Source organism: Osmia bicornis, chromosome 1 (genome assembly GCF_907164935.1).
Source record: "Osmia bicornis bicornis chromosome 1, iOsmBic2.1, whole genome shotgun sequence".
Classification (NCBI taxonomy): Eukaryota; Metazoa; Arthropoda; class Insecta; order Hymenoptera; family Megachilidae; genus Osmia; species Osmia bicornis.
In genome coordinates, this window is record NC_060216.1 from 6,540,314 (window position 1) to 6,662,273 (window position 121,960).

General features: G+C 40.4%; 5 protein-coding genes across 24 annotated transcripts; 4 read left to right on the top strand and 1 right to left on the bottom strand.

The window, feature by feature from the left end:
- The first annotated feature begins 18,327 nt into the window (after positions 1-18,327).
- Positions 18,328-51,060, top strand: LOC114882194 (ryanodine receptor). Of its 14 annotated transcripts, none has more exons than XM_046286873.1 (59): positions 18,328-18,639; positions 20,986-21,350; positions 25,403-25,507; positions 25,984-26,082; positions 26,900-26,914; positions 27,462-27,539; positions 27,619-27,694; positions 27,775-27,887; positions 27,970-28,169; positions 28,381-28,563; positions 28,637-28,808; positions 29,181-29,350; positions 29,507-29,631; positions 29,709-30,079; positions 30,158-30,489; positions 30,564-31,672; positions 31,737-31,945; positions 32,791-32,890; positions 33,985-34,183; positions 34,265-34,638; positions 34,725-34,956; positions 35,049-35,069; positions 35,175-35,319; positions 35,436-35,731; positions 35,841-36,374; positions 36,461-36,693; positions 36,766-36,868; positions 36,928-37,098; positions 37,277-37,392; positions 37,465-38,010; positions 38,086-38,904; positions 38,969-39,123; positions 39,209-39,380; positions 39,590-39,610; positions 39,698-39,975; positions 40,052-40,272; positions 40,504-40,594; positions 40,663-40,979; positions 41,058-41,361; positions 41,423-41,597; positions 41,680-42,471; positions 42,552-43,570; positions 43,634-44,005; positions 44,137-44,249; positions 44,690-44,783; positions 44,854-45,099; positions 45,660-46,071; positions 46,151-46,555; positions 46,618-46,834; positions 46,893-47,751; positions 47,828-48,030; positions 48,110-48,353; positions 48,425-48,712; positions 48,792-49,078; positions 49,150-49,210; positions 49,286-49,564; positions 49,638-49,794; positions 49,880-50,045; positions 50,120-51,060. In XM_046286873.1, exons 2-59 carry the CDS (start codon positions 21,297-21,299, stop codon positions 50,280-50,282), a joined length of 15,411 nt encoding a protein of 5,136 aa, XP_046142829.1. In that variant the 5' UTR covers positions 18,328-18,639; positions 20,986-21,296; the 3' UTR covers positions 50,283-51,060. The 14 variants fall into 14 exon arrangements, with proteins under 14 accessions (XP_046142829.1, XP_046142831.1, XP_046142833.1 ...); XM_046286875.1 differs by lacking the exon at positions 44,137-44,249 and adding an exon at positions 44,506-44,615; XM_046286877.1 differs by having other exon boundaries at positions 41,444-41,597.
- On the bottom strand, positions 22,166-23,685 carry LOC123988089 (protamine-like). Its single transcript, XM_046286895.1, has 2 exons — positions 23,241-23,685; positions 22,166-22,583 (listed from the first exon to the last, which is right to left on the bottom strand). Exons 1-2 carry the CDS (start codon positions 23,279-23,281, stop codon positions 22,214-22,216), a joined length of 411 nt encoding a protein of 136 aa, XP_046142851.1. The 5' UTR covers positions 23,282-23,685; the 3' UTR covers positions 22,166-22,213.
- A 642-nt stretch (positions 51,061-51,702) lies between the features above and the next one.
- LOC114881827 (solute carrier family 35 member F2-like) lies at positions 51,703-55,459 on the top strand. Its single transcript, XM_029198705.2, has 8 exons — positions 51,703-51,831; positions 52,246-52,355; positions 52,457-52,650; positions 53,379-53,541; positions 53,615-53,771; positions 53,837-54,047; positions 54,190-54,317; positions 54,829-55,459. Exons 1-8 carry the CDS (start codon positions 51,713-51,715, stop codon positions 55,019-55,021), a joined length of 1,275 nt encoding a protein of 424 aa, XP_029054538.1. The 5' UTR covers positions 51,703-51,712; the 3' UTR covers positions 55,022-55,459.
- A 287-nt stretch (positions 55,460-55,746) lies between these two features.
- On the top strand, positions 55,747-61,038 carry LOC114881760 (RNA polymerase-associated protein CTR9 homolog). The gene is made up of 14 exons (XM_029198621.2): positions 55,747-55,816; positions 56,309-56,407; positions 56,485-56,724; positions 56,800-57,372; positions 57,444-57,563; positions 57,656-57,966; positions 58,040-58,565; positions 58,638-58,832; positions 58,906-59,022; positions 59,089-59,399; positions 59,469-59,806; positions 59,886-60,063; positions 60,137-60,772; positions 60,852-61,038. The coding sequence occupies exons 1-14, from the start codon at positions 55,775-55,777 to the stop codon at positions 60,946-60,948; spliced, it is 3,783 nt and encodes a 1,260-aa protein (XP_029054454.1). The 5' UTR covers positions 55,747-55,774; the 3' UTR covers positions 60,949-61,038.
- A 230-nt stretch (positions 61,039-61,268) lies between these two features.
- On the top strand, positions 61,269-99,563 carry LOC114881767. 7 transcript variants are annotated; one of them, XR_003790325.2, is made up of 11 exons: positions 61,269-61,477; positions 61,832-62,027; positions 68,456-68,623; positions 82,560-82,802; positions 83,328-84,051; positions 86,185-86,336; positions 87,017-87,263; positions 89,310-89,531; positions 90,463-90,658; positions 91,557-92,872; positions 94,421-99,563. XR_003790325.2 is itself a non-coding variant. In XM_029198631.2 (10 exons), the coding sequence occupies exons 4-10, from the start codon at positions 82,578-82,580 to the stop codon at positions 91,564-91,566; spliced, it is 1,776 nt and encodes a 591-aa protein (XP_029054464.1). In that variant the 5' UTR covers positions 61,269-61,477; positions 61,832-62,027; positions 68,456-68,623; positions 82,560-82,577; the 3' UTR covers positions 91,567-99,563. The 7 variants fall into 7 exon arrangements, 6 of the variants coding, with proteins under 6 accessions (XP_029054464.1, XP_029054489.1, XP_029054485.1 ...); XM_029198631.2 differs by having other exon boundaries at positions 91,557-99,563; XM_029198656.2 differs by lacking the exon at positions 89,310-89,531 and having other exon boundaries at positions 91,557-99,563.
- Positions 99,564-121,960: the final 22,397 nt, after the last annotated feature.

Sequence of the window (121,960 nt, forward strand, 5' to 3'; positions counted from 1 at the left end):
TCGAGCCGGTCTGAGGACCGGTTTCCTCGCAACAGATCGCAACTGGCCAATTGGAAATACCACTGACAATGAGTTCCCTGCTCGGACTCTCTTTACGATCCCGAGAGTCTGCCCTGAGACTCTGGTGGATCCAGTTCCAGCCGCTGGATTCAAGAATTTTATCAATCCGGTCTGGAGCAAGTTCTACCTCGACGTAATCATGGGTCGCGAGTGCTCAAGGTCGCGAAAGAACCGGACAAATCGCAAGCTTCGATCCACTGATGCTGCATGGAAGACTATCATGGGAATTTCATTGGTGAAAGGTGATGAAAAACGTAAAACGATGGGAAAACGTTTCACCAGCGACACAATGAGAATCGACAAAGAGCCAGAGACACAAAGGACGAAGAACGAAGACGATATCGAGACTGTCGAAGCGATTTAGTAACTCCTTCGACGAGTCAGAGCTCGCAGAACAATTTAATTTTAATTGGAAACCCTCGTTCGTCGACGAACAATCGTGTCGCTGTTACGTTCAACGTTCATTGTTCCCTCGATCGACAACGACAAACGTGGATACATTTTTTACAAGGTCCGAGGGACAGATATCGGTGCGACGTTTACATTTTTCCCTGGAGGAATCGCCGCGGGACGAACGAGCGAAGCAACGCCATCGTTCTATGCGAACTGTCCAATTTTCGCTTCGAAATGACACCGGCGATGCATAAATTTTGCATTTCCTTTTTCCCTTCTTTTTTTCTGTGTTTTTTCTGAATCGTCCCTTGAAAATATTGCGCCGCGGTCAACAAGCGCGATCAAGTATTATTATTGATGTTCCGGTGGCAAGTATTACCGGTTCGATTAATAAACATGGCTGGCGACGCGGTTAATAATTTCACTGCTGCCTCTGGGAATACGAGAAAAATCCATTGCGGACGTGTCTTTTCTGCTATCGTCACGGAACGTCGATTCGCCCGAGGTAAAAATGATCGATAGTTTGGATCGAAGCGATCAAAGTCGGGGCAACTGGACTGATGTACGTTTGTCGCGTTAAACGAAACTCACCGATCGAAAATGGCTAGCCGGACACTGCATACCGTGCAGCAGTTTCGCGGTCAAAGGATCGAAACATTAATTTGAGGGATGAAAGGTGGAACATCGCGATCCCGTACGATTCACACTTTCAGCGAACAGAAAATAAGCGAATGAAAGAAAAAAGGATAAAAATGGAGTCATCCTCTTTTAAGATCATATGGAAAACATGTTCGAAAAGGAGAGCGGTATTTTCTATCGGATCGTGCACGGATAATTTCTCGTTCGAGTGGAACACCAACGTTCCATCGGTGGGTCGTCTCCACCAGAAAAATTCTTTCTCCCTGTTCTATCGTCTATGGTCTCGTACCTTCCGGTCTCCGTCCAGTTTCTGGCGCGAAGACGGCAAAGTTACGGGTCAAAGGAACAGAGAGACGTTGAAGATCGCGAAACACGCGCGAGATCTTCTCCCGAGCGTTCTTTAACTATTTCTCGTCACGTCCAGCGAGCGGACGCGATGTCACGCGACGACGTCAGACGTCGATGACCGGTCGCGATCCTCGCGATGACCCACCGCAACTTTTGATCCCGATTTTTACATTTGATTCGTGTCCCGAACCGACTACGATCCGATCATACGTGTCACGCTGCGAATCGTTCTGATCATCGTGCGTGTGTCGTCGATCGGTTTCGTACGGAGCAAAGAGACAGAGAGTGGAAGAGAGTAGAGCGTCGCGACGCTGCACGTCCCACAGAATCACGATCCGCACTGGTACGCCATCGAGCGTTAGGGAAACTTCAGCAACCCTCCGACATCCTTCCCCCCACTATTTCAACCACCACCACCAGCGTTCTCCACTACCACCGCTTCCAGATCCACCACCACCACCAACGTCGCTCCATGTCAGTGCTACCAACACACACCAGGAGACCAACTGGGAACGTATACGAGACACGATACTCGTGCCAGCAGCACCGGTTCGGTTCTCCAGCGACAGACTTCGCGCGCACGCTGCTATCAGCCCCTGGTGTCAGGGTGCGCGAGCGCACCAGGCACCACTCATCCCCCACCGGCTTTCTCGATTTTAACCCCCCTCCACCTTCCCTGATTTTTCTTCACCCTTTTCCTTCCTCCCTTCCACCTCCTTTTTTCAATCCCCCCAACCTTCCAACCTTCTCACCCCTTCGGCCGCCTTTTTCAGATTACACCACGCTGCATCACGATTTCGTGATTTCGACGAAAACATTGTCGAATGGATTGCTCGGAACGCGATGTGTACCTCGAGGATACCGCGAGCGTTTCGAGGAAGTCCGTTCGAAGAATCCAGACGCGATCAACGCCCGCCAAAGCGGATAAAACGAACGGCTCGATCAACGCGAAGGAAACTCCGAACGATCTCGGTTCTTTCGAAATATTTTTCCGTGGAAAATATCGACGCGTCTCGAAGAGGTACCCCGTTCGATGTTTCCCTTTGATTTCCGTTCGAGTGAGAAACCTAGGAAGGATGAATCAGATTTCAGTCGGGAGTTAATTCCCTGGACAAAAGAGTCGACTTTCTTTTGTGCATTGTTTCCTTCTGTATCTCCGAGCAAGAATCTCGATATTGAATTATTAATAAACGTGCAATATTTTTCTTCCTTTCAGAAGTTTATTTATTAGCAGAATTGTTTCATTTGAAAATAATCTTGTGGGAATTTAATGAATTTAAATCGCTTGTCCTTTCTTCAATGAAATTGTCGGCAAAGTATTAAGAAAAAAATATGTCGTTAAAGCATAATCAAAATGCGTCATTCTCAATAAACGCCATTAACGTCGTTCTCAATGAACTGCAGTTCCTTTTTAATTTCTTTCGCGCTTCGTTGTCAGGTTAAGCTTGAAAACATTTCCTCGTATAATTTAAACGGATCCGGAAGAAAGCAGAAAGGTTTCGCGATTAAATTGAACGCGTAACATTCTCGCTTTGTTTGTTTCGTAAAAGACACTCGTTCGCGAATCAATCCGGCTATCATTTAATCGCCCGATTTTTCTCTCTCCTCTCGCAAAGTCGATTACGGATTACCTTTTGTTATTTAATCAGCGAACAATCTCTGCAGGATGTGCAATCCTATCGCATTTAATTTGCGATAATTATGCAAGAACTATTAACCGTTTGTTTATTATCTACGAGCGAGGCCAAAAAAGTTTCGAGATTCTTTTTTCCCACGAACGAGAACGCGAAATCGATTTGAAAAGAAAACGACCGCGTTCACCAATTGTTTGTAGATTGAAATTGAAATCGGAAGTTCCCAAATACACGCCACGATTTTGATTTATACAGAGGGATTGCGAACCGTTTCGCAAACGCTCAGCTATCTATGCGAACACGTTGCGTTTGGATTTTTCGCACGTTTGAAATTCAGACTTTAAATTAGACGGTTAATCGCAAAAGATTTTTATTTAGCCTTCGGACACTTCATCTTTCAAAGTCTGCCATTTTGTATGCGACAATTTAATACGACGGAGCTGGAGATTCTAGAAAAAGCTGGTCCAAAGGCTAATATCGGACGTTAAAAAATTACTTGACAATCTTTTGAACGATACATGGCGTACAGGGTACAAAGGAACTTTTTCTTTGGCAAGGAACACGCCATCGAAGCAGGCACTTTTTCATTGTTGAGCGTCGTTAAATTTTCACCAGATCCGACTAGAAGCAATTCTGATCGAATTCTAGAGCGGTTCGTTTGAAAACGATGAATCGGTCGTGAAAAAATTACACGGATTGCTGATAACGAATTTCTTCGATTGATTATCGAAAATACATACATATATCTTATTGCGTTCGGTTGTTATCAATTCTCGTACGTTTCACAATAACGCGCTATTTTTCTCGAAAAATATCGAGCTTCGTTCGAAAATATTAAACGCAAACAGCAGTGAACGCGCAATCGGACGATGCGTCGGTAACAAACACCTAGCCCGATTTTCCGAATATTGCCAAACAAAAACTGAGCGAACGGTAAACGAGCTTGTGTAATAAAACGGAATAATAACGACAAGCGATAGCCTTGCTAACAGGTTAACTGCTATTGAAATGCCCGACAATAGTGTTCACTACCGATCGTTTTCTAATATTGATATTTCATTTTCAAGAGACATTGTTTCTTGCGAGTACGTATAGAATTTTTATAACACTATGCTTTGAAAGAAGAGTATTGATTTGAACCCTTACGCGAGTAATTGGATTTTCTTCCAATTCACAAAATGCAAATGATATAATACATATGTAGGTATATCATTACAAGTTTAAACAACCCTTTTGCTACTTATAGCATAAATTAAACCTTGTTGTTCTGCGACGTAGGGTAGACGGTAAAGTTGAATCAAGCTTCTAGGAATCCGATGATGAGACTACGTGGAAGCTATAACCTCTGGAATGTTACGTTAAGCGAAATAACGAACCGACAAATTTCACATTGGTATTCCTCAGTTTTCTAGAATTTTAGACTCGACGTGATTCAGTAAAAAAAAAATTTATTCTATGAGTTCCAAGTGAATTAAAATAAACTCTGCCTAGCATGGCCAAGTTCGTTTATGCGAATTTGCGAAAACGACAGGAAAGCATGATCGTTGGATAGCTGGGAGGTTATCGAAAGAATAAAACGAAAGCGATTCGTACGCGATTGGAGAACGTATCGCGAGGTTGGAAGAAGAGCCGTGACTGGGAAAATTGGAAGTACGCTGGTCCAGCGAAGCCGGAGTAAGGTCGAGTTAGGCCACCTAATCCAATGTTTTACAGGTTTACTGATTGCGGTCGAGTACGTCCGTCCCTCCAAGCCAGGGTGAAGCTAACCAACCCTCCTGGTTCCCGACCCTACCCCTTTTCGGAAGCTGGTCTCTTTCCTTTCTCATCACCCTCCTCCGAGCGTGTACGGTCGTTACCGTCTTCGTCGTCGTTCTGTCTCGCTTCCCGCCCTAATTCTCCGGCAAATAAACGCATCATTGAGCAGCCGTAGATTTACCAATCAGGCCGATGCCTTCGTACAGGAGGACAGAAGCCGTGCGGAAGCCCGCACGATTCGGAATAGCAATGAAAACAGAGCGACCTTTAAATCTACCCCTATCTCTCGATTCCGTCCTACCTGGTCCCGTTCATCCTGCCTATCCACGTTTCCAGCCTTTCTCTCCCTTTTGATTTCCAACCTACTGGCTACCATAGGAGAACGGCAATGCACCGTTCACGCAGACTGTTGATATCCAGCCTCGTTTTCCATCGGTCGTTTTCATTTCGTTCGATACCCGCTGGCTACCATGTCCACCGTGTCGTATCGTTTCTCCTTGGAACCGTTGAATCTCAAACGCTCGATAGTTACAGCTTCAGATAACGCTCTGTTGTAAGTTACAACGCGAACGTAGCTACGTGTGCTAGATATTCAGGGGAGGCGATAGCTAGATTGCGAGTGGAAAATTTAATCGCTATGACAGGGGTAGCTTTCAATAAACGGCTAATGAAAACGTAATAGCAAGCACCGTTTGCATTCGAGTCGATTCCAAGGGATTTGGAAATGTACAAATATCGAATTTCGACGTCCCGACCTGGTAACAAGCTTCGTTTTTAACACATTTCGTCCAAAAATTAGATTCCACTTTCATAAATGTCATAGATTCCGGAGCTCGTTGGACGGTCGTTAAGAAATCGAATTGACGAAGCGTGGCACGAAACCCCTGACGAATAAGAGACGACGGAATTTCATTTCGACGAATCGAAGGTATCGAGAAAAAGTCGGTTAACGTTAGCCGCAAAAAGCTGTACAATGATAATGGATGCTTCTTGCATGCCGGCGCACGCTGCGTTAGAATCGTGGTTGAACGAACGGATAGACGGGATGGATAGATGGATGAATAGATGGAAGGCTGGTTCGACGAATGTCCCTGCTATCGATTAGACGGAAGAGCTTTGGACCGTACAAGGAGAAAGTTGTAAGCTGATGAAGACAAATTGTAATCTTCTTATTTTTAACCCTGTCATCCGATCGCTTTCATACCTAATGAAAAACGAGTTATCAAAAATTCGATGTATTTGCCGCGCGAATATCTACGAACATCTACTTTGTATGGATGTGTTTTATTTTTATGTTCCACGGGCACGTACGTTCACGTGTCTGTTTTGTTTGCGATGAAAGAATACCGCGTGGCAAGAAAGACGTTTGGCTTGTGTCAGCAGATCTGGCAACGAACACAGACACTAGGAGAATAATTTTACTCGTAAAAAGAAAAAGGTTTTTGTTGCTTTTTCGGTGGAAATGAGTTCTCGGCGAATTAGTACGAAGAACGTGACGAATAAACTGGAGTGTGAACGAGTGTTAATAAAAGATTTAGATGTGTGATAAACTGTGTAAAGGGTGTCGCGTACCTGATGGTACAAGAGGAAAGGGAGCAGTAATTCTACACGAAAGAATTAACCAAAAATGTAGATAAAATTTTCGTTCTTTTATGTTGAGCAAAATGTAAATTTTCAGCGATTTTTAAAATTATTTAAAATGGAATAAAAATATGAATATCATATCGTAATAAAATATTGTATTACATGTACGATTTTTGGGGAGGAAAACAACAAGGAGTCCTTTTAAGTTAGTAACATTATCTTACTCCCTCGTAAAAACATTTCACAATTACGTGTAACGATACTCGTTACATATTTTACGAAGGTTATGTACGTTGTTCAAGAGGAAGAACCGCGATTCTACGTTTTATCGACGTTAGTAGCTATCTGTTGTAGAGAAAAATGATAGATTCCAACGTGGTGCTTACCCGAGAGGGTAGAGAAAGTACGGGTAATATGCGAGGTGAATACTTTCGAACGCAACGTGTAAAGAAAGTGTGCAAGTTGAAACAGAAACTCCTTTTGTGGATAGTCAATCTTGCTGGTTAATTAATCAAGTCTCGGTCAATGAACCGATTTGATGCAATTCAACCAGACATCCTCGTACGTCTTTCTACGCGTGAATTCTCGAAACTTCGGCAACTATCATCGTGAGAATATGCAGGCTCAAAATTGACGCGGTCATCGTAGGATGAATACGAGCATTTCGCGTTCCAGCGAATGGACACATCAAGATACACGTTACCAGGGCGTGCAAATTAAATCATGTTGCAACCTTCGTCCACGATGCATCGCATTAAATGCCGTAATAGTAGTTTAACAGCTCGTAATACCGGCGCTGTAGCGGGAGTTAAACGAAAATAACGTTGAACCCAAGGGGGATGAGGGTATCAGTTATCCGGTGGTAAACGCTTCGGAACGAACAAGGCTACTTCGTTTCGAGCCTACGAAATTTTTTACGACCGACCCACGTTCGGCTAAGAGCTCGTAATATCCCGAGACGAATCGTAAGCTTGTTTCTGGTACAATATGGGTTAAGAGGCGGCGAGCTAAACTTTGCGAAGCTTTGTTTCTGATTTATTCTCCTGGTATCCGTGGAATTACGCGTCGCTGTCTCTTCAGGATTTCGCTGTTGCCCCGGGGGCGCTCCTCGTAGATCCGTAACGCAACGCTTTTCCGCGAATAAATTTAATAAGCATCCCGTATCTGGCTCATGTAAATAAAATGTTTGATCGTAGCTTCCGGCCGGTGAAATTCCGATCACGGGAACTCGTTCGATTTGCAGGCGCCACGTTCGGTTTGCCCGGGGTTATTTTAGCACCGCGGACGGTCGAATCAAAATCGGGTTAAAAATGATCCGACAAGCAAAATACAGGAATTTACTTCTCGAAGCGATATTAGAAGTTTCGTTTCGTTTGAGAAACAGAGTAAACGAAATAATAGTTTGTACAAACAGGATGCTGCGATCGAGATCCCTGTAGGTGCATCTTCTTTTTCTTCTGCAGTAAATACTGACCCACTTTACGTAGCCGGTTAATCATGATTCAAGGAGGAAGCATTTTATGGAAATGTTCTGCTCGGCCAGCGAATAAAAGTATCGACGGTACCAGGAATTCTTGACTTCCTTTATGAAATTATAAATCCTCGAGACGTGCATTAATACCTCGCGGGAATCTCCGGATCTCGAGGACAAAGTCCGACAGAACGGTGTGCACGATGATAAGATCGTCACCCATGCTTCGGTACCTACTTACGTTCCCTTGAATGTGAAATGAAGTTAATTCCCTTTGGAACAGCCTGTTGGTTCGCACAAAATCTATAATATTCCGGAGCTTGCAAAGGATATTCTTCAAGCGAGGGGACAAATTAAACCATTTGATGCCGAGCTCATAGGAATTGTTACTTTTCAACTTCAAAGCGATATCAGTTTCCATTATTACACCCTTGCTTTTTGTTATTTTAATTCTTTAACGGTAATGAATGACCTTTTTAGCAGTGGATAAAAATTAAAAACACAGTGGTTCATATGGGTTACGGCTACCAAATTGGTGGGACATTCATGGTCACCTACTGGCACACAGTGGATTTCTCTATAGACGCCAGTGTCAATAAAGGGTTAACCCTTTGCGGTCCTCTATTTACTCGCAGCCACCCTATCGCGATACCACTCTGAGTATTTATTATTCTGAATTAACAGCCTATAGAGATACCAGAGATCCTTTAACGTTCGTTTTAAACGTTAAGTGGACAATTAGTTTCTTTATTAATGCAAAATAATTTGGACTAAAAAGATTAAAATTAAAACTGATATTCTCTTCTGGCAATGAAGAATTTACAGCTTAAAAGCTCACACGTTCTTGTCAAATATTAAACACAGCACAAAGTGGAAAATTTCTTTTGTCTCTTCATCCGCTTCAATTCCATTCTTCCAGCAATTCACTTGCCGTGTTAATATTCAACCTTATTCCCGTGGATTTGTACGTTAATTACACGAAACGCTGCTTGTAATTCCACGTTCGGCGAACGCGTAAATTAGCTCGTACGCGCGTTATTACCTCTCCTTCAATTAACGGGAACATCAGCGGAACAATGTTCGCAAGTTCTGAATTACAGACGACCCGGAGATGAACGTTAAAAAAAGAGCACTGTCCAAGTAAGAATATTCTTGTTTTTTCCCCTGCTATCCCTCTTTTTAGCAAATGCGTTTCGCTAATGAGTCGCAACCTTTCTCAGTGACGCGAAGCAGTCGCATAGGATCACTTCGGTACGTTTTAATCACGCACGAGAGCTTCGCGATGAACTATATTAGTCGGTCGTGTTCGTTCTGTCGTAAAAGCAACCGGATAATATGCTGCTCGGTTCCTTTTCAATATCCACGGATCGTAAATGAATTTACGATTTAACATGTCGTAATACGTAAGTTTACATCGCCGTTAAAAGCTCGAGTGACCCTTTGACCGGAAAAAACTCAGACCATTTCACTGACAAAGTAGTAGTCACGAAAATTTCTAGACCAACCACTAGATTTAATTAATTCCATACACCATTTCGTTTTAACCATTCACGATCGATGAACAATTTTCACGATTGCCACTATCAACGAGCGCATTTTCGCCGAACGATTCGTTTTTTTTTTGTTTTTTTTTTTCAGAACGTCGATTATACACCTGGCAATGAACGTTCCACAATGATTTGCTTATAACTGAAACAAATGTTTGTTCTCGTCCATTGATTACAATGGAGAGCAACGAAGATAAATGGAGCGGTAACAGAGCAACATTTGCTGATTTGAAATTTCAGATGATTTGAAATTTGTATTGAACAAACAGCGTATTTCGAAACGTAAAACATCACGGAATATATTTGCGGTGGTCGATCCTGAAACTTGCGACTTTCGAAAACTTTGTCTGCGTTCGAAAGCACACGAGTCTGTATATGTAACTTGTTACCTTGTGAAATTGAATCGTCGAGTAGATCGGAAAAATGTCGTTCATCTTCGAAAAGATTGTCTCGTGATACAACACGAGTTGTTTATATCGTCTTTGAGCGTTCGAAGAACGGAGAAAATTTCGCGAGACTGTTTGATCGATAACGAACGAATGGTTAAATCAACTGTAATGTTGTTACTTCATTAACCTACTTTCAGTATATTTCCACCATCATGCATTTACATTTTCCTTATCTGAATCTACGCAGTTCCCAGAGAAATGGTACGTTATTGAATACCAAATGGTTTGATTTTGAAAGGTGAACGATGACGTAAAATTATGGTAAAAATAATCTAGATCGAATCGTGCTTATTTCAATAAAAAATGAAAAAGAAAATGTTTCCTAACTTCTCCAGGACTAGGCGTCTACATTCATTTCGGTTCGAGTCATGAAAAAAAAAAAAAAAAAAAAAAAAAAATAGTAGGTTTCGTTGGTACTCGAGGATGTGAACGCGTAGCAACAGTGGGGTAAGCAAAAATTAGGGCAGGTCCGTGAGATTATTCGTGGAGAAGGAGCATCAGAGCGAATTGAAAACGTAGTGTATGCAGCCTGGCCGGGTTTCGTGGCATCAGCCTTGGCACACTGGAAACGGAGAAACTGGTGTCTGCACGAAAATTCCGCTTTGACTACAATGGCCCGAGGGTTAAGTACCGCGGGCGCAATGGACATCGTCGTTTCAGAACTCGGCCAGTTAACCCACCGCTCGAAGCTTTCGCTTTGCAAACGACCAAAGCAGAAAATCTACTTTCGCCAACTTTTCGATCTTTTCCCTATCCACTCTCTGCCTCCCCACCCATTCCACCTTTTGCTTTAAGTAAAGCGAACGATTTCATTTTTGAGACAACGCGAAATTCTGCCTCGAATCCTCTTTCTCGTCGTCCGGACAAGATTTCTTTACTGTCGAACAATCTGGGTCGAACTTTGTCGGAAAGCTTTCTCAACCGACGAAAAAACCATGAAATTTATTCCAATGTTCTAACCGCGTGTTCTTCTGCCGCGAATGTTGTTGTTACCAGATGAAAAAGAACGAGAACGAGATAGAATTTCGTTCGGTTTTACGATACTCGAAGGATTAAAACTATAGATTGCCGGGATGAAAAAGAACTAGCTGTTACAACTTTTACTTATTCCCTTTTGTCATGGAATCACACGAAGCAACGTTTAACCGAGCCGAATCGAAGAAAATTTCGAATCGACTCGCTCGAAACACGTAACACCGTTTTGTTCGATCGCGGAGAAGAAAATAATAGACAAAGGGAACCACGAAATATTATCGAAACAAATCAACTGCACGAAAGCTCGACAAGTTTGATCGACAATTTCAATGTTGATTCATTAAACGACAAAGTATGTTTAAATCTCGTGCACGTTCACACGAAATGTTATTCATGAAAATGATCCTTTCATGAATCGATCGAAACGATTGAAGCAATAATTTCGAAAATTACGAAGCAAGGTGTTGGTCGTTGAATTGTTCCACTTTTACGATGATATTAAAGGTTAATTACGTGGGATTTGTCAGCTGCGCGAATCGATCACGTCTGTAGATGTATAGTAACGTTTAATAATCTATTTATACCTCAGTTGGATATCATTTCATTTGTTCCTATCTTTTGTCGATTTTCGAATATTTCGTTATCAATCAGGTTTCAATTCTTATGAATCTTTAAACAATATACATAACTGCATGACATAAATTGTTTGTTCGTTAACAAAACACATACGTACATTCGATAAATGAAGAATGTTTTCCGTTAATCTGGCGTGGTTTAAATTTCATTAGCGTGCACGGTTTAATTATAAAGTTTTCTCGTTCGTTTGAATTACAAAACTTGTTGAAAACAGAAAATAAAGAACAAAAATTTCAAAAGAGAATAAGGAAAATTGATTGAACAGCTGTAAATTTTTATTCGCTCGAGGGCTTTCCGATTAAAAGCAAACCCGCGCCACGTTCAATTAGGTCAACAACCTTTTATGCTATTTATTAATTTTGTAATTTAATATCCATTCATTTTCTGACGCCAATTTTGTAGAAACGTACGGATAATTAACATCGTATACTGCCGTATGTGGGCGCACGTGTAATCGTAGGGTTAGTTTCTCTTTAAATAGATCGAATCGGAAGTGCAAATGAAAGTAAATACAAATGACGCGGTGACGTACCGCGAAGAAAATCGAATTCCAGATTTCGCATCCATATTTGAGTAAATTCTTGGCCTTAGTTTCTAAATGTACCATTTTCTATGCAAGTACCTTTTGAAATTTCTTTGTTAATATCGTTTCATTAAATAAGTTACGTTCGTGGAATAACACGCCCTTTCACAGTAATTGGAGTTGAAGAGAATCAAGACTGCGAATTGAGCGCAATCCTCTCAAATATTATTATTCACAACAGCGTTCGATGAAAACAAAGCATTCCAGATTCTCAGAATTCTCTATGACATGATCCAATTCTCCCTTTGATTGCAATGAACTCCTTTGTTTAGTATCAATATGTTAGCTCTCGATAATCGTGCTGTTTATTAAAGACGTTAATAATTCATCTTGTAATTTAACCTTTTAATTTACTATTACGAGATTGCTTATGTTATTTTCAATCGCTCGTATAAATTAAACTCACGGTAGCGTGAATTGAGGTGAAAATATTTGTACTTTGAAACGCGCAATAATTAGCATTGTTCCCGATCGAAAATGTAACCAAGCCAAAAGTAGTTTGAACGCGGCATGCAGAGTACTCTTATTATTCAATCGAACGAGCAAACCGGTGCCAAGACACCCAGTCCACCCTTAGAAACCTTTCTATCCGTACTCCCTATTTCTTTCTGGTCGTACAATAAATTTCTACGGCCACTTTTAAGCCGTCTTACAGAAAATTTTGCCTCGAATTATGACTGAAATTCCCTCGGAACATCGAACGCGACCGAATTTAATAGCAACGCTTTCGATGGAAACAAACAGGACGGATCAAAGAACATTTAACTCGAACACGTTTTAATTCAAAGTGATTAACAATGATTAATAGAAAAAAAGAATCGGTGAATCGAGTGCGGATAAAATTTAATTTCGTGGCAAGATCCTATGGACGGACGCAAACTGGCAATGAGGGAACGAAAGCGGAGAGATCTAAGAAGATAAAGGGCGTTTGGAGGGAAAGCGATGTTTAAATCGCGGTTAATAAAACCGCATGAATATTCAGTGACGGGGGTTGAATTGAAGTTCCCGTGGAATCGAAACAAAAAGGTCAGACGGATTTGCCGTTACAGGTGCGGCACCCTCTGGAAAATTGAACTTTCGAAATCCACCCAGATTATTCGTTTTTCCGCGTTCATTTTTGCTCCAACGTCGATTTTGAAATGGAAGTTCACCGATTAAAACTCCATCGTACACGAAAATCCGTTCAATTTCCCCTTTTTTCCTGTGTTTATAGTAGTATTACTCAATATGCAATGGTTGATAAATAAATTTTTATTACCGTTATCATTTCCAACTTTAATTTTGGAACTGATACAAGAAAAAAGAATTAAACAGTATACGGTATAAAAATGATAAATTCAAATGTAAATGACATTTGTAAATTTAATCATCCGTGAATAAATCGGTAAGGTATTAGAGATTTGTCGGGCATTAATATCGGAGTAAAACCGAAACAACAAGAATCCCTGTACGATCCCTTCAGGCAATTGCAGCGACAGCAGTAGACAACTGACAACAATTTCCATGCAAGTGTTTACGAGGCTGTTTATCAAGGAATTTTAAAAGCATTCAAGCATTCGTTTATCCGCCACTGTCTTGCAGTTTCGAGAAAATTTAACATCGTGCCAGTACTCGTTTCTGTTTCGCTCGACCTACGATTGGCCAGGAAGCTTTTAGCTGGGAAGCAAATGGATCAACGTCGAGTGGACGAGTCACGATCGACCCGAAAGAAGAATTCCTCGGTATCTTAGACATCGTCGATGGCTATCGTGAATTTCGATGCACGACGCGCCGTTTCGCTGCTTGCGAAACAAACACCGACGATTTACAAATACTTGGTGAATCTAAGGAGATCTCGCGAGCTTTCTCAAGCATCTCCCTTCTCCTTCTCTTGTCTCCTTAAACTTTTTCTTTACGTCAGGGATGATAATGGAACTGCACTTATCAAGTTTGCATCATTGCGTTCCAATAGCTATTCTCAGGAAGCTATAAGCCGGCCCAGCCGGATGTGACGGAAGCGAAGAGACGAATAACAATTTAATTGGACTTGCAGCCGTCTGGCAGTTTCTAAACTCACCTCTATTCGTAATTAGGCTTGCGGCCGGCGTTGGAAACCGTAGTTAAATAATTCAATTCGTCGTGTCTGCGTGTGGCCTAAGGGCTTCAGGATGTCTGCCACCTGGTGTAACGAAATTTCTAGCCTATCGGTAAGGCTGGTATTAAATAGCTGTTACAACATAAGTACGATCCATTGTACGATGGGTAACATGCTCGTAAATTATCGTGTCTACGTCTGTTGGATCGAATGCGTTGCGCGTCAACGACAACGATAAAACTGCTCCGCGAATCCCCTGAAGATAATGGTGTTTCCATTTCCATGTAACAAGATGATTAACATTTCATTCGAGGGGACAGAGCCGCGTTTCAGTCGCGGGTTTGAATTCGTGCAATATATTCGATGATAGGTAGCCTCTGGTTGAACAGCTTATTTTCGTCATCCTTTATCGCGAAACACGATAAATTAGTTATTATCCTGCTTGTTTCTATTCATAAGCAAACCTTCCATATGCAACTGAAGTCACATGTAATTGTACAGATCTAACGACGAATGTAACAAACAGAAATAATCGGCTGGAGTCATAACCCAAGCGCATAGACAAAAGCATTTTGACAAATTTATATGCTAATCCCGTGCGGTTGACGAGTCCGAGATTAACTTTGTACTTCAGTTAGCAGTTGCCAGCCACGATTCTATTTTCTCCGGTTGCCCGACAAAGTCCGCTTGCCACTTCATTTACGGACGCACAGAAATCACGCGAACATTATTCCACCGGGTCAAAAGTTCAGCGCAGATTGGGCAAATTTGATTCGTGGCTTGTCGGTTACTGGCTACGTGTCGAACTACCGGGTCAAAGAAATTTTTCCCCCCTAAAGTTTCCTTCGTTTCATTGTTACCCTGCGCGATTCCACTGCTCGCGACAGCCCGAACCTCCCCCGACAGGATGTCTAATTGAATTCTAATCGAATACGAAATTTAGTTGTAAGTTTTACGCTTCTAAAATAAATTTCAATTTCAAATCACATCAGAGATTTAAAATTGGAGACACGATGCTAAAACTGGTTAGAAAGTTTTAAAATACATTTCTAAATACAAACGTAGGAAAACGAAACCGAAACGTGTAAGAAAAATTTCAAGAGAAACTGATGTTGAAGGTGCAACATTAAATCCTTCGATTATCCCCTGCATAAATCGCAATTATTCGAGTCATCATCGTTTTATTTGATCAAAGAATATTTTAGTCGAAAATTTGAACCACAATTCCGATGACGCGATATCACAACGTCGAATTGTTTTATAAACAATTCTGTACGCGTTTTAACCAGTTCGGAAACAATGATTCGTTCCGGGCGAGGGAAACGCACAGAATTCTCTGTGATGACTGTAAATTTCATTTTTTTTCCCCTCAGCTACTTTTATTTTTTATTCTGTATGTTCGTTTCAGCGTAAATACTGCAGCGGGATCGTTAACAATAACGCGTTGAAATATTAACTTTCACGAGGGGTAAACACTTGGCGCGTTGCTTGCGGAATATTAATTTAGCAAAAAAACATGGAAATACACAACGATAGTTTCGTGCGGTCGCGTACATCACGGCAAAGTGAATTGCACAATTTATACGTTTCTCGTCTATTCATTTCCATTTTTATCGGGTCACGCCGACCGTCCGGTTTTCTTCGCTCGCCAGGCGCAATTAATGAACCGCGGTGGAGGGTGGCGTTACCGTCAGACGCCGATGAGGAATACTTTATTCATAAGGTAAAATCAGAGGGTTGTTTAAGCGACTCTCGGTCTAAAGAACACTCGTATAGTTCGAACCAGATATTACAATCCTTGTTTAACCCTTTGTGGGCTACTGATCGTACGAAAATCGTTCTTCAAAAAATTGAAATATTTAATTTTAGTCGAGGCACAGTAGCATGCGGATGTATCACTATTTTTTTAAGCCTATCCTACATCTACGTATTTCCACCCGAAAACACTAAAGCAAACATAGAAAAACTCTGTAAACAGAATGTGAAAGCTATTTGGAAAAGTTGATTTAAAAACATTTTAATAAAGCATCGTGTTTTCCGTTTTCCATTGATAATGCAGAACAAATAAACGCTCGTAAGCAAGAAAGGAAAAATGTAGAACATTTTGTAAATATGTACAAAAAATTCAAACATCAAAAAAATGTATTGCGTTTGCTTTAAGTTTCATGGGCCGACACGGTGTCCCAAATTTTTCTGCTTACCATTCGACGATTTTTGTACAGCGTTAGAATAAGAAAAATTTGATATCGTCCAACTGGATACGATGCAACGGAATATTTCCAGCGATCGAGTATAAAAGAAGCGAGGTTTTAATTTCAAATTTCTACCCTTAGCTGTTCGCGTTCGTATATAAATGATGCAATTGCCTTCGGTGCAGACGGGTGAAAATAAATTACGTTCCCCGGGCAGAATCCACCGCGTACAGGTTGGAACGATCGTGCAAATTTATTTGCGCAAAGAAGAAGGAAAGAGTGAGCCGACCGTCCTTCCCTCGTTTCGAAAAGGCCCGGCAATAAAGGGATCACTCGGGTCAGGTTAAGACGATTTATCGTCTACGTAAGTTTGCCATATTCGATAAAAAAGCCACCGTGTATCTGCTGCTACGCGTTACGAAGAAGGGTATGTGGACGGATTGGGAACAGATAAAGTCAATAATTCCTCGGGTTTGACGCCTGGATTATTGCCGGAGTCGCAGAAGACCGAGGACTCTAAGGCCATCCATTTGTCAAGGATCTTTTACGATTGAACTGTTTTATTTTGAGTCAACGAAATTTGGAATTTCTTTCGTTTAAGCTGCAATTTTTACCCTTCAAATACCGATTCACTCAAACGTGCGCCATTATTAGAGACTCGTGTTTACGATGCTTTATGATTTAATAAAGCTCAAAAATAAGGCTTGCTTATAATTCCGGAATACTTTGATTAAACACAACAAAGTGGAGAAGCAATCGAATTCATTTTCCAGTACAATACTGGGGAGAATAGCTCGCACCGCTCTAATGAATTTCATTTCACACGAAATTTCTATTATAGAAATATGCGTTAATACAGCTCGTTCCCTTTCTATGTAGAATTTATCGTATCAAATTTGATTTGCAAGGAATTCTTATTGATGATATTTGAATTTCCGTAGGAATCAAGTAATTACCGTAACAGAAATAATGAAATAGGTTTGCAGAGAAAGTTAATTAGTAGTATATAACATTACGTTAACTCGCAATCTAGCGTAAACGTAATCGCAAATTTGTTTCAAGAATTTTATTCTGCTTTATTACCTGTAGATACAAGATATCAGCAGTCGAGAATTTTCCACCCTTAGGGTGCTGTAGAGCACCCTTACCATTTTCGTGTCACACCCTGTTATACCAACTACGACTGGTTTCCCACCACAGCGCTTTCAGTGGTAGGAATTAAAATAGGAAAAGGTTATTATTATGCCAAAGAGGAGCTTACACTCCGTCGGTGGTGTAACCCGAAGGATTGCCTCTCGGAAAATGTCGCGGGCGACCACTACTGGTTTTCCTTGGACGTTTCGACTAAATTTCCAACCTGGCATAGAAGAATTTGGCAAACGGTAGTAGCAGCGGGCGAATAATGAAGCTATAAACCATGTTCGATGAAACCTGAGAATGTAACTTCAGCTTGTGCCCATTTGTTCGATAGGAAAAAATTAAACAAATAAATGCACCTCTATCAAAATTCTCAAATAAAATTGAAAAAGATTTAGGGCTCGAGTGTGCTTGAACTACATAATCACTTGCAAAAGGCAGTTTCGAATATCCATTGCTACTCAGATTCTCATTAGCTTCCCGTTTCAACTTTGACCCAATTGTGAGAATATTCAATGTCTTGAGCAGGCAAATCCCCCGTTTGTATTGTACACTCTGACGCAAAGGGTTTATTTTTCAAAGTAAATAACTACATAGGTAATTAAAAGATCTACTACTTGGGTGTATAACGTTATTCCAACGATATTACATTCCATCGAAGGGTGATTTTAACCCCCTTACGGAATGAAATTCTCTACGTTCTGAAATCGTTCTGTCACTTTCTGACAATTCCCTCGAGGGGACATTAACGACGCGTTTTGCGTACATCGCGGAGAAAAAGCGACTGGTCGCGTGAGGAGAGCCAACGCGGGTTCGGCTCGAGGCTGAAAATAGCCGCGTAGAGCCGCTCGCTCGCTCGTTCCATTCCGCTCAGAACCGCTCGAGCTTCGATACGACTTTCGTCGGAGGGGCCCGACCGTCGACGAGGAACCGGAGGATCCAGCCACCCCGAAGGGCTGATACGACCCCTCTCGTTCGATCCAACTCGATCCCGTAAATCAAATTCGAAGAGTGTGTGCAACGTGTACGCGAAGTGAAGAAAAGTTTCTTTTTCTATACGAGGTGAATTTCAAATCCAGTTCGTTTCCTTCGACACGATTTTTTTTTTCCGGTCACAAGATAGTGAAGCAAAGAAGTGACTGAGAAATCGTGAAGTTCGAAGGTAATGCAGTGTGTGTTACCGGTTGCATTGCGGACACTCGGGAGACCAATCGACCTCGATGCATTTGCATACGATACGTATACGCGAGAGTGTGTGCGCGCGTTCGAGCGTACGGGTGGGCGCGATACGCTCTGCAGGGAGGTTTCTCGAAAGTTTGTGGTAGTTAACGCGTTGATTACCATGTTTTAATTAAATCAAGTAATTAAAAAGGAAAGAAGATTCTAAATGGCCACCATAATTAAATTGCCAATTGAATAATAAAGATTAAAACATTGAATTCTTAATGTATCTCTTGAAACGTACACATGTACATTGCAAAAGTAATGTTACTTTTTTTATATACACGACTATTTTTACTATGGCAATCAACGTGTCGATTACGAACCCGTCTCAAGCATTTTGACCCAGAAGTGCAACGTTATTCGATCGTGCAGATCGATCCAACGATAATAAGTACATCTCCGTTCGCGTTTACGATTCTCCACGGACTTGTCAGTGTATTCTGGCAGCGAGTTTTGCAAAATTGCGAAACCCTCGTTCCGAAACGAACATATTCACGCGACTTCGTCCCAATGACAAAGTGTATTTTCTCGCTGCTGCCCGTGAGAATTGTCAGAGGAAATATTTGACCGTTGATCAGTTGCCAGTCGCGTATCCATCCAATCGACCGTACGACTTCGTCTAGGCTCGAAATCTCACGAGTCGGTTTCGATTTATCAAAAATCCTCGATCGAGACGATCGTTCCCGATATCCTTAACCTTCGATTAACGCGTTACAGTTTCTAATTCTAGTAGAAGCACGGCCAAGCGCACACGACGACTTCGTCGGGTGGTAAATGCATCTATTTCTGCCCCGTTGCTGGAAATAGATACCAGAATGAAATAGGTCCGGATCGGTGTGCGTTTGTTCACGTCGACGAACGTTTACGTTGACAACGATATTATTTAATTAGTCGATTAACGCTCGAACGGCATTCGTTCTTGGATATCGATCGAAATGAACTACTTGTGTCGGATGTTAAAGAGAACAATTGTCTCCTTGCACTCGTTAGAACGTACTTCTCCAACTTAAATCGCGGCTAAGAAATAACTAGTTCATTGAGTCGTGTTTTAATGAGTTAAATTACTCCGGAAGTAACGTGGGAGATGACCGGCTGCTCGGAACTATTTTTACTTAAACCCATCGAGCGTTGGATTGTACATCTAAATATACGAGTTTCCAAGCTCTCGAGGCTTTCTCACTTTAATTGACGCACGTTCACGCATCGCGACAATCGTTACGGAAATAGGAAAACCGATAAATGCTTCGTAAACGATCGCTAACAATAATCACATTGGCCATGTTAATTTTGTACCTGGTAGCAATTTTGCCTTGTTTATACGATGCAATCGGGAATCCGATTTCTATCGTGATTTCTATCAAACGTTTCAAAACACAAGGAACGTTCACGATTCTAGGTCACCGTAATTACTTTTCTCAATTTCGCGTTCAGCTAAATTACGGCAAGATTTAAACAGATTGTCCTTTTCCATTGGAACAAGTTCTTTATTTCTTTCACAGCATCCCGTAATCGATTCTCGAAACGCTTCGAACAATACTGGATATCATTCAAAGTGGTGAAATATTATAATTGTCTTGAGAACTCTTGAAATCGTTCATAGTGATTCAATTTATTACTGAAAATATGAGAAATATCAGATATTTCACATTATTTAATTTCTTTATTTGAAAGTTGTCGGGAACCTTGAAATCTTCAAACTTCTCTACCTGGGAAGTTTCTCAAGATGATTTTTACTTCTAAGCGTAGATGCAACGTAATATCGATGAGTAAGAACGTGTAATTGGACTAAAAATATATCGTGAAACGGAGATCGTCGTAAAAGTGATGAAAGTGCTCTTTCAATTTCGATGCTGCCATGTCATCTCCGAACTCATCGATCTTCTTGAGATTTCACCCTAGCCCAGATTCTCCAAGGTCCTGCCGTTATTTGGCGCAATTCGAAGCGCACAAGCAATTGGAATCGTTCGATCCTTCGGCATAGTAAAAAAATACATCGTGTAACAGGGTAGGTCGCGCGTAAATGCTCATCAAATGGATTTGATATTACTACCCCATTTTCTGATTGATCGTTCTCCAAACCATACGAGATTTTGTCCCACCCCAAAATTTCTAAGACCCTAATATCACGCGAAGCAATTCGGAGTAACCGAAGTGACCAGAATCGCTTAATTGCCAGTATCGTAATAAAAACAATGCAGAAGGGGGTGGTCGGAGCGTATCGCGTCCGTAACGACGGAATTTCGAGCATGCGGAATTTGATTGAAGTAAAGGTGCGCTTGCGCAGGGTCTGTCGAGGGCGCGAGGCAACCACCAGCAAGTAGTAGTGGTTGATCATTGCTGCACCACCGGAGGTTAGGAAGTCGTCGGCACCCCGTGGTCGTCGTCGTCGTCGTCGTCGTCGTCGTCGTAGTTGTGCTCGTGGTTTTGCACGGGGCTAACAGTGTCACCGGAGGGAGAAACATGTTGAATCGTGACTGTGTGTGACCATCTGCGACCCCATTGACTACGAGAATAGGGGCAAAGATCAGAAGAGAAAATTGCAAGAGGAAGGTGGTGAACGAGCTCGTCGAGGTTACGTGAAAACGTACCGACGGCATGGCTGACAGTGAGGGTGGATCCGAGCAGGATGACGTATCATTCCTTCGCACGGTGAGTCTCGATTGAAATCTACCCTTATCATTTATTGATATTCCAGAAGGCATCTTCTGCTGCGCACTTGGATTCCCTATGAACGCTGATCCGTCGAGGATTACCAGAACTCTATGAATACTAAATAAAGTGGAAATCGTGAGATAGTTTCGTCGCGCGCATACAAGCTCGCTCTATCACGTGGGAGCGTCGAAAAGCGCGGGCCTTTCATAAGAAGGATAATCAAAGTTATCTGATAACAAGCCCATCTAAGCCCGTATGAAAATATAGTTCAAGTTTAACACGTTCGAATAAATCCATTTTTAATCGATGTTTTGTGACGGGAATGTTTATGGTGATGTCGTCATCGTCGCTTGTAAGACTCGTAGTCTTGCATGAAATCGCGATTTTCCGTAGCAAAGGACGAGTAACAAAGGGTAGAGGAATTCAATGAATCGTGGAAGCACTTAAAGTTCTCCCACCGAACGACCTTGACCTCGTTCCCGACCCGCAAGGATCAAGCGGGTAGCATAGTGACCGAGAGGGTAACTGCAGCCTTGAGCTTCCGTAAGCTGCACGCGCTCGATGCTCGCGACTCTTCCATACCTACCCCCTAATAAAAATACATCTATGATGCACGCAGTCCTCTCTCTTATCGGAATCGTTTACAAGCTGACACACGCGTGTGTCCATCGATTTTTTCTTTCCTTTCCTCATTGTTCTGCTAACAACAGAACCGTCTATATTTTCCTCGATGAAATACAAATTTGTTTACCGCTTAAATAAAAAGGGAGATACACGGTCGTACAGGACGAAGGTTTCAGAACTGTGACCTTTGAATTTTCTTTGATGTTTCTATCGTTTCTGGATAAATACAGGACTTGTTAACACTTTCTTCCGTGTCTCGAACGTCGTCGTTTCACTCTCTCCGCGATTTTGATATATTTCTGTTTGTCGCATTCACTTAGCGCGCACCATTTCTTGCCTGCTTCTCGAGCCACTTGCGTTACGCGTTTCCCGTGGCTTTTGAACCACATTTCTAAGTAAAAGATGAGGAAAGGATTGGACGACAGAACCAATCGTCTTCTACGTCTTCGTTTGGGCTTGCAGATGCACTTCTTCCTCTTGCGACTTCTCTTCCTCCTCCTCCTCCTTCGGGGTCCGCACCCTCTGAATTTCGGACGGCATTTTTCGCTCACTTCGCCGTCCATTTCGGGGCTAACTTCCTGTTGAGTATCCTGTGGCATTGGTTTGCTAAAGTGTCAAATTATGAATTCGTAAAACTTAAAATTGTTAAGAAGTTAGACCCTTATTCATTCTTAAGGAGATAGTTCAAGAAAATTAATTTGTAACCAAGGGTAGGATAGCTTTTCGAGGAGTATATTTTTTTATTCTAAGAAAAGAATGGTAAAAACTCCAAGGTCTCCGAGAAAATTATTGTGCCACGAAGAAATACTTCAGCAATGAACAACAACCACGAAGAGTGACAAAGAAAATTGCACGTTAATGAAATTACACGATATCATGTATCTCTGTTCCTACTTTCGGTTACAAGGTGTTAAACCAGCATAAACTGTATTCGTGACTTGGAAAAATTATGCTCTATCGATCCTTTCTCGAATTTCCTGCTGTTCTTAGACGGAATGCAAAATGTTAAGAGAAAAAATATACAACGTGCTTGTACGTCATGTCTTCCCTAGAGAGATGAACAGTGAGCCACGAATCGATTATGCAGGGTTAAACTCGACCATATGGCACACGTCGATTCGTTGTTCACGAAATCGTGACTCGATAGACTTCGATCCAAAGCGATTTGATTAAAAGTTAAGCGGTCGCTTTGGTCTGCTACGACAATGTTACGTTTTCGTGTGACATTTAAGAACAATGGTTATCGGATTTCATGAACCTTACCTGTCTTCGTTGAGGTTTTCATAATCGTATGTATTTTCCATAATCCAGTGGCTGTGATTTGAGGGTGAGTTTCACTTGAAAATTTAATGTATATGTCTGAAATTTAGATTGCCTAAATGGCGGAAAACATTTGAAGTTTTCCTCGATCAACTTCACTTGATAGAAAATTCTCATTACGTCGATTGGAATCAATATCGATATGAATACATCAAATTTCAGTCCTTAAGAATAAACGACGCGAAAAAAAAATAATTTTCCAATTGTTCCAACTGCACCGGTTTTAATCTCAAAAGCTCGCGTATCAAAGGCCATTAGTAGATGTAACTGTTTCCAGTTCGACTACAAAGATATTCGAGTGTACGAACGTAGGCAAAACACCTCGAGGGAGATAAAGAAGGGGTAGAGAAATTGTGTCGATGGTTCACTGCTCTATAATGATCATTAATTAAGTCAACAACCGTTGGCATCGTGCGACGCCACTCAAAATTACCCTCCACTTTCGTGTAGCACTTGCACTCGTTTCACTCGAGCAGCGAGCATTACGAAGACGGTAATTAAAAATAACAATTAATTGCTCATTCGGATGAGGCGCGTCGTGTTTCTTTGCCACGTTGCTTCTCGTCGTTCTTCTTTAATGAGCGTGATGGCAGTTAATTTTAGCGATCGACGTTGCATTGTCTCGTATGATCAATACTAGCCTGTATAGGAACGGCTCTTTATTAAAGATTTTATGTCGAAAAGCAGCCTTTTAAGCCAATAGCGTTGCGAGCTCGCGAGTGCTTACAGGTAATCGCGAGTGCTAAAGGGTGTCTTGTAATTGGTGACACGAGCTGATGTTAGATTTCTCTTTTAACACTTGGACAACTATATGATTCTTTTAATCAACGCTTCTGGTTTTACCCATCGCGAAGTATGTACCATTTAATATTGTAAGAATAATGATAGAAAAATTCACGTACGAAAGTCACAATGATAAAAGAGTTAATAGATGAATATTGTATACTAGAAGATTACTACAAATCTATCTGGTATATTATTACACATTTTGGCAACCGGCATTATTAAAACAATTAATGGAACGCGAGGTACGTGTCAGTAGTAGCGAAAGTGTTAAGAAGCTTATGCAACATGAAACAGTAACTTTGCGTGCGATTGATTAATCTGTTACAAATGACATTTATAAAAACATCCAATTATAAAATCAAGCAACAAATGTAGCATGGCGCATAAGAATACGTATAGCACGTTATACTCGATCGAGAGAGTCGACAGTTATTAAGTAATTTTTCTAGATGTTTTGGTGTGACAGTAATGCAAACGTAAATGGCACACAGATACATTTTCGTACAACCCGGTACCATGTTATGTTAATTCAGCGTCGAACAGTGCGCTACTTATACGTCAGCCGTACATTTAGGAAGGAACACGCATGCAACGCGACAAGTATGCAAAAATAATAGAACAGAACGGTCGTTTCGCGATGCTATGCTGGCGTGAATTGTAAATTAAGAAAAATGACACGGAATTTCGTGCGATACGCGACACGACAGGTAGCAACGATAGAAATAACCTTGTTACGTTACGCCGTTCTCCATCGATTCTAATCACACTTACACGATCGTGTAATCGCGTTAACCCTCTTGTACCAGATTATATCAACGGCATGACGAAACAAATCAAAGTTAAATTATCATTTAGATTCCTACAGATTGTTGAATAATCGCTCGGTTAACAGGTTGAGATATTATTTCGAACAATCGCGCGATGACGAACACGAAAGGGAGATGACTCATCCATGGCCGAAGTTTTAAATTGTCTCTTAAGTAATATTCAACATCTGCGTAGTAAAAACAATAGCTTGTACGAAATGTTCGAAAGCGTTTCCTGGTATGCTTCTGTGAACATGGTTCGAGCATTCCTCAGACGATCCAAATCGGTTCTGGCAGCGTGCGTAACATCTGCTCTTTGGCTCATGTCGTATTTCAAAGTTTCGCGAAGGTCCTCGTGTTTCCAACGCATCAATGAAACGTTTTTTCAATGTAACCTCATTTCACACCTCCTATACTTCGTTTTATGAAAAATCTGAGACTGATCAGCTGTTCTGGGGAACAGAAGAAATTGTAATGCAAGGAAGAAACTGAAGTTTGAAATTGAAATTTTAGGAGGATATGGTGTGTCTATCCTGCACAGCAACTGGTGAAAGAGTTTGCCTCGCAGCCGAGGGTTTTGGTAATCGACACTGCTTTCTCGAAAACATCGCAGACAAGGTATTCCCTCCCAAATAATTTAGGGAACATATTTATAATTTACCCCTAGTAGGCAAATTTTACTTTTCTCTGAATTTTCATCTTTATCGACAAAAGTCTTGAATTTGTATAATATACAGAAACTTTCATAAGTAGATCAACATTTTTTTTCTGATTTTTTAGAAGCTTTAAAACAATGAAACGACCCAATTTGCCTACAGAAAATTAGCACTTTGAGTGGCACGTTAAATGAATTGAAGCCTTCACTGAACAGTAATGTATTCCGCAGTTAACTGTAGATACTTTGAAAGTACTTTGTAGAGCAATTTATAATTAGATAGTTTCTTATAAAAGGAATAACTGATCTTTGTGAAAATTTCTGTGTCACCTGTGTATGGGTGACACGACACTCAAACTGTTAAAGCAAACAAATAGAAAAGTTGCAAAGTTCATTCGAAGAAGTAATTTTAATTTCGAACTTTTGCTTGCGGTTGTAGAATATTCCACCGGATCTGTCGCAATGCGTATTCGTAATAGAACAGGCTCTCTCGGTGAGAGCTTTGCAAGAATTGGTTACTGCTGCTGGTTCCGAGACGGTAACGTACCATCCCTTTATTAATTTACATCGTACAAAATATTCTCATCGAACTCCACGTTAACATCGGTAAATGAAAGCTTCGTGAAACGATTCTACGACTCTTTTTGTCTATCGATACTGCGTGCTTTTTTTCCTGTGCAAACGTTCTCGTCTTATTTTACATGTATTTTTTTAACACGATCACAGTATTTTCGTTAACGCGTTACGGATCAGACTCTTCTCCTCTGCATCGTGCGTGAATCGATCGTTCGACTGCATACGAGTGGGCCATAAAGTTTGTCTGTTTTCATGTATCGAATGCACAAAAGCTGTCCTCTTTTTCTTTGTACATACAAACGTGTATCCACTAAAACTGAACGATGCACTTAGAAAGTAGATACTCGCGGTTTTTCACCTATCTGTTCGCTGCTGAACAGTTTTACGTTTGACTTTTTTTTTCTATGGAGATAAAGATACAGAAAGAAAGAATTTTCTGAATGCATCCGCACGCACCTTTGTCCAAATAATTGTGGCATGCGTCCATGTAGTCGTGTAACAAAATCAAGCAAATTGTCTTTTCGTTTATTCGTTATTGTCTTCGTCCCCTTATGTTGTCCGATTTTCGTTCTTTTTCTCTTTTTGGTTGCGCATTAAAGCGTCGCAAACCGAAAATCATCTACGAATCACACTCGACCTATTCTCGAAAGACATCGTAGACGTGTTTGTCATTTTACTATCATTCTATCTTCTTACTCTACTCTACTCTACTCTACTCTACTCTACGTATTCGTGTTTCGGAAGAAGAAGATTTACAACTCTTATGTTTCTGTTTCCAGCAGCAAGAAAATGTAGTAAGTATACCTTTCGTTATCACTTCAGGACACCGTTTATGTTCATGCTTCTGGGGTAACTTCGTTTGCTCTCCATTCTTCTTTATTTCTTTACTATGTTTCTGTTCTGTTGCGCTTTTTACTCTAATTGACACACACTTGCTTGTATTTGTATGACACCACCACTTCGTTCAATTAACCCCCTGCGAGGGTAACCGAGTATCTGGATACACATTGAAGCTTCAATTGCCTGGTTACAGGATCGTAGTAGCAGTAATAATTTTAATTGAAAACGGGTACCCAGATACACAGTTGCACACCCAAAATTAACGAATAACACGTTCGTTTTATATGTTAAATCTTTGTGAACGAACATACGAGCATGCAACATCCGTCTGTTATTATATGTATATTCGTTGGCAATCGTAGTTTATGGCCTCCTCTTATCGGTATGCTTGTTCACCTTGTTTTATTTATCTTTCATCTTAATCGGTTTTAGATGTACAAGTACGTCAGGCCTAATATAGACTCGTCACAATTTTTCTACAACGTCTGTTCATGATTTTAGGGAAAGGGCACTGGATCCGGGCACAGAACGTTGTTATACGGTAACGCTATTCTGTTGAGGCATCAGAATAGCGATATGGTAAGTAATTAGCTCTTATTTAAAAATGTCTATCAACGTGTTTCTACAAGCCCGAATAACTCGTTACACCCCCTCACAGTATTTGGCTTGTTTATCGACCAGCTCTTCCAACGACAAGTTGGCTTTCGACGTGGGTCTACAACAGCATTCTCAAGGTTTGACGAAGAGATACAATTTAATTAGAACTAATCCCCAATTGACTGCGATGATTTCACGTGTACGATAAATTTGTTAGGGGAGGCTTGTTGGTGGACGGTGCATCCGGCATCGAAACAGAGATCCGAGGGTGAGAAGGTTCGAGTCGGTGATGATCTTATTTTAGTGTCAGTAGCTACTGAAAGATATTTGGTAAGCATATTTTGTGGTTGACGTAAACAATAATTGGATATCACTTTGCTAATCGATCGACGACGTGTCGATGTTTCTTCAGCACACCACGAAAGAGAACGATTTATCGGTGGTGAACGCCTCGTTTCACGTGACACATTGGTCGGTTCAACCTTACGGTACTGGAATTAGTCGAATGAAATATGTTGGTTACGTGTTCGGTGGTGATGTGCTGCGATTTTTCCACGGCGGCGACGAATGCCTCACAATACCGTCTACGTGGAGTACGGCGCCAAGTCAAAAGTAAATTTTACCTCGATCATTTTAACCCTCTGACCGTAAAAATTCGAATCCTCCTTCTTTCCTATCTTTTTAAGGGATTTTCTTTTAAACCGTGCGAAAATCATGAGTCACTTCCCTCCAGTAAAGAAATAATCGTTTTTACCGATAATTCGATTAGTATGAGCTCGAATGGCTCAGCAAGGGCTTCAGGTATTTAATGCGCTGTTTACAGTATAGTGATCTACGAGGGTGGCAGTGTAATGAGTCAGGCACGATCATTATGGAGGCTGGAATTAGCTAGAACGAAATGGGCAGGTGGATTCATCAATTGGTTGCATCCGATGAGGATCAGACACTTGACCACGGGACGTTACCTTGGGGTGAAAGAAAACAATGAACTCTACCTGGTCGATAGGTGAGCACTTGTTGTTAGGAAAGTTCAAAGGTCGCGTTGAACGTGACAATAATTTGACGTAATGAATTCAAAGGAACGAGGGGACGATAGAGACGTCGACGTTTTGGTTACGACAAGAAAAAGATGACCAGAAGATCATTCTCGAGGACAAGGATCTCGAAGTTATCGGTATGCCGATTATCAAATACGGTGACTCGACTGTTATTATGCAACATGCCACTACTTGTCTCTGGGTCTCGTACAAGGTGAATATGAAGATACCTTTGTAATTTATTCATTTTGTATTCGATACTTCAACGTGGGAATGAGAAATTTATTTCAAAATGTTTTGTTGCAAATTTGACAATTTACAAATTACTGGCTCGTGTTTAGAAGACACACAAATATCAGGTATTCGTGGCTCTGATAAGTAGTTTTCTAACTTATCATTCTACTCCATTTCTATGTAGTGTAATAATTGCAATTTGGAAATTAGTAATTTTGCTGACCTCTCAAATGTAAATCTATCAGTAGGCTCCATTTACGTAGTCGCTAAAATGGTACCTATCAGTTGTCGTTGAAATGACAAAGATTGTAAGGTTCATAATTTATCAAATTCTATCTTAACGTTCACGTAGTCGTACGAGACGAAGAAAAAGGGCGTGGGTAAAGTAGAAGAGAAACAAGCGGTCCTGCACGAGGAAGGAAAAATGGACGACGGTTTGGACTTCTCTCGTTCTCAAGAGGAAGAATCTCGTACGGCTCGTGTCATCCGAAAGTGTAGCAGCTTGTTCACTCAGTTTATCACGTGAGTGTCTATCAATAAATCCTAACGGATTCGTTCACATTAAAATATGGGATTAAAAATGGTAGAGGCTTGGATGGAACCGTACAGAGCCGTTACAAACCGAATGATAAATTAACGTGGACAAGCAGATCGCTAAAAGGACCGAATATGTTTTAGAGGCCTAGAGACGCTGCAAGTAGATAGAAGAGCGTCTATGTTCTTCCAAAATGTGAATCTGAACGAAATGGTGATGTGTCTGGAAGACTTGATTAATTATTTTGCTCAGCCTGAAGACGACATGGGTAAGCAACTCGTTCAAGCTGCTCGATGTAGAACAAATGAACGTTTAATTAACGAACACCTGATACCTATGTTACAGAACACGAGGAAAAACAAAACAGATTCCGTGCTCTGAGAAATCGTCAGGATCTGTTCCAAGAGGAAGGCATACTGAATCTGATCCTGGAGGCCATCGACAAGATTAACGTCATCACGTCGCAAGGTTTTCTGGTGGCGCTTTCGGGGGACGAGAGCGGTCAAGCATGGGACCAAATATCCGGATACTTGTATCAATTATTGGCAGCTATCATCAAAGGAAACCACACCAACTGCGCGCAATTCGCTAACAGCAATCGACTGAACTGGCTGTTTAGTCGATTGGGCTCGCAAGCTTCCAGCGAGGGCACCGGAATGTTGGATGTGCTTCACTGTGTGCTTATCGATTCGCCTGAAGCTTTAAACATGATGAGAGTGAGCATACTAATATCCCAGGTTCTTCGAAATTTCATTTAAAAAAAATATTCTTAACGATATGCTTTGTCTTCCTAGGACGAACACATTAAAGTCATCATCTCCTTGCTTGAGAAACACGGGAGGGACCCAAAAGTCTTGGACGTCCTCTGCTCACTTTGCGTGGGTAATGGCGTGGCAGTTCGTTCGTCGCAAAACAACATCTGTGATTTCTTGCTACCTGGGAAGAATCTTCTGCTTCAAACACAGCTGGTCGATCACGTCGCCAGTATCAGGCCGAATATATTCGTCGGTAGAGTCGAAGGTTCGGCCCTTTATCAGAAATGGTACTTCGAAGTTACCGTCGATCACATCGAGCAAACGACACACATGATGCCTCACTTGAGGATCGGTTGGGCGAACACTGCGGGGTACGACGACTCGTAATACATTTCTTCAAAACGATTAATCAAATTTCTAACTTAATTGTGTCTTTCTTGGATAGGTACATGCCATACCCCGGTGGTGGTGAGAAATGGGGAGGAAACGGCGTTGGCGACGACCTCTATTCGTTCGGTTTCGACGGTGGGTTTTTGTGGACAGGTGGCAGAAGGACCCAAGTGGTCCAGGAGGCCAATGAACCGTACATCAGAAAGAGCGACGTGATCGGTTGTGCGTTAGATTTGACAGTACCCATCATAACTTTTACTTTCAACGGTGCACCCATCATGGGATCCTTCAGAAACTTCAACCTGGATGGCATGTTCTTCCCTGCGATCAGCTGTTCTTCGAAATTGTCCTGCAGATTCCTTTTAGGTGGTGATCACGGTCGACTCAAGTTTCAACCACCTGAAGAATTCTCACCCTTGGTAGAAAGCCTGCTACCTCATCAGATTTTGTCTCTAGACCCCTGCTTCTACTTTGGCAACATGAACAAGGTGGTGTTAGCTGGACCATGGCTGGTCGAAGATGACACTGCTTTTGTTCCTGCGCCCGTTGACACATCGATGATCAATCTACCATCTTACGTTGAACAAATCAGGGACAAATTAGCTGAGAACATTCATGAAATGTGGGCGATGAACAAGATCGAGGCTGGCTGGATCTACGGTGAACACAGAGACGATATGAGGAAGATTCATCCGTGTATCGTTCAGTTCGAACGACTGCCAGCTGCAGAGAAACGTTACGACACTCAGCTGGCTGTGCAGACGTTGAAAACTATTTTGGCACTCGGTTATTACATCACCATGGACAAACCACCGTCTAGAATCAAAACCTTGAGGCTGCCTAACGAACCGTTCCTACAGAGCAGTGGATACAAACCGGCGCCTCTCGATCTTAGCGCCATCACACTCACCCCCAAGATGGAGGAGCTCGTGGATCAATTGGCAGAGAACACTCACAATTTGTGGGCTAAGGAGAGGATAAGTCAAGGTTGGACCTATGGACTGAACGAGGATTCCGAGATGAGACGAAGTCCCCATTTGGTACCTTATCCAAAGGTTGATGAAGCTATCAAGAAAGCTAATCGTGACACAGCAAGCGAAACAGTGAGGACACTATTGGTGTATGGGTATATGTTGGAGCCCCCAACTGGAGAACAACACGAAGGTAAATTCATAGAATCATTATGTAACTGAAATTAATCAAATTAATCATTGAATCCATCTTGTAGCTTTACTACTGGAGGCGAGCAGGCTACGACAATTATACTTCAGGACTTATCGCGTTGAGAAACATTACGCAGTCAGCAGTGGAAAATGGTACTTCGAATTCGAGGTACTCACTGCTGGTCCCATGCGAGTTGGATGGGCGAAAGCGGATTGTATGCCCGGAAGTATGCTGGGAAGCGACGAGAGCACATGGGCATTCGATGGTTACAACGTAAGTGACCATCGAGCATTTTAGCATTTTAATCTTTTGAAGGTGAAGATGAATGAGAATTTTGAGAAACGAGTTGCGTGGAATAAATCATCTATTTCAGACAAATTGAATGGTACTTTACAGTCGACTGTACTGATGATGGTAAGATAGAAACGTCTCTTAATCAAAATGCTATACCACTGTATCACGTTATTTTTAAGTAATTAATTTGAATTACTTCATAAGACTCTATGGCATTTTGATTAAACGTGTAATGTCCTTGAATTGATTTTAAATTGCGCCCCTGTCGAATGTGAAAGGGCCGAAATAATTGATACCCATCGTAAATGTCAGGTAACTAAAGTACACGCCGGTAGCCACGAGCCATTTGGTCACAGATATCAAGTGGGCGATATAGTTGGATGTTTCATTGACGTCGCAGACCGAACGATCAGTAAGAGTCAAGATTTTCCAATAGCCGATCTATAATAGGTCCACTATACTTTCTTTGAGTTTTCTCGTCGCTACTGTTGTCTTTGTCTCTATATGTTCCTTTTCATGTTGACTTGGTTGTTTCTTTTCTTTTGTTCTCTGCGTTTCCTTGTACCAAGGTCGAACGAAATCGATGGAAATTTCACTGAAAAGGTGTGGCTTGACCTTTTTTCTCGATCGCGACGGGATCATTTATCGCAAGAAAATTGTACAGTGTAAAAAAAGAAAAGCAAATAGAGATCTTTCGTTGCTACCCTTTGTTCGTATCTGAAGTATCATCCATTCACGAAGGACTTTGTATCGTTAGATAGTTACCATGGATCGCGTAGAATCACGAGCAAAGTATGTTGAATTGGTGAAATTTTATTTTAAAGGAGGAAAAAGTATACTCGGGCACAGCCGAGACATTTGGCAAACAATGGCAGGTTGGAGACGTTGTCGGGGTTTTCCTGGATCTAATTGACCGAACGATTAGTAAGACGGAATCTTTAAACGAACGCTTCAGCTGCCATTTAATTACAAGCTATTACGTACACATAGAATTTGATCCAAGAGATAGATTACTGGATACAGAAATTGCAAACACGAATATGCACGTAAAGATTCCATATCAACCATATTTTATAATTGAATAAAACCGGAATTTTGACGTTTCTTTTTTTTTCACGAATTCGTTTTCAGTTTACCCGAAAAATGTAATTTACGACATTAATCGTCGCGTCATAATTTGTACAGCCGATGCGAGTGTTGTTTTGCTTGATCATCCAAATTTTGCAAGAGAAGTGAATCTACTTCTGATAATCGCTTTTGCAAAACGAGCAAGTATTCGCTGTTGTAAATTATTCTCTCTCTCTCTCTCTCTGTCATATCATCGCAGCAACGCTTTCATGTACATATTTGTTGAAGTCTCGTCGCACAATCAACCTACATATCATGGTGTTTTTTAATAAAATCGCAGTGGTATCATGTCTGTCTATTGTATATTTTCTTTTGTTTTTTTCGTATCCAGTATTCTACTCAGTGTTGTGCTGTCAGATGCTTTCACATTTCATCTAATTCATATTTATTAATCATTAATTAAATATGATTCCAAATTACTGCAAGATTATTCAGAAATTTACTACAAATAACAATGGATGGTTTTGAGGGAACGCGCCTTCGCAATGTATTTACACCTTTCTATTTCTTCGTCACAATTTTCCTATAAATTTTATTCATTAATTGTTTTTTTATTAAAATTTCTAGAAACAATTTCACCTTACGTTTGTGTTCAAATATTTCACATCACTTTCTGTCACTACTGTATGCATGCATAACGTTTCACTGAAATGATTTTCGCACCTGCTTTCGCATAGTTGTATATAATTGTATTATATTTATATGTATTCAAGATTGTTGCTCGATAGTTAATTGTACAATGCTTCAGTATCTCGTCACTGAGTTTTCAGATTCCTAACTTAAATAATCACCAGCCTTGTCGAAATTAATGTTTGTAGTATTGAAAGTATATCTTTATCCGATGAATCGTTCTTTTGCTAGTAATATTTACAATAAACTTCATTATCCAGGCTTTTCTCTGAATGGAGAATTGTTAATGGATGCACTCGGTGGCGAAACATCGTTCGCGGACGTGCAAGGGGACTCTTTTGTCCCAGCTTTCACACTTGGTGTCGGACAGAGGGCAAAGTTAACTTTTGGTCAGGATGTGAACACCCTGAAGTTCTTTACGACCTGCGGTTTGCAAGAAGGATACGAGCCATTTTGCGTGTACGTAAATACATAAGCGCCAATATCATTGAATGCGTTCACTGTTCAATTAATGAATCAACATCGCTTTAATCATATCAGGAATATGAATCGACCGGTTACCTACTGGTACACGAAGGATCAACCGATCTTCGAGAACACAGACGACATGGCTGACACCAGGATAGATGTAGCCCGAATTCCAGCTGGTTCTGACACTCCGCCGTGCTTAAAGATCTCCCATAACACGTTTGAAACCATGGAGAAAGCGAACTGGGAATTTCTACGGTTATCCTTGCCAGTTATCTGCCAATCGACCTTCGTCTCCGAAAGCGAAAAGTTACGAAGATGGCAGGAAATTAAAATGCGACAGAACAGATTATTGTCTGAACAGGTGGAACAATCGCAACAAGCCGCACCTTCTGCCCACATGGAGCAGATCATGAGATCTGGTTTCAGTATGAGCGACATCAAAGGTTGACATTCTTTAATGACGTTAATTTGTCTAAATACGACGAGAACGAATTTGATCACCATCCATTTGAAATTCTATTCATTTTAGGATTACAGAGGAACTACTCGGAGGATGCGGTCGAGGCTGATGAAATGATGAAGGAATCACCGCTTCCAATGCAAAGGAACAAACCTGCGAGACCACCCAGAAAAGGATCTGTTTATGGATCACGGCAAGGAAACATGGAGAACGCCATCAGCGAAGTCGATATGAATGGATATGGCGACATGAACGGCGACGTGAAGGATGACAAGAAGAAACGAGGGCGTTCGCCATTCCGGTTAGTATTTCAATTCAATTTCTTCTACAAGCTTGTATAAGCTATGTCCGATATGAACAAACTCTGATATCTAATCTTGTTAACAATCTTAGCAAAGACACAGAGGATGCCTCGTAAGTTAAATTAATCAACCGTGATCCATCAAATCGATTCAAACTTCCTTGGTAACGAATCCTTGCATCTATTGAACAAAATAATTTCTCAAATAAATTTTTTAGGTTCTTCTCGCGTAAAGCGAAGTCTCCGGATGCGAAAGCGAAAACGCCCGAACCACCTGTACGATCCGACGTGTCCGACAAAAGCACCAAGACCTTACCGATGAACAAAGCAAGTAGTCGGCCTCCCCAAGTTCGCATATCAAATGTAAAAACACTTATTTTATTTATTTATTGATTTGTCTGTCATTGTCCAATTGTGTCATTTCATACAGTCATTGCCCATTCAAGTACACCGAGTGAATGAATCACTGTTTTCCACAGACGGATTTGAAGGTAGTGCCACCACAGATCCCAGAACGCAACGCACCAAAAGCAATGTCGGTTCTCAGTGGATCCGGGGTCGAGTCGATCGGAAACGAAATATACGACGCGGAATGCTTAAAACTGATGAACGAATACTTCTACGGAGTGAGGATTTTTCCTGGACAGGATCCAACTCACGTATACGTTGGTTGGGTCACTTCTCAGTATCATTTGCACACGAAGGACTTTAATTTGTCCCGCGTGAGAAAGGGCTCTGTCGTTATCACCGACGATTATGAACGTCCAGTAGAACAGTACGTCCTAATGCTATGTTCAATCTTTAGAATTAATTTCTAGAATTCAGAAGATATCGTGTCATTCAAATGATAGAGCATAGATGAAGAAAATATGATTGAATTTCAGGGTCGATAGACAGAGTTGCTACATGGTGAGAGCAGACGAGCTATATAACGAGGTAACGCAGGACGCATCCGGCAAAGGTGCGTCTCAAGGAATGTTCGTGGGTTGTTTCGTGGACACAGCGACAGGCTGGGTCTCCTTCACCTGCGAGGGCAAGGAAACCAGCCACAAATTCCGGATGGAACCCGACACGAAATTGTTCCCTGCTATCTTCGTTGAAGCTACCAGCAAGGAAATCCTTCAGATCGAACTAGGAAGAACTTCCACGACCTTACCACTGTCTGCTGCGGTGTTACAAAATTCAGAACGCCATGTAATACCACAATTTCCACCTAGATTGAAGGTGCAATGTCTGAAGCCTCATCAATGGGCTAGAGTACCCAATCAGTCGCTCCAAGTACACGCCTTGAAATTGTCAGATATCAGAGGTTGGTCGATGTTGTGCGAAGATGCGATATCAATGCTAGCTTTGCACATTCCTGAAGAGGACAGGTGTATAGATATCTTGGAACTCATAGAAATGGACAAACTGCTCAGGTAAAATTACGTTTCTTTCTCTACGAAGCATAGTGTACTCTGTTCGAAAGTAATTCTCAAGATTGGGATTTGTTCAATGTTCACAGCTTCCACGCCCACACTTTGACACTGTACGCGGCCCTCTGTTATCAGTCAAATTATAGAGCAGCCCACGCTCTATGTCAACACGTCGATCAAAAACAATTACTATACGCAATTCGAGCGGAATACATGTCCGGGCCCCTACGACAAGGATTCTACGATTTGCTAATCGCTTTGCATCTCGAATCACACGCGACCACGATGGAAGTGTGCAAGAACGAATACATTATTCCTTTAGGTACGTTCTGGAAGCTACGATATTCAAATGCAACGAAGATTCATGGATCTAAGATTGTTTCTTCTGCAACAGGTCAAGAGCTGAAGGACTTGTACGAAGACGAAGAAATGAAGCACAGCCTCAGGTACCTGGAAACCGAGTCCGTTCGTCCTCAAATGAAAATGACGGATATCAGGTAAGTAATTACACATCCGAAGTTACACATGAACACTATGACTAATGGTCGACATCAAGGGAAATTCCTTCTAGCGATCAAACGATCGAGAACATAAGGAGCCTCTACAGCCCTCATTTCCCCTTGGACGTCGTGAGGGATTACGTGATGATGGCCTTGAACGAGGCCGTCGAAGTGAATCAAGTTCACAACCGAGATCCTATCGGTGGCAGCAACGAGAATCTATTCCTGTATGTAATATCACGATACGCACGTGCACGCCTGAGCTGCTCTACGCACTTTATGTCTTCGTCAACGATAATGTGAACGAAAGAAGAAGAATGCTAACAGGATATTTTGCACTGCTTGCTGATGCACTTTTCCATCTCTTCGCAAACCGTGTATTTAAATAATTGTTGTTCATTCCAGGCCACTTTTGAAGCTCGTCGATAGGTTACTCTTGGTGGGTATGCTGAGGAACGAGGATATCATGAAGCTTTTAATCATGATTCATCCTGAAACGTGGGACCCGACGTTTGACAAAGGTAGGTACCATCTTTTGATCAACGCGTTTGCTACCGGCATTTAATTTACAACGCGTGGATGAAAAATTGCAGAAGGTAAAGACGAACACAAGAAGGGATTGCTACATATGAAGATGGCAGAGGGAGCGAAGTTACAGATGTGCTATCTTCTTCATCATCTGAACGACATCCAGCTTCGTCATCGCGTCGAATCGATAATCGGCTTCAGCCACGACTTCGTCGGCGATCTGCAGTCCGATCAACTTCGTCGTTACATCGAGATCAAACAATCTGATCTGCCATCGGCTGTGGCGGCGAAGAAGACCAGAGAATTCAGGTGTCCGCCTCGCGAGCAGATGAACGCGATTTTAAGCTTCAAAAACATGGAATCCGCGGACGATCCTGACAACATTCCTTGCGGAGAGGATCTGATAAACCGAATGAACGAGTTCCATAACAATCTCATGTCTTACGTATCTCTGCACGCTCTTCAGGAGGCGGCCGATGCTGAGAACGAGCCTATAGAAGAAGTTCAGAAACCTGGCGCCATAAAGAGGCTGTTCAACTTCATTAACGCGGTGAAAGAACTCGAAGAGGAACCCAAACCGGAACCGGAACCACAGAGAAAAACTCCAGAAGGTAAAGTTACATCCTAAAGTTTCTAGATGTTCATGAATATCACCTAGACTAGCAAAGTGTATTTTTATTTCGCAGAGGTGTTCCGTAAGGTGCTGATAAAAACAATCGTCAACTGGGCTGAAGAATCACAAATCGAGACACCAAAGTTGGTTCGAGAGATGTTTAGCCTCTTAGTTCGTCAATATGACACCGTTGGCGAGCTAATTAGAGCCTTAGAAAAAACTTATGTGATTAACAGTAAGACAAGGGACGATGTCGCCCTGATGTGGGTCGGTTTGAGCCAGATTCGTGCTTTACTACCCGTGCAAATGTCTCAAGAAGAGGAGGAACTAGTCAGAGAACGACTCTGGAAGCTGGTGAACAATCACACGTTCTTCCAGCATCCAGATTTAATCAGAGTCCTAAGAATTCACGAAAATGTGATGGCGATCATGATGAACACCTTAGGTAGACGAGCACAGGCACAATCTGACGCTCAAACTCAGCCTCAAACAACTGAAGGCGAACCAGCTTCGAAAGAAAAGGATACATCTCACGAGATGGTTGTAGCCTGCTGTAGATTCCTGTGCTACTTCTGTCGTACATCCAGACAGAATCAGAAGGCCATGTTCGATCACTTCGACTTCCTACTGGAAAACAGTAACATCTTGTTGTCAAGACCATCTTTGAGGGGCTCGACGCCATTGGACGTGGCTTATTCGTCTCTTATGGAGAACACAGAACTAGCTTTGGCTCTCAGAGAACACTATCTCGAAAAGATTGCCATCTATCTGTCTCGTTGTGGTTTGCAATCGAATTCTGAACTGGTGGAGAAAGGTTATCCTGATCTGGGATGGGATCCAGTGGAAGGTGAACGATACTTGGACTTTTTGAGATTCTGCGTGTGGGTGAACGGTAAGTTTTTTAGTAAAAGTTTGTAAGAGTTTCGAGTGTTAACGATTGGTGGATGATTTTTTAGGTGAAAGTGTGGAAGAAAATGCCAACCTGGTGATACGTTTGCTGATCAGAAGACCGGAATGTTTGGGACCTGCACTTCGGGGCGAAGGTGAAGGGTTGTTGAGGGCCATTATAGACGCCAATAAAATGTCTGAACGCATCGCTGACCGACGACAAGTAAGATCTATACATATAGAAATTTTCAACCCTACATTGCAGGATGGTACTCAGTCTTACGTCAACTTAATTTATTAAAAAATAGGTACACGACGAAGCCGAGGGCACAGCGAGCGTGATGCAATTCGAGCATCCCCTTCCGGAATCAGACGACGACGAAGACTACATAGACACAGGAGCTGCGATCCTGAACTTTTATTGTACTTTGGTCGATCTCTTAGGCCGTTGCGCTCCAGATTCTTCTGTTATCGAACAAGGTAAGTGTCATCGGCACTATCAATCACGACTTCACTTCTTCCTCGCGAGTATCATCGCTCGATAAAAAAGACTCACTTTGTTATTTGAACGAACGAAAGAAACACGATACATCTTCATAGTCAAAGCACTTCATAATTCCACAATAAATCGTAATTCAAAAAGAACACGATTTATCTAATAAGAGTGTTTATTTTTTGACGAGCAACAGAGGCTTCTACAGAATCCGTTGGTAATATACACGAAATGAAACTATCCTTTCTATGTAATTGTAAGAATTTCATCAACTCGTAAAGTTCAAATGAAATATGTTTTTCAGGGAAGAACGAGTCTCTACGAGCGAGGGCCATTTTACGATCCCTGGTACCATTGGATGATCTACAGGGTGTTTTATCGTTGAGATTCACTCTGTTGAACCCAGCAGCTGGTGAAGAGAAACCAAAAAGCGATATGCCATCGGGTTTAATCCCGGGGCACAAGCAAAGCGTCGTACTGTTTCTGGAACGCGTTTATGGCATCGAAACGAGGGAGCTGTTCTTCAAGATACTCGAGGAAGCTTTCTTGCCCGATCTTAGAGCTGCCACCATGCTCGATAGAGTAAGTCGATGAAAATTAACATTTACGATTAGACACGAATGGAATCATAAATTTTTAATTTCAATTTTCGATTCAGAACGATGGCTACGAGTCTGACATGGCATTGGCGATGAACCGTTACATTGGAAACAGTATTCTACCTCTACTGATCAAGCATTCCAAGTTTTATAACGAGGCAGATAATTACGCTAGCCTCCTTGATGCCACACTGCACACTGTCTACAGATTGAGCAAGAACAGGATGCTGACGAAAGGTCAACGTGAAGCCGTATCGGACTTCCTCGTGGCATTGACCAGGTAAGCACGATTGTTCACGACGTATCGATAAGATGATTAACGGAATCGTTTTGTTGCTTAACAAGAGACGTCCACGAGTTAAATGTCTCGTAAGTCCTATTACCACTACCTTAAATCGCTAATTCTCGCCTCTTAATAAATCGCAGTAAAAATCGTAGTAAAAATCGCTTTAAGAATAATTCACGTTTCATCCGGATAAATAATTGTTCTCGAATCTAATTTTCTGTTTAGCCAAATGCAACCAAGCATGCTGTTGAAACTGCTTCGAAAGTTGACCGTAGACGTGTCCAAACTGTCTGAATACACGACCGTCGCTCTCAGAGTAAGTAATTTGACTGAATAAAACTCTCCTTTTACGAAATGGAGATGAATCGTGATTTTCTACAACAGTTGTTGACCCTGCACTACGATCGGTGCGCTAAATATTATGGGTCAACCGGTGGACAAGGAGCATACGGTGCATCGAGCGACGAAGAGAAACGTCTAACCATGGTGCTCTTCAGCAACATATTCGACTCGTTGTCCAAGATGGATTACGATCCAGAATTATTCGGGAAAGCCTTACCTTGTCTCACAGCCATCGGTTGTGCCCTGCCACCTGATTACTCGTTGTCCAAAAACTATGACGACGAATGGTACGGAAGTAAATCAGCATCCACGCAGTCGCCTGATGGTCCTTACAATCCTCAGCCAATCAACACCTCGAGGTATTACAACTTCCTGGAACCGAATGAAAAATAATTTAAATTTCTAGAAATTAATGATTTTTTAAATATTTTATGCAGTGTGGTCCTCAACAACGATCTAAATCAGATAGTACAAAAGTTCTCGGAACATTATCACGATGCTTGGGCCAGTCGTAAACAAGAGAATGGTTGGACTTATGGGGAACAATGGTCTGAAATCAATAAGACTCACCCAAGATTGAAACCTTATAACATGCTGAACGATTATGAGAGAGAACGTTATAAGGAACCGGTTAGAGAGAGTTTGAAAGCATTGTTGGCTATAGGATGGAGCGTCGAACACGCGGAAGTGGATGTATCTTCAACGAATCGTAGTTCCATGAGGAGATCATCGAAAAGTCAGGTAAATATGTAGAAGAAAGCAAGTGTAGATGATTTTTACAGTTCACTAGCTTGTGGACTAGGTTGTTGCCACAATGTTTCAGAGTGATTCGGGAAATCCGTTCAACTACAATCCTCATCCGGTGGACATGACCAACCTGACGCTCAGCAGAGAAATGCAGAACATGGCCGAACGTCTGGCGGACAATGCACATGATATATGGGCGAAGAAGAAGAAGGAAGAGCTCATAACTTGTGGTTCGTGTTAATCGAACAAATTAACCCCGTATCTTAAAATTAACAAAACAAATTGGAATTGAGCGATTTATGTCGTCAACAGGTGGCGGCATTCATCCTCAATTGGTACCATACGATTTGCTGACTGACAAGGAGAAACGAAAGGACCGGGAACGTTCTCAGGAATTCCTCAAGTATCTACAGTATCAAGGTTACAAGCTCCACAAGCCGAATCGAGGAGGAGAGTCTGAAGTTGCCACAGCTGGGGCGTCAGTGGAATTACGGTTCGCCTATTCGTTACTGGAGAAACTGATAGCCTACTTGGACAAGGCTACCATCAACATGAAGCTGTTGAAACCGTCCGACACGTTCAGCCGAAGGAACAGCTTCAAGACGTCCACGCGAGACATCAAGTTCTTCAGCAAAGTCGTGCTACCGTTGATGGAGAAGTACTTCAGCACGCACAGGAATTACTTCATCGCCGTGGCCACAGCCACGAACAACGTCGGAGCTGCGTCGTTGAAGGAGAAGGAAATGGTAGCAGCTCTGTTCTGCAAATTGGCTAGTCTCTTGAGATCCAGGTTGGCCGCTTTCGGACCAGACGTCAGGATCACCGTCAGATGTCTTCAAGTCTTGGTCAAGGGCATAGACGCGAAGAGTTTGGTAAAGAATTGTCCCGAGTTCATCAGAACCTCTATGCTGACCTTCTTCAACAACACCGCGGACGATCTGGGACACACGATCCTGAATCTTCAAGAAGGAAAATACAGCCATCTGAGAGGTACCCATTTGAAAACTTCGACGTCCTTGTCGTACATCAACAGCGTCGTTCTACCAGTACTCACAGCCATGTTTGATCATCTGGCTGCTTGCGAATATGGCAGTGACTTGTTGCGTAAGTAAACAGTTATCAAACCGGATTTATTTACCATCCATGATAGACAAGAGTTAATTCGTCTACTTTTCTTTTAACAGTGGACGAAATTCAAGTGGCATCGTACAAGATGCTGGCGTCTCTGTACACTCTCGGTGTAGACTCTTCCCTGACGCACGACAGGAAGTACTTGAAGACAGAGATCGAACGTAACAAGCCTAACTTAGGCTCTTGTCTGGGTGCTTTCTCCAGCTGCTTCCCAGTGGCCTTTCTGGAGCCTCATTTGAACAAACACAATCAGTTTTCTCTTCTAAATCGAATCGCTGATCATTCCTTGGAGGCGCAGGACATCATGACGAAGATGGAGTCGAGCATGCCCACCCTGGAGACGATTCTAACAGAGGTCGACCAGTTTGTGGAATCCGACAAAACCTATAACGATCTTCCTCACGTAGTTGACGTGATTCTTCCTCTACTTTGCTCTTACTTGCCCTTCTGGTGGGCTCAAGGTCCAGACAACGTAAATCCAACCGAGGGAACTTACGTTAGCATGGTCACTAGCGATCACATGAACCAGCTATTGAAAAATGTTCTCAAATTGATCAAGAAGAACATCGGCAACGAGAATGCTCCCTGGATGACTCGTATCGCTGCCTACACCCAACAGATCATCATCAACTCTTCGGAAGAGTTACTGAAAGATCCTTTCTTGCCACTTGCTGAACGAGTTAGAAAACGTACGGATAATATGTTCCACAAAGAAGAGTCCCTTCGTGGTTTCATCAAATCGTCGACCGATGACACGTCACAAGTTGAAGCACAGATTCAAGAGGACTGGCAACTTCTGGTTCGCGATATATACTCGTTCTATCCTCTGTTGATCAAGTACGTTGATCTGCAGAGGAATCATTGGCTCAGAAACAACATTCCTGAAGCGGAGGATCTTTACAACCACGTGGCCGCGATATTTAACATCTGGTCTAAATCGCAGTACTTTTTGCGCGAGGAACAGAATTTCATATCAGCGAACGAGATTGATAACATGGTGCTGATCATGCCTACAGCGACTAGGAGACCTACTACCATTTCGGATGGAACCGCACCTTCTGGTGGAGGCAAGGTTAGTAACGAATGGTAGCCATTTATGTTTAGAGAGCATTCCTTAAAATATTCTGATCCACAGAAAAAGAAGAAACATCGCGACAAGAAGAGGGACAAAGACAAAGAAGTGCAGGCATCGTTGATGGTAGCCTGTCTGAAGAGACTGCTACCAGTTGGTCTGAATTTGTTCGCTGGTCGTGAACAGGAACTGGTACAACATTGCAAGGACAGATTCTTGAAGAAGATGCCGGAGTACGAGATTGCTGAATTCGCCAAGACCCAGTTAACACTGCCAGACAAGATCGACCCAGCTGACGAAATGTCCTGGCAGCATTATCTGTATTCCAAGTTAGGTCAGAAGAAGGACTCGATGGAACCAGTGAAAGCACAGCAGTTAGAGGATGTCGTTGCAAGGATCACCGACATGGCTAAAGTTCTCTACGGTTTACACATGGTAAGTGGAAAATGATTATCAATGATGATTACTTCGCGTATACATATCGTGATCATTCTTTCTTGGATAGTTCGAATAATTTCTAGATACGATGAGTTCGATTCATTTAACGATTCTATGTTTTCGAGTAGATAGATCATCCGCAACAGCAGAGCAAGGGTCAATATCGATCCGTGGTATCGATACAACGTAAACGAGCCGTGATTGCTTGTTTCCGTCAAACTTCCCTACATTCCCTGCCCAGGTATCCTTTTTTCAGTTTCTTGAGTTTGTTCCTTACAGTTTTCTTGTGTATACTATCATAATTCATTCTGGTTCACTTTTCGTTACGTTCATGATTAACAACGAACCGATAACCATTTATCTCGATGATTTTGACGTTCACTGTGTAACGGCTTGTGTAAAAGTGACAAACACTAACCGTTAATTAGCGTTGATGCTATTTGTAGTTATTCGTTAGTGATCTAACAAGGATAGTTGTGTGTGCATGCTGCTAAAAGGCAACAAAACCTCCACCATCTCACGGTGGATGGAAGCGCGTGTTGTGTGCAGCGAGAAAAAGAGCAGCGATTGCATGTCTACGTAGCGAACCACTTTACAAATTACGAAGGTAAAGTGATGGTTTAATTGCATGATCATATATCGCGAAGGATGGACAACATTGAAGCTTAAATTTCGTTTCAGGCATCGGGCTATAAACATCTTTGCACGAACGTACTACGAGCTCTGGTTGCAGGACGAGAATGTTGGTCAAGAAGTGATGATTGAAGACCTTACGGTAAACGTTTAAACTACAGCTATTTATGAATGACTTTCGAGATACTCAATGTATCTCTATTGCTTTCAAGCAATCATTCGAAGACGCGGAATTGAAGAAGATGGACAAAGACGAGGACGAGAGTAAACCAGATCCGCTCACGCAATTGGTAACAACGTTCTGTCGCGGTGCCATGACCGAACGGTCCGGTGCTCTTCAAGAAGATCCATTGTACATGAGTTACGCCCGAATTATATCAAAGTCTTGCGGAGAGGAAGAAGAAGAAGGCGAGGACGAAGGTGGAGGTGGCGAAGAAGAAGGAGGTGCCTCGATCCACGTAAGTGTTCACGATATTCTTACGATAAACTTGAAGCTTCTACTGACGAAACTCTTGAAACTATCAGTTGAACCAGTTGATATTATTCTTCTTAACAATTTCGTATGTTTTTCTCGCGTACTAACCCTGTAGAAGCGGGGCTATAAGCCACTTATGGTAAGAACAGCCGTTTGCGGAAATTCAATTGCTTCTATACTTGTTATGCTGATGCCAAATGCAAAGTAAATCGACAAACCTAGCATATCATCGTAGGACAATAGTTTACCTTTACCAAAGTTTACCCTGTAATTAAACACACGTACGTGTGAAACTTGTACATATGCTTGCATCGAAGGTGGCCGTATCCCTCATCACTTTTCAAGATTAATTGCAATTCCATCCCATTACATATTTTCAACAATAATTATACATAAATCATTTCAACGTCACTAACAGATTCTTTGGTGTCCTTTCTTTTTAATGCTTACCTAAAGCGACCGATGCATAAACTAATGGTAAGACTTGAAATCTTTAAATTTTTAATAAATTGGATTTTTAATGATTTCTTGATATTCGTGCAGGAACAAGAAATGGAGAAGCAAAAGCTTCTGTTCCATCAAGCTCGTCTTGCGAACCGAGGGGTGGCTGAGATGGTACTGCTTCATATATCAGCCTGCAAAGGTCTACCCAGCGAGATGGTGATGAAGACCTTGGAATTAGGGATTTCCATCTTGCGTGGTGGTAACATTGAGATTCAACGAGGAATGCTGAACCACTTGAAGGAGAAGAAGGACGTGGGTTTCTTCACTTCCATCGCCGGACTAATGAACTCTTGCAGCGTGTTGGATTTGGATGCGTTTGAAAGGAACACGAAAGCGGAAGGTCTTGGAGTTGGTTCCGAGGGTGCTGCTGGAGAGAAGAACATGCACGACGCAGAGTTCACCTGTGCATTGTTCAGATTCATCCAACTTACATGCGAGGGTCACAATCTAGGTACGTTCATCTCTTTAAATTATCCAATAAAATTATGTAGGATAAAAGAATGTAACGAATGTGCTGTTATTTTTTATAGACTGGCAGAATTATCTTAGGACCCAAGCTGGTAACACAACAACAGTGAACGTGGTCATCTGCACCGTCGATTATCTGTTACGACTTCAAGAATCCATCATGGATTTCTACTGGCACTACTCCAGCAAGGAACTCATCGACCCAGCCGGAAAAGCGAATTTTTTCAAAGCCATAGGCGTTGCCAGTCAAGTCTTTAACACCCTTACTGAAGTTATTCAAGGTCCTTGCGCACAGAATCAACAGGCACTCGCACATTCACGATTATGGGACGCAGTCGGTGGATTCCTCTTCTTGTTCTCTCATATGCAAGACAAATTATCGAAACATTCGAGCCAAGTGGACCTCCTGAAGGAACTGCTGAATCTTCAGAAAGACATGATCACCATGATGCTTTCCATGCTTGAAGGTATGATATTTCAAATGAATGAAATCATTTTGAACGGTGTTTCATTATTTTTGTCATTTCAGGTAACGTTGTGAATGGAACCATTGGAAAACAGATGGTGGACACTTTGGTGGAGTCTGCGGGCAACGTCGAGCTGATCCTGAAGTATTTCGACATGTTCTTGAAGTTGAAGGACCTCGTGTCGTCGCCTAGTTTCTTGGAGGTGGATCTGAACAGCGATGGCTGGGTGTATCCGAAGGATTTCAAAGAGAAAATGGAGCAACAGAAGAGTTACACCGAGTAAGTAATCTTGAATTCTATTTTCTTATTCAAGAATCATAACAAAAAATGTTTTCAGCGAGGAGATCGAGTTTCTGTTGGCTTGTTGCGAGACGAATCACGACGGGAAGATCGACTACGTTGCGTTCATGGATCGTTTCCACGAGCCAGCAAAAGAAATCGGCTTCAATCTTGCTGTTCTACTCACCAATCTGTCTGAACACATGCCGAATGAACCCAGACTGGCTAGGTTCCTCGAGACAGCTGGCTCTGTACTGAACTACTTCGAACCGTTCCTTGGTAGGATCGAGATTCTCGGCGGAAACAAGAAGATCGAGAGAGTGTACTTCGAGATCAAAGAGTCCAACATCGAACAATGGGAAAAGCCTCAAATCAAAGAATCGAAGAGGACCTACTTCTACAACACTGTAGTGGAAGCTGGTGAGAAAGAAAAATTGGAAACGTTCATTAACTTCTGTGAAGATGCCATCTTTGAGATGCAACACGCTAGTGCATTGATGGCTGTTGAAGAAAGCGGTGGAATTGGAAAAGCGAGAGAATCCTCTTACACGTACATGTCAGAAGATGATGAAGAAAGGAACAAGGATCCCATCAGAAGAGGCATTCAGACCTTCAAGGACAGTATATACTTCTTCTTCTCTATATTCTCTCCCAGCAACATCAAGAACAAGATCGCAGAGATGCAACAGATGACTTTCTTGGAACTTTTCATTGGCTTTTTCAAAATGATATTCTACTCTTTCTACTATTCTGGATTCGGTGTTGGTTGTGTGATCAGCTACTTCATGAGATTGTTACTGGCATTGATGAAGGGACCACACGTGGAAGAGCCTGTCGTCGAGGTGAAGGAAGAGGAAGAGAAACCGTCCAGACATTTACCTGCTTTACCACCAACACCGGATGAATCCAATCTACAGGTATAAACCGTGAAAATCTCAAAACTATCAGCAGAGAAATGACAACAGGAAATGTAATTTTTTAACTTCTGCACAGGTACAAGCCTTCGGAATGGATATAACGAAAGAAGAAGGAGGCCAGATAAAAATAGCACCTCACGAATCTGCAACTTCGACACCCCAGTCGAGTATAGAGGAAACTGGTGAGAGTACACCGGAAGAAGCAACTGGCGAGGACGGTACAAGGGCCGAAGGTGGCGGGGAATCGGAAACACCAGTTTCTTTGGCCGATTTATTGGGGTATGGTTAAATATTATATGTTTTTCTTTCTAATTTCAATTTATACTCCGAATTACTATCATCGTTTGTTCTTAAACAGTGGTGAACAAGCTAGAGCTCAAGCAGCAGCCGCAGCAGAAGCAGCAGCAGCTCAACAAGCAGCCATGGCAGCAGTCGAAGCTGAAGCGAAACAGGAAACGATAACGGAACCATCCGGCTCTTCCATCGACTTTTCCGAATACACCCACCGAATTGTATCGTTCTTAGCTAGGAATTTCTACAACTTGAAATATGTGGCTCTAGTTCTCGCTTTCTGTATCAATTTCATGTTGCTGTTCTACAAGGCAGGTTTACCAATCTTCATACTAACGATGGATTATTATCTCGTGTTAGATAATCAATTATTTCATCACAGGTTTCTTCTTTGGCTGGCGATGGGGACGAAGAGGGCAGTGGTGAAGCAATAGCTGACATATTGGCAGACATATCTGGCGAAGGGCCATCCGGTTCCGGGAATGGTAGTGGCGTGGAAATGGGAAGCGGTAGCGGAGAGAACGAGTCTGAAGAAAAGGAAGACGTATACGCTTTGGAATATGTGGAAGTTGCAGAAGATTTCTACTACATGGCACACGTTATGAGACTCATGGCTGCTCTTCACTCGATCGTCTCTCTTGCTATGCTGGTCGCTTATTATCATTTGAAGGTATGCCACAAAATTGTTTAATTAATGTATGTATGCATGAAAGTAAACTTTATTCATTCTGACTAACAATGTGATTTAGGTACCGTTGGCAATCTTCAAACGGGAAAAGGAAATCGCAAGAAGGGTAGAATTCGATGGACTCTACATTGCTGAGACACCGGAAGAAGACGACATCAAGGCTCATTGGGACAAAATGGTGATATCGGCGAAAACATTCCCCGTTAATTATTGGGATAAATTCGTTAAGAAGAAAGTGAGACAGAAGTACAGCGAGACGTACGATTTTGATTACATCAGTAATTTGCTTGGCATGGAGAAGACTTCGTTTAGTCAGCAAGAGGAAGAGGGTTCTGGTTTGATACACTTGTAAGTAATTAACTTTTTAATTAATTACGAAGAAACTTCAGTGAGCCTTATAAAATTTCAATTTCTTTCAGTATCGTAAACATCGACTGGAGGTATCAGGTTTGGAAAGCTGGGGTCACCATCACTGATAACGTGAGCAAAACTAATCTCAGTGTGAACGAAGTTTTAGATCTTCTATGTTTAATTCCGTGTATTGTTTTTCTTCAGGCATTTTTGTACAGTTTATGGTACTTCATATTCTCTATCCTTGGAAATTATAACAACTTCTTCTTCGCTGCTCACTTGCTGGACGTCGCGGTTGGTTTCAAAACGCTGAGGACGATCTTGCAATCCGTCACACACAACGGCAAACAACTGGTGTTAACGGTAATGTTGTTGACGATCGTCGTGTACATCTACACGGTGATAGCCTTCAACTTCTTCAGGAAGTTTTACATTCAAGAAGAGGATGATGAAGTGGACAAGAAGTGTCATGATATGTTAACGGTATGATTTAGGAAGATTATGTCGTAGACTTCTATGAAATCAAAAATTAAATTTTTATCTGTTTCGGTTCCAGTGCTTCGTGTTCCATCTTTACAAAGGTGTCAGAGCTGGTGGTGGTATCGGTGACGAAATCGGTGAACCTGACGGTGATGATTACGAAGTCTATCGTATCATGTTCGACATCACATTCTTCTTCTTCGTCATCGTCATTCTGCTGGCTATTATTCAGGGTAAATTTGCAACAAGTTCCACCCTAGACTTGCAGCTCTTTCTTAACTTCTTTTATAATTTGTCATTTTGATTATCATTTGTCAGGTTTGATTATCGACGCGTTCGGTGAACTTCGAGACCAGCTCGAGAACGTGAAAACAAATATGGAGAGCAATTGTTTCATCTGTGGTTTAGGAAAGGAATACTTCGACACAGTTCCTCATGGATTTGATACGCACGTTCAGCAAGAGCATAATCTTGCTAATTATATGTGAGTCCATCGTTAGGATCAAATTTTTTAAAAACATTCCAAATGATTAACTATCATGATTAAACTATTCGCAGGTTCTTCCTCATGCACTTGATCAACAAGCCGGACACCGAATACACCGGTCAAGAAACGTACGTGTGGAACATGTATCAGCAAAGGTGTTGGGACTTCTTCCCGGTCGGTGATTGTTTCCGCAAGCAGAACGAAGCGGTAGAGGAAGAGGCCAAGAAGAAATAAATCTTTTTCATTCGTTTTACACGTACCTAGATGACCAATCGATCATTACCAAAGGGATCCTTTCCCGATACCTCTTCGATAATCGTAGCCTCCAATTTCTACGCGCAATGAGGAATACGTTAAGAACGATTCGACAATTTTTGCAGATTAAATCGTTTAAGAAGTTACACTCTCGTTCGTCTGTCAATAGAGAAAGGAAACTAGAGAACGCGTGTGTGTGTGTGTACCTTTTACATTCGACGTTTATTATCATTATTATTCCAAGTTTAAAGACGCGAGATTTTTCACGACAATGGATCGCGCGAATCGCACGCTTTCGGCTCGAATACGAACGAGCAAACAAGCCGAGAGACTGGCGAAATATTTTTCCAACCTATTTTTCCAACTTTTTATGGATGGCTGGATATCGTGTAACCGACTATTTCCTCCTTTAGATAGGATCTAATCGCAAACTGTTGTTAATCGTCGACGAAGGGAACCGACTGCACAAATCTACATTAATCATAAACGTTACGATTGCCTTCTTTTCATACGTCGTGTGACCACATTTGCGCGTAAATTATTTAACTGATTAACGTAATGTTTGAGATATGCAAGATGTTAAATAAGTTGATGATGTTTAAAGTTTATATGAATCACGGAGTTCTCTACGATTAGACGAGAACTTTTTAATGATCATTGACGACTGAAATCGCGATATAATCAAACATGTCAATACATTGTAAATAACGATTCTACGAGATGATTACCTGAGAATAAAGAAAGACATACTTCTTTACTTTGTCGTTTTTTTTTTATCGTCATGGACTTCTCAATTACTATTAATTACTCCTTAATTAATTTCCAATGTAACTTCCATCTAACACATTAAGTTCTTATCAGTAAACTACTTTGAGATGCCACCTTCCTTATCATTCACTGGTATCTCACCCAACACTGACCATGGATGACGCGATTATCTTCAACGCGAGTCCAACCAGAGAATCGATACAATAATCAATATTCTATATTTTAGAGATCAGCGACAAAATTTGAAAAGACTTTTTAAATTTTAAATTTCGTAAAAGTAATACACAAACCCCGAAAGATGAAAAGCTTTAAATATCATAAACAAATACAAGTATCGTTTTTATTTTGGAATACCCATGCAACTGTCTAGTTAGATTCGATACTACTTGCAGTATATTTAAATTCCATCCCTCATCGCTGTGCTGGTCGAATGCAAAGTACGCTACCCCTATCGAACATCGATTTTTCTTCTTCCATCCACTGGAGAAAAGCGGAAGAGCAACAAGACGATGCCGTGTACCTCGTTTTCCATCGTAAAAAGGAAAAACGGCGGTCTCTGCTCGTGAAAGACCGATGGAGGGAAAGAGGTCGCGCAAGCGCCCCTCTTCTAGAGCCGGTGGTTGAACAGCCTCGGGGTGAAAATGCACCATGGCATGGGAGTGTCAGCGGGCGATCGTCGTTGCGGCGAAAATACGGCGATGCAGCCCAGAAACGGGGTTTGCGACAAGATCGAAAATTACATATCCGAACTCGGACAATGGTACGTGAGTAAAGGATGATTGATCAATTAAAAGGACCTTCGAAAGGAAAAGCAAACGTCGATCCACCCTTGAACCGGTTGCACGGTGATGGAGTGGGTGAAGGGGGTGTCTGGGGATGAAAGTGGCGGGTGTTTACTATGAATTTCCTTGTGCAACTTTAGTGCCCGTGAAAATGATGAGTTTATTTTGTTCAACGTGTTTACGATCCTCGCTTCAATCGAAAATCAATTTATTTAATATTTATTCTTTTTTTTAATGTATGTGATCTATCGATCTATTGTTGGATTAATAATTATGGATTAAATTATGTCTCATTAAAAGAAAATTAACATTGATTTGGTACGAATAAACAAAGATAGTATCTTTGACTACCTGTGATTTCAATGGTTTTGTTTTTATTCAACTGTTCCCAGGTCGGTATGGAGGGTGATAATAATGGGACAATTTTTGTCCCTGGTACTGTGCTTCATGACCCTCGTAAATCATCACATCAACGCCACGTATCAACTCTTGCTTCCAACCGGTAAGTTATTAATAATCGATCGCATAATTTATCGGCGAGTAGACAGATTGATCGAGAATATGATGACGGTATTACGAGCAGAATAATTTTCTGCTAAATAGGACAAAATCTTCCGCATTACATTATGATGTGCCTTGTATACACAACCTGGATGTCCTGCAGAGGTGTAGGAAACGGCCTAATTTCAGTCATAAGAGCCCGTGGATGGAGATACTTGCTGTTGGCACTCATTGACGTCGAAGCATGCACACTCATAACATCCTCGCATCAATTCACAAGCCTGGCTAGTATACAGGTATGTGTTAATGATGTCGCACGAGATTTCAGTGTTGCGTCTTCCCAAAGAGCATAAAGAAGTTTTTCATTTTTTTCACATGGTGCACTCAAGATGGCCTAGTAATTTATCCTCACTTCAAAGCTTCAGAAATAATCAAAGGTTAAAAGAAAATTTCATTTCGTGTTAATTACGAAAAACATTTTCTTATGATCCGAAATTTTAATCGACGTACAGAATTATTATACGTTACTTATTTTCCAGCACTTATTCATTCATCTTTTCAATTTACTTTCAATTGAAACGTTCAACGTCAGTTCTTGTAACGTGAAAGCTTAAGATATGCAGAAAGACTTCCTCTATAAAAATCGTTTATATTATCGTTCATCAGTGGTACAAGTTTTGTTTGGTGCATACAATAGGGTGCAAGCGTAACAGCTTACAATAGATTCGCGTCTGTTGGCGCAACTTTCGCGGTTCGGTCGTCAATTAACCGATGTAGTATTCGCGGTGGCTGTGAATGGCAGGGGACAACCATTGTATCGAATATACAAGAGGCGGTAAAATGAGGACACCGGGTCTTCGACCCGTCACATTCAACCCTCGTCGGCTATTCTTAATCGAAGGAGATACCAGCGTCATAGACCTCAGCGTCGTTCAATCGAATTGAATCACCTCGTGGCGTATTGAAATTTTAACGACGTAAACGATCCGCCGGTACTTAAGTAATGCTGTCAATTTTGTTTCAGCTGCTCGATTGTGTGGCTATACCAGTTGCATTGGGACTCTCGTGCTTGGTTCTCGGTGTGCGATACCGAATGGTGCACATAGTCGGTGTCTCTGTTTGTCTGATGGGTGTGGGGTGTTTGGTTTGGGCAGGAATTGACGACAATAAAGATCCTGCGTCTACAGGTGATTCTATAATAAAATTCTTCACAATCCTGACATGTTCTTAACCCTTTATATATTAATTTGCCGCGCGAAGGAAAGAATCAACTGGTTGGAGACATGCTGTGTCTCGGTGGTGCAGTGTTGTTTTCTATAACCACCGTGCTCCAGGAGTTGATCGTTAAAACGGTGGATATTATCGAATATCTGGGTATGATTGGTTTCTTCGGTACTATACTGTGCTCCATGCAAACGTAAGTATGTTACAAGGAAGCAACGATGGATAGAGTAATCCTGTACTTTCATGTTGATGTTTCAGAGCTGTGCTCGAATGCACGAAGATAGAAACATTTCAATGGAACAATGCACCGGTGATCACGTTCTTGGTGGTTTATTGTATCACGCAGTTTGTATTCTTTTCTTTGGTGCCTGTTATACTGTTCGAGTCAGGAGCTACGGCATTGCATCTAGCACTGTTGACTGCCGATTATTTCAACGTCTTATTCGGCATGCTGATTCATCAATACAAGGTATCAATAATTTTTGTAAAACTAGAAAGAATTCTGTTCGTACCATTGTAGTGGTTCAATAATAGAAACCTGCTTTATGCACTATACCCTTTGCATCAACAAGGTGTACATATGGTAATAAGACTTTGTCTACTTGTTCCAGTTTCACGCATTGTATTTCGTCTCTTACACGCTCACAATGACTGGTATATACATCTACGCGATAAAGAGAACACCGATGGCGTCGACCGCCCGAAGACAACACGTCGAATCTTCTGCTCCAGATTACAGGTAATATTTACGTTTAGAAAAGTTATCATATTTTCGAGAACGTATACGTATGTATGTGTGATTGAGGATTAAAATATCAAGGAGAGAGATCAATGAGCAAAGACGTCCACAACATCTCACGGCAGCTCGTGTTTTCTTAGCCTCAGCTCGATAATATGTATTTTCATTAAAAGATCAAAGAGACTAAAAGAACAAGAAAACACGATTGATCTTGAAGTATCCTTAACACCTACACCTATTGATTTCCTTATTCCAACAAACGCCTTTTTAATTCCATCAAAAGCTTCATTCACTCCGTTATATACCTACTATAATATAATGACAGTCGTTTTCAACGACTATTTCCCCGAAATAAGTTTCCTTGGAAATTTAGACATGAATCACCATTCATATTTTTGTACGAAATTGCCTGAATAGTTCAGAAATAATGTTCTCTAATTAAATTACACCCACGCTAGTGACAGAAAGTTAACAAACGATCGATCATGAATTAAAGTGACGTCATTTTAAGACACATGTCACATCCTGACGTTGGAGAAGTGGAGTTGGCGACCAGTTCAGGAATGTCTGGGGTGAGTGGCACCCTAGATGTAAGGGCTTCGACCCTTGGTAGCGAAAAGGAAACAATGGATGCGACCAGTTTACCACCGAGCGTTAGCTCAGACACGGCCTTCACCTCTTTTTACGGAAGTTATTACGATTAAAGGGATATCGCGAAGGAAACGCATCGGAACGTGTAGAAAACGTAAATTTACTACAAATACGCTCTTGTTAAGAGATTTATACACGAAAATTTCTAATCGACAAATACGAAAATGTACTTTCGGTTTATACAATGTTATAGAAGTAAGAATAAAAAATATCTTCGTCGAACTAAGTTTGTAATAATCGGTCGTTTTTCTAAGAAATTCGCCGTTTTAATATCAATCGGTGGTGTATGAATGCAATCTTCGTTGTTCATTTAAATGTTTATCGAACTATAAGTATTATAAATCCTTGTTGCTCAACATACTCTGTAAGTTACAATACAGTACAACTTATTGTTGCTAGATTTAAGTATCGAAGGACGTTAACTAAGAATTTTTATGATTCATTAGTTTTATTTTCTTTTTATGTGTGTATTGTATTAAATTTACATTATATTTTCCGCACACGGGTTAAAAAATCATTTTTAAGTATTATGTATATTGTTTTGAAAACAAATAATAAACGAACAACAAATCAAATGCAATTGTTTTCTTAATTGTTACATCATTACATGAGTTGTCGGTATAGTGTTAATTTTCAAAACGTAGCGCAGAAAACCGCGCAGAAAATGAATGAACTGTGCCCTACAGAAAAAATGAGGAACTAAATTTTTAGTCTGTGTATACAGTTTTTAATTACCCATCTATTGGCTACACTTGTTGACTGTACTTGTTGGCCACACTGTAGTAAAAATCAGTGATGAAGCCGCAATGGCGGGTTCTATAGAGATTCCGTTACGCGACACAGACGAGGTGAATATTTCTGTTCCTAATTCTCAATTTTATTATTTTTAAGGCGTCAGGAGTAAAGTAAACTGTTCCTGTTGCACATCCATTAAACGCATCATGAGATTCCTTAAAGATTCGTGATAAGAAGACCTTTCCATGAACCTAACCTTTACAAACAGGATGCTTGTCGAATACGTCGTACACATTACATAGCACTATATACATCACATTTATTCAAACACATCACAATTTGTTCTGTAATAAAATACTGTAATCATTATTATTTCACTTTAACCAAATTATTTTTATCCAATTTATTGGCTTTATTTGGTTCCTGCTGTTTTCACTATATCCTCTATTTGTATTTTGTATATAAAACTGAACATTAGTTGTTATTTGAAGTTCTTTAATAAATTGAATATTTCACACACTTTTGTCTAATTAAATGCCTATCAGTATCTACATTGATTAGTATTATGTAAACATCAGTTTAATCCTTAAATTGCATCCTATTAGGTAATAGAACTCTACCTAGATCAGTTACCAGAGGGTGATGAAGTTCTTGGAATTTTACGCCAAGAACATGCACAGCTTAACATCTGGGTCAATTTGGCCGTATGTATCTTTAACTATTTAAGAATATGTGTAATAGAAAAGTATCACATAGTAAAACACATTGGTTTTTATTGTAGCTTGAATACTACAAGCAACACAAAATTGAAGATTTTATTAAAATACTTGAGTCTTCTCGAATTGATGCTAATATTGATTACCGTGACTATGAAAAAGATCAAATGCGTGCATTGGACATGTTGGCTGCATATTATGTGCAAGAAGCCAACAGAGAGAAGAATAAAGATAAGAAAAGAGATCTGTTCACAAAAGCCACACTATTGTATACAACAGCTGATAAGATCATTATGTATGACCAGGTACATGTTGTTTATAATGTAATTGGTGCTTAAAATTGTTTGAATATTTTTTAAATAATATGTTTTATATTAAAGAATCATTTACTTGGCCGAGCTTACTTTTGCCTCTTGGAGGGGGATAAAATGGATCAAGCAGATGCCCAATTTAATTTTGTGCTGAATCAGTCTCCCAACAATATTCCCTCCTTACTTGGTAAAGCATGCATAGCATTCAACAAAAAAGATTATCGTGGTGCCCTTGCCTTTTACAAGAAGGCATTAAGAACAAACCCAAATTGCCCAGCTGCTGTAAGATTAGGAATGGGACACTGTTTTATGAAGTTAAATAATCAAGAAAAGGCACGTCTAGCATTTGAAAGAGCTTTACAATTAGATGGCCAATGTGTCGGAGCATTGGTTGGGCTTTCAGTTTTGAAACTGAATCAACAACAGCCTGAAAGTATCAGAACTGGTGTACAAATGTTATCAAAAGCTTATACAATTGATTCAACAAATCCTATGGTGTTAAACCATTTGGCTAATCATTTCTTCTTTAAAAAAGACTATAATAAAGTACAGCATTTGGCACTTCATGCATTTCACAATACCGAAAATGAAGCTATGCGCGCCGAGAGTTGCTATCAATTAGCTAGAGCATTTCATGTTCAGGTAAGTCTATTTTCAGTATAAATGAATTTATATATTTATCAAAGTTTTAACAAGTAGTTCAATTATTCTAGGGCGACTATGATCAAGCTTTCCAATACTATTATCAAGCAACTCAATTTGCACCCCCAGTTTTTGTATTACCTCACTTTGGTTTAGGTCAAATGTACGTCTATCGCGGTGATGCAGAAAATGTAAGTATAACGTATTATTATTTTTTATAGTATAGTAAACAGTACAATAAATTCAACTCAATTCAGAACAAAATTACTATTCTTTCTTACAGGCTGCACAATGTTTTGAGAAAGTATTGAAAGCCCAACCTGGCAATTACGAAACGATGAAAATTCTCGGTTCGTTGTATGCTAATTCAAGTTCTCAATCGAAACGAGACATTGCGAAAAATCATCTCCGAAAAGTAACAGAACAGTTTCCCGACGATGTCGAAGCATGGATTGAACTAGCTCAAATATTAGAACAAAGTGACCTTAACGCAGCCTTAAATGCATATGGTACTGCAACTAGAATGTTGAAAGAAAAAGTTCAGGCGGATATACCGCCAGAAATTTTAAATAATGTTGGAGCTCTACATTATAGGTATTCACAATGTTCTGTTTTACAACTTTGTTCATTATATATTTTCTTCGATAACGCTTATCGTATGTTTCAGACTTGGGAATTTAGAAGAAGCTAGAAAAAATTTGGAGGAATCTTTAGCACGTTCTAAAACCGATGCCTTACATGATTCTGTATACTATAATTCAATCGCGGTTACAACAACATATAATTTAGCACGTTTAAACGAAGCCTTATGTGTCTTCGATAAAGCAGAAAAATTGTACAAAGACATTTTAAAGGAACATCCAAATTATGTGGATTGTTATTTACGACTTGGTTGTATGGCCCGAGATAAAGGGCAAATTTATGAAGCTTCCGATTGGTTCAAGGATGCTTTGAGAATAAACAATGAACATCCAGATGCATGGTCCCTTTTGGGTAATTTACATTTAGCCAAAATGGAATGGGGTCCTGGACAGAAGAAATTCGAAAGAATTCTTAAAAACCCATCGACCAGTACCGATGCTTATTCTTTGATCGCCTTGGGCAACATTTGGTTGCAAACATTGCATCAAAGTGGAAAGGATAAAGAACGAGAAAAGCGTCATCAAGACAGAGCACTGGCCATGTATAAACAGGTATTATAATAAGAGTTACTATTTGTAAAGAGAATTTCTATCTACAGTGGATATATGTATCGAAATTTTTAGGTTTTGCGAAATGATCCTAAAAATATTTGGGCGGCGAACGGAATCGGAGCGGTGTTAGCGCACAAAGGTTGTGTAAATGAAGCCAGAGATATTTTTGCTCAGGTTCGAGAAGCAACAGCAGAATTTTGCGATGTTTGGTTAAACATTGCACACATTTATGTCGAGCAAAAACAATTTGTTAGCGCTATTCAAATGGTAACTTTAACTTTTCACATTTACTGTTACAGAATATTGCTAATGATACTAATTAATAAATGTGCTTTGCTAGTACGAAAATTGTCTTCGTAAGTTTTACAAATACCACCACGTCGAAGTTTTGCAATATCTCGGAAGAGCTTACTTCAAGGCTGGTAAATTGAAGGAAGCAAAATTAACATTATTAAAGGTAAATCAAGATATACATTTGCCTTATGAGTATACTCATTCAATAAAAACACCAATGAATATTTAGGCAAGAAGAGTAGCACCACAAGATACGGTTTTGCTGTACAACATTGCGCTTGTACTTCAACGTTTGGCGACGCAGATTTTGAAAGACGAGAAGTCAACTTTGACAACTGTACTGCAAGCAGTTCATGAACTAGGACTTTCGCATAAGTATTTCCAATACTTATCGACACACGGAGACAGAATGGAACAACTTGCAGAAACAGAAGCGAGAAGATGTCAGGACTTACTATCTCAAGCACAATATCATGTTGCTCGAGCTAGAAGATTGGACGAGGAAGAAAAAATGCTTAGAAGAAAACAAGAGGAAGAAAGGTAAGCTTAAACTCCATTGATACTTAGTTTATCAAGTTTACCAATGTGATAATAACAATCTTATCATAGGCAAGCATTCAAAATGCGTCAGACTGAAGAACAACGAAAGCTCGAGGAATTGCGTCGTCAAAAGGAAGAAGAAATGTTACAGAAACGACAAGAATATGTTGAAAAGACCAAGAACGCTTTGGTATTTGGCGAAATGCCTTCAGAGAAGCCTGGAAAGAAAGGAAAGAGAGTACGTACTGATCAGTATATTAGTGATAGTGGTGGTTCAGGAAGAGACGAGGGTAGAGAAGAAGCACCGAGGGAAAGGAAACGCAAAAGGAAAGCGAGTGGCGAACGCAAAGAAAGGAAAGGCAAGGGTCAAAGAAGACGTAAGAAGGAAGCGGCTAGTGGAGAAAGTGGTAAGATAGTTTATAGTCTTCAGTAATAAAAAGAAAACCCAACACTTGCAAATGCAACAAAACTATTTTCAATGTTCAGGTTCAGAAAGCGACCGACCCAAGCCAAAACGTGGAAGGAAAACTAGAACCAACAGGAAGGATAGAACATCCCGAAAAAGTACTGCTGAGACTTCAAAGGGCAAAATGCCATTATCTAAAGAAACCATATCGACTAGTGAATCTGATAGTGATTCAGGGGGTCTTAAAATTGCTAGCGGGTAAGCATACGCGAGACAATATAATGATTACACTAACCGCAGTGTACTAAACGCATCAAAATATATTTTTCAGAGGTGAAAGCGGTAACGAAGGCGGTCGTGGCCGCGGAAGCAGAAGAATCAGATCTGATTCAGAAGGTTCTCGTGCTTCAGGATCTAGATCTCGTTCCCGATCAAAATCCAGAAGCCGTTCCCGAAGTACCTCACGATCGCGTTCGCGTTCTCAATCACGATCTCAGTCACGATCAGTGTCTCGATCTCGATCTCGATCCATGTCGCGATCCAGATCGCGTTCAGGCTCGAAATCAAGGAGTCAATCGCGATCAAGAAGTCCGTCTAGATCGAGATCAGGCTCGGCAAAGAGCGGATCCCGTTCGAGATCGGGTTCCAGGTCAAGATCAGGGTCAAGGAAGAGTCAATCGCGATCAAGGTCGCGTAGTGGATCAAGGAAGAGCGGATCTCATCCACGATCGAGATCAGGATCCGCAGCAAGTGGTTCGAGATCGAGATCAGGATCACCTGCTGGTTCGGGAAAGGCAGGCTCACGATCGAGGTCAAGATCAGGATCAAGAAGCGGTTCGCAATCGGAGGGACGAAAATCCAGGAGCAAAAGCAGATCGAAATCGAAATCTGTTTCAAGGTCCAGATCGCGTTCGGGTTCAAGATCAAAGAGTGGTTCGCGAAGTCGCAGTCCTAGTGGTTCAGCCCGGTACATACATAATAATAATTAAAATCTACTTACTCGTACGAAGATGCAGCTTTTGATGATCGATGATTTGTTGTTTCAGGTCTGCTACTCCAGAATCCAGAAAATCTGTATCGGGCAGTGACGTTGGTTCTCGCCATTCAAGTTCAGATCGAGGTGGCGGAAGCGACAGCGAGTAAATTCAATGTTAGAGTTGAAGTAATTAGAAACACTCGCGAAAGATTCACTTTAACTGTGCATTATACACTTTTTGTACGGGTAAAGTTTACCGACTGCACATATAACTTCCGTGAAATATTTCGTAACGCGTGTTATATTCGAAAAAGAAACACCGTTCGAACTGACCGACAACTTTGGCGGTTAAGATGGCGCCCGATATTGGCGTCCCTTCGATATCGCAGTGGTTCGATCCTTTTTCGAGATTATCGATGTATACATCTGAGGTTCGAATCGAACGAGAGTAAACATAACCGCGCATCAATGTAACCTTTTGTTCGGTGTTCTTGTTTATTGCCGGTATTATTCAGTTGCAATTTTAACAATTTAATGTGAGAATAATAAATTTCCGCTTTTCAAAGTGATTTTAAAAAGAATTGATTCGTGACGGAAGATGACTGTAACCTTATTCGAGAAGTTTCAATTTAATTGGATTTCTACAAACACATTTTGCTTCTTTATTAATTTGTTGATATTTTGTACAATAAACAGGTAGGTTTAATTCAATTTGCACTTTTAAATTGATTAAATATATATTTAATAAAAGACAAAACTTGTAGAATATAATTTTTCTTAATTACATTAACCAGTTGTAATGTAAACAATATATGAGGTTGTGTTCACAACGAATAAATTGTTTTATACAAAAGACCACAAATAAAACATTGAAGCTAATGTCTGAATTTATATTAATCACCCATACGTCAAAATATCGATCTAGATAGTCGACGCGAAATAAATTATTAATTTTTTTGTGGTTAATGACATATATGACCTTTTACTTTGTTTTACTTGTGCGTTTCTGTTTCAATTTATTTTCTAAACAAACCGATACACTATTTTCAGATGGAATTATAATGCCTGGAAAATCCACTTCAAATATCACGTTAAACATTGTCAAACATCGCTGAACTTTATCATTCTATTATAACGTTTAATCCTTTGGATAGACGTAATCTACAAAATTCCTGAAAAATCCTGAAGCAGTTTGCAATGAAAGCAAGAAAAAAACGTGGATGGAGTGAAAGAAAACACAATGAAGGTAAGGAAAGGATATCACTTTTATTCAAGCTACGAAGATTCTGAGTGCTCGAAATGTTTACCCTTTCAATTCAACTCCCAAGAGTTTGGATTTATTTCTCTTCTTTTCGTGCTCGACTGCAAAACCTTCGTCTTTGTCTTCTTTTTTCTTCACTAAACATCTTTAGCCGTCGTTCCTTTTTTTTATACACACTTTCTGTTATTCTAACAGTTAATTAACTTGATTCAATATGAACATTATTATCTTCGTAGAACAGCCTGTTACGTCGAAAAGATAAAAGTTTTAATTAGGCTTCAGGCATTTTCGTGTTATACATTATAATGCATGACAGATATTCGAGAATTATTTGCTTTCTCGGTAAGTTCGAAACTTTTGGAAGAGAATTATTTATCATCTCTCGGGTACCTTGAAACTGGTTAAATAGAATAGTCCCGCGGCTGCGAGTTTTGATTGGTCTTGAATTTGCATGTTTAACATTCTATCTGCTTGATCAAACTTTTACAAGAAATTTCGGCGAACAAACGAGGATGTAGTTGCAATTACTTTATCATCATTTCACTGTACTCTGCATAAAGCGATATTTTAGAAATCCTTATTTACAGACTCGGTGTTTCGAGGTTGTTTGAAACGGAAATAAAATCAGAAACGCGTCCGTTTTGCCGAACGGCTGCTACTGTAAATTGACCGATTTCTTTTTTATTTCTGTTAAACAACGATTGCTGTTTCCCTTCACGATCAGGGGTTTCGTTACAACGAGCAAACGTGATCAACGTAAAAACGCTTTTCGGTGTTTCTTTGATCCTTTCGAAAACTCACAGAAATCTGGCAAATGCCAAAAATAACGAGCTATCGTTCAATATTCAATTTTATTGGAGCAGGGAACGACGTGAATTAATTCAACGATGATAATTTTGAATCAGCTTTAAAACAATAATTATTTATTCTTTTTTTCTTTCATTTACATATTTTGCAAAATACCGGAAAATTATAGTAACAATATTTCATCTCACAACAGTCTGATTTTAATCTGTATCGTGTAAATCTTTTCCGTCACTTTTGCCTCGACAATTCATCAAACACCTGAACAAAGATTATCACTAATCCTCGACACGATGTAACCTTTTTAATCCTTTTTTTTTTTCGTTCGAAACATAATGAAATTTTGTGCCTGTTCATTTCACAAGTAATAGCCGGTTTAATTGAAAAATGTTTATGGAACACAGAGATTCATCCATTATTCATGAAACAAGGTACTCCATTACGTAGCTGTACGATAATAATGAGTTCACAAAATCCAAGGAGCTTGTGCAACTTGAAAGCCTGTGTTCGACCCCGTTTCGAAAAGATGCGGAATGCAATATTTCTTCAGTGCGAAGGGGATCGAACGGTATTATGCGGACACCAGTGACCCACTTATAAACCGAAGGGTCTTGAAAAATGTGTGTTCTATTCGATAACCTCTTCTCTCAGGCATTGCCCTTCGGATAGACGAACGTGTGGCGAGTCTGATTATTATTTTTCCATTTCTTTATATAGAGTCGTGGTTTACCTTACGAAGTAAGAAAGTTAGCAAAGTCTATTGATCTCAGAAATTCAATTTATACCAGAGATTCTATGGTATGGAATTTTAATTGGAACAAATTTTAATAAAGCGAAACAGAAATCAACCGAACACGTGTAGCGTTTTATGATTAATTAGCTGCAAGCAAAATACCTGAGGCGCAATTTTAATGTAAACGGTTAATTAATTGTATAAACTACAGTGTGAAAGTTAGATACGCGTTTAAACAACTCTACATATTGTTTCACGAAGCACCCTATTCAGATTTTGTCGGCGTGTTTTCAGTTTTCAACGTTGATTTTCCACTCCCGATGTGTAATTTCATGCACGCCATTAATATCAAAGCAGGCCTTTGTCTGCAGAAATAAAGATTTCGAGTGCAATTAGCGTAACATTCTAGGTAAGATCTGAAGATGTGACCTTGAATAAACGAATTACTTTTTGCTTTATGTACAAAGGAAAGACGAGGGTCATAGAGAAAAGTGATATCGGTATCTCTTCGCGAAATGAATGAATGTTCTTTCGTGTAACGAAATTTCGTTAGATTCGAAAAATCAGCGGAAGAAACTTCAAGATTATTAAAAGCAGCTCGCGATATTACTTCTTCGTTCATGAAAGTCAAGCCGCGCCCACCGCGATATAAGATATAAATTTAAACTTTGAAAGAGCAACTAACGACAACAACAATCGCGATTCTGTTTGCTCCAAAGGCTAAGAAGCATACTTTACCCTGACATTTTCCAAGCAGTGCAGACACGAGATTCTTATTTCTCTTCTGGTTGCGAGAACTTGAAATTAATTATAACATTATTTGCTCTCGACGGCGAGCTTGAACTTATCCTTGTCGTTTCACGCCGAGCTTATTCTCCTCGTATTGCACGAGCATCTAATTATTAATATTTACTCCAACAACGAAAGCTTTCTGCACTTTTAACCTTGAACTATTTCCCTTTTTTCACGTAACATAATGTTAAATTTTCGTTAATCCAAACGTTTCACTCGCGCTCGCCACTTCGTTTCAGAAGTTTGCGGAGATTAAAACGTACGCGAATTGTAACTTTTTTGAGAGCTTTTGATATTAACCGAATGGAGGGGCTCGTACGCACAATTATTCCCATCAGGCCTGATTTATTTCTCGTCTATTCGCGTATACACATATTTCACCGCCCACGTTCGGCCACGTAGCGATGACATAATTCATCTTCAAAAGGGTTAACGTAATCCGCGAGCAGAATAACCGAAGTTGTGTCACCCCGTCAGCCACAAGAAGCCACAATGAACGTATTCTGATGCAAGGTTGCAATTACAAGTTTATGTATGATCCAGTCGGTTGAGTTCTTTGCGTAATCCGTTACCGCAGTGTATCATGGAAACTCATAGAAAGCCACACGACGAGCTACCATTCAACTGAAAGGCGATTCCAATTACACGCCTGTCCATTCCTTTGAAAATCAAATATCCTCTTTATTCGTAATCGTTCCATTGAACAGGGTATACCGAATAATAATCCCAATCAACACTGAATTAATCATAGAGCAAATATTGACCTGTGCTAGTGTTTCAGCATACATACATTTAATATTCATCAGGTTCCCAATATTATTGCAAACAGAACACAATTTCCATTTTGAGATACGTTATTTCTCCGTACAATTATCTTATTCTAGGAAATTTTCTCAAATCCCAATTATGTTATCTCAGATTTGATTTTGATCTCGTTTTACGTTATCCGTAGGAATTAATTACAGTTTCAAATCCCTTGGCTCTTAAGATACTAGGTCAATGGTAGAAATTCAACAGAAGCAAAAGGTCAGAATCCGAAAGCTGCGCAGGATAATGGTCGAAGGAAGGGGACAGGGTTGATCTAAAGCTTTCAGGAGTCACTGGCCGATGTGTATACCAGGGAAATTTTTAAGTTGCTGTATACATCCATACGAATGAAACCCCAACGCGAGTGTTTCATTCTACGTACTTTTTAAACAACAAAACAAATATTTTCACAATTTTTGAAGCGTGCATTCCACCAGCAGGGGAATTCAAGCATGACGTCACTTGAATTTCATGTCACGAACAGATGCTCCAACAATTTTTCCAGTATTTTTATATTCGCCCGAGCCAGGGGTCATTGAAATATAGAAAAAAACAATCCTCTTGGAAAATTCCTTTTATCAAATCATTCGGTAATTCAAGAATATCAATTTCATTTTATCGTTTTCTATAAAAGAAGCTGAAACGAAAGAATTAGTGCTGTGTTTAATTTGTTGCTCAAGGAACACGTTGGAATTTTTGAATCTGAAAACAAAGTGGTAGCAATTTGTTCGAGGTCAGTGAGTCCTGATCCACTGTGGAATGCATTGGAAATAGGTCGAAGGCATGTCCTTTACCCTTTTGAAGGGAAACCAAATGGTATAGTTGGAGCGAAGCTCCGCTATTAAACGATTAATCGGAATTTTTGTGACTTTTTAATTCAAAATCTAGATTATCAATTTTGACCATTCTTTGCAAGCCGATTACAGTGGTCACTGTGAGTGTTTATATGTATAGAATAAAATCAGAGATCGGTGGTGTCCTTAAGGAATGGTCACAGAAACCGATACCCATGTTAAGTCTATGAGAGAAATTGGAATTACGCTATCGCGTGAGCTTTGAATTCGTGTTCCGCCACATTATCAACAATTAAACCCTACTTTTAATTGCTATATTGTGTCCCAACTCTGTTAATGTTACTTTTACTGCAAATCAATCGCTTGCCTACTTATTTTATTACCTAACTTCTGTTATTGTTGAATTGCCAATGTAGAACCGGTAATAATTGTATTTACTGATCGTAACATAATACCGTTTGAAAATCTATGATTAATTATACGACTTAGTGTAAGATAGAAACCGGTAGAGTTGATGGCGCACTCGAAGTAGAAATAATCCCTTTGAATAAACACTCGAGCTACCGGCGAACAGCGGCAGCCGTACTGAAATGCGACCGTACGTTCATTCGTTCTTGAGCCATCCTCGAGTCTATACACGAGCGGAAAGTCGAATATACGAAGTTTCTTTAAATCGAACATATATTCACATTGCACCAATTCTTAACGCGCGATCAGCAGATATAGAATGTGCGGATATCTAGAGGTGAGCAATTTCTTTCTCAATATTCGCGATATTTCCAGATCACCTTTTTATTCCTTGATATTTGTTTTCATTTGGCCAATCATTCTCGGTATAAACTGATATTGTTATTATTACTCGCTTCCCAAACGATAGAATTGAGTCTATTTTTCCATCGGCGATACAACGAAAATGAGAGGAAAAGTAACAAATAACTCGCGTTCTCGTACATTGCAAGAGAATCAACGAAAGTATCACGGGTTTGAAACAGCTATATCGAAACGTGATGCTTCTCAGGGATCTTCGGGCAATACTTATTTTATTGTCCAATTTGATTCACCGAGGGCAATTGTGTAAACGTTTCCAGAATTTCCTGAAACAGTTTACGGTATCTTACGTATCCCCTGGAAAAAGGAGCAATTTTCGTGGCACGATGTACAAAAGAAGAAACGTCTGCAAGATACAACTCAATAGAGAGCACGATAAAGTGACAGCAAGCGTAAGAACCATTTCAAGAGGAACGGAAAAAGGAACAATGCTAATGGTGTCTTCGAAGCGACGTCGATCGAGCGATGTCAGAACTACGACAGAAAGTAATACGATCAAGGAAAAGCGTAACGTGCCATTCAAGAGGCTATCGTTATTTTCTTTTTATACGAAGGTCAATCAATTATTGAGATTAAAAACGTTGATGCATGAAAATTGATTTAACTTACGATCGGCTGATCGAGGATGACATTTATTCCTTGGAAAATAACGGAACGGTAACTCGTCAAATATCAATCGATTCTTTTAAGAAGTTCATTAATAAGCTTTGTAAATTAATCACCGGCTCGTGTCGAGCGAAATTTAATTTCCAAACTCATTTTCATGGCAAATATCAACTTGACGGAGAGCCGTCTAGCGTGTTCTTTTGATTGAAATCGAAATTCGATTGCCGAGCAAAAAAGAAAGTTGCTCTACAACGCGACGTGAGAAAAGATTCATTCTTCTGTCATCCTTCCCGCCTCGATTTCCATTAACAGCAATATGTATGGTAATCCAACTACGAATAAAGTTTGATAAATGTTGCTGTCTAAAAGTGTTATACAGCGAGTTCCATAAGAAATTATCAACACTTTCGAACACTTCTGTTAATAATCGATAGAATTATTCTCTTAAATATTGACTTTTCCCCATAAAACATTTTGCGCAAAAAGCACTTGAATCTCGTTCGAACGAGAAAAACAGTTCGAATGAAAAAGAACTTGTTCTGAAAATTTTCCAAATCGAAGAGCGGAATGTTCAGAAAAATGGCAACTTTAAAACACCTCTAACATGAAATGTATCACGATAAGATACACGTATGCGATCGCATGAAAAAGGGTCGTGTTTCTGTTATCTAATGATTCTACCAGTATCTGTGCACCAGTTGCTTTTAACTGAGATTTATCACGCCATTATCTTCTCGTTGCGACGAGAAAACAGCAAAACCATTCGGTCCTGATAAAAACAAAATATTCACGGCGCTCTTTCACGATCCCTGATAAATTGCGGTCGCTCATTTGCAAATGAAGGTTACTCGTTCTTGCAAATATTCAACGATCCCGTTTCAAGGCTAAGATCGTGACATTGCAAACAATTTGTTGCCTTCGTTTGATATTCGTGATAATTCAGACCGTTTTTGTTTATCGATCATTTTTGATTAAAAAAAAAAGGACCTAAAATTTTGAAAGAATAATAAAGTGTAGTTTGATTCTGATAATCGTTTAAATTGTTACAGAAAGGAAAGGTCGAGCCTGGTGGAACTGTCTGGGAAATGAAATTAAGAAGAGAAAAATGGAGACACTTCGCTACTATTCGAAGACATTTTCTAACGAGAAGAAACGACTTTATAAATCGGGTTGGAAGCTCGGTAATACAGTGCTGGTCTCTGTTCTACTTTCATTCGGTAAGGAAACACTAAATTTCTTCTTCACGTTTCTCTGGGGGGCTTTAGAATTTCGTTTAGACTCAAGGACTAATTAGTGACGAATAAATAGAAATCGATAAGTGGAGGAGAAAGAAACATTCCTCGAGTGTGTTGGAAAACACTCTTCCTTGCTGAAAATAGAGGGACGATTTTACAAATTGGATTGTAAGATGTAATTCGATGGAGGCGTTGCTTTTTCTTCGAAACAAAAGAACCCTCTTCCCTGTTTCTACAAGGAGCTGTTATACCCTAAAATCTTACCCTGTTTGAACGCGGTTCTAACAAAGCTTCCTCTCTAATACGGACACAATAAACATTAAAGAAACCCCATTAGATCTGGCGCGGCTGTTGTTTACTTATACTACTTAATACGTGAAAAATTCGTCAATAATTATTTCATACACGTTCAGGTTATTATTAATAACCTGTGAACGTTTATACAAAGATAAGCATTTATAAAATATCTTCTCTGACAAGCAGCTTGAAAATATTACTTCATTTTCCACATTTTTGACATTATAACATTTTATTTAATTTTCGACGTACGTAACTTTGCACAACATGAAGTATTACGTTGATATACGTGCACATTAAAAAAAAACTACACGAAAATTTCGTGCACTCAAAGCGCCTCATTTTCATATAACCGAGCCAACTTTTGTAAAGTGCAAGCCAGCCTCGTAAAATTGCGAATTTCGCTAAATGAAACGAAACGAACCAACGATTCAACCAGTGATGAATATTGGTTAGCCGATGTTTGAACAAAAGGTAAATGTCGCATGATTTACATACAACAACGCGAAGTGTAAATTACATCCTCTACTCATTACGTTGTGAAGTTCGTGGCAACGAACGAATTTCGTCTCGCGTTGGCGTAGTACCGCGAATTTCTCTTAACAAGTTGCTTTTACTTAACGCAAAGTAAAACAACTACTATAGATTCTAGACCTAAGTGTATAGAGTTTCGACCGGAACAATTAATTATAACAGCAGTTTTCATACACAGTTTCTACTATACATATTTACTATTCTGCAGTACGGGTTCTCTGTTTGCGAATCTCTTCGTTATGAAAAGCAACTATAATTGCCTCCTACAAAGCTATTCTTCTATTCGAAAGGTCACTGTTGGTGTCCTGAATTCTTTCAATATTAAAACTCTTTAGTCAAACAATTAAATTTTCTTGTTCAACCCTTGGGTGAGCTACCCCGTTCTGTGTTTCCTTTATGAATATTGTACGTTCTTGTGAAAATATCGCGAAACCATTTCGAATTATACAAGAAATTTGAAGTGTTAATGGTTCAAATCATCGTGGACGGTTTAACAGCTTTAAATTACAGTTATCGAGGATAGAATCGATTCTGCTAAAAGCTCGTTTGATTAACCGGTTCATTATCAAGGACCGTCGCTCGCGAAATTACAGAAGGGTGCTCTTTTTTATGCCCGCTAATCTTATATTCGTTCGATTCGCGATAGAGGTGTTAAAATTGCAAGAGTGTGTTTTATTTCGTTCAAAGTATTATCACCGTGAAAATGCTAACCTTTGAATTAAACATTATGTCGTGTATTTATAATTCCTCGTTTTCCGAATCACGAGGCTATTAATGATGGCTAACAGTATAATTGCATTCGCGAAATGTGAACGTTCGCCTGAAGGGAAGCGGTTGCGTGGAATCAATTTACAATGGTCGAGTTCACAATGAGCCATTGTTAGCATCCGGTCGAACTTCGAATTAAGTTCATGTTGAGAATACCACCACTGGTCTTATTTAGCTTGAAGATCAACACTCAACTACCTAGCTCTCTCTAATTATACGTATTTTCCTGTTAAAACATTTATCTTAGAAGACAAGAAATACCCTAGGAAAATATTTTTTCGAGCAGTTTTGAAAATCTTTTTACGTACAGATACGAAAGTAGATTTTACATTATCCCTGAAAACGGAAAAACAGTTTAATCCCATGGAAGACGGTACAGTTTAAATGGCGTTTTAATGATACCATTTCACTGGAATCCAACCTTTTCCAAGATGTAAAACCGCAACTATATTGTTCTCGCAAGCGGACACGGGAAGACCTTCGAAATCCTGTTGCATTATGCGCCTCGACGTCTCGAAGACGGTAAATTCATTTTAACGACATGGACGTGCAAACAGGTAAAATTAAGAGAAACTCGTTAAACCTCTGCTGAAGGACAGGTCGACTACAAAATGGTGAGCAAAGCAGAGCACACCTGCGTCTAATCAATTCAATTAAAATGGATTCCAAATGCTGTACCATGCAAATTTATGTTTCCCGATACGATCGGTAGAATTTGAATTTTAACGCTTTCGCGAAGCAATTGGTTGGCATGTATCTTTTCGCAACCCTGGCAAACCCGTATGCCCTCGAGTATTCCATAAATATGACTGTTTATGCAATATCACGAGAGTAAACATTTCTTCTTTTCCTTGAGCATTCTAAATGCCACGCAAAGCGTAAAAAACCCGCACAAATTTAATGAGACATTCAGGAAATGTTTAAGCAATCTGAAGCTTTTGTCGCGTTTGTAGTGAGAAATTCTTTGTGCATGAGGTTGTTTAATACGTTCTATAACGCGTGGCTTATAACATCAGAAACGCGTACGAAACAGTAGTATAAGTCAATATTCGAAAACAGTAGTATAAGTCAACGTTTATGCAGCCTGCATTACCCTAGGATACATACTTCGTTCTTCTTTGTTATTACTTTACATATTTGTACTTATTTGAGGAACATTTTGTTTTCCATTTCAAAAGCCATATGCTGAGAATCTAACTACAAAATTAGGCTTTCAATTATGAAATACTGTGACCTCTTTGTGTAGGTTCAGTTCTAAAAATTGAAAGGAATATCATAAATAAAAATATTTTAAACAAAGGTCGGTTTCCACAAAATAAAAGAATTGTATGTAAAGAAAAAAAGATCCTACAGAGCTGAGTATCATCTTTCAGAATATCTCTCTGCCACTAAGGGTGTCATTCGAGGATATAAACATTTCAGAATCATTGCAATTGTTACAGACTTCTCGGTTAAAAGACTGGAATAAACAAATCCTTTGACAGGAAACATTTGTCCGGATACTTAGACACGTACACACAGACAGAGAAGTAGAGGAAAACGTGACTACGTGAATAATGTACAACCTTTTCTTCAAAGAGCCTCCAGTCGAGATTAAAGAAAAAATAAATAAAAATGGAATACTTCTTCTGTTCAGTCAAAGCACAGAAGGTGTAAAACTACTGCGGGCATTGAGGATTTTTGGTTGTATTTTTTGTAATTAAACGAAAGATTTGAAAGAAGAGATTGCGATCGGGAAGTGCGGTTGATAAAGTGATTGAAATGAAGCGAATAATTAATTAGGTTTGCTGATTAAACTTTCCTGTTTGCTCTTTCATATTCCTCGTTGCATTCGAGTGGAATAGCTGCGAGGGCGAGAAATAACCTCGTGTCTAATTTTATCGAGCCCCGAAGCGTATAGTTATCGATAAAAATGCAGAAAGATTGGACAGGTTGAAATTTCTCGGCAAGATTTAAACCCTTCCTGTCTAAGATTTTAACGATCGTCCGGGTTCACCGCTCTTCTTCTGCGTGCACACACAACCTCCCGGCAATTTCTCTGTTTCTATCTTTTACATATTTTACGGAAGAACATCGATCCAGTTGGTCGAATCTGCGTGTCTTTCCAGGCTGGAATCGAACGATGGGTTACTTAAAAATATTAGCTTGTACTATATGGTACACTTTTACGCTCTTTCTCTGTTTGATGTACATACCAAGTAAAATATTGAAGCAATATCTGAATATTATGAAAAAACCTTTTCTTGTTACAATCTTCTCAGTTTTTGAGTAAATACATTATGTATGGAACTTTTTTCGTTATGTAACTTTTTGAAACTTACATAAGACGAGATGTCCAAGATGAATTCCTACTTTACTTTTGATCGCTTCTTAAAATTCACTCTTTCCAGATCTTTGTGCATCTTAGAGTTCTTTGTTTATAAAACATGAAAAACCGTGAAAAATGTATACATAGTCACTACGAACTTTTGACATACTTACTGGAGGACTATTTCAACTTTAAACAGAAGCAACATAAATTAAAGTCGATCTAAATGCTCTAGTAATCCCGAACCTTGAATACAATACCTACTTTTAGTATAGAACTCGTCTTTCATATCTCCTTTTATTTATTACGAAAGCTTCGTCGATGTAGTTTTTTTATCCAATCGAGTTCGATTTCTCGAACCTGTGGAATTATTTGTTCGTAATCATTCAACCAACGATAGCGGGTTGCGGGATCAATGATTCGTGTTTGCGTATTTTTATTCGAAGCAATTTTTAAAGCCAATTGTTGTGAGGTTTCGGCGGTTCGAGTTTTATTTTTTATGAAACATTCGATTCCAGACGAAATTATTCGGTGTATGTTCGCATGAAATTGTGCCAAGGTTTCGCATGGGGATTCATAGCGAATGAAAAATGTCGTGAAATACGAAAAAATCGTCCTCCATCGGGAAGGAGGGCTTTTAAACATTCCAAAAACTCTCTTTGATTCGTGAAATTTTATCTCGCTGGAGGCCGAGTTCCCAGCATGAGAAACTTTGAGAACAGAAGGATTGCGTGTCGGCCGAGGAAAGGGAGAACGAAAGTAAATCAATTAACCTACGACCTACTGAATTTGACCGTACAGATTGTGGAGAATTCGTAAGTGGTGCGAAAACAACAAAAATGTTCATCATCAGATAGAATAACGACATTTATTTGATTTAATTACTTCAGACGGAAATTTGGAAAATTGATATCAATTATGAAGGGTATAAAAAGGGATATATTTTGTTACATCAACAGAACAATACCACATTGATCATTAAGAAATATATATATATTAATAATGAAAATTTTCTAAAGCAGTCAATAAAATTTTTTAAGTGTCATCATTGCAATTGCAAGGAAAAGGAAATTATCAAAGGGGACCGTCTAAAATCGAGGAAGAAATTGATTGAATTTCCTGAGAATCATCAGGGAATCGTGGGCTAAGGTCGAACCTACAATCACAGGGCGTATCAGTGAGCGTCTCCGTTCTGCGCGTCACGCTATTCGCTGGCCGAGCTGGGGGGTGCGTTCAGTCTGCTTCGAGCCGCGACTGCGAGAACTTGTATCACGGATCGTGCGTCTCACCGAAAACAAACTTTGGCTTAATCCGTCCCTGAGAACGAATGAAAGTCAATCGAAGATTATAAATTCAATCGAAGCTACATCAGTTTTAGTTTGATAAATTGTCTTGAGAAGACGATCGTGTGCTCCGGTTCGCGCCTCTTTGAACAGAAAACTACTTTGACATATGATACCGACGGAAAAGCGGGAAACCTCGCGATCCTATTCCTTGGTCGACATGAATACTACACCACCTTTTCTCCGTGTTGAGGTAAGTCGATTCTCTTTCTTCTTCGTGTTATTGCTCGTTTCTGTAAAAAACTTCTGGTGTAACTGACACGCGAGGTAGTCGATCATACTCTATTCACTCAAGAATCGGAGGTAACGACAACGAAATATTTTTAGTGCGTTTTATACTTCTTTTGGATGCATTTTTATGTAAATTTATGGTTGAAACTTATTGAAAAGCTTCAGAAGATTCATTGATAGTGTACGTCTTCATGTACGCCTTCCATCTCTTTTGATTCTTCGAACCATAGATATACTATAGGATAGCCACAATGAAAATAGCTATGTGATATGTATTTTTCTAAATTTTCAGTGGCCCTACAATAAAATTTTCATGGGATTAAACGCGAATTTTAGTCATAATTAAACCAGCCATTTTTCGGTGGCCGATGAAAGTGTATAGCATCTAAAGCGGCTAAACGAAAAGAGCTAAATGCCTCGGCTTATAATTATGCCTCGTGCGCAGGACGGTTCATTTTAAAGACGTTTGTAAACAGAGAGGAAGAAGAACTTCTTGGACGTTGACCCTATTCTTGGTGTGCTCACAAAAGCCTTGTCCCAATTGCATTAATTTTCATTTGTAGAACATGTTCGTCGCTCGAGCTTCAACCGAAAATCCAGGCTTTTTCGTGACAGGAATAAAGATTTCGTGCTCCAAAGTGGGTCAAAAACGTGAAATTTTGAAACGATCTGTAGCATGAGATAAATATTTGATTGTGAAATTGAAATTTTTGCAATTTCATTAATGGTGGAGAATTCTTCGTTCGCGATAAAAATTGGAAAGGCAGATGTATTTTCACCGGGTATTGGCCTATTTATACGCAAAGAAATTATGAAATTTCACATGTATTGTCGGTATTACAAGAGAACCGAATTCTGTTTAATGGAACAAATTGAAAAATATTGCTGTAACGAGAAGTATTTAATATGATATCGATGAATTTTTCTTTTTTCTTTTTTAAAGGATGCATTAATCGTTACGAAAGTGAATTAATTGGTCTCTCGAATGTATTCAATCCTTTCATAATTAAAACGTTGAAACTTCACAGAAATTACTTAACGAAACGTAGAGTTAAAGTTCCAACGACGAAGACACGAAAGGTATAATTTTCTGAAAAGGCTACTGACTTTTCCATACATTCGTTTTGCAGTAGGTTTTCAAGCGACTCAATTAATTCAATTTTTTGTCGTTTCATCGTTGAAATGTACAGAATCTGAGCCGTCGGTATTCATGTAACGTCATAAAACATGCACTCGTGACCTACGACAAATTATACTAAAAGGTTTCCGTGATATCACTAGGTTTTCATAATATTTTCTCCCTAATATCACCTTTACCTCTTTTGTGTTGCGAGATTATTTTACATAGTTATATTTTTTCTTAAGTATTTACCCTTAATCTCCTAGTTTCTGACAAATGACAATCACGATGTTAATGAACTAAAAGTTCAGGTTCTAAATTTTGTCGAAGTTTGAACAATTTTGAATTTCCGTTTGAAAGTTTCAGTTTAGTTCACTTGCTAATGTTTGTCAAGAAACTTTGGACTCTCTTTAGCTTCCATTCATCTTCACTAAGAGTGTGCATTGGTACCATGAAATGGATTCGTAATAAGTTTAAAATTTAGCTACATTTAATTACAGTAGAAATTTAGACCATTCACACTGGGGATAATTTGAACTTTATATACATATCAGTCAACTAGGAAATGAATTTAGTTTCCTATTTTCCAGTCTGGAAAATAAGTCCAACTTTCATATTTCACAAAATTTAATTACAAACTTTCGTACGGCTTCTGAATTCAAGTAATTTTAGTACGACAAAAAAAAATATTTTTAATCGATTTCAACAGTTACAGAATATTCCGTTGTAGGAGTATAATGAGTTAATAATTCACATCACCTAGTGTCTTTCTAGGTATGGCTATTTCTACTGTGGCGCTTAAAGTGTTGACGTAGTGGAAATCAAATACCAAGAATTGATTTTTCAAAAAATATAGCCACCAAATTTTTTTCCTACGATTAAAACTGTCGTCTCGAAGAGAACACACTTTTCGTGTGACATTTGAAAAAGGAAACTTTAGAATCGACGAAAGAACGGTCGTAAACCAGACGGTGCTATTCACCAACCCGTCTCGAGTTAAATCCTTCCTTTCGCGTCTCCGAATACAACGTCTGACACGTGAAATGCTTTAACTACTGCGGCAGCACAGTGTTTCAGAACGATTCGTCACAGCTGCTTGCGTCCAGTCGGGTCTGACATAAAATAAATGCATTAAGTTCTATTTTTGTTGTGGCACATCGATCGTGAAACGCGATGTTCTACAGTGTCTGTCACCTATCGCATTTACGAACTGAAAACTGTAATCGTCGAGCGGAGAAAATCAATTTTTCGAGCATTCCCTCATTTCGAAGTCGATCGGACTGATATTCGCGACTGAAACACAACGTTAAACCCTATTTCGTGATCAATCAATTCGATACTTTTAATTATACGTGATGTGTGAAAGTGATACTTGTGAGTATACTCGAATAAGTATATATATTTTGAAGGACATTTTCTCACTGCCGAAATTCCTACCAGATCCTGAGAATATTATGTAAACTTCATAGAAGAAAGAGTCCTGACGAGTTTGCTGATACGATTACCCTGTCCGTTTAGCCGGGACGTTATTAACATAATTGTATTTGTCAGCACCTCGCAGAAAGTGCCTATCTTCTCTCGGCCTGTTGTTACGAAAGATTGCTTTAAATTGAACGTCCCTAATGGAAGGTTATTTTTCTTTTGAAATTTTCTGCTGAAAGGAAACTGTTGCTCCTCCTCCAGCAATATTGTTCCTTACATATTATGCGTCGCCTTTAAAAAATACATACAAAGTTCGAAAAATTTAATACCAAAGCATTAAATTTTGAAATTTATAGTCTTCTGGACATCAAATGTAATGCAAATGCAAATGTGGACTATTGTACTTTTTTATAGTATGCTAGTGCGATATTACCTATAGAAACGTCGAAAAAAAATGCAACGTACCAAGATTAGTATTATAAACGACCATCATTTTCATATGAATGCTCTGTACGGATCAAAGCCACTTTAGAGTCGTACTGTATACCAACTTAAATAAACGACGAACGTGGAGTTATTTGTAAACCATACAATACTAGTAGAATGCGTAATAGTAGTACAGGATTAACGTCGGTCGGATTAACGTTGTATAACTCGAGCTATCCATCTGAGTTTCTAAACAATTCGAAACTGAATGGCGAGTGGCTAGAAGAGGCACAATGTGTTTGACTTTACTCAAGACTATCATTTCTACACCGTGGATGTTTCATTTCGTCCGGGCATGAATAAAATAACAAAAGGAGGACACCGATTGTTTTTCTGATTAATGGTGTTTGAGAAAGTAAATCGTCAACGTAGAATTACCTTTTTTGAGAAAATCACTCTATCAATTAATTTTCAATCTTAAGCTTCCATCGCGTTATAATAGTGCTGCTGTTTAAGATTTTATTCCTTTTTTTGTTATTTAATCGTGTTAAATTAAACGGCGACCCATGGTAAAGGTTCTTTTGAATTTTCCACGATGAAATGAAATACATTAAGTATCGTCTAAGGAAATGTGATCGAATTAACGGTATATTAATTCACGCGTTCATCTGTACAATAATTCGAACCGAAATGTGCAGTCGATGGTTTGATTAGAATCACCCATAATACGATGGTGCATTCCGATATCCAGCATTCATGCAAATAAATAGTGCTTGCATCAGTATGAAATTCTTTCATCCTTTCAAAGAATTAAAGCCATTGACGTAAAATTAAACGAACGCGTTTTAATGATTTTTACGGGGATACCTCGCATCTCTGAATCGTTGAATTTTCGTTCGAAAAAAGAGAACAGCTTTTGGATGTTGAACAGATGAAGCTTTGGTCGATTGCCTATAGCCTTTATCCATACACATCTACATTCAACCTTCCTCGTACGATTGTCACAAATATTCTCTTTTCCCGGATAAATACCCGATAACGTGGAGACAGGTGGACGTCAGCGTATTTACCTGAACATTTTGATTTCTGAACTGTCCAAACCAGACAGTCTGTGAATCGTCTGATACTACTGTACGAACGATTCAAATAGAAACGAAAAATTTGAATTCGAATTTCGTTCTATTCTATCCATCGTTCTTTCAATTCTGCCCACTTGGATGATTATCCAGTCGAAAGCATAGAGGCGGGTAGGAAAGCTATCAGTTTCGTCTCGGCTTTATCTCAGATCCAAAGGTAGCTTTCGTTTTTGTTGTGAAAATGACGTCCAGCGTGTGGTACGATGATATTCTTGTTATGCCTATTTCCGTTCTTCCTTTCAGTCGTCGAAAATATCCACAAAGAGGGTGATAATCGGTGATTTCATTCCTATTTCGTTTTTACACACGTCATGCGTTGATTTTTTTATCGCGGCAGACAACACTCTTCAATTTGGTTCTTCAAAGTTTGGAAATCATTTATCCCTGTGTATTAATATGCAATCTTCTTCTAATTATTCTGGAATAGAAGTTAAGATTTCCGTCGAAAATCCCCGTTTCCATAAGGTCATTGAAATAAATTTTCCATCAGATAGAAGTAGGTAGTCATCCTACGTTCTCGCTTTCCTCCAGAGTATCCTCGTCTCTTCGGGTTTCATTTCTTGCGCAATTTCCTCGCAGCGGACGACGAAGAATATCCTTGACATTGTAATCCTACGTTAATGATCATTTTGTCCTTGAAAATTGAAGGTCTCGATCGATAGCTGCTCTTTAATTGTCCAGTTTCACATTTATCTTCATCCGAACAATAAATTTCAAATTAGAAGTCAGCAATGGATTAATTTGCGTAGTTACAGTTTGTTAACGAGGGTTGAAGAGACACGTTCACGCAATTTCTACGCGCAATATTCGTTCTCGTCTGGCTGACGCACATTTATCTTTGCCTAAAAGAACTAGAAAAATCTGTCTTCCAAAGGAGAATTGAGAAAAATCTTAGCGAACATCAGACGCTGCTATTCTTTCCAGAATTGGCCCGAATTCCGTCCCATTAAATCTCATCGCACCTCTCTGAAGCAGCACAGATGGAAACAAATAGATGTCAGGGAGGAAAATTGGGGAAATTTGTGGGTTGAAAGGCTGAGAGGACAGGCAGGAAAATCAAGAAAGGATTGCCACTGTTTTTACGAGCTAATCAAAATGGTATTTTCCGAGAGTTCGACTATATTTCAAAGGTATTAGTTTCATTAGGAGTTTGATAGGTCGTTTAGATTGAGTGTTAAGGATCGTATGTGTATGATACAAGTGTATTTGCAGGATGATAATTTAATCTTTGACAGAGCTTGAAATTAATTCACAACCCATAAATCCGGGAATAAATTAATGTTACGTCATTGAAAATTAAATGAATCTTGCCTCTTTGTTTATTTACCATGCGCTCGTTGTTGCATTAAATTTCCATTAGTTGTAATTCCTTCTTCCATAATTTTAATCATTATTTGTCTCTATGGAAACATGAAACATTCAAAGAAAATTGGTTCTCGTTGATAATATTAATTCATGTCTTAATATCATGTATCGAAATAAGTTATTGGAACAGGTGTATCGACTTTGAAAGCTAAGAATTTCATTCTCCCTCGTATTGCAATTATCAGTTAATGGATCTCGTCATTCAACCGGCACACGTTCCATTTCGTGTGCTATTGCACTTTTGCATGCCATCAATTTCATTTGCTATAAAAGTATTCTATTTTACCGCGAGTGTGCTGCTATTTTGTGATTCTTATAGAACGATATCCTATCTAGATATTACAAGGTACACGTACACGTAAAATATCAAACTATTGTCAAATATAACGACGAGGTACAAGCAATAACTACAGTTTGATTTATCGTAAAATCGAATCGTTATTCCCAAATTGAATGGCTGATAGCAAAATCTCATTAAGTTTTGACCAAAGAGCGACATCGATGAAAATGGAAATTTCATCCAGCTCTATGTCCGTGGAAGTGTATGACAACCTGAAACACTTTGCACGATGTTTAATTATTAATGCGATTCTTCAGCGAGCCACGTTTATCCAAGATGACGACGGTATATATCATTCTTCAAACCGACAACAGCTTGTTCTTCGCACTTTTGATTTAAGATCATGGCAAAGTTTCTCTCAAGGTAGCCACAATTCCAAGAACACGTTCGTTTCACTGCTCTTCACTTTCATCCCCAGTGCATGAAACTTTAACGTTAAAATGGTTAATTGACGACTCGAAAATTACCGGAGAACTCTTTTCCATATCGCTGATAATAAATTGAACGTGTCTAACCAACAGTTTGTTGAGTCGAATCATCATTGGTAGCGACGATCAAAGTGAAATAAAAAAACAAAAAACAGGGTACTTGATCGACAACGAGAAACATCGTCTGCATTCCGTTTGCAAAACCCTGTTCGAGACGTGCCTTTTATACTTCAATTTACTATTCACGATCCGGCGTGAAATTGCATGAATAATGGAACCGAAATTCCGTTTTTCGTCTCGCCATTATTTTCGGCGCATTATATTTCAGTGGAAACCAAATCGAAGTGGCTATATTTAGCGGGCGTTGTTTGAATTGAAGTTTTTCAACCGCACCATCCATCTTCGTTCAATTTTTATTCGACTTCTGACGTTTCATTCAATCATCTTGGTATCAGGAGTTGTCTCAAGCCGAGTTTACACGCTGCTGTAATTTACACCAACTGATTTACGCTTAAAACTTCAGTTTATACAATTGTTTTAGTTTGCTAATTAATTTTACTTGGATAAGGTCCGGAATATATTGCTTCGTCGACAGTATCTCTGTCGTTTTTTGTTGTACAAGGTATCTAAGTTTTGCTGTAGTTTGTGTAATTAAAACGAAACAGAGCAAAAATGAAGAAAAGAGTGTTTTTTTAAAGGAAAATTCGTTCATTCGAACTTGATCAATTTCACTAAATTTCATGCAGGCTTTCCCAGCAAATGGAAGGATAACCCGCAACGCTCGTATCTTCTACTGTCGAGACAGAGTCAAGCTTGGATAGAGCAAATCTTACGGGACGATCGTTCACTGTCTGATAGCTGAGAGATAACGCGTGACACCGGAGCTTTGCTTCTCGGGAAATTACATTCCCCACCGGCTATCGGATTTTTAATAACTCAGCCCAGTCAGCAATCAAGCTTCGCAGAGGGTGCACGGTCGATCGTAATTAATGTACGCGTATTGGATCCATGATTCGCGTTAATCGAACGGAAGTTGCCTGAAGTATGTTGTATTATTTTCATTGTGATATGAAGGAAAGTAGAATTTCGTTTGAACTCGTCAAACATTCTCACGATATAGGACTTTTTTTTTAAGCACCTCCAAGTTTTTTTGCAGAAGCAAGAAAAATTAGCGAATTCAAAGAGAAAGGTTGGAGAAGATATGAATATTAAATTACTATCTACTCGCTCATTAGGCGACAGTTTTTACTAATTAATGAATCGTTTTTGTTCTCTTCAACAGTCACGCAAATGACATTAATCATACTCTGTTATAACCAGAGCTTTTCCCGAGCGTACGCTTCCTTCTTGCTCGATTGTGTTAATCCTCTCGCTGTTAAACGAGGCATGTAAACGTCGTACACGGTGGAAGGGTTAAAATTCTAAAATCGAAAAATGGCACAGTTCGACGTGCACGTATCTGGGTCGTTTTAATGGAAGGCAGTTTATTACATGGCTGGCGTGTCCTGTGCCCTGCGGGAAATTGAGTCGATACTGTTGATTATTTTTGCCACACTAATTGTACGTATGAAAGATCGCGTTTCGTGCCTGCGGACATTTTGCATGGTCGAATAAAAATATTTCGACGAAGAAGCAAACTCTGTTGATTAGATTGTCGCTTAAAACTTTGGCATAAAGTCTCGTTATCGGTACCGTTTCCTCTTACTGGTTCCATTGCGTTCCTATCCCTTGAACGTGATCCACGAGCCCTTAATTGCAGGAAACTTTTGATGTAACTTTGCAAGAAAATAAACAGAGTGGATTGAAGGCAATATAATTTTATTATTCATTGAACGACGTCTAATTCTTGTAAAGCATAACAGTGTGTCGCACTATACACGGTATTTTCTACTGTGCCATCAACATTTTAATTTCCGCGTTAGAAATTCCATTAAACAGTAATTCAATTTTTAATAAGTGTTTTTGCTCTTCTTTTCGCGTGTTTTGTGACCTAACTACTGCTCTTGTTGTTTACGTACAAGGACAGAAGGGTCTACGTTAAATTTTCTCTATCAAATGACGAGGAACTTCTTCCTTTAGCCCTTTCATCGGCTAAAATAAATCTAATTTGTACCCAAGAGTACATCAAAGCGTCAAATTGAATCATTTGCAGCGTACACTATATTCCTTTCGATGATCTTCCATTTTCGTTTATTTGCAGGGATGAGAAAATGCCCCAATGATGCTGCATCGAAGCACCTCGTCGCGACGCTCTAGGGCATCGCGGAATATGACGAATCTCAGCTACACGTCGACGATCGCTGGACCAAGAGGACGACGTGCTAGCGTCGCGACCGACAGACCAATTGATTTACCTCAAACAAGTCCACGCGGAACGATGGAGCGATCACCTCGAGGCAGTTTCGTGCCCGACATCGCTCTCGACACCGAAAACGATTACGAGGTTGTTCATAATTGACCCTTTGATCCTTTCCAATGCGTTTCCTCCGTTACTCAACTCGTAACAAGTTGAACGGACAATAATCCCCTTTCCCCATATTTAACGCGTTGATACAGGAAACAACATATATATGAAATCGAATTCCGCGTCGGTCTTGTTACGGTATCTCGACTGACGCAGTGCCTGCGGTCGCAAAATACGTATTGATATAGTGACAGGGGTCGGGTAATACGAATTGACATTCACACATCGACTTTTCTGAACCACACTCGATACACGGTAGAACTTCGATAGTTGCGCGAAAAGGGGATTGAAAACGCACGCGAGCCTCAAAGTTTGTCAATTAATCAATCAGTTCCATGAAATCTCCTGTTTATAACCTGTATAGTAAAGCGTGTTGCTTTAGTGAAATTTTAAGAAAATCCTCCTGAAATTATCCTACAGCTAATCCTAGGAATTATCCTAATGCTATCCTACATCAAAAGACGTCTACATTTATTTTATTTCTCTTCCGTCGGGGCCTTTCAGAGCACCACCCACAGGACCTTACCGGACCGAGACCAGTACGGATCACGAAATATGCTGAACCAAAAAATAAGTCGCAGCCCACGCAATTCTTTGGTGCCTGACGATTACTACAGAGGTCCCCGGAACGGAGGACGCAGCCCTCGAAACAGTTTGGTCCCCGATCAAGGATTAGCACCGGACATGTTGTACGGTTCGCGACATTCCTTGGTCCCGGAAGCTCCATTGAGTCCCAGAAACTCACTGGTACCGGATATTACGCACAACAGAAGCCCGCGCAACAGTATCGCTCCCTTGACCGGTTCAAGAACCTCCTTGTTATCGGAAAATGGAAATCAAATTCCTAGCCGCAGTCCTCGCCACTCTTTGGTACCAAGTTCGTCCAGAAGCCCTCGCGGAAGTATCACAAACATGGAACTGGTAGATCGTAGTCCTCAGAGAAGTCCACGAGGTTCGATCGCCTCGGAATGCATGAATCAAAGCCCAAGAAACTCGATCGCTCCGTATGAGCAGGTGCACAGGTCATCGCGCGGGAGCATTGGTATGAACGATGTACACAGAGGATCGATCAGTGCTAACGAGGATGAGACAAGGAGTCCGCGAAGGAGCATCAATCCTGATATTATTGATAGAACCCCCAGAGGCAGCTTCGATGGCTTGCCAGAGAGGAGGACCACAAAGGCGACCCTGATGACACAAGATCCGAGAAGGGCTTCGGCTGATCAAGGTAAGAACGCATGTGGTTGATTTACTGATGCGATCGGATATTAGATGATTTTATAACATTAATTTTGTGCATAATAACACGATGGAATTCTATCCAATTCAGTTTGTATATCCAATTTGTATATAAGAAATTGCCTTATCTCCAGTCGGTCCATTACTACGGCCACGTTCTGCAGGATAATTCGTTAATGCGATAACAGTATTTCACAGAAATGTTAAACGTGTTATATTAGTAAACGGATTAATTTCAGCAATCAGTAGAAGGATATAAAGTAGTTAAATTCCATGTAGCCTTGGTACTGAGAGTGTAAAACGGTGCGGCGGGATTTTCTAATTTTCGAAATAGTGGACGATAATACCATTTACCATGATGGTTGTATTTTTGAGGATATTAGACACCCGGTGGAGCATAGTCATCTCTGAAACGGTATTATCACGGTGAACGTGTATGCACGTATATGGAAGTTGGCAAGGGAGTTGAATTTTATCCGCAACACGCGTCGCATCGCAAATATTAAAATCGTTCGCACGTATAAATCCGTTCGTGACCCAGTCACTGGTACCGCTCTCTGCTCAACGACATAATTAATTGTGTTAATGCTCTCTGATCTATTTCGAGCTAATAAGGATCAATGTATCGGTCGGATACGATTTAATCTTGTCCGTTCGTATCTTGGGAATCTGTGGCAATTCGATGCTCGTTATCGTTCGATCTAACCTGATACGTCGTCTCAAGAGGGTTGTAAATTTCATTCGTTCCACCGATCAGTTTCAAAGATCTTACACCACGGTTTTACGAACGATCCACGGAACGCCAGTTGAACCTGATAACATATGATTGATTGGCTCAGATTAATATCAGATTTGATATCTTCATCCGATATACAGAGCGCACCAAGGAGAACTAGTATGACATAATATAGAATAATTGTAATTATTCAAAAATACGACCATTTCATTTTTCAATTTAAATCATCCACTTACCAGCTTAATATTAATGGTTTTTGAACTTGTTTTTCATTACTTTTCAAAGTACATATTTTTTGGTTAAACAATGCCTTCTCCATCGTCATTGAAAATTGGTCAGAAATAGAATTCGAGATCCATCAACGATTTCTCGTTTTCAATTAAGGAGTGGCGTATGTAAAAAAAGAGGAAACGAATGAAGGGATGACATGTCATCGATTAATAATTTACAGAATGTTGTTTATTACCAACTTGTAGGCGTGCTCTCAGAATAACCCAATAAATAGAAAGGTTGCGAGGGCAACGCGAGACAAAACTTCGTTACTCGAGAATACTCAACAAAGTCGATAAAATTGTCGATGCGTTAAGCATTACTGCGACGTGCTTGCTCCTCTCCCGTTTCCGTGGTAATCGACTCTTTTCCGCGAGAACAGATCAGGGATTCGTAAATTGAAAACGTAGAATTTATCAGCACGGAAGCGAGACACCAGTAAGTAAGCTCGTAGGGAGGAGAAAAATTAATAACCGGATTTCGTCGAGTAATCCGTGCCGTATCTTTGAAAACGACTCGCTGGAAAGAAGCATACGTGTTTCGAGTGGAATTATTTCTGTTCTTGGAACCTCATGGTCCAGATTACTTCATAAATCTCTTTGTACTTAATTTTACAAATGCATATCACATTTAATCGTTAAAAGGACTGAATAGATTTACCGAAGTACGCAAACACTTTTAAAATGACCCGATATTTCATGTTTTTTTCAACGGTATGAAAAACTTACTGGAAGGAATTAAAGGGGATCGTTTTTCTGACGGCTTGTCTCAATTTGTAGCGTGTTACTTTTATCGAAGACTTTGTAACACAATACACCACGATCCACAAAAGCTAGGTTGTAAAAAAGGATGCTGGTAAAAAAGGCAAATGGTTTCGAAAGATTCAATTTATTTTTTGTTCTTTTTGTTCTTTATCACTTTTTGCCATGGATGTTGATATAACTGATATACATTGAATCAGTAAAAACTTTCTTTATTATTTGAATTGTCTGAGTCCATGGTTTAATGATTGACCCTTATACCGTACTGATAAAGTGCTGTTTGATAGCACGCGAAAGCTATTTTGGGTGTAATTAAAGGATCCCCTAACGAGTTGGTGAATTGTTGTTTGCACAGGCATGAATGGCAGTAAAAACTCCTCCCCTTGCCGACTGAAGGAGATAAACTCCGGAAGCGTAAAGTCTGGCGGAAGCACGGTCCACATCAACCTAGGATGCGGGCCAAGCACTTTCGAGGATTCAAGACGAGCCAGTAGCTCCGTCTCTCAGGTATGAAATATTTCTTATACAAGTAAAATGTAAAACAAATTTTAACAATTATTATTGTAAAGCGATCGAACGTATTCGATGCAAAATAGGAATAGAACCGTCTTATTTCTCTCTAATCCGTTTCTATCGTTTCCCATTTTCCACAGTAATTTGTTGCACCAAAGATAAACGTTTTCGCTGTTCATCCGATGGTCGTATATATTTCGACGAAATATTTTCCGACAGTCTACTATTTACTATCGCCAGAAAATGTTTTCTCTTTTGGCTGGTTTATGGAATTCTGTTGGCGTGTAACCCCGAAACTAGCGAGCGGATTTGCTCGTAACGATACGTTCGGCAATTTCACGATGGGATACGCGCGGGTATCCTTCATCCTGTCGCGTATTTCATGAGTTTCGTGACCTTCCCACCCCTTTTCCTATCTCGTCTGACGAGAAAATTTACGAACTATGTAACGAACTAGACCTGGTCCGAATATTGTGTACGGAATCTACACGAAAAACCCGCAGGGACAGAAAAATAGCTGGTCGTAAAAAATACTGACGATCCTCGGTCACGATGAACCGCTTTCGGATCGAAAGGGTACTTTATAACTTTATAAAGTGACCCTTTACGTAACGAATATTTACGTTAATAAAGTGTAAATGGTGCTAATCAGAATCAACTCTGTTGATTTTCAGTTTTCGAACGACGAATCCCGTCGACTGTTCACCAACGGTCCCAGTGTACCAAAGAGTACCAAAGAAAATGGAAATGTCAGGGTGGTTACTTATGGATCGGTCGTGTTTCAATTGAAAGATGCGAATTTGGAAGCAGACAACACCTGTGACTTCGTGCTACGTGCGCTTAAAGTGGTCAGCAGAACCAGGGTGGCAACAGGATGTCTGGTGTGCTTGTCTGCAGTTCCGGTCTCGATGTTGATTTTTGGTAAGTCAGAATTTTACATTTTCAAATCCTAATTAAGTCTCTTTTTATCGTGTACTGTTCGTTACGTCGCGATCACTGCGATAAACGATCTGACGCGAGCCCATAATGAAAATCAAGTAGTACAACGTACGATAAGTCAGACACAGAAATTTTATTATCTTCCGCTGCGCGTATCCTCGATTCGATTCAATTTTGATTGTGAAGCAGACACGTAGGAGCATCAATTGAACCTTCTATTAGGAGAATCGTTCGCAGACCCCCACGTTCATTACCGCAATTAGCAAGCATGTTCGGAATATTTCAACAACCTCCTACGTACGGCTCGACTTACCGGTTGTCGTCGAACTAGTTATCAATAATTAGTCCCGCAGCTTTGCGAGATATCGCCGCTCTTGATATTATCGTCTGCCTCAGCATCTAGCTATATTCGTCCTCATCAGTGTGTTTAATGACTGTCGCAACAGTAATAGAGGGGAAATCTTGAAAGTTTCTTCGCGACAACGTACCTCCGTGTACGTTTGACGAGTCAAAGAACAGAGGGCAATTTTTTATTAACCATTTTGTAAACTGGCGTACTGCGAGCTTAGAATTAACGCGGGCCGAGAATTACCATGAATAAGATTCCTTTGTCGGCGTTCTCGGGATGGGAATGTATCTCAAGCTCCGTTTGTTGTGCCAGAAGTAATTTGACGCGATATATCTTAGCGGGCAATATTGCTCGTTACACGTTCGCTTGATTCGTGAACTGCTTTCATAAGAAAAGCAGCTAACGGTGTATGAAATGCACGCGGCTGCAATTTGCATACGCTTGAACGTTAATGCGATGAAAATGCTCAGGCGATGGTGAAATAGTTTATTAACCTTAGTCGCGCTAATTCCGTTGGGTCAGCTTATCTGCTATAACTACGATATCGTAATTAGTGTAACGCTTATCGAAACGATAGTTTCCTATTCTAATCTGTTATTTTATGTTTCCTCGAGAAAAATTGTAGCTCAGTTTTATAAATTACTGATTAAATATTTTTCCTGTTTCATGTAATTCCGTACACGTGAGCAAATACTTTCAAACGATAGTATATATTCTGCAGACGAATTATCGAGTTGGCCTCGTTTCGTCAGGTAAAGAGAACGCGAGTATCAGATACCGTCTGAACAGTGAACAACAAAGAAACTCGTACGATCAGAATTTAGATTCAAATCTGAAAGGAAACCTAAGCAAGGATGCGGATACCGGTACTCTTATGGCCATGTCACGAAAAATCATTCTCGTTTCGAGGCTCGAGGTTTCGTCAGAAGTTCGGGAAACACGGTGCTCGTTTAATCGACTCGGTCAGGTTTATGGCGCACGAATGCTTGACGTGCACTACTTACGATATGCAAGCCCGCTTCATTTTTCGCTAGGTATAGATTGTCGACGGTGAGAGGTGGCGGGGTAAGACAAGTCGTTAGAACGGCGCATTCACCTGCTCTCCTACCCTTATAGAACGTTCTCCAAATCGATACAGAGCGGTGTCGGTTCGTAGAAACAGGAATTACCTTCGAGTGTGAACGTTCTCATGCTCTCTAAAAAAATGTATCGTAACCAATTGCTTTGTTTGCATAGGGACGAGTGGAAAATTATTTTTTAACCAAGATCAAAAACCTTTTGAAAGAATTGTTTCGACGCCTGTTTTGACGCCGAGGGTGATAAGGATTCTCCATTCGATTTAGCAAATATTACCTTACTCATAAATCATCGATCTCTCTTTTTCATATTCTATGCGTTTGAAGAATTATTCAACGATTGTGAGTAAATAATTGCGTGTCAGTTAGGAAGAAGGGGAAAGATTATCGGTGCAAGGGTTCGCATGCTACGTTAAATATCGAAATAGGACGCGACACAGTGAGTGGAAGTCAGGCAACGCCATTATCGTTACATTATTCAAAGCAAACAGCGCGACAACTTTTTGATATCGATCCCACTCGATTCGCTTGCTCCGTCGACGTGAAAAAAAAGAAAACGATGGAGATGTCGTGGACAACGCGAGGAATCTCGTTGTGTTTCAGGATGGAAATTCTTCAACGAATGTCCACGGGAACCGAGAATACCGATTTACATGGTAATCGGCGGAACGTTCGGCTCGATGTTCATGACTTTGAGCATCTACTCGCAGATACGATCAAGAAGGCCAGAGGTGGTCATGGCGCAACCTCAAGAACCTCAAATCTCTTTCACGAAATTGATCACCGTCGTCTTATCGTTCTTCCTACTCGGCTGGTTCGTGATGGGTAAGTTTCGGGAGAAATTCAAGATTATTAGATTTTCAACCTTCCTGTACACGATTCTTTACCGTTCCTCCTGGTACCTGGATGACTTTCATCTTTGTCGAGTTTGTTTCTCGCGGGAAACGGATCGATCAGAAGCACGCTCAAGGCGGTCGTTCTCCACGTCCCGTGACCCCGAGGGTGCTTCGTTTAACTGTCCTCTCATTTTAATCCTTTTATCGCGAACACCGTCTTATATACGTACTTGAATACACCTCGCATTTACTAGCATTGGTTGGCTTGAAAGGGAATTACAAAATGATTCATGGTGGGTATAAGGTTGGAAAGAACCGAGGATGAAGATCAGATTCAAAATGAAAAACCTACACCGGTAAGAAAGTGTACAGCAATGCGTTTGCAGCTAAATTTATGTATTTTATGGTATATTATTTTTACCAAATGTCTTTTCAGTTATTTTAAAGTACGAACTAGAAAAATTGTTCCTTTTCCGAAATAAAATGTATATCTGTTGTACGCGTGAATATTCTGCGGTTCGAATAAATTTTATATACCAGGGCATACGTGTCGTAAAAGAAGCGAATAAAGTTTAGTTGCTCGTTTCGAATACTCGTGTTCCGCTGAAAGCGGAAACCGATCGATCGCGTTCTACTCGCGGGTAATTGGTCCGACATGGGTGATAAGTTGCTTCGATGCAACCTAATTTTCGTTCGTGATAGCACCTGGTCTACATAAGCAGCTTGCGGCTACGTTTATACGCGTAATTGCTTCGATCCGAATGTAACGAGCATCTAATTTCAACTTTGCTGCTCTACCTTTTTACAGGTAACACAAGCGACTCGTTATCGCGCTCCATTTTAATGTTTGTACCATTTAAGATAAAATTAAAATTTAACGTGACTCGCTAATTTTCTGTTTTCTGATTGGTTTGTCGTAGGAAATTTCTGGATTCTCAGCATCGAATGGCCAAAGAACGAGTCCACTTACTACGCACCGAACACTCATTGTAAAAATCGTTTATATATATTCGCGCTGGTACATTTGATCGTGATATACGTGGTGTTCGCGATCACGTTTCTCGTGATAATCGTGTTGGCTTCGTTCAGAATCCTGGATTGCCCTCTGCCGGAAAGGTAAGCGATTTAACAGGCATCGCGAGTTAGAAATGATCGATGAGTCGAGGTTTTTGGTGGAAAAATGATCGCGTTGACTTGTCGACAGCGCGATATCACGATATCATGGAGTTATGAAATTCGACGAACAGGATTTGTAGTTTACGATGCGATCAACTGTCGTGTCTTATATTCGTCCATGCAAACACGTATACGCATTGTTTTTAATGATTTCTGACACGTGTATCCTCGACAAGAGTTATTATAGATACGTGTATGTACGTGCAAAGCATTAATATTTTACCGATTTGATAAATAACTGACTACAGCCTACTTGTCACTTCCACAGCATTTCAGCGTGCCGAACACTTTTCAGGTATAACCTAGGTGCAAAATAGTAGGTCAACGAATTTAGTCGCGTGTACGCGTTGGAGGCTCATAAATACCAAAGAGGTCACGCGTTCACGATGAACCAAGCGTTTTCCGTTTCGCGTGTTCACGTAGAACCATCGGTTTTTGCTCCTCTCGTTTCCTCTTATCTTCGCGTTAACCGTGGATTCGCGTGATCGGAGAAATCGAGAGAAAGAATTACCCGACACGCGCGTCCAACTTTGTTCGCCGACTGACCTGGTCGCGATTAGCATCGACCACGAGATTCTGGCTCGCGCCACTTTTTCTTTCCGCGCTAATTACCGCGTCGTTGTGGTAAACTCGTTTCGATGTTTGCGTGTTAGGAAACCCTAATCGCTACCAATTACAGTTGCCTTTGTTAATTATAATAGCTGCGATATTTAGAAGAACAACCTTGCGTTTGTGTGTAGAATATATAATCTCGGTGTAGAATGTCGAAAGGATTTCCGTGTTTGCAATTCAATTTTCGCGACTATACGTCAGCCTGTTTCCATTCTCCTTCTTGCAGATATAAATAACCACGGCGGTCTAGCCGTTTGAGAGCTGCGGTACCCGAGGAAACGTGGACGATCTACGTGGAGGGTAAGGAGAAATGTGTCGTTCAGAGACACGCTTTGAAAACTGTCGTGGAGCAGAACGAGTGCAACACGGAACCGAATTCCGCTTATGTTTCTAACGACAAAGTTGCTCCCGAGACTATTCCAGAAAAACGTGATTTCATGTCCTCCTGTATTAATGGAAATGGAATGCAGTCCGAAATGAATACCGACTACAACGTTGAATTGGAGAAACAGCAAAAGGTTGAAGCGACTTTTGCTTCGAGTATGCACGAAGTTGCCCCATAATTCGTGACTTAGTCGTTCAAATCGTAATACAAGATCGTGGAGAATAAACGTTCGAAAAATTGTCGAATTCAAAAGTGCCATGGCTCGGAAGAAATTCTCTGACAAAATGAAGATTCTCTTTAAAAAAAAAAACCTGAAAAGCTATATAAATCAGACTTATTCGGAAAAACAAGAATTTTTCGCAAACCCGAGGGCGGTAATGGATACGTTTAGAGCGTCGATATTCTGTGTAGGTGGGCAAAAACCATGCGTTTCTCGAATTTATCGACAAAATCGTAGCTATCGTGGCTTTCGTGGAATTCAACGAAATACGTTAGCAAAGAGGGAAAATTCTGAAGGAAACCCTGACCGTGTTACGTATCGTTCGAACCATCCAAAGCGGAACCGAGCGAGAAGAAAATCGAGAAGGCTCAATACCGGAAAAGAGGGGATTATGGAAGTAGAACGAATCGAGTTCGATTGATTTCTGGAAAACGAACGGATGAGAAAGGTTATTGGTTCTTTATTGCAACGAGACATGGGTGTATACGTATGTAACGACCTGCCACTCGATCTAACGTCCGAATCCACTTGATCGAATCGAATTCGACGATATACCGCGGCTGCCAATGCGGATATACATATATATATATACGAAACATCCTCGACAAGGTTTCCTTTCAAACGCTTTAATGCGGTGAAAGAGAAGAAAAGACATTCGAACAGCTAACGAAGCAAACGCAGCAGAAAATTTGTCACGAGATTGCTGCAACTTTTCATTTTCTATTTTTCTTCATGTATGTTCTAAGGGTTTCGCGAAGCGACTCGGATACCTGACGCTGGGAGAAATTACGTAGAGGGTTCCCTGAAGAGAATTAGCGAAAGGAGAGTTTACACGATGGAGTTTGAGGTTGCAGAACATCCAGGAGCTTAATGGTGAAACGGGTAGACGATTGCTTCTCGACCCCTAATGCGTAATGTTTGTTGGAGAACTTAAAAGGTAAGCGACACGCTTTCGTTGTTCCTTTGAATGCTTCCGAGTTCGTTCGAAAGCATACGCTTGCTCAAGCATATATCGAGCTCGGTATAATACGTGGTAAAGTTCACAGAAAAGTGTGTACACTTTTTTGTCAAAATGCATACCTTCCCCCCCAGATTTATTGTCGTGCTTTCCGTGCATATCGTCTCGATGACGTTTAATTGTTACGTGAAAATCCGTACAAAGAGATTTTGTTGTACATACTACTTTTTATAAATGTTTTTATCGGCGGTTATAGGGTTCCATTCATACTGTTTGTCACGCAACTGATGCCTATGTCCATCATCTTCCACAAGGCATCGCGTTGTCAATTGGTGTCAGCAAAAAGTTATGTGTTTCTTTCGTGTATCAGCTCGATGCAATTCTCTAAAGCCTAACTAATAATATGTTGTCTGTACACTAATTTAAAAAAAGAGATCGTGTCGTGTCGTGTCGTGTCGTTCCTTTCATAGTTACATATGATAACGCGTGATCCGTAATAATCCGTTCGAAATGCCATCCCAGAATCCAAAACTTGATTCTCGTCTGATTTACAACTAAAGTAACGTAATACTAACTACCGTCGACTAAAAAAAATAAAACGGGACACGAAGATGTCCCCGCAAGGAAGAAGAGAAAGAGATAAATAATTGTCAATTAAATCAATGCATCGGAGATTTCATTCCATTGTCATGGAACACGTATAACCGATGACAATTTGATGTACGCACATATATATATACATGTTCTATATATATATATATGTAAATATAAAAATATGCATACAAGCTGGTACGTTAACGTAATCGTTATCAAAGCATCGACCAAATCAGAATGGGAGAGGTGATAGATATCAAAAATGAATAGTGGATAATTTGTATTTCTCAAAAATTATCCATTATCCATTTATGATGATTGATTAAATTTGAAATTTCATATGATAGGTGTTAACACGTTCACTGTGAACTTATGATCGTAGATATTCGACGGGTGAATGAAATAAGTTAAAATAATATGAACTATGATATAAATAGTAATAAGAATGGTAATATTAATTATGGGTTCGCAGTGAACGCGTTAAAAGAAAATTGCGTTCAGGAAGCGTGAATCTCGTTTGTCATCCAAATGACAATGTTTGATAGAAGATTTATCGAGACACGTTCGACGTCCATGATCGCGAGACGATTCGAAAACGGGTCCATTCTTAATCGTCCGTACAAATAGATGTTACCGATCTGTGCCAATATTTCGGCACGGATCATCGTATTAATCTGTATCGTGTACACTTCGTAGATGTAAATGTGTGTGAATCGTCTCCTGTTAGACAATTGTCTTCGATAATCATGATCGTTCTTCTGATTCGTGATGAAAGTTGCGAATAGATCATCAAAATTTCGAATATTTTTTCCTTTAATTATTCGCTCTCGTTTTGATTCGTTTAGTTTAATTATCCATTCACATTCTAATGCACGAAGCTGGAAGAGAATAATAAAACGCGTTTAATCGGTGCAGAGATCATTTTATTTTCAGGAAATTCGAATGGTACGGAGTAAAATTATATTTTATTTCCAATCAATCGAGCGCGTACACCCACGTCGATATTACGATTTGTGAATGAATGTAACCTGGCAAAATATCGTTCAGTAAATAAAAGTCTCTAAGAATCTCGGTAAACAAAAATGAACGATTTTCGAGAATCAACAATGAAATGTAAACTGATGAATCAATGAAAACAAGTATCAATGAACGCGTGGGAACGACTGGTGGGTGCAACATATGAAAAACAAAGGAACAGAAGGAACGATCAGTTAATGAAACGCGTCGAAACAAGGGGCAAGATTATTTTACATGACACACATATACACTAATTGCGTAGATGATGGAAGCAAAGACAATTTGAGGGAAAAGTGACCTGAATTGCAGTTACGTCTGTACTTTATCGCATGTTCAACGTCTTGAAAAAATGCTGTCAAAAATATGGGACCACCTTTTAATGCTTATAAGAAAAAAAAAAATAGAAAAATTAAATTTGCGGTGCTCAAATGTAATTTGCCAATCTGTCAAAAAAGTGAACAACGTTTAACGAATATTTGACTGGAAAGAAAAATTAAATATCAAAAATTAATTTTTCTCCATCGATATACAAGTCACAAAAGATTTTAAACGTTTTCCAAATTTTAGTTTGGAGGTGCCATTGGTGGTCCCCAAATTTCGGCCAGCAGTAGTAAATAAATGTTCCCTTGAAATCTCGCGAAACGGCGTTTCATAAGAATCTTTCATAAAATAACTAGAGTAAGAGTAATCGTATAAGTGATTTCGACAAAGGTTCGCTCGCAATTTATTTACCAAACGAATGCTCAACTTTCTTCGGCACTCGATTGTTTCTGCAATCTTCTTTCATGATTTCGTTCGTATCATGCGACTAAATCGCAGACGTAAGTGTAGCCATCGAACCTTTTCGATTCAGTAGTCGATGAATCCTTGTTTGTATCCCGAAGAGTCAACGAAACGTACAATTCCGATAGTTGCGATGATGTTTCACATAGCTGGAACGCATTGAAGTCCTTATCAGTTGTGTGCGAGGTAGGCACACGCATTGAATGATCAATTTAGATCATCATCGTCATTCGCATGCGTGTGCACGTGGATGCATGGAATCGTGAACGTGCAACAATTGCTAGAATTTCGACAGGCTTCGTACGGGCCTGTCAATTTTCCAGATAGCACCAATGAAAAATCGTGGAAACCTGATACGATCAAAATTCACGGTATACCATTTTGTTCTGAGAAAATGCTACCGAGCAATCGACGAAAAACTGACTCGATTCGCTAGAAAGTTGAATTGAGGCAACTCTGATAATCTGATGAGAGTAGTCGAGCGAAAACGAATCGCGAGAAACTAAATATTCTCTGGCAGATGAGAATCTCTGAAGTTTCAATTAAAACATTGCACGACAAAGATGAAATTAAACCAGGGTACATGCGTTCACGATTTGATTTAACGTTTCCACGAATCTCAATGGCTGATAAAATGGACGTAGTGGTAGGTGTACGTATCCAATTGAGTCGAGAAAGGGAAATTTTGTTATTCAGCGAGCGACCAAGCTACGATAACTTTCCTTTCCATGACTTTTCCCGTTAGATTATAAGGATTAACAATTGTGTTGATATATCTAATGTTAACGTGTCGTTGGATTTATATAGAATAGAGAGCTTATTTATTTTTATACTGTATGGTTTGATAGCGTCCAATATATTTAATTGAACAACGACGAAACATGCTATTTGTTATTATCGCGATGTTTCTTCGTTTCATCGTATTTGAACAGGTCCCGTGCCACCAGTGGCCCACATTGTTTATTGCAAACATCATTTTAATTAAACGAGATATCTCACTGTTTGGTTTAGCTCTAGAAGTGAAACGAATACATAACAAAAATGTAGCAAATTCGATATTGGACGAATGTTAACATTAAGAAACACTTATAACCTCTACATAATTTGTACTTGTAAAGGGCATAAGTACTTTTTAAAAAATAGGTGGCATGGAACACTTGAATTTAACATATTGATTTTACCAATAATTAACGACCGTCGTATAGCTAATTCATTATCGTACGTGTATGTATAATATACATATAATACGTATCTATAATTATATGCGTGTGTCTCGTACGTAGAATCACATCGTGTCGTTTTTTCGTCGATTCTTAGAGATGAATACTTGAAACGCGTATTGTTTAGCTGTGTAATAACTATTTAGTAGTGATTAGGATAATTTGCACGCAATTGTGTCGCGAATCGTGGTCCAGGCTTTAACGTAGAATTCACCGTCGTAACACTTACGAGTGTTTCCTTCTTTCGGACCGGAAGTAGCATCGAGAACCGTGCGATCCACCTTTCAGGTTCAATTTTCGACTATCACCGTTACTCGGCGTATAAATGGTAACTCATTTAACGTTCTTTAAATTAATTTCCTGTTTCTTCTTCTTCTTCTATTATCATTTGTTGGAAATGAAATGGTTCTCGTCGCTGTTTACCGAATCGATCGAAAACTATCGCAAACATCGATTACATTTTTCTATACCATTTGCACTGTTCCTACGAACAACTGTGAATCGTATCGTATCGATATATACCTCACAATCGTCCGTGTGTAAAAAGAAATTTAAAAAAAAAGAAGAAGGAAAAAGGAGCGATCGCGTCGTGCGCTAAATCGACATCGAAAACGGTACCTTCCTTTCAATGTATGGCATCAATTACGATGTCGGGATGTTCCCGACGCAACTGTTAATTGGACCGTCCGGTTAATATCAACGTAAAACAACAGAATGGATAGATACTGATCAACGGTATACGTTGCGGGAAACGTGTACGGGAAAGTACTCTGCGATTACCAGATAACCTCGTGCCGCTATATTGATTTTCTTGGTCGATGGAGGACGCCGGAAGAACGCTTTATCTACTTCCCCTTTTATTAAGAATATCGTCGCAAGGAGTGTAAGAAATGATGACGCTTGTTTCTAAAATATGGGCATATACCAAACAACTTATCGTTCGAAAATTAACACCTTACGAACGCATGACCTTTAAACCTCCATGTGAACAGTGATATTAATTTCGGTATAAATTTCAGTGAACCTTCAAAATATTAATTCCATCTATTATTAAAATAAATTTTCAATCTGTCTGTATGTTTATACACATCGATGCCGTCGATAAAGCGTTATTCGAGCGAGCACGACGCACACGCTTTCGTTAGTCTCTCTCATTGACCATTAAACGTTCATTAAATGTTCACTCATTTTCTCTAAATACGAACGGGTCCTCGTATCGGGTCTCCCGAGGGTATTTTATCTATCTGATCAACGAACAGCAACGAAGTCCTAGCGAAAGAGATCGCTCGCTGCACTGGGAATTATCCTGTTCAATGACCCAGCGGAACATTCGAATCTCGCAGAGGTATATCGATCGCGGCTCAATTAAAGTGCATTCGATTGCATCGGGGATGAGACTTCGAATCGTGGACTCGTTCCGACGTCAGTTGCATCTACGACGAAGACTTCCGAGGGTCCAATCACTGCTTTCAAATAACCATCAGCGAGAGACAACATTCTTATTGAATAATACACTGCTTTCCAAGCAACAAATCGCATTCAAATCGCGTTCGAAAAATCAGCGATCAATGATGGCAGGATGACGTCGCTTCGAGATCGACCTTAATAGGTGGTTGTAGAAAGAATGACCAACCCCCAAGAGTATATCGAGAAATATTTTTTTAGAAACTCACCAAACGTTTCCAAGTACCAAGCGACTTTTTATCAATCGAGACCTCGAAGCGTTGATACATCCGGTCGAGCGTTTGTAATTTTTCTGCAAAAACGTTCGCTGATTGTTCGAGCGATCGGACTAACATTTTATCTAACGTAACATATCGCTTTTTAATGGTAGATGTACGTCGATAACCGTTCTAATGTTACAAGTTGTGGTCAAGTACTTGCTTACACCGAAGGGACGTGTTCCAAGAAGTTGTATGCATCTTCCGTGAGAAATGCGCGCAGTTCTTTTTATTCCTTCTTTATGACACTTTATCTACGAGTGTATTTTTAATCTTAATGATTAATTGATGATTATTCGAGAAAGTAGGTTCTTTGTAGCATAATTTATTCTACTGGAAGTGTTAAATGCAGGCGAAACAATGCTTAATCAATTCTGAGAGCTAGGTGGAACCACTTGTGGTTCATTATAATTCATTAGTGGTTGCGTACATAAATTGCCCGACGGTAAAGTGTTAACTTTACTGGATACATTAGCGTGCTTATAATTTCATAGCAGCATCGCGAGGCTCATTTTCCTGGGAGTCGTTTCGAAAACTGTATAGCCCAGTTTCCTTTCGATTTTCAATAATTTAATTCCAAATATATCAAACATTTGAGTTTCAAAATAACTGTTTAAAATAATATAATTAAATTACGTTTACTTTGATGAGGCTATATATTCTGTTGTATCAAACTCAATGTTTGACAACATAAAGTTGAAAATACATTCAGAATGTCTATAAAAGCAGCTCGTCAATATATATCCGTTTGAAATAAATTCGCCAGCGAACTGCAACGTATTATCTGCACAGAACATGCAAGGATGAGCTACATATAACGTCGGCGGTTTATCTCGCTGCATGTTTCGTTAAATTAAATTATCCTCGAACTGATGAATCCTTACCCAGTATATTCGTTAACGTGTATACAAAATACGGACTGCTCTGTAGCTCGCTAATCAAACGCGATTAGAATCTGCGCGTATTTCATTTACGTGATACACACACACACACACACGCGCGCGCACAAACACCTACACGATCCATAATGAAACCGAGGATAGCGTAAGAGAAAAGAAACGGAGTAATTGAGAAAAAGATTGGAATGCGTTCCAATCGAATAAACTGAACAGTGCAAGTGCACCTTGATACATATATCTATTTCGTCGTAGAATGAAGAACGACTGGTTCGTAATTGGAAGACAGATTTGTTAATTGTACGCATTAAGTTTACGACACTTTCCACCATTCCATTATGAGCAAAACGATTGTAAGCGGTATGGTGAACTCATATTGTGACCCATTTATAACGTAACCGCCGAGTACTGAGAATAAAAAGTGTCTAAGTGGTACATATCTGATGTGTACACGTATATCTCAGCCCTGAAAAGGTACGATCCTTCTAACCTAGACCATTGTCCATTTTCCAGCTTCTCCCTTCCCCTGGCAATCCATCGGAACGAGCTACCCTGATCGTCCCCTGTTATTGTTCAAGATGGAAGGTTGAGCAATGGAAGAACTTCGAAGGTAAGTTCAAGATTATTTGTAATTAAAAATATATTGGGTTGTTTAACAAATTTTTAGTGAAATTTAATAATAAGGTGAAGGTAATTTTAATGCACATATTAGTAATCCTACGTTATGGTAGATATTTTTAAATCATGGTAGCTAAGGGTTAAATATAATAACTATCAAGGGAGTGCATCGAGTTTTCGCTCAAAACAGAATACGTAATAAGAAAAAGAGAAAGAAGAGACAGCACCCTTTTTGTTAGAAATCAGCGTGGTCCAGCGGACCCAGCGTTACGTAGTTACTCTAACAAATAGGAAATTCAATCTAAATGTAAATACGTGGCTGGAAAGGGGGAATTCCGGAAGGGACAAAAGAGAAAATATAGAAACATCCAGGGACAAACTTCGTCAAACATAACATTTTCCAACTTCCCGTGAACTTGCATCAATTTGGATGCGGTTTCCCTCTAACCTTCTTAGAACGACATTAAACGATCGCGAGGGTGTGCATCGTTTCCGGCGAAAGGAAATCGATGACGGAGAATTCGATAGTGTCGCGAAGATTTACGAGGAATAGCAAAAGGAAATAACGTAAGAAGCGATTCGACGTCGAGGTTCAGCTGTTTCATAGACGTTTGCAAATTTTCGTCGGTCGTCGTCGAAACTGTACCAACGGGATTACATTTCCACTTTTATTTCAAGACTGACACGTTTCGAAAAAAAAAGATCCTGATTGACCTTCGTGTAGTCTGAATTTTTATTCGTTCAGGCTGGGATCAAATCATTGCTATTTCAACGCTTTCCTCATTTCCCTCGGGCTCACTGCGAACATTGCTGTACATGTATATTGTTTGAGATTTGGCGAATTCGTTTGCAAAACTACCTTGCTTATTATATCAGCTCGCTTTATATCATCCCTTTTTCGACGATTCTTTTTATCAAGGGTCTTTAGATCCACAACCCTAAACAAAGATCGACGGTTTCCGATAGCTTCGTGAATTTAATATCACCCCATAACGTATTCGACGAGATCACTGAATATTTCCACGGTTGTTGGAACATCCTATTTAACCTATTTCCATCGACAGCAGTACAGATGACAACATTAGAGTTAAACGACTGTTGTCCTTTAGACTCGTGTTTCCCTTGCGAGTAATTCGAGTGGCTGCACTTTAGGGTTGACATTCGACGATTTTATTCGAGCCACAGCAATTCTACTCCCGTCACGTGACACATGACCTAGAAAAGGAAAAAAAGGACTCGGCGACAAAGGTTCCTGTCCAAAGAAGAATACCTGAAAGAGGCGGACATTAATTGTCGTCGACGTACACACACTCGTGAACGTGTTCGCTCCTCTCTTGACAACCATTTAATCGTCCTGCCTAACGTTATTGCGGTCGATCAATTAAAATTGTGGGAACCATCAGGATCAAGTAATTTCGATGCATAATTGTTGTTCCTGGTTATCACTGGAATCGTGCGATAGACCGCGGTTTACCAGGATTATTATGATTTGTTATCGCAAGTGCATTGCGTAACATCAGTTTCCCTCTCTAGTATAATTTTGATTTTATCGCACGAATTATGGACACTACAATTTTCGTCGAACAGAGAGCTGGTTTATTAAGTAAAGTTTCCAAAGGAATATAGAATCGTTCGAATTACTTAAAGGGTTACTTGCGCCTTGTCACCGTCGCGTATACGGCAACTAGACAAGCGGAACGATGGGACTTTAATGTTCTACGGAAGCGGCGAATCAACTCGATGGAACGGATTATGGAAATTTATTCCTTCGCGTTTCGAACCGGGTCAAGGTCGACGGAAGTCGTGGGGTTGTTCTGACACTTAAAACTCCCGAACTTTCGGTACTCGCGTTCGAGTTGCTGAAATCAGATGTTAATATTTATAAATGGAAATTTCCCAAGTACTATGTCCAATTAATATTTCCTGAACATAGTAAACCTCGTCGACGACGATTTCAATCATACTGAAATTTCGAAATACCTACCAGATTGCTTCATAAAATTTGCATTCACGTTAAACGGGGGTACTGCTACGTTTTATTACTGAAATCACTTCATTCTGGAAAAGGTTCGTTCGTTGATGTTTAAAGAGGAACGATCACGAACATAAGGTGTATACATCGCTGGGGGTGCAATCAGTATAATCAACAACGAATGATTTTCATGAATAGTGAACGGAATCGATGTTCCATAGACGGGAGATCTTATCACGAAAAGTTAATATCCTCTCCGATGCGGGGTATACATACGTTCAAACTTGTGATTAAAGAGGTAATGCAGTCCGGTATCGCATTACCACCATATTGGCCGATGTGCAACAACCGGTGCAATCTCTCGACCCCAGCACCTCTGGATGCTGCATTGTATAGAAAGTTTTTCTATTACAGGTCACTTAGTGGACCATTAACTGGCTTTAACGGCTGCCCTGTGTCAAACGGAAACGGCTTTACCTAGTTAAAAGTAGTTGTTCCGAACGCTGATCGCTTGGAGGATAAGTTTGCACGATCGATGGTGTAGGACGATAAGTAGAATTTCGGAAACCCAAAATTCGTAGAGATTAAATGATAACATATGGTGGTAATTACGAGCAACACTTGTTAAAATTTATATCGTTCTTTCGTTAAGTTTAAAATATTAATAAAAGACTAGTTCGACATGCAACTCGTGACAATGTTTCTCCAGTAATCTTTTCGAATCTTTTATCATTTATCTCGAAAGCCTGGCAAATTGGACGAGCGTATTTCTGACTGAAAAATTGAAAGTTTCCACAATTCTCCACCTTTCAGAAGTCACGTACAAACCCCGACACTGTTACCTCAAAAAGGGAAAAAAGTAAAGTGTCCGCTATGAACGACGAACGCTCTTCGAATCGTGAATTAGATCAGTAGTCGACTTATAAATATTTTTGCTTCTTCCTGCAAAACTATATTCACTGCCGTTTGGCCCATGGCTTATCGCGAAATCTGGCATCTGCCGAAGTGCGCAACGTTCTAATTCAGTTACTAAATCACGTCCAACGGGATTCGGAGGGTTAAACGACGATGTCAAAACGAATTAAGTCTTTTAGATGAATGTTAGACAGCAACGCTTTCGTTTGAAAGCTGAAGATTTCTGCAGATGGGCGATCGCGATTGCGTTCGTGATCCAACGTCGATACGTCGATAAAGGGAGCCTGGTGTCCAAAGAAACCGATGGATCGAGGTTTGAAAGGGCACATTGTTAAGGAACAGGTAAACCCTGGAGGCATCGACAACGCGTACAATGTTCTGATATCGCGGCCTATGCTTGTTACGTCGAATTTCTCATTGTTCCCTATGATGACATTTACCCTTTGATGAATCGATGAGTCTTCCCCGAAAATGAACCAGAATCAAGATCGGTTGTCCTCGATAAATTGCCTGACACACTATTTACCTAAAATCCATTCTACCCTTTCTATCGTTAACGAGTAACTTAGTTTAGTTGTGTTCTTTTTTGTTTTGCAATCGTGTACTCGTTTCGTTTGTCGAACAAAACTCGTTTGGAAATTTGTTTCAACGCGTTAAACGGGCGTGTAAACTTCCCACTTGTTACCTTATCAAATTAATATAATTGTTTTTCTCATGCCGACGGGAATAGATAGAAGTCTGTATTAGATTTGTGTAGCGAGTAGATTTGAAAAGTTTCTTTTCACTCCAAATACTCTCAGGGATTATGAGGGAAATGCGGATACTAAGTTTAGAGTTCAAGGGAAACGCGCGATCACAGGCTGATTCATTGCAAATGACACCAGTAAACACGTGGCTGATGATTGCCTTGGATCTCCTGCCTTGAATGTTGGTTGTCAGTTTGTTGGAAATTCTCTCGCTCCACTGAATACTCGCAGTTCTGTTGCTCGCAGTTCTGTTACTCGCAGTTATTAGAAACGCGAGGTGAAACAGGAGCAAACTTGGTAATTAATTTTGAAAATCTCGTCGTTTCACGCCTTCGACTTTCCATCCTTTCGGATTACTGCAAAGACATTCAATGAAGGACTAGATTGAAATTAATGTTATCAAAGTATGCATAATATTTCATCTTCTTATGCTTGTCTTCAGCTCCGACGGACGTCGTTGCCAAGAAAATGATAAGAATTTTCAATTTAAACGTTGAAAGTATTAACACCATATTGTCTTCTGGTAACGAAACAATTCAAAATAAAAATACACTTCTCTGAAGACAAAATTATTACATCCCCAACCTAACACTTTCAACCGAATGAAGTCCATCTTTATACACCAAGCCCTAACCTGTCGTCAAGGCGATGGAACCGCTGGCAGGGCGATAGGCACCCAACGTACGCTCAAGAAAGAAAAAAAAAAGTATATTTATAGTTCCAACCCCTTGTTGCCTTTGCGCCCTTTCCTCCAGTGCTATTTCTTCTATTTGAAATCACTCAGGCATACATCGAAAGACGATTTGCCGAGCACGACACGCCCACCGTGAACAGCACACGCATCCGGAGCATCCGCGACGCAACCGGAAAACCGGATCCCGACCCAGCCGGAACTTTTCACGCGGGGTTTGCCTTAAGACCGCAACAAGCCCCTCTCTATTGTCGCACCCCATACGCGGCGGAATTGCTAACACAGTTAACGTAACACCAACCGGGTCAGCCATGGCTGTGAATAAATTCAACGCCAGGTAACCACTGCATTCTCTCATTGTATATAATGGAAAAGTTACGTAACACTGTAAGTTACTGGATTAAGTAGAAGCGGAAACAGTGTTACCGGATTTTATTTTTTAATATTTTCATTTACATTTCCTATTAACAAATTGTTGGATCCAATCAATTAACTGCACCGTATGGAAATTGGTAATAGGCCGAATAGCGTAGGATTGCATGTGCATCGGTGCCAATGCAATTTCGTTTCATCGCACGCAATGCATCGTTGCAAGCGGCGGAAACGCGTTTAGGCTCGCGTGAAATATCCCGCGTAGATTTATCATTACTCCAACCACGGTTCGCTTTAACGTTTAATTTAATTACAGTGCAATTTCGCTGAGTACCGGTGCGCGAACCGATAAAACGTTTTCACCTGATGAAATTTCTGGCTCACAGTGGGTGCATCTTATTATGACCAGCGGTTTTGTATCTTTTGTAAAGATACCTCTGAAAGAGCGTATGCTAGTGGAAAAACGACATTTTTCACTGAGACGCCTTAATCTCGGATGTTTCGAAGTGAATTATAATTTTGAATAGCTTCGTCGCCCGTACATGAACGTTGTTAAGAGATCTCTCTTTGACAACTATATTTTATCATTTATCATTTTCTATTCTATTCTTGTTGCTTGGAATCAGTCAAACTAAACGTATATAGGAGTTTTATGCTGTTCATAGTTTTACGCGCGGAAAAATCAATTTTCCTTTTTGAGAAATCACCATCCAGCTCAGCAATATTCCAAAATCCACGTCGTCAGCGTGATCTTTAGGTGAATATACAACGGAGAGGCACGTAAAGGGAATTTTCACGAGGAAATCCGTGCTTCTCGCGCAAACACTGAAGAGTTAGCTGTGCTTCGCGTTATAGGTTTATTCATGCGTAGGATGAAACTCCTGTCAAAATTAATTCCTGGTTGCGAAGCTTTCATCGTTTCGTTTTTATTTTTTAAATTTTATATTATATTGAACATTTCCGTTTACAAATTCGAGTGGTTAATTTTATTATTTACTTTCTCGGGAAAGAAATTTCTTCCACGGCTCCTTCGACGAAAACCACGTGCAATTTTATCACGACAGTCTGCAGTCTCAAGTGCATCAACCATATTGTGAATGAACCCTTAAGAACGACCTAGTAGAGGCGGGAACTGAAGAGAACATTGGCTACGTCGCGTGCATGAGAAGAAAACACATTGAGTATAGGGAGGAAATGTTGCAAGAGCGGTGGAAGAGGAAGAGGGTAACAGTGTAAGGAGAACGAAGAGGAACGGAAAGAGGGAGAGAAAGAGCGACGGGAAAACTTGCCCCGGCTTTATTGATTTCGTTCTCTGGCTGTCGGAGGGTGGCTATCATCGAGCATTGCTTCCCTTTCTTGCTTAGCTGTTTCGAACAGCCTAGTATCAGAGGATAAGGGGTAGTGAGAGGAAAAGAAGCAACAATGATTGCCAGGAGGACGGAAAGACTTCTGATATCTTGGCCAAATCCGCAATTTCTTACGCGTGGAAGCCGTTCTAGGCTCGACCCAAGGAGAAACTACCCTCGTTCTCCATCCTGGGGATCTGCCTTCACTGTTTGCGTGCTCGTCGCTCCCTCCTGACCACGAGAAGTAGTTGACGATCGAGATCGTGTCTGGGGCTCCCTGAAAGTTATAGTCTCTTTTTCGCAAGGGCACAATCGTAAAACGCAGCTTTCCGCTCGAATTACTCGACTCGAAAGAACATCCTGCTAATGAAAACTCCACGAAGAAGCGCCTCTTCAAGATCTAACAGATTCGCTACAGAGGTGGATCCACGTCGGCTGTGATTTTAGCAATATGATATCATCCAGCAAAGGTGCTAAAGCGATGGAAGCACAGGTGATTAAACAGGGAATATTTATGCTGATACCGTGAATCGCGAAAACAGTTTTCAGTGGAAGGAAATATTAAAGAAAACAGTCCTGCCAGTGAATTTACTTTTGCTTATAAATCGTCGATATATACAAGGAAGGAGCTTCGTAAGCTACCCTCTACCTTTTTCTGCAGATATTTGCATATTTTTCAACCGGTTTCTTGAAAACGACGCATTTCATTTCGACGATATCTGTACGAATTCTTTTTATGGCAAAGAAGGGGCGCACCTGAACTGTTTCCTTCGATCACGGAAAAATATATTTTCGATCGATTGTTTGGCTACCGGAAGGCACAAAGGGCTTCTTTATCGGCTGCCACTCTTAAAAGGATCCTTCGAGGAAATACGATTTCTCAGTTTTTAATTTTCATTCGAAGGACAACCTCAAACGTACAAAGCAAAATATCAAATGTTCCTTACAATATGGAGATTTATCATAAAAATTTCTTTGATTCTCTTTATTTCGACGACACTAACGTCTTCGTCGTCGCGAAGCACGCATTTTGTCTTAAACAAAGCAGATTACCGACACGAGCAATTCAGGCAGAAGAGATTTACTCTTGAGAATATTCCAGCTAATCCTTTGAGAAGGAAGACGAAGTACGCGTAATAAGGGTCGAAGTTATTTGTCCAATTAACGTTGCCCTACGTGGAAGCCCTGTCGCACGTGGCCAACGAAATTCGCAAGGCTGGCAGTTGCCAGTCTTCCATCATTTGGAGAGTAGTTGGACTGATTGTGGAAACCGTATCGCGACGTTCCGCACCAGCTGAAATTTACCGATCCCTCTTGTCATTCGTCACTTAGGAACGATCGTCTGTACCTTTTGATCCATGCTTTTTGCACCGGTCGAAAGACGGTCGTTTTAATTGAGATCGCTGGTCTGGAAGGCGAACTTTCAAGCCTTTGGATTAACTTTGACGAGTCGAAGGGCTCCGCGTAACATTTAATCAGAGATTAATTAGTTCTTCGTAGGAAACTCGCTTGTACCAATAGCCTGTGTTGCGGGATAAATGGAACAAAAGCCAGATTAGTTGGTACCTTTCGGTGAAAGGGAACAAGCTTAGCGCAAGTTGTTAAACTTAAACGAGTCAGTAAAATCCGTGAGAAAATATCGACGAGAGTGAAGTTTATGAAGCTCGTTATATTTTTAAAGGCAATATACTTCGAAGAATATCCCGAATCGTTTTTAATATCTTCGGCGAATCGCGTGAAAATTCGCGTCACGAAAGTTGGAACAGGAGGACACGAAAGAGCAAATGTTCACGATCGAAACGTGTCGTTTTAAAGAAAAAAGGAACTGCAAACAATTGACTTTCTACATGGAATAACGTTCCGATGAGCCCGGGGCGATCGATCCGGCGCGACGTTGAAATACCGCAAAAGCTGTGAAAGCGGGAGAGAAAAGACGCGAGAGAAAACTGAAAGGTCGCAACGTGTCCAGGAAATTCAACATTCGTTTTAAATTTGCTGAATCCGTTTTCATTTAAACAAATTTCACTGGTCAAATAGACAAAAGATTCTGATGGTTTTTCATTAGGTATCACGTGTTTGTGATTCCTACTGTCCAGCGACTTTTAACGAAGACGTATCGAGCCAGGTAGCTCTATCCAAGCCCCATAAACGTTTATCTCCGTGCTGTAGAGCCGTTTGCCGAGTCAAAAGCGTGAAACTACCACCTTTCCAAAAACGGAGGGAAAAAGTGTAAGTTTGACACGGGCGTGGGTCATTAACGAGATCGAGCACGCGCCAATGGCTAGGTCGAATAGATCGTCGAGGGTGTCTGGGTAGAATGAACGACACGGGAAAAAAAGACCGGGGGCAGAAAAGAAAATCTTCAGGATCGTCGGCACAAAAGGCTAACATATGTTTTGTGGAACGTGCTGGTGGCAAGGGTCGGTCGATCGAGATGCAAAGAGACATTCGAACGCTGAAAGCTGAATTCAGCCCCAGATCCTTGCAAATAGGTGTTAAACTAACCCAACTTCCGGCGTGTTCTGCGAAGTTTCGCGTTGTAGAGAGGCAATGTCCCGGAAAATTGTTAGATTACTTACGTTACCGACCAAGCAAGAAAGTCGAGGGACGTGCATGCCTTCGATTTGACCTTCCTTTCCTTGAACTCACCCGCTTTGACCTCCTTTACTCGTCTCCGGTATCCTCTCTCTTCCTCCTTAGTCATAGTCTTGACTACAAGTCGGCCCATTAACTTGCCAGACACGCGATTCAGCTTGTCAGCTTTTTACAAACCCCCGTACACGTGTATGCCTCGCATTTGTACACGTTGGGTATATTTGTAGGGTATACTGATCGGGACAAAAACTAACCTCGTTAACGCGTTCACTGTTAGGGAAGTTAATGATAGTCCGAGATGCAAATTTAATAATGAATAAAACAAAAGGAGAATGGTGCTGTGCTAATGATAACAGGAGATAGACTAAAGGTATAAATTGAAAAAATTGAACCTATTAGTAACCATTGCTGTTACGCAACTATTTAGCCTGTTTAAATTTCCAAAGCCACAGCTAAATAAGTTTTACAATCAAAATGAACAAAAGCGATATGCCTTTGTGTATTTCGCAGTCAAAGGGCTGTTCCGATCCCATAACCGCGATCACGCGGTTTCGCAACCACCGATACTTGTGCCCGCCAACTATTCGAACGTTTAACGAATCGCGATCTGACGGCATTAAATCAGGATGCAGAGAATTCTCCCTTTCCCACCATAACCATCCGACCAAATAGGGTAGCGTGTCGAGCGAATCGATCTGCCGTGTTCCACGAAACATTAAATCACACGGTTGAACGAACGGCCATCGGCAATATGCTACTTGTTTACTAAATCACTTCTCATTGACTACTTCGCCAGACAAATAACCACTAACAATAATGAGGGACACTTGATTGTGCAGCAAAGCCGAAGACGCGTGCACCGACTGTGTGTTCTTTCATCCCCCAACTCCGTTCGATCGTGTACGGATCGAACGTGAGTGTAATCGCAAATACGTGTGGGGTGGGTGAGTGTATATGTTTGGTTATCATCCCTCGGGAAACAGTGGCCCAAAATCCTGCGTATTTGATGAGGTGGGCGATTACGGACCTGTGTCGCTAAATATTATAAACTCGCGAGATAACGAGTAGCAAACAGAAAATAGAAGGGTGCTTTTAAAGGGATAATAGGTTTATCTAATATCGGCGAGGGAATGTAGGGTGTTTCTTCGTTTGGAAAGTACACTTCAGAGATTACGAGTCAAACGGAATAACAGTTGATACAAAGTAACGCTTAATAAATCAGTACTGCAGTTAATTGTGCGATTCGTAAAAGTATCGTCTTTCAGTGAATCTTCATTTTTGTTTTTCTACATTCAAACTAGATACTTTGATCTTTTCCTCTCTGATTTTGATGATCCTCGACGGTTTCCCGTAATTAGCGGACCGGTAAAGGGAAAAGTAATTATTTGAGCTCAAATACCGTGCACGCTCGGCGATATTTATTTTATCGAAGCAGGAGAAGAATGCAAATTTGCGTGTCTCTCTTCTCTGTCTCTCTCTCTCTCTCTCTCTCAACACTGTCAACACGCTCCATTCGGCGGTAAATTAATTATACCGAGGCGAGTGTCGTGTCATCTACGGAATCTGCATGGCAGACGTTGAACGGCACTTCCAATCTTCCCCGACATCTGATCCCCGAGCAATTCGAAATCGACAATAAAAGAAACTCACGATCGAGTCGAATGCTACCAACTGTTATGTCGCATATTGTGCCAACGATGAGTATGCAAAAAAAAAAAACACCGTCGAAAAGAAAAGTTGCCTGGTCATTAATACGAATTTGTCGTGACGGTGGCCACTCTGATCGAAATCGATGACGACTCCATTTTCGACGAGTCGTGCACGCGGTCATTGGGAATCATTAATTTTTTTCTTCTCTGCCCTATGCAACCCTCCGCGCAAACACATTTTTTCGAGCCGCCCTCCGTTGTCACGACAAGCAAACATTGGAACTGTTTGGGTCTCCAAACGTGTTTATGACAGTTTCCATCCAACCTAATCACCAACTACGACTATCTGTGTAACCATCCGAATTATATATTCAGCATCAATGAACTTATTAAGGTATTAACCTGTTGTAAACCCACATTAATTAGCCCACTGCTATGACCCAACTACTTAAAGTTATAAACTGCAGAACCTTTGATTTATCAGATCACCTACCGCCGTTAATACAATTCAGTGTGCAGGACTTGTCGATTGCATTTCAGTTCACTCTGATTCATTTGGGCGATTGATTACACACTGTAACGTCCTTTTTTTTTTAAATATCTTTCTCACAAAGGAGATAGCATTTTCTCGGTTGCGTTTTGTTTGCTCACTGGCCCAGTTCCATTCGATTTCGAATACAATATGCATATGCGTTCGTTCAATGTGCGCGCGTGACCTGCACTTTAACTCTTTTACGAGGACACGTTGGAAAAATGCCAAGTAGTATGATCGTGCTTCTTCTGTTTTATATTATAGAGCCCTCTATTTTCTTACAAGTACGACGATTTATAATTCTCTCGATTATCCCAGCGTAAGATCCCAGCAGACCTGATGCGACAATAGTGGAACCAAAGCACTCGGACGATTAAAATCGAGCAAAGACGTTATAAATAACCGTGTTTTCAACGCTGACAGCAATATCTTCTAACTGGTATTCAATATAAACATTGAAGCCGTATATATATAACGCGCATTAACGCATATTACCGCGGGTTATTACAGGACGCATTGGAAACCAGAACCATGACCAATTCTACGATCGCACACGTGCACGGTGGCGAGAGGGTGCGAGAACAACCCCACACTTTGCCGTTCCATTTCCAATGACGCCGGAACTCTAATCCTTCCACAAATTGTTGTTCTTGTTTCTATACACAGTTTATATTAGTTCCCTGCAAGCTTGCAGCGATGGTTCGCCAGAGTTCATTCAAATGGTTCCTTCTATATTTTACATATTATCTCAGCATATGTAGCTTTTTATAAAGCCATTATAAGGGAAAAAGGCACTAACCAAACTTGATATTTTTCTGATAAAATAACAAATATTTCTCGAAAACAATACTGAAGGTAAGGGGTGTAATTAATTATAATAGGTTGTCGCATAGCCTTTGGTATAAATTCGCGATATGAATTTAATTAACTTTTTTATAAAGGGACAATTTGTTTTGAAATTGTTGGTGAAAATCTATCGGGTGCTGCACCAATGGATCTTTGAAGTACATAGATCGGACTGGTCGCCTCATCTTTTTTCAACTGGACGATTTAGGGTCGAGGACACATATTGCCTACGCTTCGAGGACCCTGTCCCGTTGACGCGTATTTGTTTTCGCTCGCAAAGCGTTGAATGTTCTACGGATTCCACGCGGCGTGTCGGTAGAATGGCACGGGCGTGCAGGTGCGTTTACGAAGAGCGCGAAGGGTGGGCCCGATGGCGCGCAACGAATCGAACCTTCGTTTCGCAGTTTAATTAAGAATTAAATTCACCGACGGGCGAGCTGTTTCACGGTGTCGTTGGCAGTGACGGGATCGCGTCACTCCTGCGTTCAATTTCCACTCTGTGACCCCGTCAGCGACGAAACGAATTCGATCAGGCTGACCCTTCTGACGAATCTCGTGCGAATTCACCGACGATTACGGCGACAAATAATTGCATTCTTCGCGTGCCCTCCTTGCAAAGATGAATTATAATGCATCCCGATGAGAAAAAGGAACGCCTAAGGGTATAATAAATATTGGTCCTTGTATTTCCATTAATATTCATAGTCAGCGATACGCATTCGTTGCGTGTTGCAGTTGATTGTCGTTCTTTCATGCAATTATAATCACGGCTACTACGATCGCCTTTCAAATTAATCGGAATCTATTAAATCATTGATTGCGTCGCATGTTGAACCGACGACGCGACGTTCAATTACACGTGTCGGAAATGGATGTACCAGGACACTGTATCAAACAGTTTGCGTCGGTACTTTCTCGTGGAACGTATTTGCTCTATTGTTATTGCAAAGTTACTTTCAGCGTATAATTTTGTTGAAATATCAAATCGAATTATAAACTTTTGATCTTCCAGCAACGAATAATAGCGATTGTGGAATTATGATTTCATTTCTACTTTAAATTTAACCATGAACTCTCGATCTATCAGCCTGGAACGGTACATAACTCACGTAGACGTACGCGGAGCACATTCCAAACGCCGTTGAACCACGAGGAAGCACCTCGTTATCGAGACATATCCGTCAAACGATTTCATCGTAGGTCGAGAAACCGAGCTGCCCTCGTTCGCAGGACCATCAATAACGTTCAACGGATTCTGAAACGACCTATAGGTGCCGACTCCACCCAGTTTCTCGCTTCACTGCTCTCATCTAACAAGGCAGGTTCAAGTGTCCATTGTCGGGTTATGAATACACGAAACATATTCAATTTTACCCCCCTAGCTAGTAGCGACCTATGTATCTCCCTGCCCGTTCTTTCATCGCTTCATTTTTTTTTTTTTTTTTTTTTTTTCATGCCAGTTACAAAATTATGATATATCGCTCGTCACGGGGACAGGCCGCAATACACCTACTCGAAAACGTGCGATTTCGTGGACGATCGCCTTCAGCTGTCTGCAACTATAACGATATTGCAAGTTTCCTTTTTTTTTTCTTTATGTTCTGTTTATCCGGGAAAACGCGAACGTGTTAGATCGTTGACATTGAAAGATGACTGAACCTGGTGAAACACTTGAAGCAATCGGGCAAGCAACGTTGAATTTTGCTGAAAACTCTGTCGCCGGACGTCGTCGCACATATTTCTTGCGATATTAAAGTGAAATAAAATAAATGATGGCACAGCGTTTATGCTTCAAAATTCTAATAAATTCTAAAACGTCGATTAAGCATAAAACTATCACATCGCGAATACAATTATTTCGTACGATGCATTTAGAACGTATTTAATATCACAGTGCATCTTGGAGTGCATCTTGATTACTAGAATCGAGCTTACAATTGCAACAGTTGGAATCACCGTTCTACCAGATTATTTCGCATCGGTACAAGCGGTGAACATGGTATCTAGGTGCTTCGGGATGGAAGTCTGACAATGGATCTGCCCCGTAACGTCGAAACTGTCGTATCACGGGTTATTAAGGCTGCAAAGTTTTGTTGGAAGATTAATGCTACCACCAACTGGGTCTCTTGACTATGTCGCTGTCTAACGAACGTGAAATTATTAGTTTTCGAGGAACGATGAATATGCAGTGGATCGGATGAATCTGCGGCTTCTTACCCTAATGAATCTACGATGATGCGATATTAATTCCTCGAAATGAGAGGAGCCATCCTGGCGAATTTCGTCACCAGCCATCGGATCTGTCCTAAATGAGGCTTTAAATGGGTACATTCAGAAGGTTAGATTATATTGTATTGTTTTTCGAAGAATGTTCTGCTTTTGACGTTGAAATGGTGCTTAAAACGGGACATTTGTCGGTAATAGAAATATTTATAGCATTGACGAAGGTTCGTTTGGTGGTTGGATCGATATGGTGGATATAGCTCTGCGACATGCTAAATTCCACGCGTACTCGTGAAAGCTTTGCTTTATCGAAACTCCGCGCGAAGATTCCTCGCCGCGTATTCCAGATGCTTCGAGCCTCGGCTCCACTCGATTTGCTCGCATCCTTCCTATTGCTCCCTTCGTTTCTAATTTAATAAAGGTCTACGAATAGGAAGCTGGGTTGGGGTTGCGGGTTGGTCCTGGAAAAAGGACGGGTGGTGCACGAGGGGACATTATTTCGCCACTTATGCGTACGTCAGAGCTGATCAATTTTCCTGCGACAAATTTTCTACGATACATAAACGGAAGAATTTAGAATTTCCAGGATGCGAAATACTTGCTAAACTGAATGAAAATACCGTGTTCGAACTAACAGCTTGTTACAACAATTCTAAACGCATAAACGTGAAACATTTCCAGCGATGTAACGCATTGTTGCGCTGCAAGTCATAGCAACATTGGTAAATACCAAGAGAATTTCAAGCCCGTTTGAGTTTAAAGTTGATGTTCCCGAATGCGAAGTCTCGCGTGAATAAGCTTCATTCCGCGTTTCCAACTTAGTTCTGCATGAAAAATCACCTTCTTTCCGTTTGAGATACGAGAAACAATTTCTGCGTGAATGGTTCGCGTTTGTCAGGATGAAGTTCGCTGAAAAATTAGGACCAACCAGCTCACCCTTATGCCTGTAGAATAGAAAGAAGATCGTATATAGAGGAAAAGGTAGTAAGGTGTCGCCTACGGGGTTTAAGGAAGTCTGACAAATAAAAATTTACGACTGCGAAAGCGTGCCGACATTTTTCCCCCGTTTATATTGCTTATAAAATTAGAACGTCGTAAAGTGTTTCCTTTAAACGCGAATTTAACGAGCCTATAGTCAATAAACCACGATTCTTGTTCATTTACCCTTTAGAAACACATTATTGTAGATTATGTTGGTATACGAAAGACATGAATGGAAATGCATTGTATCTCTGGTCATCGCCTGTTGGTCAGAATGGACATCGAAATTGGGAAAATTTTGCCACAAACTATTCCGTCGATGCTACCACGAATGGGGTCACGTCGCGTCCCACCCTATCCCAGGTATCTCAATTACAATCCGTTGACCTATAAAGTGCGAGAGCAAACTTAATACTTGTCGAAAATGCTTGCGGATCTGACGGCTCGATTTGTGTTTAATTCAATTTAGGATCAGACACCGTTCCGGTGATAGATTCGGTCGACGAGCGACGAATTTCGCGATCGTGCAAATAGTTCACTCGTTTCCGCGTATTTTATTCCCGTTTATGAAAGATTCTCAAAAGAGAAGCCTGTGACGTAGCCTGGTACTCGAGCAAAGCAAAAAGAAACCATCTTTTCGAAAGAAAACACCTTATGAAACTTCGATTCAGAGCGTCGACTATGTAGGTTATCGCTGAACGTTGCTTTTTTCCTTGATTTTCCACCGGTAAACTTGTCCTTCGTACGTCTTGCAAGCATTTTTATTTCCTTGGATCTTAGATCGTGGAAGGTGAATCGGCTTTCTCGGGGATCAGGATGCTATAACGCGACTAACGTGTTTCTCTTCCTCTCGTCAATTTTCTTGGTTCATTTCCTTTACGTCAGGTTTTTTCCCTCACGCCATTGAAAGATCGACCTTTCCAAGGAGGCGACTTATTAATTACTTTAAAATCCATTTTCCCCCCTTGATTTCCTGCGCCCCCTTGCCTTGGTGACATAACGGTATTCGCTTCGAAAATATAACGTTACTTTTTATAGCGAAGATGTCTCTATCTCTACCAATTTTGCAAAATACTTTCAACGATAAGAAAAGGACAAGTTACGATTCTTTAAAATAAACGTAAAAAAGGAAGATAAAGATGCAAATAAAAACGCAAAGTTAATGGTTGAGGGTGGGCCAGTATATCAAAACATAGGCCCCTATAAATACCTGAATGAGACAGGATGAAAATGAGAAACAATTTCTTCGTTTCAACGAGCACGATCGTTCCAATTAATTCAGGCAAAAGTTTCTCGGCAGAGATTCAATTTCCTCCGAGGGTTAATCGTCGAAGGTTTTAAAGTTCCCCCCGCCGTTTATAGTCCGTTGGTTCCACCCCTTCGGCAAAGAATCAACTTTTTCGACACCCACGAATACCCCCCGTCGAGCCGGCCACTCCACGAATTACATTACTCCCTCTAACGCCCACGAGCGAACCATTCGCTTTCCATTGAGCGTCGCGGGGTTGAATGAAGCTGCAAGAGGCACTTGGCTTTTGCACAAGGATTGCTAGCAAGAAAATACCCTCTCGAAAGAGGCTTCTCTATCGCGTTCCTACTGAATGGCCGGTGTAAGGTTATCCCACCTCTTGTCTCTCTCTCCTCATCTACGCGTAAACCTTCCTTCCTTCCTCTATTTCCAAGCATTTTATCATTGTACGTCGCGTACTGTGTTTCCTCAATGAGAATCTCGGCTTCTTCTTCTCGTAGGCCACCTCCAAGGCGAGAAATTTGAATTTTACGTTTCTCCGGTGTATTGCAGACGAGGACAGCATCTCGAAGGTTCTAGGTTACAGGTACTCGAAGCGACAATGGATCGACCGGAGAAGCTAGATCTTGTGAATGAAATCTATACTCTAGCGAAGAAGTCGAGAGGATACTGGGCAGTCTTAACATCTGGCCAGGCCGACTTACTACGAGAATAATAATGGCCTCTTGGGGATCATTGAGCCTCGAAGACCACGGTCGGAGCATCGTTCTCCTCTTCTTTGTGGTGGTTTATGGCACCCTGCGAAAGATCCCCGTATCGTTTGACCTGGGCTCGAGCTACGAGAAAGACACGTGTTCCGAGGTTCAATGGAAAAATCGCGTTTACCCACTTCCACGTGGATCGTGTGACGCGCTTTTCTACTATTTCCACTCATTTGCTACGCGTACGTTCTCCATCGAAACGGGGACTATCGATTTCGTATTAGCAGGTGAGAATTCCACGGAAACGTCGCGTCATTCAACCATATCTCTTTGCCTTACATTCTTCTACTTCTCCCGACACCATTACCGTAAGGTCGCGTCGATGGAGGACCTATCACCTTTTATCCCAGCTGAAATGAAGCTTTATCAGGACTCACGATCCTCCATCTATGCTTTTATCCTATTCTGTGCGTGGCATCTCGAGAGAGAGAGAGATAACCAACTACGAGCACCATCCACTGAATATTTCGATGTACGCTGAAAAATCCTATACATCGTTCGTTCGCCAACAGACACCACTCTTTCTCACTCTGCGCCCTCGATACGACTACCTTCGATCGATTTCCATCGATGAATGGCGTATCTAGCTTCGATAGAATTGAGATACATTGCGAATGATCCATCCATTCGATTTTATATTTATGGCTTGACTCAGAATTAATCAAAGGCTTTGTAATATTCAAAATCGTTTGAACTAATCAGTTTCCAAATAATTGAAAAATCGATTTAAATATAATCCGTTAATTCAGAGTCAACGACGCTCGTGGCGATTTACACAGTCTATTAATGGGAGCATCGGGAATAAGCTGAAATTTATCGAGACAGAAATATCGAGTGGCGGTCACCTGGAAAGGGTTGATTTACGAGTTGTTACTGCCCGGTCAAAGCGTACGGGTCACTTGCAGCTTGAAAAACGACATCGACGGAGAAATTAAAGCACACGAACGAGGAAATAATTCATTCTTGTATCGGTGATAGTCACGTATAACCGAATTGATTACGAAGAACTTGGTAATCGGATAGAAGAACCCACTTGGAAGTTAGAAACATGAACGATGATCGAGTTTCTGTCAACTTCGTTACAATATATAGGAACTGCAGTACTTTTATCGACCACCAGTACCATCGTATTTATTTTCCTTTCGAGAAAAGAATTTCTAGTCGTCTCAAAGTTTTAATGGCATTTCTCTAATTATTATCGAAAATACAAAAAAGGCGTCTCACGAAAATGTTGCTTTATTAGAATATCTGAAAATGTCACATGTGCTCAATCGATGGAGAGCAACGTGAAAAATAGGGAAAAGACGAGGCAGAATCGTTCAAGTTGCATCTGCGGTTTAAACTGTCAATTTTTCACGGTTTCACGCGTTCACCGCTAAACTGACATCGCAGAATCCTCCGGTGTATTCAACAATTTCACACGAACTTACCAACACTCGCGTATTACACTTACCTCTCTCTAGATTCCCTACAGATGATCAAATGGAGAAGAGGAGACAGTGTATTCCTCGAGAGGCGTGAAATCTTTAGATCCTTGACGCGGAATATCTCGAAAATTCGGCGTATCAAATCGAGACCGGTACCCAGTATATTCTCGACAAATCGTTACGACCCTGACACGGGAAATCGGCGTGCAATGAGTCTCAAGATCTCGCAGCTGCCGTGAGTCTTTTCTACCGAACGATCCTCGAAAGTTTTCTTTCACGCTGGGACAGCGTGCCGTGTAAATACATAAAGTGAGAATCTTTGGTACTCGAAACTGTTGGCGAGGTAGTTTGTCGGTAATCAATTTCCAGTCGCTTCAGGGTGGCTTTTTTCTTTTTTTTTTAAGCAGGGACTTGTAAACTTTTTAATTGTACCTCTGTCAAATACGATGAAAATAATAACCCGTTACATCTTAAATTAAAATAAACGTTTTGCAATATCAGCGTAGTAGATCCAGTATGATTAATCGTCAAGTAGGGCATTAGGTGTTTGAAGTGGCAAATTGGAAAGGCCATACGAGACGCGATCCATCAATGACCCAGCAGAGACAAATTTGTTTTCACTCTGTTACAAGCTACCCTCGTCTCCCCCAATTTGTCAAGAGAGCAACGAGGCACCGTGCCACCGACAAAGCTAAACTGTTAGAAACGAACAGTCTTCGCGTTTAACACTGTGGCAAAACATCGCCTGGAAACTCCAACGCGAAGAAAGAGAAGGGGCGCCTGAAAGAGACAGATTTTCCAGGGCCGAAAGAATTCGAATGGTTAATGGTTCTGCTGGTAGGGACCAGTGACACCTGGAAGTTACCTGGACGCCACGGGGTGTGACGTAATTTACCTGGTCACCAGTTACAAGCTCCAAACCCTCTTCTTTCGTACCTCTTTTTCATTAGAGTGGTCAATAATGTCACCTTGAAAGGTTCAGAATAGCTGATTGCTATAAAACCTGTCGGTTAATTCCCTTTTCAGGGTTACAATTTTTATTTGGGAACGTGAATTCGATGATCGTGATTAATTGCTTTGTTCTTGCGATGTCGAGAAAAGCTATTAAGGGTTGTAAGCGCAACATTGCATTTCTGTTTTATAATCGTTCGAAGAGGCTCGTTTCGTGACCGACGATCTAGCACGTTAGGTATTTGCCGCATCACGCTCAGGATCACGACTTTACAAGCGTATGCGAATAATTATTTGGGTCAGGTCAGCTGCCATATCTGTTATAAAAGTCGTAAAACCGAAGAAACCGGGTGAACGTAATTCTCACTTTATGGATCTGCACAGGTGCACTGATGGCTGGTAGGATTAAATTTAGTCCGATGCAGATTTATCGGTCAGCAGAATACTGACAATGTTTATCGTAAATTCTATGGCTTCGATCAATGGAAACACGATGCAATAACATTTGATATCTTTTGAAATTATGAATACCTGCTCGTCTGTTATTTCAAGAATATCAAATACATATCAATGTTTCAATAAAATATCAAATAAATATGAATTCGATATAACATTTGCATTGCTATCAGAACTATGCATACGAAATACCTAAAATTTTTCATTAAATACCTTACCACTCAATTATATTACATATCATCGATACGTATTGATATTGATCCAATCGTTAAGTATAATAAAACGATTAAAAATTCGATTCTTCTTTAACAATTACTGTAACTATCAACAGTTCCAGTGACGTCTTGATATAGTCAATTATGGAATCAGAAATCGAGAGCAGGGTATAGGGTAGCGTGGTCGTCGCTTATTAATTTACGTTCCCGTCGGAAGGAAATCTCGTTGTGACGGGGTCTGGCTGTACGTGAAGCAAAGAACACGGGCCATCGAGTTCCCGATGGTATCTTTATAGTGCATTATTGCATTAAGCACTTCTGTACACAGCCAAGGGTAACATCGTGGATGGCAACAATAAGGGCACCCACGGGCCCCATGGATTCGGCCCGTTCGACCGTCCTGCCGTGTATTATCGAAACACAATAGACCGTGCCTCGATCAAACGCGCGTCGAGAATTTTTACCAACGATACATACACGCGTAACCGAATCCACTCGGCTACTTTTCACCATCTCATCGTTTACCATAGACCCTTTTATGGTATCATCCTTCTTATTTATACCCTTATCAAGCTACGAATTTATTAGAACCGTTACCCCCAGGGTGGTATTGAATATTAAATCCGGCTGTAAAACTTGTTAAACGGTAGTTGAATCATCCAGTGAATAAAACAGTTATTGCTATGCGAAAGAAGCAAAAATACTACGTTGTAAATTTCAAAGTAGAAAATAAATTTTAATATCCATTGCTTCTAACTTATGGGCGGCGTCCATATTTTTTAATAAACAATACACAACGCGCGTAAATATTCCGATTTTAATATACCGTTCGAAATTTCTGGTAGGACGACGGAGTTCTTGTTTACCGCGTTAATAAATTACGCCCAGTGAAATGTTACAATTGTTTTCGAAATTGTACATCACAAGGATCGCATGATTTTAACAATTTTATAAGATCAAAATATTTCTGACTTTGATTGCTTCCTTCTTCTTTTTTTTACAATAAAATGCAACGGACACTAACCTTTCAGCACAACGTTTCCGTCGTTTACTTAGGCTCGTCGGGAGCACTTAGGATCATTTCGCTCCTTATGGGCAAAGAAAAAAAATTATAACCAACGACCTGGAGCGATGCTCGTCATAACTTTGATCTCTGTTTACCCAGTGAATGAGCCTTTCGTATAATGCTAGCACGTTTAACGAGCCATTAAACGATCGTTGCCTGGCTTCTTGAAAGGCACGCAACGTTTTTCAAAGAATTGTTTACGCGGAACCGTCAGAATATGTCGGAAGAACCATCAACGCGTCCAAAGCTTTTTAACAAATTTCTTTAAACAGAATTTCTATGGAACAGAAGCTGCTCTCTGTAAGGTCTAAGATAAAAGTTTGAACTATTCGTGAAACGAGCAATCACTTTCATCCTACGTCCAATATCCTGAGTATTAAACAAAACTAGGTGACTTTGGCGTGCATTCTTCCATCGAAACGACGCAGCGTCTCGATGCCGATGGAAATAAATCTGTACGAGTTCAGCCCGTGGGCGTGTAATTTTCCCAACTGCCAATTCCGTTGTCTCTTTTCTGAAAGAGAAAAGACGTCGTGTTCTGTGTGCATTTCGAAATTGATCAATCGTTTCGCTTAGTCGCTGAGTCGGATATCGAGCCGGTGTCACGCAACACGTAGGTCGCTCCGGTAAATGCAAACTGTTTAATAAATAATTTTCATGTGTCCCCTAAGAACCGGAACACGAGAGAAACTCTTCCACTCAAACCGAATGCTTTAAGACCGACCGTCTACAGTTTGTCCTTTTCTTTACCAACTAACCTTAACAACTAACCCTAATTCCTCTCTCCAACTTCTTCTAATTTAATTCTTTCCTTCGGATAAAAACTTTTTCAATCTTACATCGGAAGGCTCATTTTAGCCCGGGGAGATGCGGTTGAACACGGGGACACGCAAAACCTACGGAAAACCGTACGAGTCAAAACGCGACCACGTTTGTCCTACACCCTCTTCTAAATCCGTTTAACGTGACCGATCAGACAACCCTCGTGCACACGAGGAAATGTAAATACGAGAAAAGGATCCTCGGAACCGATGTCAAACATCCACAGGGCGTGAACCTGAGGAAAGTGCGTGGCTTGTCAAAGAAACAGAAATGTTGACCCTTCTTAGTGTGGTATTTGTTGAGTTAGGTTCACCGTCACTGCATTCCCTTTCTGATGCGATGACATTGATCCATCAAAGGAAGAATCTTCTTCTAGAAAATCTTATTTAGTAAACGAAAACGT

Excerpts from the sequence above, each read along its gene's own strand:
- LOC114882194 (XM_046286873.1), top strand. The coding sequence starts at position 21,297 with ATGGCTGACAGTGAGGGTGGATCCGAGCAGGATGACGTATCATTCCTT. Across the intron at positions 28,170-28,380 it reads AGTACGGCGCCAAGTCAAAA|TATAGTGATCTACGAGGGTG; the intron begins GTAAATTTTACC and ends CGCTGTTTACAG. Across the intron at positions 38,011-38,085 it reads ACAGAGAAAAACTCCAGAAG|AGGTGTTCCGTAAGGTGCTG; the intron begins GTAAAGTTACAT and ends TTTATTTCGCAG.
- LOC123988089 (XM_046286895.1), bottom strand. The coding sequence starts at position 23,281 with ATGGAAAATACATACGATTATGAAAACCTCAACGAAGACAG. Across the intron at positions 22,584-23,240 it reads GAAAACCTCAACGAAGACAG|CAAACCAATGCCACAGGATA; the intron begins GTAAGGTTCATG and ends TTGACACTTTAG.
- LOC114881827 (XM_029198705.2), top strand. The coding sequence starts at position 51,713 with ATGCACCATGGCATGGGAGTGTCAGCGGGCGATCGTCGTTGCGGCGAA. Across the intron at positions 52,651-53,378 it reads CAAGCCTGGCTAGTATACAG|CTGCTCGATTGTGTGGCTAT; the intron begins GTATGTGTTAAT and ends ATTTTGTTTCAG. Across the intron at positions 54,048-54,189 it reads TGCTGATTCATCAATACAAG|TTTCACGCATTGTATTTCGT; the intron begins GTATCAATAATT and ends TACTTGTTCCAG.
- LOC114881760 (XM_029198621.2), top strand. The coding sequence starts at position 55,775 with ATGGCGGGTTCTATAGAGATTCCGTTACGCGACACAGACGAG. Across the intron at positions 57,967-58,039 it reads GTTGGAGCTCTACATTATAG|ACTTGGGAATTTAGAAGAAG; the intron begins GTATTCACAATG and ends CGTATGTTTCAG. Across the intron at positions 59,023-59,088 it reads CAAAATTAACATTATTAAAG|GCAAGAAGAGTAGCACCACA; the intron begins GTAAATCAAGAT and ends ATGAATATTTAG.
- LOC114881767 (XM_029198631.2), top strand. The coding sequence starts at position 82,578 with ATGATGCTGCATCGAAGCACCTCGTCGCGACGCTCTAGGGCATCGCGG. Across the intron at positions 82,803-83,327 it reads ACACCGAAAACGATTACGAG|AGCACCACCCACAGGACCTT; the intron begins GTTGTTCATAAT and ends GGGGCCTTTCAG. Across the intron at positions 86,337-87,016 it reads CCAGTAGCTCCGTCTCTCAG|TTTTCGAACGACGAATCCCG; the intron begins GTATGAAATATT and ends GTTGATTTTCAG.